This window comes from Protomyctophum parallelum (genome assembly GCF_964188405.1).
Source record: "Protomyctophum parallelum genome assembly, chromosome: 3".
Lineage (NCBI taxonomy): Eukaryota > Metazoa > Chordata > Actinopteri > Myctophiformes > Myctophidae > Protomyctophum > Protomyctophum parallelum.
Window position 1 is genome coordinate 20,888,279 of NC_139698.1, and position 144,179 is coordinate 21,032,457.

At 45.2% G+C, this 144,179-nt stretch overlaps 3 protein-coding genes across 6 annotated transcripts; all 3 read right to left on the reverse strand.

Moving 5' to 3' along the window:
- Window positions 1-5,788: 5,788 nt before the first annotated feature.
- dyrk1b (dual-specificity tyrosine-(Y)-phosphorylation regulated kinase 1B) lies at window positions 5,789-84,891 on the reverse strand. 2 transcript variants are annotated; one of them, XM_083760389.1, is made up of 13 exons: window positions 84,124-84,891; window positions 20,584-20,738; window positions 19,280-19,399; window positions 17,568-17,756; window positions 16,919-17,066; window positions 15,546-15,695; window positions 14,510-14,646; window positions 12,931-13,077; window positions 12,337-12,477; window positions 11,785-11,905; window positions 10,359-10,541; window positions 9,467-9,570; window positions 5,789-7,739 (listed from the first exon to the last, which is right to left on the reverse strand). In XM_083760389.1, exons 2-13 carry the CDS (start codon window positions 20,656-20,658, stop codon window positions 7,221-7,223), a joined length of 2,034 nt encoding a protein of 677 aa, XP_083616515.1. In that variant the 5' UTR covers window positions 20,659-20,738; window positions 84,124-84,891; the 3' UTR covers window positions 5,789-7,220. The 2 variants fall into 2 exon arrangements, with proteins under 2 accessions (XP_083616515.1, XP_083616514.1); XM_083760388.1 differs by lacking the exon at window positions 84,124-84,891 and adding an exon at window positions 40,874-43,172.
- A 4,910-nt stretch (window positions 84,892-89,801) lies between these two features.
- Window positions 89,802-97,302, reverse strand: fbl (fibrillarin; the record flags this gene model as incomplete). The annotated part of the gene is made up of 9 exons (XM_083762062.1): window positions 89,802-90,384; window positions 91,058-91,203; window positions 91,428-91,540; window positions 91,859-91,991; window positions 93,073-93,243; window positions 93,871-93,965; window positions 94,472-94,627; window positions 95,029-95,214; window positions 97,293-97,302. The coding sequence occupies 9 exons, from the start codon at window positions 97,300-97,302 to the stop codon at window positions 90,360-90,362; spliced, it is 1,035 nt and encodes a 344-aa protein (XP_083618188.1). The 3' UTR covers window positions 89,802-90,359.
- Window positions 97,303-99,027: 1,725 nt separating this feature from the next.
- ppox (protoporphyrinogen oxidase) lies at window positions 99,028-110,968 on the reverse strand. Of its 3 annotated transcripts, none has more exons than XM_083760398.1 (13): window positions 110,711-110,968; window positions 107,625-107,711; window positions 107,315-107,449; window positions 106,644-106,759; window positions 106,106-106,238; window positions 105,619-105,763; window positions 105,255-105,451; window positions 104,703-104,763; window positions 104,106-104,224; window positions 102,914-103,027; window positions 101,642-101,791; window positions 101,240-101,282; window positions 99,028-100,516 (listed from the first exon to the last, which is right to left on the reverse strand). In XM_083760398.1, the coding sequence occupies exons 2-13, from the start codon at window positions 107,706-107,708 to the stop codon at window positions 100,380-100,382; spliced, it is 1,434 nt and encodes a 477-aa protein (XP_083616524.1). In that variant the 5' UTR covers window positions 107,709-107,711; window positions 110,711-110,968; the 3' UTR covers window positions 99,028-100,379. The 3 variants fall into 3 exon arrangements, with proteins under 3 accessions (XP_083616524.1, XP_083616525.1, XP_083616523.1); XM_083760399.1 differs by having other exon boundaries at window positions 105,613-105,763; window positions 107,634-107,711; window positions 110,711-110,967; XM_083760397.1 differs by having other exon boundaries at window positions 105,613-105,763; window positions 110,711-110,966.
- Between the last annotated feature and the right edge of the window lie 33,211 nt (window positions 110,969-144,179).

Genomic DNA, 144,179 nt, shown 5'->3' on the forward strand with positions numbered 1-144,179 from the left:
TTAAACGCCGTCAAAATCACCAACATTATTATTGTTATTATTGATTATTTTCCAAGTATCAGAGTATGGAACGCTCGTTATCAGTAAAGCAACCTCCTCCTGCATTATGTGCACATTCAAAACAGGTGGTATGCATGGACCGTTGAGTGATAGTCAACGAGCACTTCCAAACTCCAGCATAAAATGTCTACGGTAGATTTTTATGAAACAAACACTTTACAGATTGAAAGAGGATAATTCAAGCTTTCCCTACAACTGCAATGTTGGTGATTTTGACATTGTTTAATATAATTAGAGAGGACTTTTCTGTTTGGATGAATGGGCTGTCTATGGGAAGTGTCACCTAGGTATCACCTTGCTGGCAAGATGGCTGCGGTCTGAATAAAGAGAATAGCACACCTTCCAGACAATCACATGTGCGGATGCATTCCGTCCTCAAATTTTGAAGACACAATTACTAAAATAGTACATACATTATTTATTTTTGCCATTCATTTCTTGCATACAAGAGCCATAATATATAGCTGAGAGAGTTGCGCCATTGAGGGGTCAGAAAACAGCACTCGAGCACTGTTCATCAGCCCTTGAGTGTGACAAGCTGGAGTTTGAAATACATTGTTTTCAACGAGGGCGGCGCAAATATCAGCAATTGTAGGCATGTGTGCAACTGTTTTAAAGTATTGCACAGTCCAGTGACAACTAAAGTCTCTGTAATGTTTATGTACCATTACTAAAAAGGAATTTAAGATCATTAAAGCTGGGCTGTTGCCTGAGTCCAGTGTATTCTGCCAACTTCCGGTCCAGAACTTGTCACTCTTCACCCCTAGCACATCGCCAATAGAACTCTATGTGGAAGAGCCTTTGGACTGGCCACATGAAGTGAACGGAGTTGTCATAACGACTCGTATTTCAAATCGCTCCATTGTCTACTATAAGCTATGCAACTTATGTCATATCTGCCCTGTGCAATTTTAGTTTACAGCCTAAATATTTAATTTTGACATTTCACTTTCTAATAAAATAAACATTTACAAAAATAATGGAAGAATCACTGCCTCCTCACACACTAAAATGTCCTTTGACTTTTTAAAGTGAAAATTTCCTTGAAATGTTCCAATGTTTGATGTGAGAAACGATTATAGGTAGGGTAAGTAATCAGTATAGTTAGATAGTAATCAAACTCATACAGGATAGAAGTGATGACAAAGAAATGAGCAGGCAAAATGTAAGCTGATAATCAAGTAGGCTACCCTCTTAATGGCGGAAACTGGCAACCCACCTGAAAATGTTTGAGGGTCCCCTATATACAGCTTTTTGTCCTTAACTCGTGTCACATTTGCCATTGACAATTAAAGGAGAATTTACATCATGCGTGTCTGAACAGAAACATTAAATGCCATAGACAAGAATTTACGTCATATGTAGACGAGCAAATTGGCTTTTCTAACAGTTTTAATTCAGCTCGGGGCTTATATATCACATACATTCAGTTGTCATCTTACACGACCATGGTGAAAACCTGTTTTTTAAAACATTGTATCATGGTTAAAAGATAACATAACAAAATTAACATTGACAAATTAATTCATGAAGAAGTATAGTATTTAATATTTATTGGATGAGCACCCCTCACTTCACACTGGTGTGATTCTTTTAAGAGCTGAGAGAAAGGGAGACCTCATGTTATTGAATTATTGAACAAACACCCTATAACAAATGATTACTATCGATTTAGACTCTCGTAGATGTATTTATCGATTCTGACATTTGAAAATGTCACTCAAATAAATCAATAAATAAATCTACGAGTGTCTAAATCTTAGGCTAAGAATATAGATATCGCTTTAAAAACTTTGCTTTAACCAAAAATATATATCAGTGGGGTCCAGGGACCCACCTTGAGGGGATTATAAATGTCCCCTTGCAGATCTCTGTAACTCCAAACAAATGAGCCTACATGTATTGGTTGCATTATGGGCTGAGTACCCTAAAGTTTTATGTTAGAAATGTTGAGTATGGGTCCCACCCAGAATTTAGAAACTGCCGGATGCTAATTTTTTGTTTTGCACGGAAAACACTCATTCAGCTAAAAACGGCCAAAATAATGCTTTCAATGGATTCAGAATCATGAAAATCCCCACCGTCACATGCTACTTATAGCATAATGAAAAATTTAAAATGTTGCCTTATATTGGATGTTAATAGTAGTACCCCTTATTATGCCAATTATGAAAAATGCCCAACATACGTTAGCATCCAGCAGTTTCTAAATGCTGGAGACCCATACTCAACATTTCTAACAAAAAACCTTAGGGTACTCAAAATGTTCCAGGTTCACATTCTGGCAAGTAGACTATTATGGGGGTTGAAATAAAACAAAGTTGGAGAACCACTGACTTTAGTTTCCATGCAAAATAGGCCCATTTGAACATCTTCTCGGAGCGAATAGCTGATAGCACGAGGGTGAGGTTCCAAACAGGACCATATCCATCCATCCTACCTGCTGTTGGTACCGAGGGTCCTGCACCTGTTGCACATGGTGTTTGGGGAAGTACCGAGGGTCCTGCTCCTGGTGTTCGGGGAAGTACCGAGGGTCCTGTTCCTGGTGTTCGGGGAAGTACCGAGGGTCCTGTTCCTGGTGTTCGGGGAAGTACCGAGTGCCCTGTTCCTGGTGTTCGGGGAAGTACAGAGGGCCCTGTTCCTGGTGTTCGGGGAAGTACCGACGGTCCTGTTCCTGGTGTTCGGGGGGGAGGTACCGACTCCGAGGAGGAAGGTACTGCTCCTGTTGCACATGGTGTTCGGAGAGGTACCGAGGGTCCTGCTCCTGTTGCACATGGTGTTCGGAGAGGTACCGAGGGTCCTGCTCATGTTGTACATGGTGTTCTTGTACGGGCTGGTACCGAGGGACCTGGAGCCGGCCATATGTCTGCTGCTGTTGTATGGCACCATGCCCATGCGGCGAGTCGCCCGTTCTCCCCAGAGGAGAGGCAGGAGGAGGAGAACCGGTGCAAAGGGAGACGAACAACAACAGCCACGCGACTAGTGGAACCATGATGGACGAGGTGTAGAACATGAAGACAGTCCCGCACACTGTGCTGCCTGCGGGCCGGGGGAAACGCAACGGAGGAGCCGCTACTGTCTGGTGGCCGGTGGGTCAAACCGTCCGCAGGTGACACAGCTGCATGGGGGAGTGGGGCCAATTAACAGCGGAGGCTGACGGAAGCCTCTTGAGGACGTTAGTGAGAAGTGTCTATTTGTACGCCTCTAAATGTTTTGATGAATTGAACAAGGTGGACCCTCTTGCAAACAAGTGTAATTGCTTAATTGGGTTGTCCACTCACAGTTAACAGTCTTTGTATTGAGTTTGTGCTTGAAATGTACTGTAATTCTGCAAACATTAATAAATATTTCAATCAATCAAGACACAGTTATAGTGACACTGTGCTGTAGGAAGGCAAGCCTATAACAACTAACTCACTGACACAATATTATTTTTACTGCAACTGCAAGGTATTTACCGTATTTCTAAGGTGACAGTAAAGTTAGTACTGATTGATTCGGATATCACATGATTTACGATGAACGCTTATTACGAGTATCTACCAGAGCCAAGTTCCATTCCATCTGCTAGGTGCTGTATCCCAATATACAATATTATCCCACTGTCTCTAAGAAGCAAATCTTAAGGACTTATTAAAGTAATGCTTTAAGTTAACCTTGTATTCTAAACCAACAGCCTCTCAACAGTAATGCTTAATGAATGATTGGATGATCCTGCTAGAATTCAACACTCACTCATTTAACAGTCAATTTATCATAAATGTCCCCCCCCCCCCCCCCCCCCCCACACACACACACACACACGCAGGTGTAACGAGAAGGGTTCAAGTGTTATATTTTGCACTGAGAAAAATTGACTAGGGGCTCTTGGTCTGTGAATGTAGTGCAAACAAGCCTTTTAACTTGAAACAGCTTTACATAGGCTGACCCTCAACAGTAACAACTACTCTGACACAGTATAAATCACCTTACAGCTGTGGTCTTCCATCACCATCAGTCATAATTACCTGGCATTCCTCTCTCTCTCTTTTAGGCCATCTTTAATACACAATCCTGTGTTTAGTTCACTCTTCAAGTGTAAAAGTGTTTGGGTGGGTCTCAAAATCACACTTAGTACAAGCAAACAAACAACTGATTCTGGCAATAAATATCTGCTTTGTTTGCGTTTATGTGCTGAAACCTGTATTTAGTTTTGACATTTCACCATATGACACCGCTTCATCGCAAAAAAAATACCTTTTACCATACAATGAGCCAGTCTGCGTGAAAACATGTGCCTGCTGCAGGGTCCATATTCACTGTCAAGTGTTACATGGTCACTCCTAATATCCATATTCAGATAAACTTGCTGGTAAAGGCTTGAATCCCACCAGAACCTTCTCACTTCACTACACTGTCCCTACAGTCGTTCTCCATACCGAAATGACCAAGGACGTGCAGAGAGTGTTAGAGAGGCAGGGGCTGACATCCCGTAAGAGGGCACTTTTAGACAAAAATAGCTAGTGGAGATGCTGTGTATATGACATGGATTTCGAGACAAATTTGTTCAACGCAAAATGCTGCGTTCAAGTTCAGGAGACTTTGGAAAAAAAAGGAATTCTCCTGAATGCTGCACTTCCGGCATGGCATGGAAAGGAGTGGCATTTGCATTTCTTTCACCGTAGTAAATGCTGCATTCGTGGTCTGGAGAGGGCAGTTGTTTTACAGACGGGTAAAAGGGCAGGGGCTGAAGCCCCCTTTGTTGTCTATGTGTGCACGTCCCTGGAAATGACTCAGAAGGGGCCTGCCGCCATAAAGCACCCGTTCCCAGCGTCATACGTGACCTGTGTGTGACCTTCAGCACTGGCAGGGTCCAGTGGTGGAAGTACTCTTTTTTTAGTTTTGTCATTTTCTTTACTTGGGTAAAAGTAGTACCAATGCAGTACCTGTATAAAAGTAATCTTGTTAAGCACAAGTCCTGTATTCAAATTTGACTTGAGTAAAAATACAAACGTATTGATATGAAAATATACTAAGTAGTAAAGTAAGTAAGTACTCAAATGTTTCAAAATCTTTCTAAAATAGCCGATCTACAAGCTCACTGCTAATAGATCAGCTATTTTGAAATAGCCCAACTATAAAATAGGCCAGGGTTTAAGTACATAATGTACGTTTTGTAATACAATATACACATTAAATTAACTCTGCAAAGTACCTAATGTTTTCAAATAATTGTTAAAGCACTGTAGTACTGAAAATTGGAAATACTCGAGGTAAAAAAAAAATACCGTACTTGAGTAAAATGTACTTGGTTACTTTCCACCACTGGCAGGGTCATGGGTCATATACAGGAAGGAAAGCAGAGATCTGATGGTTGTTTGACCTTGGTGTGCAAAAGTATATTCTTTATTCTTATTATATATCCAACTTTTATTTTGCCCCGGCCCCCTCCCGCACCCCCACCCCCCCCCCAACCCAGTGGCAGACTGACGCCATTGGTCAATGCTGCCCGCCACCGGTCGCCGTCACTGTTACAATAGCCAATCGGAGCTCACCTGCTGAGAGAAGGCAACCGAACAAAGTAGAGCAGAAAAAAGAGGGTCATTTTTCAGTTTGTTTTTTTTCTTTTTCTTGTTAAATAGTAATAAATACATGGAGATGCAGTGGGTCTTAACTTGATCCTTTTTCTCTGAAGCAGGAGGGTTAAAAAGTTCTCATTTCTGGGTTTTTGTTTTGTTTTTTTTATTTGTTTTTTTTATTTTTTGTTTTTTTTATTTATCTCTTTATTGATCTGTGTTGGTTTCTTTAGCAGCAATCCGGACCAGTTGTCATGGTGATTAGCAGCGCAGAGAGGAGGAGATATCTGGAGAACAGCAGAGGCGAGAAGGATGAAGAGGACCCTTCGAGAGAGAGAGAGAGGGGGGGGGGGGGGGGGGGCAGGAGGGCTTAAGAGTGTCCCGTCACGTCCCTTCACCCCCCCCCCCCCCCCACCACCACACACACACACCACACCCCTGCACCTCCTTCATCCTTCCCTCTCTTCGTGCTCCTGAACAGGGAAGGAGGGGAGGGAGAAATAAAATAAAATAAAAAACAATAAAATCGAGAGACAGAGGGAAGTGGACTGAATCCAAACCTCAGTCCTGTTTCAGAGAGAGAGAGAGAGAGAGAGAGAGTGGGGAGGGGGGGGGGGGAGGGAGAGAGAGAGACAGACAGAGAGAGAGCAGAGGGAGATAAGGAGACAACAAGAGCAGAGAAGTGTTTTGGTTTTTCCTTCCAATAATTCCTGCCTTTCCAGTGTGTGTGTGTGTGTGTGTGTGTGTGTGTGTGTGTGTGTGTGTGTATGTTAGCCGTGGCTAGCTGCCACTCTGACTGCTAGTCCCCCAAAAGGCTCAGTACATTAAACCACTATGTAACAGAACATGTGTGTGTGAGTGTGTGTAGCTGTACATCTTGTCCCCGCAGAAGTCAAAGCTATAAATAGCCGTCAAAGGAACAGGATGGTAGAATGTGTGTGTGTGTGTGTGTGTGTGTGTGTGAATAAATTAAATAATTTTCAGTCCAAACTCCCAAATAACTCCATTACTGGCTGAATTTAAAAACATCTCTCTCTCTCTCCTTTCATCACAATCTGTCCTTCACAGCCCTTCCCTCCCTCCTCCTCTCTCTCCTCTCCTCTCCTCCTCTCAAGGCGTGAACAAACAACCAAGTACAACACACAACTCCTCAAACCACAAAAAAATAAAACAAATCAAATAATAATATTAAACAACAGTAATAATAATATAATAACAATAATATTAATAAAAACAAACTTGTCTTGAATTGTTCTGTTCAAATTACAGTCACACGCCCCTCCCCCTCTCCCTCTGCCTTCAAAGAAAGAAAAAAAAACTAACTCAATGAAAAAGGATAAAAAGGAGACCCCCCCCCTCCCCTCCCTCGCCTCCTCCTTCCTCTTCGTCCTCCTCTTCTTCCTCCTCTCATGCAGAAAAAACCGTCTCCTTCAGCTCAAAGTTCACCTCTTCAAGTCTCTGAACTCTGGCTGTGTGTGTGGGCTATATGTCTGTTCCAACTCGTGTTGTGTGTGTGTGTGTGTGTGCGCGCGCGTAGGTGGTGTGTATGCTGTAGTAGTTGTCGTTGTTAAAGTCGTATGGCTTTAGGGCGTGGTTCAGGGTTTATCAAGAGTTGGCCGCCCCTTCGTCTGAGTCCGGCCTCCCCCTGCCGCCCCCCGCCGGGTTGTTGTTGTTGGAGGCGGGGTAATAGTCCTCGGGGGGCGGGGCTTGCGGCCCCGGGGCGCCGGGGGCCGTCCGAGTCCGGAAGGCCGACAGTCCGATTGGCAGAGCCAGGGGCAGGGAGGCGGAGCCGAACTGCGAGGCCTCCATGGAAGACACCGCACCCCCCAGGTGGTGCAGCCCCAGGGACACGCCCACATCCATGCTGTCACTCATCTGGGGGGATGTTCCCTGCTGGGGCCCGCCCCCTCCGACGCCGGTCTGCCCACTCTGCCGCAGGCCCCGCCCGCCGTTGCCGTGGTGACTGTAGACGGGGTGGGGGTGGTGGGGTGCGTCCAGGAAGTGTCGCTGGTGCTGCTGGGAGGCGGCCGGCTTGTGGAGCAGCAGCTGGGTGTATGCTGGGTCCTGACCACCACCTCCACCCTCTCCGCCCGTCCACAACCTCATCTGCTGCTGAGAGGGAGCCTGGGGGTGGACAGAGGAATGTGAGTGTTTAGTGAGGAAGGAGAGAGAGAGAGCCACCTTGACTTGAACGGTGGTTCTCAAACATTCATTTCAAGGACTCCTAGTTTGGCATGACCCTTTCCCTTCCTTACAAATGGAACCAAAAGGGACCGACCAATTTGGTTCCATTTGTACGCTCACAGTTACAGACCCCATCTATCAAAATGAACTATCAAGTCATTTAGCTGGGGACCACTGGGGGTCCCTGGACACCACTTTGAGAACCACTGGACTTGAGGAATGCTCATATTGTGGTCTGACGATCCCAGCATACTCGTCGTTCAACCCAAATGGAGCGCTATGTTTGGCCTCAGTCGCCGTAGCGGGGCCGCGAGGCTCGCCTACTCAACTAGTCGGAATTTCCAAAGCCCGTCTGTAAACCGCCGCCTGCCACGCGATTGTTTGCAGTTACGCCATCGGTTGGTTTATGCCATTTCCTTTCATTTGTAAGCTGGCAAATGGACATGTATACCTCAAGTCACAGCAGTGAGCATACAGACATTTGCTTGCAGAACCAAATTGAATAGAAGTTCAACAAACCAAATACAATCTGAGGTTAGGGTCATTAAAGGGTGTGCCGTTTAACCTTGAATTTGAAATCACCAAAATACTTTCTTTGACTATTATAATGTAATGGTGCTACACAATTATCGTTTGTTGCCGTTTTTCAAAGTGACTGCACATGTACCGTACATATTAGGCCTAGTAAAGACACTGCTTCTTCTAGCAGTGGAAATGACATGCTGACATGTGGCACTGCAAGCATTGATTTACACAACAGAGATGACACAAATATGGCGACGAGATGACATGTCGCCATATTTAAACTCTTTGAAATAATAGTTTTATTGTAATGAATGCCTTAAAAGTAGCTTAAACAGACGCTTGGCTATTTTCTGAAAAACTATGAAAGTGGCAACGCCTGTCTAATCAATATTGAACCAATGAAAAGTTTGAATCTGATCCATTGGAAAACAAGGATCTACAGGTACTGTATATTTCCACAAAAGTAATGGTTTTGGACGTTCAAGGTTTCCTCCGACAGTCACGATTATATCACAGTGTGCGTTATAGTGACCTGAGGTCAGGTCATGTGTGTTTGTGGCATTTATTGATTGATTTGACTTCATTAGTCAAATATGCACAAACAGCTCGGTAGTACAGTAACACTTGGACTAAAATTATTACACAATGTGTAAACAAGTCCTCAGGACATTTTTGTTGCGAACAGTAACCCAACACCTTCCTGAAACCTTCCAGAACTTGTGATATATATATTTACATACTATAAAACAACAACAAAAAATAAACAAACAAAAAAACAAAAATACTAAAATAGATAACCCTAACCGCATGCAGACGCAATGCATGTCTCGGACGCAACGCATGTCGGGAGCAACGGGTATTTTGCGCATGTCGGACCTTTGGTATGTCGGATAAACGCCTGCAGCCTAAAGCCGAGCTGTAGCGTATGACTCATACACTCTCAGAGTTACAGACCTGTAAGGGTCCGTTTGGAACCCCCTCAACCGCGCTTTGAGGACCAGTGGTGTATGAAAACAAAACCCAGAACCCGTGAAACATGTCCCTACTGGTACATGCGACACGGTTCACTCGGGTCTTGTAATGGAACGGGTATAGAGCCGTCGGTGAGCTAAGAGGTCAGGTAAAGTTTGTGTGTTTCTAACCTGAGGGCTGGTCATGTCGTAGTCTGAGTGTGTGACAGCAGAGTTGTAGTATCGGTTACTGTAGCGGTAGTTTCGGTTGTCGTTGGAAGAACCGCTGGAACCACCTGGAAGAAAGAAATGATGAAACGATGAAAAAAACTCAATAACTCCCGACTTCTTGTATATTTTCAGGCATCTTTGTAGGCTATTCAAAAATAGCAGACCTACAAGCTCGTAGCGCGCCACCGACGATATTATACTGTACAAAACAAGTTCGTCTTGTAGCAATAAATAAATAATTGTATCTGTAGTGTCTCTTATCAATCATTAACATGAACCACTGCATCGCGACGCATTGTGATCTTGTAGATCTGCCGTTTTCAAATGATTTCTTATACATTTCAAAACATGAAATGGGACATTCTGCATAATGAGTACTTTTACTTTAGGTACTTTACCTTCATTTTGATGCCTATAAATGTACTTTTTCCGGTTATTTACTTGTAACAGCGCATTTCTATATTGCAGTATTGATACTTTTCCCACCGCTGGCGGCGAGCTGACAAGATTACTCTACCCTACACTACATACTGTGTTACCACAGCGACCGCTCCTAGTCAGCTGTTGCCAGGGTGACTAGCTGCTGCTGTAGCTGTTGCCATGGTAACTGTTGTTTAACTGTAGAGGAGGAGAGAGAACTGGCTGCTGAACTGAGAGAGAGAGAGAGAGAGAGAGAGAGAGAGAGATAGAGAGAGAGAGTGCTACTATACTTGTATATTATGATACAATCTGAGAAATAGACATTGTGAGGAAAATACTGGTCCTCACAAGAGAAATGGCTCTTTTATGTTGGGGAAAAATAATAAAAGCGTAAAAAAGTATGGTGTGTGTGTGTGTGTGTGTGTGTATGTACCAGAGCTGGACACAGAGCTGGTGGTGGACGTGGAGTGGGAGTGGTCCATGGCAGGAGAGGTGGATGTGGATGAACTGGTGTTGGTTCCTTCATCGGTTGTCTTTTTAAAGAAGTTGTGCTGCAGAGCATAGAAGGGCGTGATGCGGCTCTTGGGGTCGTAGTCCAGCATGCGCAGGATCAGGTCTGGACACACAAAAGACACACTCATGTTAATGCATTTAGATTTTAGAGCAAGCCCCCCAGTAAGGCTATCCAACGTTGACGCTGCCACTACCTACTGGTGAAAAGTGGAACTGCAGCACGTTCATGGAGGTGGACGGACGTTCATGACGTCATGTGCGTAACGTTGCGTCAACCCAGGAAAATTTGAGGTCCGGGCTTAACTTCCGCTCACTCGAGCCATTGAGTTATAATTGTACTTCCGGCATTCTTCCGGGTGCTTCAAAACGCCACTGAGCAACTTCCATCGAAATGAATAGCGGGGGGCGGGGCTAACGCTCCGGTTCGGTCTGTATCCTTTTATTACTCTATGATTTAGACCTCAGGTCGATAAAAAAAAAAGTCTTCCAACAGTTTTCTGAAAAAATGTTTCTATGTCAGTGGTGCTCAACTTTTTTCATGTCAAGGACCCCCATCTGAAAATATGTTCAGAAGCAAAGATGAGTTAAAAATGTTGGCTCTGAAAGAATATATACCATATTCAAAGACCTACGAGGTTGTAGATCTGCTATTTTAGAAAATGTGGCATAGATCTGCTATATTTGGCCAAAGTTCCCTCCATTAAATCAATCGATGCTGGGATTCAAAGTGTTGTGACTTATACCCTCGTACAACGGTGTTGTTCACTAGATACAGCAGATCTACAAGCTCACATGGCGTCACATGGGCCATTTCCAGTGAGGCACCCAATGTCGTCTAATGCAGCGTTTCCCAAACCTTTTCATGTCAAGGACCCCTATTTGAAGAGATATGGCAGGGACACCCATAAGAGAAGATCTTTACGGCTCTAGCAGTGATTCTCAACCAGTTTAATTTCAAGGACCCCCCCCCCCAGTTTGACATGCAGCACATCGCATGTCCGCCCGTTGTTTCTGCATGTCGGTCTGTTGGTGTGTCTAATCTGCGTGTGCGTCCCACCGGGGAGTGTTTGGCGGGAGGAGTAGGACGAAGGCCCTACGTCCTCCCGGTGGGGGCTCCTCACTGGCAGGCGAGTCAGTGGCAAGGACTGTCTAAAGAGGACGACAAACATGGCGTCGCCCGTACGGTCTTCGTGTCTCGTCCTCTTTAGACAGTCCTTGGTCAGTGGGAAGCAACAGCAGTGACAACACAAATGTGTGGGGGGAGGAAATAATTGGCATAACCGTTAACGACTAAATTGGGGAGAAAACCCCCCCCAAACAATTGTCACTAATTCCGTACAACTTACCTTTGAACTTCAGATAGTCACAGGGGGCGTGGCCTGCTTCACCTGCCCGCCTCCCCCCTGGCCCCCCTGTCTCCACCCCCAGGATCTCATGGAGACGCCGCGTGGCTGGGGGCTTGTACTCCTGCCACACACACACACACACACACACACACACACACACACACACACACACACACACACTTAATGTTAATAGATGATTGATAACGTATTAAGTTGTCTCGACTTCCTGTTGAGGGTCACCTTTTTCCAAGGAACAGCAATGTCCGTGTTCACCTATGTGCCTATGTGTTGGTTAATGAGCACCAGTATGACTATTAGTACCAGTAGGGGCGCTGTTGTGCCAGAAACAGAGAGAGTGATAGTGCTGCACTGTTGCCTGCTAATGAGAGAGAGAGAGAGAGAGAGAGTGTGTGATTTTTTATTAGACGCTAGTTATGCAGATCTACTGCAGTTAATTCTCACCACCCCAGGGGAGTCTCCACATGATTGTGTGTGTGTGTGTGTGTGTGTGTGTGTGTGTGTGTGTGTGTGTTGTTGTTGAGGTGAAGGTACCTTCTTAACGTCCTTGTTCTTCTTCACCGTCCACAGCCCGTCTGACAACTTGTCAAAATACTTCCTGGCTTTAGGAGCAGCGTCCAACATGTGACTCGGAGGAACGCCCAGAACCTCTACGATCTTATTCATCTGGTCCACCTGCACGCACGCACACACACACACACACACGAACACGCATACACACACACACACACACACACACACACACACGGAAAGACAAGGAAGTTTAATAGCGCACCAGATAATTCTACTTTCTTAATAATTTATTATGATAATATCTTTGTTGTCGGGCAGAAACCGCTATTTTAACTGTGTGTTCATTCGTAAATTAACTACTTGATCATACATATCAAACAAACAAACAAAACAATCTACAGATCTACAAGCTCGAAACTTGCTTTAGAGCTTGCAGATCTATCGGCTACTTTTGATGCTTATGAATTTTAATCCCGATAAGTAACAGTTATGGACGTACGGGAACGAGGTTTCCACACAACAGATTCCCACACTGTCTCACGGCACTAACTGGTTTGTATGGACCCATGCTGTGTGTGGGAGTGTGTGTGTGTGTACGGTGTGGGTAGTGGGTACCTCATTGGACCCACTGAAGAGGGGCTCTCCAGTGTGCATCTCCACCAGGATACAACCCAGTGACCACATGTCGATGGCCAGGTCATACGGCATGCCCAACAGAACCTCAGGAGAACGATAGAACCTGCTCTGGATGTACTGGTAGATCTGTGTGTGAGAGAGAGAGAGAGAGAGAGAGCCTTCATTTTTAACCTTGTTAATTTCAAGTACACATGAGATATGGTTTTATTTGTATCTCTCCACTGTAAAATCCTCAGTGTTCATTAAACGTGTGCAAATTGAAGTAAAGAGTCCATTTGGTTCCATTTGTTCAGAGTTAAAAACACCTGTAAGGGTCCCGGTGGTCCCCGAAACCCAACGTTGAGAAACAGTGATTCATACCACGGCTTTTAAAGTGTGATTTCAAACTGCTTCCCAAATGTGACTCCTAAATGGAGAGCAGTTAAACACAGCAGCGACGACAGAACCAACCAAACATGAGTCATAAAACATGTTAAGTGAGTCTTTATTGACGTGGTGACAATTAAACACAATAACACACCAATGTGTGCCGGTGGTGTTGCCGCCTTTCCCAAAATAGCAGATCCACAAGCTCACACCACACCGTGATGCGACACCTTGTGAGCTTTGTACATCTGCTATCTTTAGCATGCAGGACGGCTAAGGAGCATTACATGATTACTGGGACCTTGAATGCGTGTGTGTCTGTGTGTGCATGCATGCACAGATATATACTGTACTATACACTATGGCTGCACAATATCTAGAAATTTGTTTAGAATAGAGGACATTGATTTAAGGGGAGCAGTGAGAAACTGTATTGTGAAAGGGTTCTGGCTTCATGATCAATAGCAGCTGTGGTCAGGAATGTTTCCAGTGAAACCATGCTGTTGTAGAATGGAAATATATATATATAGTAATCCATTTATTTATCATTGGCTGGGTTCTTAGCAGCAAACCTAAGGATACAGTGTGTACTTCAGTGGCATTCTCCCGTTTCCAGTAACATCTACTGTACTCCACTACTGTACTCGACTGTACGATCCAAATAAAGGCAAGGCAAGGCAAAAAATAAATAAATAAAATGGTATACTTCGATTGTTGCGAGGCATATCAGTATTCAACAATGTAATAATTGCATGTAATATCGTGCAGTCCTACTGTACACACATACAATGTTTTAATTACCAATATGAACTATTAAATAATATCATAGAATGAACTTAAAAGATAGATTATATTGACTGACGACTGTAGAGTGAAAGCGTGAATTCATCCTGGAGTGAGTCAACATTGCTGCAATGTAAGCTGTTGGCCACAGTGAGGTGCTGTGGCCTGAAAGTTTAAATTCAGAATGAGAATATTGTTTGGCACAAGCACACGCACACACAGGTGTGTGAATGTGTGCGTGTGCACAGGGAAGACAGTGCGTCACATCAATTTGTACTAAGCAGTGTGTTGGCGTATATGGCGTGCACAAAATGTTTGTATTCTGTGTGCAGCACATGCATGCGGTGTGTGTGTGTGTGTGGGGGGGGGTTTGTGTGTGTGTGGGTGTGTGTGTGTGTGTGTTGCTCACCCTCTGTCCCAGCTGACAGGATGACCCAAAGTCAACTATTTTGATGGCAGATCTTTTAGGGTTACACAGTAAGATGTTCTCTGGTTTCAGATCGCAGTGGATTATTGACAGCTCTGGAGTGGCCAGGAATAATAATGCTGTGGGCAGAAACCAATACGATTATTATTACCATTTTATAAGTATTATTATTAATACATCATGGCATCTGAACCGGTACTGGACCAATAGCCAATTTCTACAAACTCTAAACATTAAACGTTTAACACATTTTTTAACACTTCCATGTAAACATCTGAACACAAACATTTATTTTCTTCATACTTTAACACAAACAGTTTCACATTCCAACAGAATTCCCTAAGTGATGTTAACTTTTTGCACTGTTTTATTGAAACGACTAACATAACAGTTCATACACTAGCACAATACTGCGCTGTAAACTCATGTAGTCAAGATTCCTGAAAGTGAGACTTGGGATTGGACTATAAAGGACATTTTAATTGTCGTCAGTCAAAGTCTGTCCAGGAGATGGCGCTCCAACCTCTGAATAAACAAACAAATCCTTGTACCTCTTCTCACAGATCCTACCCTGTTATTTTACTGTCACTTCTCCATGATCTGTGCATTGGGCCTTGTATTGCTTGGCTTGGAATGTAGCTCATGTCTGAATCGAGGCTCATTGTATGGCCGAACTTGTTACAAGTCACCGGAAAGGGCCTCTGCTCAGTTTTCACTGCAACTTTCTGGGGCAAATTGGTCATTCCAAATCTGGCGTCCTCCGCACTGCAGGATGGTGCCGAAAATAACAACGTTGTACGGCAAAGTATACGTCGGGCGTAACCAACTTGAATTCTGGGGGAAACGTTAGGCAAAATAAGACGATACAACAAGCTACAAGCTCACTCATCGTTGTGACCTTGTAAATGTGGCTATGTTTTTGGCAAAGACATTCGGTGAAGAGGGAACAGGCGCGCACCGAGTATAGAGGGGAGTATGGCGGCTGTCGGCGTAGGAGCAGTGTGCTGCTGCTGCTTACCTGTGCAGAGCTGCTGTGCAAATTTCCTGGTTAGGTTGAGGGAGACCCCTCTGAAGTTGGTGTTCCTCAGCAGATCGTACAGGTTGTAACTCAACAACTCAAACACCAAACACAGGTGGTTCCTGAACATAAAGTGACGCTTCAGGTGGACTAGAGAGAGAGAGAGAGAGAGCGAGAGAGAGAGAGAGAGACAGAGAGAGAGAGAGAGAGAGACAGAGAGAGAGAGAGATGAGAGAGATGGAGAGAGAGAGAGAGGAGGACGTGAGTAAGAGACAGGCGAGTGTCCCGCAAGCCCAGCGTACATCTGACTCCAATTAAACCCTTTCAACCTGGCATTAGGAATGTCATTATAGGAAAGGGTTTTCAAAAACAAAAAATGTCCAAATAGGGCAGGGTTAGGATATATGGTTGTCTCAATGCAATTTTAACTCCAGCCATAGGGATGTCCTGATCCAAGGATCCAAAGGGTCTGGATCATGAGTATGGCATATTTTAATTGACACATTTAATTCCTTTGTATATTCGGTCAGTAAAGGCTATCATAATGAAACATTCCTATCATCGGCAACCATAACCAGTTTAGAGTGTCATCGATCTGGTATTCCATAGATAAAACAAACAGCTTGAAATACAGCATCTTACTTACAATGACACAAGGAGCATGCCCGGTTTTAAAATAATATGCTTTGGTGATATTAGTGATAAAAAATAATCTACGATAAATATGAATATTGGATTTGGACTAGGTATTGGCAAATACTCACATGTTGCATTAACTTGAATCTCACCAAAACCTCAGTTATTATGTAAATGTGTGACCTTGGCTTCTGACCTTTTGGACTAAAAAGTTAATAATGTCTTCGGGACAGTGTGTACAATTCAATTATTTTGTCCATTCGTTCTCATTCATTGTGCCTTTGACCTTTTCACCTCTGAAGAGAATTAACACTTTGGGGAGGCATACTGGTCATTCCCACAAAGTGTCTCCCAAAGTGTCTCCCACAAAAAAACTCCACGTGTTCATTGTCGAGTTATTTTGGTCAAAGAGAGATTGACTCACATATATTACCCATTACAATACCCTGCCATGCATGCAGGGCTAATAGTGTATTATTATAATCATTATTATTAGGGGTGTATAGACACGTTTTAAATAGTTTAACTTCCATTCTGCAATATAAAAAAGGTGTCGGGTTTGATCCCCACTACAGCCATGTGTCATATCAAAATGCTCTTGAGCAGAAGTAGGTCGATGGTCTATATTAGCAATGAGCTATAAGAGGAGAGAACCCGGGTCAGAATGAAGCTTCACTTACACCGCACTTGCTGTGTGTGTGTGTGTGTGTGTGTGTGTGTGTGTGCGTGTTTCTCACCTATATAATATTTCATCTCTGTGTCGTGCTTGTTCATGAGTTCCAGCAGTCGTAGTTCGATCTGCGCCTGGTTCAGAAAGGCCTTCTTGTTCTTGATGATCTTAATGGCCACCCATTCCTGTTCATGATGGTCGTAGGCCTTCACCACCTGCAGGTAAAACGCATGTCAAAAGGTCACAACACTCGCCCCCTTACCTCACGTTGAGCCACCAGGTGTCCTTTTAGCCAGTGAACAATATGGAGATCTTATCATATTTATTGAATGTAACTTAAAACCGTCTGACTGTTGATGCCGAGCCTTCAATGCAAACCTATCGAGTTAAAACCTTTTACCCTGGTGCCTCCATTTTGGCCATGCTGCAACATTTAAAAAATATAAAAACTATCAACCTTTTTGAAAATAGTGACAAAGGGGTATCGAGAAGCTCATAATGCCTCCTACTAGCTTGTCGTACAGCGAAGTATATAGGACTGAAGTGGATAATGGCGCCGTCTGTCCCACACAGTTCACACTTTCTTCTACCATTTCATTTTCACTTAATCTCCATTGTCCTCTTTCTTCCCTCCCGCACCTCTGCACCCTCCTACTTCTCTCCTCCGTCTCTGTCTGTCTCTCTGTGTCTCTCTCTCTCTCTCTCTCTCTGCCCACCTGTCCGAATGAGCCCTTTCCGATCAGAGAGTCGATCTCGTAGCGGTCCAGCCACTTCTCTCCGTTCTTGACGATGTAGTCGTAGTTGTCATCATCGTATCCATCGTTGTAAACCTTCCTCTCCTTCTTGGTACTGCTGTCCTCTGGAGGAACCTGCTGCGCCCGCCGCTTCTTCTTAGTATAATACACCTGGTGGAGAAAGAGGCTCATGTCGTTATATTTAGTATGATACACCTGGTAGAGAAAGAGGCTCATGTCATTATTATATTTAGTATAATACACCTGGTAGAGAAAGAGGCTCATGTCCTTATTATATTTAGTAATATAATACACCTGGTAGAGAAAGAGGCTCATGTCGTTATATTTAGTATGATACACCTGGTAGAGAAAGAGGCTCATGTCTTATATTTAGTATGATACACCTGGTAGAGAAAGAGGCTCATGTCGTTATATTTAGTATGATACACCTGGTAGAGAAAGAGGCTCATGTCGTTATATTTAGTATGATACACCTGGTGGAGAAAGAGGCTCATGTCATTATTATATTTAGTATAATACACCTGGTAGAGAAAGAGGCTCATGTCCTTATTATATTTAGTAATATAATACACCTGGTAGAGAAAGAGGCTCATGTCTTATATTTAGTATGATACACCTGGTAGAGAAAGAGGCTCATGTCTTATATTTAGTATGATACACCTGGTAGAGAAAGAGGCTCATGTCTTATATTTAGTATGATACACCTGGTAGAGAAAGAGGCTCATGTCTTATATTTAGTATGATACACCTGGTGGAGACAGAGGCTCATGTCGTTATATTTAGTATGATACACCTGGTAGAGAAAGAGGCTCATGTCTTATATTTAGTATGATACACCTGGTAGAGAAAGAGGCTCATGTCTTATATTTAGTATGATACACCTGGTGGAGACAGAGGCTCATGTCGTTATATTTAGTATGATACACCTGGTAGAGAAAGAGGCTCATGTCGTTATATTTAGTATGATACACCTGGTAGAGAAAGAGGCTCATGTCTTATATTTAGTATGATACACCTGGTAGAGAAAGAGGCTCATGTCTTATATTTAGTATGATACACCTGGTAGAGAAAGAGGCTCATGTCGTTATATTTAGTATGATACACCTGGTAGAGAAAGAGGCTCATGTCGTTATATTTAGTATGATACACCTGGTAGAGAAAGAGGCTCATGTCTTATATTTAGTAATATAATACACCTGGTGGAGAAAGAGGCTCATGTCGTTATATTTAGTATGATACACCTGGTGGAGAAAGAGGCTCATGTCGTTATATTTAGTATGATACACCTGGTGGAGAAAGAGGCTCATGTCTTATATTTAGTATGATACACCTGGTAGAGAAAGAGGCTCATGTCGTTATATTTAGTATGATACACCTGGTGGAGACAGAGGCTCATGTCGTTATATTTAGTATGATACACCTGGTGGAGACAGAGTTTTTAATATTAGTTTATTACACAGCTTGGTTGAATGCCTGATTCTGAGTTGTCAATCACTGAATTCAGTGGTGTGTTAGCTCAATAACAGGCGGCTGTCTAATCAAAGGCTCAGAGCATCTGCGGTGCTGTTCGATTTTGTGCCGTATGCAACATGGCAGCCATGTAAACAAGCGCACAATGTTATTTACAATGTGTGTGTGTGTGTGGGGCGCGCGTGCGGTGCGTGCATTCTTACCTCATTGATGTGCTTGTAAGTCTTGATGAGGTCTACAGAGAGTTTCCTCAGTGGAGCGCTGGCCGGGTCTCTGAAACTAGGGGGAATCCTCCGCTGGAGTATGGTCATATCAGACAGCACCTACACACAACACACACACACGCACGCACGGAAAGATACAAGCATTTAGGGTTTTCCATGTGGTCTGGGAACACAGGACTACTGATAGTTCATGAGGATAAAACTAAAAGGTGGAAAGCCATGCTCTGTCTCATGTGGAAGGATACATTCTATCACCGTGGCACATCGTGCCACCTTATTCGAAACCTGTCCAAAGGGTGACGGGTATGGAGACTACGTAGACAGGCGGCGTCATGCGATTAGCGTTTTTATTTAGAAGACGAAGCGGAGAGGATGAGGATGTACAAATGGAAAGAAACTGTGAAAATGGCCAAAATGTCGTCAGCCTCACCCTCAATGGCCTTTTGGGATATCTTACACAGCCAAGGATTAAGGATGCATCGCTAGGATGTATCCTGTCCTTAGCAGTTACTTACTATCATATTTTCTAAACATGCTCCCTATGTACAGTACTACAGTAGGAAAGATCCTTGCAAATAAAACAGCGCCTTAATATTTAGGTTTTTCAGCCTCAATTTGAGGTCATCGTGACATCGTTAAGACAGTCTATTGTAGTGGAACGTGAAATGAAGGGCTGTTAAGCAGATGGACATTGACAGATCAACAGAATTCAGACCTAACCAGACACTTCCTAGTGGGTTAATCACTTAAGCCCTATATACTTTGTCACACGGCAAATAGCGAAAATAGTTGATCTATAGACTATAAGCTCACAACTCTCATGGCACGTTGTGAGTCTGTAGATCTGCAGATTTGTTTTATATACGGTATATATAAATGAATATCTAGCCAGGCTGTTACATGGGTTAAATGAATACAAAATCAGAGTTAACTGGACCGTTATGGTTAAATTAATTGAACTAAAAAGGTCAGTCTACACAGTTAAAACGCCTGTACTTTCTGTTACACACCGCCCACAGCTAGAGGTCGCTGTAGACAGCTTACTAACAACGAACTCAAGTCTCAAGGAGATGGCTTGGGCCAATATTTGATAATATAAAATAGTATAATGTTATGTTGGGGGGGGGGGATTTTGTGCCATATATAGTTAATAACTAGCAGTAATAAATAGGGTTTAAGTGGTTAAAGCACATTAACCTGCAACCCTCCTACTGCAAACAATCGTATGTGTGTGTGTGTGTAATGTACAGTGCATGTGTGTGTGCGTGCACACGCCCGTTTACCTGCTGCTGCTCGGCCATGGAGTGGATGGAGCTGAAGGAGGGGTGTGTGTGTGAGTGTGTGTGCTGGCTGGTCATGGCTGGCTCAGCGGGGGAGAAGCCCTGGGCAGCAGAGGAAGAGGAGGAGGTGGAGGGGGGGCATCCTGAGCTACTTCCACCTAGAGAGAGAGAGAGAGAGAGAGAGAGAGAGACAGTGAGAGGAAGGAGAGAGGAGAAGAGAAAAAGTCAATTGTTGTACAGGACAATACAGGAAATGAGTAATGGTTTGGTCGTGGTGTCAGCAAATTTTGTGTCGTCAATAAAGCACCCTTTGATTTGAATTTAACTGGCAGGAAGAGAGTGGAAGAGAGAGAGAGAGAGAGAGAGAGAGAGAGAGAGAGAGAGAGAGAGAGAGAGAGAGAGAGAGAAGCAAAGAAAGGGGATTGTTGTCCCACAACTAACGGAAGTGAGCAATGAGAGAGAGGGGGATAGAGAGAGAGAGATTTGCAAATCATGTTGCAAGACTCACTGATTGGCTGGTTGTGATCATGTTCACACTGCTGGTTAACTAGGTGACTACCAGCTGGTTTAGTCTAGTGTTCTCAACTCTGTCCTATAGAGACCAGCTGGTTTAGTCTAGTGTTCTCAACTCTGTCCTATAGAGACCAGCTGGTTTAGTCTAGTGTTCTCAACTCTGTCCTATAGAGACCAGCTGGTTTAGTCTAGTGTTCTCAACTCTGTCCTATAGAGACCAGCTGGTTTAGTCTAGTGTTCTGAACTCTGTCCTATAGAGACCAGCTGGTTTAGTCTAGTGTTCTCAAGTCTGTCCTATAGAGACCAGCTGGTTTAGTCTAGTGTTCTCAACTCTGTCCTATAGAGACCAGCTGGTTTAGTCTAGTGTTCTCAACTCTGTCCTATAGAGACCAGCTGGTTTAGTCTAGTGTTCTCAACTCTGTCCTATAGAGACCAGCTGGTTTAGTCTAGTGTTCTGAACTCTGTCCTATAGAGACCAGCTGGTTTAGTCTAGTGTTCTGAACTCTGTCCTATAGAGACCAGCTGGTTTAGTCTAGTATTCTCAACTCTGTCCTATAGAGACCAGCTGGTTTAGTCTAGTGTTCTCAACTCTGTCCTATAGAGACCAGCTGGTTTAGTCTAGTGTTCTGAACTCTGTCCTATAGAGACCAGCTGGTTTAATCTAGTGTTCTCAACTCTGTCCTAGAGTCCCCGACTACTGCAAGTCAACCAGCTTCTCATCGACCGTCGCTCATAAACGCAAACCATGTGGTCCACAACACCTCCAAACAGCTTATAGAACCACCACACTTTTCAACACTCACTTTTCACAGGAAAACCCTCTCTACTAAGTTTAAGAAACAGCGTTTCTCAAACTTGTTGATTCCAAGGATAACTCAAAAGTGTGCGAAATGGAACCAACTGCACCCGTGAGGAGTTATACAGACCATTTGGAAGCCCCTCAAGGAACCCCCCCGCTTTGAGAACAAAAGGTGTCGTGCGGCTCCACGTACACCTGATATCTAGCCTGAGGAGAATCATTACGGCGGGATTATCACCGAGGTGGAGCGGCGGCCACATTGGCACAAAGCTATGCGGTGACGTGATGCGTTGCGTTCTCCCCGTGCACATTAGTTGGAACCCCTCGCTAAGGACAAACGCTAGCAGTTGCAAATTGATTTTGTTCTTTGCGACTGGAGTTCAACCTTGCTGGACTTTGTCTGAACTTTTGTTTTGTGCCACGGGGAGTGAAGGAACGTCATAATGTGATTTCAGGTTGTTGTAGCATAAAATGTCCCCCCAAAGAAACCCCACTTTGAGTGACATAAGACACACCTGACTGCAATGAACGTCCATGGTTCAAATCCTTCTGTGTGTGTGCGTGTGTGTGTTGTCATTTCTTCTCTGTAGGGAAATAATGTCTTCGCAATAAAAGTTTGAAGAGGTTTCTGAACAATCAGCACTCTAATGGTTTAAGTAGAACCCTTATTGCATTTGCGTGTCAATGACACATGAATCAGAAATATACTGTACCTTTATTCTATTCCAATGGACAATAAAACGTGTAGAGGGAATATTAAATATGCATGATGAGCATTTAACATGATTTTCTGTCCAACTACAACACTCGTCTCCTCCCCAGTTGAGCGACTTAAAGACAGTTTAAGTGACACTGTATGTTATGGTTAAAACCAAAAATGTGTAAATTGCAGCTCTGTATTCCGATAGTAGTCAGTAGCAGTGACTTCCCAAACTTTTTTCATGTCAACGACCCTCAGATTGACACTAATTAGCCCCCATTTGAAGAGATATGCCAGGGACCCCCATAAGAGAAGATTTGTACGGCTCTAGCAGTGATTCTCAACCCGTTTAATTCCAAGGACCCCCAGTTTGACATGCATGTTAGTCTACCGACCCCCGTTTAAATGGCATTTCTATCTCTGAGACACCCAATTTATATTGTAAAGTCAATGTTAATTTAACTCTGAGAGTGTACAAATGGAACCAAATGGACCCGTTCCATTTGGACACTCTCAGAGGTACAGACCCATATAAGGGTCCATTTGTTTCCAAACTATCATTTAGCAGGGTACAACCCTGGAACTCCTTCAAGGACAACCTGGACCCCACTTTGGGAACCACTGCTGCCTGTATACTAGCGTATAGAGGTTGCTCAATAACAGGGGGTTTCCCCCGTCTCTCTCTCTCCAGATCATTAATGAACACGAAAGTGCATTTTCAGGTGGGTTGCCAATTTCAGCCAATCAAGAGAGAGCAGCCATTCATCAGCTTCAGTTTTATAGTGTTCCAGTTCAAATTGTGTCCGCTCACAATCTCTGTGTCATCACTTCCACGTGTTTTATCATCCCATGTCCTGGATGAGTTCTCTCTCCTGATTGGATAAAAAAATGGTATTACTAAAGCGCAGGAGAAGACAGGGAAAGCCCTGTTGTTACTGAACAAACACCACAGCGAACATTGCAGAATACAGAGCGATTTTATTTTAACCCATTTTGGGGCGGGAACCCCTTTTGGTGTTTTAAACATGTTATAATTTAGCTATTGAAAAATCGAAGAACCACTGACATAGAAACATAGCTTTTTCAGAAAACTGTCAGGAAGGATGTAGAAGACATTTTTAGAATCTGATCTCTAAATGGGTTAAACAAACCAATAGCACTTACTGGCTGCACCTTTAAATGTAAACGTCATGTAACATTAGCAGTCACTGCACGTTGTCTTTCTAAGAACTAGCCAGGTGTCATTGAGTATTAGCTAGCCTAAAGTATCTACCTTCCAGTTGGACTGGCCAGCTGCCCACACACACATGCACACACAGCAGTGGTGCAAGAAGTATCATTGGTATATTTTCATTTATAAAGCCATTCTTGGTGATCTTCCCCTTTACTGTACATCTCCTAATTTAATTTGTTAAAAAATTGCCTAAATCTCAGATGAAATGCCTGGCTACGGTGTGTAAGTGCCAGCCTTCAAAACTGAGGGGGGTCAAACAGTGTCTTGCTTTCTTTGGCCCCTTGGTCGTGGAATGACCTGCAGTTCAGACAAAAATTGGCCTTGAAAGTTCCTTTGAGAAGTTTCAAAAGGATCATCTCAAATGCACAGTCCAACACCTGCACATGCTGGGATGTGTACTAGCCTTTGCATAGGCCCATACATTTATCCTTTTCTGTTTTAAAATGCACTTTGTGTATGTGTTCTGTGCACACTTTCTTGCGCCCAGTCACTGTTAGTGTACCATTGTTGGAGATTTGTTGTATACTTTGTATAGGTTTCTTGAGGTATGTCATGGAATTATTATTTGGCTGTTGTGTAAATTCGACATGTGTACGATGTAGCATTGAAGTGTCATTTTGTTTCTGCCTCTTGGCCAGTTCCCACTTGCAAAAGAGACTCAGTCTCAATGTGTTTTTACTGGTTAAATATTAGTTAAAACAAATAAAAAAAGTAATCAGATGTTTTTTTTACTTAACCAAAAGTAAAAGGTAATGATTGCCCCATATCACGTTTTTTCCAAAGGTCATCAAAACAAAGTCACAGCGCATCGCGACACGACACAGTGTGAGCTTGTAGATCAGTTATTTTTCAACTCACACAAGTATAATTGGTTGATCGTATTAACAATCTAAATCTAGTAACTTGTAATATCTGTAGCGGAGTAAATAAGTACAATGTGTGCTTCTGTTGTGTAGAGGAGTACCGGTAGAAGTATTATATTAAGCGTTGACATTTTTAAATACTTAAGTAAAAGTAAAGTAAAAGTAGCCTGGCAAGGCCAGAATAATGTCACTGCGTGGATATTAGTCTGTACTATCGGAGTGGGACCTACATTTCCAAGGGGCTGATTTAAAAAAATTACTCTGGTGATAAGCCCACCCCACATTTACAAACTTTGCCCTGATTGGTGGTGCCCCACAATCTAAATTGTACTTAAATCACATTCCACAACTGCACAAGTGCACAACAAGACACCATACAAACATATATCGGGTGCTGCCGGGCAGAAACCTCATATCTTCTTCATATTTCAACTTTTTTATGCTTTTTCTTTTCATAAATCAATGCCCTACTACAATACATCATGCGAAAGAGTTGTACAGAGTTGCACAAGAACAGTGACAATAGCCAATCTACAAGCTCGGCTATACTCCCCATAAAAAAAAAGAATATATATATATATATATAAAAAGGGAGAGTTTTGGACTCGTGTGAGTTTTCCACCCGACAGCAGCCATACAAAAAAAAAATCACTACATCCAGCTGTTCACATGAGCTGCTGAACCAGTGGCAAGAGAGGGATCACATCACATCACACTACACTACACAGCAACATACAGTCTAGCCCAGTCACCATGGTAACAGGCTGTAGCAAACTCTGTATCCGTGGCAACACAGCCAAGCCCTGGTTTCCTGTCCCAGAAGTCAGACAGACAGACGGATAGACGCCGTCAATGTAGAATCAACGCAGCTCTCTTCCACGAACAGACAGAAGCCATTATTTTCAATCAATCTATGTCACGACGTTAACAGAACACAACAAACCGTGAGAGGAAGTCTATTTGAGATGCACAGGTATTGGCATTCCAATGGAACGCCAGGCTAGTAGCAGTGGTAGATGCTGGCAAATATCCCTCCATCTAAATAGTGTTATACTCCGGCGCTGGGGCGAGTTGAAGCAGCGATGGATGAATACCATGTTGATGTCGGGGTGACTAGAGATGGAAATGATGCACACAATCCACACAAATACGGAATGTTCCTCCGTTTACTGCCCGACACAACCGACATGTCTTGTGAATTGTCTTGCCACAGCCATGGAGCTGAAGAGAAGATATGATCGTTTGATGTACTGGTACAGGGCTAAACAAAAACCTTTGAGAACTAGTAACATCACCACGCACACGTCGGGTCAGTGACGAGGAACAGTCCAGTGGTCAGATACAGGACAATCCGATGCAAACGACATACAAAACATGGTTGCAAAATGTGCAATATCAGGACATTTATTGATACAAATATGTCCTTTGAAGTTAACGACGCTGCTTCATCAGCCATGACGTTTAAATTGTGTCAGTCTTAAAACTCCAACTTCACATAAATACTCAATTGTATGGTGTTGCCCTGGCTGGTATATCCGTTTGGAGACACATTTGAACAGTTTTCCTGGGTTAGGGCTGAAGATGACGCCCGTCACGATCGATTAACTAGTCGTTGAAGATCACGCCTAACCCTCCGGTCCCTGTTCTTTCGTAGCACATACAGTATAGTATTGTGCAAGAATTTGCAGGAAAAAATGGGAGTTCAGTTTGTAAAAGCATGGAGCAAGTAAAGCTTCTTCATGTTCTGCTCATTGTGTAATTATTCTATGACTTTGTTAAATGGTTTAAAGAAATCTGCAACTATGTTGCTTTAGTGGCAACACTCTTGTTTTCATATATTGTATATCCAACTTGATGTGGTCGTATTGTTTCTGTAGCTCGACTAGAGTGGCAAAAATGTGTTTATTGTTATATAAATGCTCTCGTTGAGACAGGTTTTGAGGAAGTGATATTAATTACCTGTAAAGGTGGACCAGGGAGGGGTCTTGGAGAGGCAGCCCAGCCTTTTTAGAATTGATATTGGGCCCAGATATAAATTTCAAAACTGTAAATTAATTTAAGTAAGAGAAATGACATGTCAATTCTCATCAAAATGTTATTTTGCAAAACAATAAATACATAAAAGCTCTCTTGACATTCCAACGAACTGCGAGTTCTGTATGTGAGCAACAAATGTGAGTTCTGGATGTGACTCATATGTGATTCCTGGATGTGAGCGCTGGATGTGACTCATATGAGAGTCCTGGATGTGTGTGCTGCTTTGGCAATGTAAACGTATGTTTTCCCATGCCAATAAAGCCCTTTGAATTGAATTGAATTGTGTGCTCTGTATACGAGTCCTGTATGTGAGTCCTGGACATTATGGCCTGTGTTTATTCGAGTCCTGTTAAGCTCTTTTCCATACTTTTCTCAAAAGCCTAGAAAGTGGCAGCACGCTTTATTTCCGACATACTATTGGTCTGTCATTAGACCGACAACCGACCTCAAACCCATAACCATAACCGCAAGCACGGGAGCAGCGCATACTTGACCGCTGTTTCCGCATGTGGGACTTTTGACGTTGTCGGATCTGCGTGTGCATCCCTAGAAAGAATCTATAGGGCGGGACTTCCGTCAGTCACTTGCTGTGCTTTGTCAGAAGTCTCGTTAACTTACCGTTTTGCATCGAGTTACCAAGCCATATTTCATACTTGGCAATTAAACTTGTGTCCGTTTGTGATTTATCCAAATCAATAGGGGAGAATAAACCAGAATTCCCGTGATAAACTCTTACAGAGTGCCGACAATGACCCAAGTTGAATTTTATAATATATATAATGTCATTTAAGAATTGGTCCCCCTGCCCCCCTGTCTGCAGAACCCCTGGAGTGGGGTCAGTGGGGTGGGGGTCTCCTACTGGCTCTACTGGTGTCCCTAGGGCCCTCTTTGTGGCTCTACTGGTGTCCCTAGGGGCCCTCTTTGTGGCTCTACTGGTGTCCCTAGGGGCTCTCTTTGTGGCTCTACTGGTGTCCCTAGGGGCCCTCTTTGTGGCTCTGAGTCTACTGGTGTCCCTAGGGGCTCTCTTTGTGGCTCTACTGGTGTCCCTAGGGCCTCTCTTTGTGGCTCTACTGGTGTCCCTAGGGCCTCTCTTTGTGGCTCTACTGGTGTCCCTAGGGGCCCTCTTTGTGGCTCTACTGGTGTCCCTAGGGGCCCTTTTATGGCTCTACTGGTGTCCCTAGGGGCCCTCTTTGTGGCTCTACTGGTGTCCCTAGGGGCCCTCTTTGTGGCTCTACTGGTGGCACAAGAAGCCACTGAACTGGATTCTGCTGCTGGCATCTACTGCTTTCATACTGCGTGTTCTCCCAGCGAGGACAGCAACAAGATAGGATGGAAACTAGAGCAGAGGCTAGTCACTCTGTCACTGTGTGTGCGTGTGTGTGCGTGCGTGTGCGTGTGAGTGAGCGCGTGCGCACGGGTGTGTGTGTGTGTGTGTGTGTCTGAGGACTCTGTTGTTATGAGGCACTGAGTTCTGCCCTGCTCAGAGAGATGACACTGCTAGAGAGAGAAACAGAGAGAGAGAAACCGAGAGAGAGAGATAGAGAGAGAGAGAGAGAGAGAGAGAGAGAGAGAGAGAGGTGGGGTGAGAGAGAGGGGAAGAGGGAGAGAGAAAAATGGAGAGAGAGATAGGGGAAGAGAGAGTCAGAGCAAGGGAGAGAGAAAGAGAATATTTGCCTGGCACTGAGAAATGCACCGCCGTCTCTTTAAGAGGCTGAGAGGCACTCACAGCACTTCCTCACTCTGACACCCCCTTTCCTGCACTGCCATTGGCCAGGGCCCCTCCCTCTTCATCAGCTGATTGGCTGCCGGTATCCAAGGGCTGGCCGGCCAGCGCTCTATAAATAAACCTGTGCTGTCTCAGCAACCAGCCCTGCTCCCTCTCTCTCTCTCTCTGTCTACCCCCCTCTCTCTCAGCAACCAGCCCACAATACTAGTTAGATACAGCTACTTCTCTCCCTCTCGCCCTCTCCTTCTTCCCTCTCTTTCTCTCTCTCTCCTTCGCTCTATCGAGCTCTCAGCAGCTGGCCTACAATACTCTATCTCTCAGCAACCAGCCCAAAATACTCTTTCTCCCTCTCCCCGTTTCTCTCCCTCAGCAACACAAGCCAGCTCCACCACCAATCCCAGGCCAGACACATCTCCGTCCAATGGCACCGAGCAGGGGTCAAAGGTTAAAGAGAATCCATGGGCCCTCAGGAGACACCCTGCTTCCATGCGCGATATTGTTTGATAAATGCTGCTAAGTATCCATTGCGGTATGAATGAAGAGCACCTCTCCGTCTGCCTAACCTCTCCTCTTCTCTCAAACCTGTCCGTTCCTCCATTAATTCTGCTTCATCACGCTGTACCTGCATTTGTTCTCCTATCATATGTCCTTTCTTTTCCTTGCGCCTTTTTCCTCTTTCGGCTTCTGTCCACCTCACCAGGCACCAGGCACCAGGCCTCTTCTCTTCCACACAGCTCTCTTTTCTAGCTATTCAGTTAGTTATTTACCATCTATCCTCTTTTTCTGTCTTCTTGCCCCCAAAAGTACAGAACATCTCTCTCTCTTTCTTCCTTCCTTCCCGTCTCTTGCCATCTCTTTGCTCTCCCAGTCCACTGGGAATGGGTCCGGTGGTCTACCTAAAGATCCACTGGTCCCAGCAACAGGTGACAAACCCAGTCACAAACCATTGGTGTCCAATTATGGGAAATATGGAGCACGCCCTCAACCAGAAGAAAGCATGAATTAAATCATCTGTTGCTGCCTAGTCCGGACCAGGACCAGACACTTCCAACCTGGCATCCCTATTTTGGACGTGTACGTTTTCTTTTCTTTTTTTCAAAATCTAGAAACATTTACTGTATACTGTACATTGTATGACAAAGTGTAGTGTATATAGGTCTTAAGTGGTTAACGCAACAATGATGAGTCATCTCTGTGGGTTAACAAATTCACATGTATGTGCGTGCGTGCACGTGCATGCGTGCGTGCATGTGCATCTATCCCTGTCTATATCACAGGCTATACGTACCCAGACAATTTTTCTCCATTGTGTATTTTTTAGTTCACTCTAGCATTTACACGGGATGTTCTGATGATGCAAAGGAGTTTGTAATATCCATGTAGTGGTTTATAATACGTCAGTTTAACTGCCAAATACTATAACAACAATAACAATAAGAATAGCTTCTCAGTGTCAGGTCTGGGGACCTGCATTTGTACATGGTCAGAGTTAAATAAACAAACACTCTACACTTTTACAGTAGAGACTGGGGTCCAATACATTGAAAAATAATACAAAAATAAGCCAATTTGAAAACCATTTGAAATTTGAAAACCGTTGCCTAATTAGTTGTTCTAAAAACATCGTAATTTCAGAGACCCCTATAACGGTTCCATTTGGTCCGTACACTCTCAGAGTTACAGACCTGTATAGATTCCATTTAAAACCCCCTCAAGGTACCCTGAAGTACCCAGGACACCTCCTTTGAGCCCCTCGGGCCCAATGTATGAGGAAACTATTGAAATCACTGCATTTACAACGAGATATATACAAACATTACAGCTCATCAAGTACCTCAGCCAATAACTCCGTCACTATAGCAACAGCTGTGCCATTTGTCCGTCTCTCTAAAAGCTAGTAAAAGAGGGAGGAGGCTGGGGGGCACCGAGTCGACCCCCTAGAACTAAAAGTTAACTCTGAACTTGGTAGATCTGCTTTTAGCTTCTGTGGCCCCAATACATGGAATGACCTGCACACTACATTATAATTGACCACATTGGTACCTCTGAGTCGTTTTAAAACCTTGGTGAGCAATACAGATCCCTACAATATGTAACTGTTTTTAGATCGTTTAGAAATTTGCCTTAGCTTCTATTTGTAACCTATGTAATTCATGTAGGCCTATACCTTTTGTTTTCCTTTTCCTGATCTTCTGATTTATTGTGATGTTTGTTTATATGATATTGTATTACTCGACAACACTGAAAATGAGTTTAATTACTCAGTGAAATTTTGAGAATAAATAGAACTTGAATGAATGAAAAAAAGAATGAATGAACTGGAGGCCAAATCAGCAACCATTAGCTCCAATCAAAAACCACAGCAGGGCTATGTCTTCACATAGCCCTTCCATCCCTGAGACCAGCTATAGGTCTGCGGTTGGGTTGTCAACATGGTGGTAGTTCATCCCCTCTCCCCAAGGGACCTTGGGGGTTTCCAGGGTGTCCCGCGGCTAAATGACTGATAGTTGGGAACCAAATGGACGTGGCTTATTAACATAACCCGCGTTCCACGCTATTTAATCCATCGTCTTCCCCTGCGTAATACGCTAAAGTCTAAACCCTTCTATTTGTTTGATGTGTTTAATTCACCGGTTTTTTAATAATTAAAAATAAATAGCGGATTTGTCGCGGACCCGGCGACGAGGCCGTCGCTTTATGACGACGTAACCGGAAATTGACCCGTGCACTGGGCTGCAAGAGCTTCTGGGAAAGTGAGTTCAATGCAAGTGAACGGTGGTTTTGACTGGGTTCTGCGAGCCCTTACTGCTTGTTGTTCTTCCGCATCACCACGTGGATTATTTTTCGGTTCGACAACAAGCTATGGGTCTATTTTCAGGGGGATTTTCATGGATCAAAGTACTCAAAATACTTCGGCGTATGCTCCAAAGGTAATTAAACAATCCCGGCAGCCTCGGTATGTGTCATCTTTTAATATAAAGCCCTCAAAGTGTTAATGCAAATCAAATCAAACTGGGATGGGATCTTTGAAATTCAAAGCTCGAGGATCATTTTACTAGTTGACATACGGACACTTATAGCCGCACTCACACCCACGCATACACAAATTGTTTCTTCTATAAAACACTGTTTTTGTGATATGGAATCTGAATTAGTCAATATTACGATTGCAATAGTTTTGCAGTTGTGTAACTGTAGATGAAACATTAGGAGTAATCCTTATCCTACATTAACTGCTCTAACCCTACTGGAATCCCTTATTTTGGGCAAAAAGTCCCAAAGTTCTCCCATCATAATTGTTGAACATACTGTAACACTATTTTCAATAGTGTTCATAACAATTAATATGAATAAAATAGTTCTAATACTCACGATGCACTGTGATCAGACACGTTCCGAGGCTTCTAGATCGGCTATTTTCAATAGAGTCAATAGAGTTGTTCCATGTCAGAACATCAGTCATGACTAGGCATGTAACGATTCACTCAACTCACGATACGATTCGTATCACGATATGAGGTTCATGATACGATTTTTCACGATATTAAAAAATATTTTTTTTTAAGGAAAAAATTACGTTTTATTTTATTTTATATAATTTATCTTCCCCATTGAGATTTTTTATTTAACTACATTGCAAAATAAGTAGCATTACTTTTGACAGTGCAGAAACAATTGCCTGAAAAGTTTTTTTATTATTTTTTATTTCAATGAATCGATTCGAATCGATTCATATCGTCGGGATGAATATCGATATATATATCGATATACGATATATCGTTACATGCCTAGTCATGACCCACTTGTTGACCTGGTCCCTGACTGGTGGGGAAAGGTTACGCTTAACGCCAATTACCGTAGATCTACGGCAATTGGTCTTTTATAGTGCTTTTGTCTATTGCCCCAGTCTGTAAACAGGGAGTGACGATGCATCGTCACACACCCCAACATAAGATCATAACATCCGGTCTGGATTTTTGGCTCTTCAAAATAAGAGCTGAATAGGGAAAAAATGCTAGCGTGAATTATATCAAAATTTTATCAGTAAATGCTGGCGGCCTAAGCGTTAAGTAAAACTGCTTTGTCTATTATTATGATTATCTAACTTCATACAAGCCAACAACAAAGAAGTAGGCAGCCTTTCCTGTGTGATGTGTGAATAATCCATACAAGATATGTCCACGTCTTCTGACACACATTCAAGGTGACTCTCAGAGCCTTTTAACGCACCATCCTTTCTGAGGCATCTTTCATTCATTTGTTTCAAACAGCAATGAACCTCTGATGTTGAGGTCATGATGCACTAACCAGTCAGCATAGTTAGATTTGGCCATTAATCAATTTCACCCTGGCATGACTATTTTTGGACATTTCATCATGGGGAAATAACAAAATAAGAAACAATAAGAAATAAAAAAGTATCAATAATAACCCAAATAATAATACTAATTCAACAATAGTCGATCTGTCCGATACCGATAATGCATTTTAAAGTAATTATTGGTTGATTGTGCACTGACAGACATTAGTTTGAGATTGTTCAAAGGAAGTCGATACAATACAATAAAAGTGTGTCTTGTTGGCCACGAGCAGTAGGCTACTTCCTCTGTGGTTTCAATCAGCTTTCAGTCTATATCCAATCAATCGCCTTCCATCGCAGCAAAACAACGGTGCAAGGAAACAAAATCAACTCCATCATCGGGAACCACAGCAAGACTTAAGTGATTTAAAACAGACTTAAAAGTGATGGGCTACTAGAAGTTGCCACCGAGTAGGTGAGAATATGACGAGAAGGCTGTTTTGCACTGTGGTAACTTGGGCATTATTTCTTCTCATACAGACTAGGATTGGTAAACCTGAACCTTGTTCCCAGTTCTACCACCTCAAAGAGAAAACAAACCTGGCTAGTGTCTGACCAGACAAGCGCACTAACTTCCGGTTAGAGACTTTTGGCAGTAGTTCCTTCTTGTCTAGCCTAGGTAAAGCATAACCACAACCATGCCCTTAACCCTGACCTGAACAACATCAACGGTTCCATTGGAGAGGGCAATACACAACCTCAGAGTAAGAACTTGCCCGAGAGGCTAAATTCAGGTCAATAAAGCCCGGACCAAGATGGCTGGTCAAACCAGGCCACTTGAGGGTCTTGCAGCAAAAAGAATGCTTGGTGCATTGAATAGACGGTGAGTCAATTTGTTAAGTACAAGCTCAATTGTATTAGTGTCGCTTTAATTAAAGTGCTGAATAATTGGTTTGAGTCTCTAAGCAGAGTCCTGTAATGCCCAAACCTGAACTAAACTTTTCTGACTGTCCAATATAGTTGCCCACATTATCCCTGTTGTCCCTATTTTGGCCAAATCTTCTAAATATATTTTTATTTGATTTACAAAAATAGCAGATCTACAAGCTCACGTGTCACAATGCAATGTGTTGTGAGCTTTTTAGATTGGCTATTTAGTATTTTTGACATTTGTCGTACAACGAAGTATATACGGCTTAAGCACCAATGAACCGATCAGCAGGTACCAGACACGTGCACTGCACACGCACACGCATGCACACACACCTCTCTGAGACAGTCTCAGCTGTCACACGTGCATCTCTTTAACACCAGCCTCGACACCACTTTATTTGGCTCTGTGTGCGTGTGTACGTGTGTGTGTGTGTGTGTGCAGTACACTCCCTATTTTTGCCTTCAAGGCTTATTTAAACAGTTTATTAAATGACAAATGCCATAGCGTCAGCAGACTGAGCATTAACAGTGAAAACATACACACTGTTAATGCAAATAAAATACATTAATTTATAAATAAAGTGTACATAATACACGGTGTACCCTTACAAACACAGAGAACAGAATGTGCACCTGCCAACCGCCAATGGCGTCTAGATTTCCTCTTTGGCTGGGAAATTATGGAGACTAACCAGCCAGGCAGCCACTCTGACGTGTAAAATTATTATTTTCCATTGCGAGAAATAACTTCTGTTTTCGGTTTGTGATTCTGCCTAAAACCATACTTTAAAAAATATATGGTGCCAATGTGTGTGTGTGTGTGTGTGTGAGTGTGTGTGTGTGTGTGACTGTGTGTGTGTGTGTGTGTGTGTGTGTGTGTGTGTGTGTGTGTGTGTGTGTGCGCATGTGTGCGTGTGTGTGTGTGTGCACGCGCATGTCGGTTCATAGCATGCGATACACGCACATTGGGATTCGGGACAAACCAAACAGGTAAGGTCAAGCTTGTAGAAGTTTGTTATTTAAATGCAAAACGGTCGTACTTCACACACACAGAGGTATACATTATTTTTTTTAAATGTATGTAGCGGAAGTCGACATCCTACAATATGGCCAGGTCTATCAAATTATTTTAATCATGTGATTATTATTATTACTATGGATAGAATAGACTTTACTTATCGATAGAGCTGTGCAGCTCTGGGCGCCCGCTGGCCTAGCGGTCCAGGCGCATGGCTTTGGACTGACAGCGCGTCGCGTGTTCGAGTCCCGTTCATGACGACCTTTGCTGCTCGTCTCTCCCCTTCTCTCTATCCCTCTTCCCTGCCAGTCTTCACTTGATACTATCAATAAAGGCAGAAAAGCCAAAAACTTATCTTTAAAGAAAACACTGTAGAGCTCTGTGGAACTGTCGGTGCAAAACGTTATTCACGACTACTACAAATGTAAACAATACAACAGAAGATGTCAGCTCTGTATCAACCATAGCCTATGTAGCCTTAAGAAAAGTGGTTTCTTTTCATCCTTGGGCTGAGAAGCTGGACGTGTATAGCTTCTCAGTACTGTATGGCATTAAATGTTAACCGTTTCACTCCGATAGGCTGCTATACGTTACATTTGCCAGCGTAGGTCATTCCTGGACCCCTCAGCACATTTTGGATACAATATTCCTTTTCAGCCTCATGTTATCTACTATCTATACTTATCTTCTGACATTTGTTATTTGAGAATATGACATAGTAATATCAACAACACAGAGCAATAAAACAAAGTTAAAACCTGGCCGGCCTGGCTGGTAGTTTTTTGTTTTAAATACACCATGCAGTCACTTTGGCCGGCAAGCCAAAAAGTTTGTTCCCTGCAGACACATATGTGCACACACACTCATGCCAACGCCCCCAGTGAACCCACCAGGCTGGGTCAGATCAAATCTATTAATAATCATCATGTGGGTCACACACACACACACACACACACACACACACACACACACACACACACACACACACACACACACACACACACACACACACACACACACACACACACACACACACACACACACACACACACACACACACACACACACACACACACACACACACACACACACACACACACACACAGAGCGAGAGCTGTGAAACCTGTGGTGTCTATCATAGTGGTGCTAAAAGTCTATCCATGTCTTGGCAGTCAGGCTTCGGTCAGCATCTTATAATAATATCATAATGTAACACCCAACACGCTTGGAGAGAGACATCATACATCATTACTAGACCATATTATTTTGGGGAAACCCCAACAGGACAGTGCAGGCGGCTAACAGAAAGGACCCACAACGTTCTGGTTCGTTCGTTAGGGTTAGAAATTAGAGGGCAGGTAGTAGAACCCTACTGATTGACACACTGATGAACTGTCTTTCTCTTTGGGTCGTGTGAGTGTGCGTGCATGTGTGTGTGTGTGTGTGTGTGCGTGCGTGTGTGTGTGTGTGTGCATTTAGGTTCCAAAACAACAATTATAAAACTGTTCCTGGAAAGCTGGACTGACTGCTGCCGCCATCAAGGAGAGACCATAGTTGATAGACTGATTGATAACTTTCTGATCAAATTTCTGACATGCTGTTTTTAGGAACTAAAAAGAAAAAGACGCGTCCTACCTGGAAACTTCTTGGAGGAGAGAGACCGGGGAAAGTGTGTACAGAAGAGAGGGGTGGGTTGGGTAGAACCTCATTTGTTTTACAGACTCCTTCTTCTGTGAGTGGACTATAATATTTCTTAGATTTTTGAATGTGTCATGAATGTCCATACTAGTGTCACTAGTATAAACTGTGCTCTGCTGATTTGATATTGAGCCATTGAATATACACATACAGCGATTCAAACTAACTCCACACCATCTGCATGGTTTAAACATAACTTTTACCCCAGGATTTCACTTTTATTGCAGGAGGATGCAGACTGCCAACCTTCTGGTGACAATCCTTCCCATAATATTGCATCGAGCAGCAGCACTGCCTGTTCACTGGATAAGACAATAGAGTGACACTGCCATGGAATACCTGGCAAACGTTCATCGGGCGAGCACAGCGGCACTTCAGCAACACAAACACCATGAAGAGTTGAAGGTTGCTCATAAAACGCCTCATCTCAGTTGCCCGTATCATTCACTAAGCGCCGGGGTTACATGACCCAGTAAGAGATACCAAACATACGGCACTATTTCACATGACTGAACCTTGGCCCCAGCTGTTCTAAAGGGATAGAACACCTGACATCAAGCTCTTTCACACACAGCATGCTCACAGATCACACAGACGGACACAAAGGCAGACAGACAGTCAGGTAGACAGAGAGACAGACAGACTGGGTGAGCAGACCAAACCACCGGAAAAACAGTGAAGGAGCAAAGATCAGTCTCATATCGCTATATCTCTCACCCACCCACCTGCCCACAAGCGCACACGCACACACACACACTTACTCCTGCTTCTTGGAAAGCTGTTTAAAGGACACGTTGTCCATGCAGCAATTTCAGACATCACTAGACGAAAAACTGACGATTGTGTCAATTGTCTGTCTGTTTGTCTGACTGTCTTTCCTTCACAGTGCTCTGCTCTTGCAGCCATTTGACCTGGTACCAGGCAGTACTATAAACATTTTCAGCTGTAAATAACAATATAGAAATTGTTAAAAAAGGTTAGCCTTGGCCTGAGTGGGACCTGCCAACCTACATGTTCTCCAACACGACAGGCCCTAACAATTCAGCGGTCTATGAAACCAGAGAGGAGCAGGCACTTCACACTCTTTCTACAACGCAATTCCAGCTTGTATTTATGTTCATCTGGTGCTCACATTTAATATTACAACCCGGACAAGAGAGATCAAGTCCATCTCTTTCTCTCCCTATATACAGTATACGTACTGTATGTGTGCAGCTTTTTTTTGGGTCTAAATTACAATATTAGGAAAACCTTCATTCATTCCGATTATCAATTATTTATTCATTGAACTTCTCTCAAATCCATCAAGTCTCTGACACAACCCATTCCCCGTATGTATAGCACTTGTCTTATGTAACCCCCCCATCCCACCCACCAACCCCACCTCACTCACGCACCACATGTAATGGCGATAATCGTTAGGTACAGTAGCTCTTATTGAACTGTCAGAGATTGTCTTTATGTATGATTCTTGATGACTATTTCTCTCCTACGTATTTGATGTATTACCATGTTTTTGTTCTTTCTTACTTCTGGATTAAGAGCGTCTGCTAAATGCCTCACTTTTGACAGACAGATCTCCATCAACTAACAGGCACTGCCTTCACAAATGGACTGCCAAAGCAGCAGTCAAAGTAAGCTCAACTCAACATTACACAGTTAACACTGGACTACATGAACACACGGCCACGACTCAATATATGAATCCTTTCATTCAGTTAGTAGACTTCACTAGACTATTACAGCACATGAGACAGCAAACCATAGCGGTTGATGCTGATGTGACAGGCGACAGATTGTAAAGGTGTGTTATTGTTATACTCAACACAATATATTCTGCATATGTACCATTTCATACAATATAATTATGAAAGTATAACTGCAGTAGGAATATAAGGGGCTTACTAGATATGGGGTGAATTTCCCAAAACCAAAAGCATTGCTGTCCAACTAGTATGACTATGACCATAGGTTCTCGAGGAACCATCAATCATTTGCAGCTTTGGTGTTCCAGAAAAGTGTAGTCTGAACAAGTAGTTCTCAAATAGCATCGTAAAGTTGTGTGTTTGTATCAAGCCTGTCGCACAGGTCAGCCTGTCGCACAGGTCAAGCCTGTCGCACAGATTTTGGCTTAACAACACACTGATGCTTTCAGGTCACCGATTTCAGCTTAACAACACATTGATGCTTTCGGGTTTGTTAGACAAATGGTATTACACGATACGGAAACATGATACCAGAGGATTATATGTTTCACTCCTTATTCAGTTTGGCTCATCAATACTGTTCAGTTCAGTGTATCATTATCAAAGCTATAGTCTGACAGAGTTCAGCAACTGGTTTCAGTCAAGTTGATCTTGACTGAAACCAGTTAAGAACCAATTAGTCTTGTGCAGGGCAGTTGCTCTGCACTGTAGTTTATTTTTATCTCCTTTAGTTTAGAGTGAATTTAAATGTGGGTTAAATGATTGATTGATTGTCTGGACAGATTTCAGAGAATTTAGAACCAGTTCCATGGCCCTTGTAGGATCTCCAGTGCACAGCACAGAAAGAGAGGACCTTTCCTGGTCATAATCTACTCATCCTTTGACAAGAACTAGCAAGTGGACACTAGTGTCAAAACAGTTTTAAGGTCAACCACACCAATGCAACTCCTTGCAACCGCCATTGGGGAGAATGGACAAACCAAAACCATTATTTTTTATACTTTTTTTTAGGAAAAGCAAAGCACCCATGTAACATGTTTTTTACATTGGTGCTTAGAACTACTTGACACTTGACAGTTCCATGTCTGAATGGTCAGAGATGGCAGTCCAGCAGTTTAAGTCAGTGGTTCCCAAACTTTTTCATGTCAAGGAGTCAAGGACCCCCAAATAATTAGCCTGCGGAGTGGACCCCATTTGAATATATGATATGCCAGGGAACCCCCATAAGAGAAGACTTTTACGGTTCTAGCAGTGATTCTCAGCCCGTTAAATTTCAAGGACAGTGTACACATGGTACCAAACGGGTCCATTTTGTTCCATTTGTACACTCTCTGAGTTACAGACCCATAATGGTCCATTTGGTTTCAAACTATCATTTAGCTGGGGACCCCCTGGAACTGCCTCAGGGACCCCTGGGGGTCCCCGGACCCCACTGGTTTAAGTGATTGAAATCTGTGCCAGTACGTTTTTGAAGATGAAAGCTAAGCTAAACGCAACCATAGAAAAGAAAAGTAGATACTAGATAAATAACAGAATCACATAGCCTGCACTGTATGGGGAAAACACTGCACACGGACAGCCGCACACAATGCTTCCATGCAACAGTGCGGCCATATTAACATCTATTGTTCGCATGATATGCTGCAGGCCTGCACTACCACATTTAGAAACTAGGGATGTTAAATGTTGGTTAGATATTCAAACGCTAACACAATTGTAAGAAAGAACATCATATTTGAGTGGGGAAATTAATACAAGATAAGAGAATGAAAATTTAATATAGTCCAAATGTTGCCAAAATTATAAAATTATTATATACTGATTAACACAATTAACTACACTGAAGAAGCCAGTTTTACTTTGTAAAAAAAAATCATAATTCACACACACACACACACACACACACACACACACACACACACACACACACACACACACACACACACACACACACACACACACACACACACACACACACACACACACACACACACACACACACACACACACACACACACACACACACACCACTTCTATAGCTCAACAAACATAACCGCCTGCATATTAGACCTGCTGTTCCACCCTTTAACATGACACTGTTTTGATCCTGTGTGGAACTTCCTCAGACAGGTCAACTGTATGGGAACAACCCTCTAATTAATTTAAAACTTCCATTTGCCAAACCTTCACCAATAGAATGACCAATAAGGTGATTCTGACAGCTGTTGCCACACACTAAACACTCTCCAACACAATGTGAATGCACAGACGTGGCCAAAAACACTCCGAAAACTACTAATCAATCCAGGCCGGCTGTGCCGATGGGTCCATCCATGAGGCTCATGGAACTGACCAATTCACCTAAATGCTCCCATTCTGGAAGAGACACATTGACCAGTGACCAGGCACCCATCTGATCAATTCCCCTCCAAGCCGTCTTCAGCCACGACAACAATTAGAAGTCCAAATGTATGCTTTATTAATTTAACATTATACATCTTCATCTTGCTATGCTGTTTGGGTGTCCTGTATGCCCACCCGCCTGATGTGCCATGGCATGATGGCAGTAGTTCTGCGTTAGGCTAATTGTTTCGTGTTTGGCTTTCACCACAACATGTGCAAAGGGAAAGCAAGGAAAACAAAACTTTAAGTGAAGTCAAGTGCTTCTGATTCCATCTCCCTCTGTCTGACCACCACCTGTGTGTGAAGATATGAGGATGCGTGTGTGTGTGTGCGTGTGTAATGTGTGCACGCGCATGAACTGACTTTTGTTGTTCTTGCGGAGCAGGGCCGAGCTGGACCACAGATCCGATTGGACCATCCTGCTGGAGGGAGTGGTCTTCTCCTCCACCGACGACGACGTGATCACCATGGAAACGCTTGGCGGTTGGTCGTTCCGGCAGGGAAATGCTGTCAATCAAAGCGCTGTGTTGTTGATGGGTTGGGTCAGAACCGAGGGGTTCAGGTAGGGGTCATTTAGGCGTGCTGAAGCGTTTCTGTTTTGTTTGTTTTTTTTGCAATCCTTAAGTCACACTCTGACAAAGCTTACATCCAATCAAATCACTCAGTCCTGAAGTGGTGGGGAACAAACCAACCAATCGAAAGGCACCGTCTCTCCTCTGGCTTCTTTTTTGTTTTATTACTGTGGTTTCTAAGGCAACCGACCGGCGTTCAGGCAGCTTGTCTGTCTCTTTCTGCAGTAAAAAATATAAAGGATTTAAACTTTTTTTCTGTGGTATAACACTATAGATATAGATCTCTCTTTCTACATATATATTCTGTTTCTGTGTATTGGGGATGTAGGGGGGATAGAATATTTGGTTAGTTAAGTTAGCTTCTTTCTAGGTTCCTTTCTGTAGTTTCATGCATTGTTTTTTTTTGTTGTTGTTTTTTAGAGTGCTGGAGGTCTCCAGGTCGCTGGTGACTCAGTTTTAGGTAGTCTAAGCTAGGGCCTAACAAGTATCCTAGTTTCTTAACTAGAAGCTGCTCCGATTACCAGCGCTGGGCTTAGATGTCCCAGTGGTCAACTGTAATCATATACAGTAGGCTCTACTACAAGCAAGTATTCCTCAAGTCATTTAGTACTCCATGGTAGCCAGAGATTTCAGAGCAGTTCCCTTCCAGCCTAGTCTTCTTCAACCGCCTCGGCTGGCTCACTCAGTCCAAGTTAGCTCGCTGTTGGTATATGAAGACTTGACGGTAGTAACTGCTAACCTGGCACGGCTCACCACCAGGCTAGTGCACGCATGCTGACCACGGGCGGCTGGGCGAGGCGGGTGGTGGTAAGGGGGTAGAGGAGGAGGAGGAGGAGGAGGAGGGGGGGGGGGGGTTAGAGTTTCCAGCCGCCTGCCTTTACCCCATCCCTAACCCTAAAAATAGATCCAATTACTGGCGCTTTTCTGTGAGGGTTGAACTGGCCTGGGCACTGGGCAGAGTAGGGCAGGGTAAAGAGAGAGCAATGTGATCCGTTGTATTAATCCACCGTCACACACAACCTATACACCCCGAGGTTCCACGGCCCGTGGGATCGTCTGTCTCTCCGCTGCTCTCTTGTTGATCAGCTCCCCTTCCCCCGCCTACAGATGTCAGCTGCTGGCCCGAGCTAAACACTGGCTGCCGCTATAGGAGGGGGAGAGGGGGGCCGGAGAGTTGAGAAAAGCCCCGACAATAATAACCGCAAACCCTGGATTTCACAATGAGAAATGTGTGCCCTGTCACTGAGCGGGGAGGGGTCCGGTTCAAAGTGCTGATGCCAAGCCCAAATACGCGACTTCCGAGATAGTTGGGAATTAAACTAGTTCCTCCGGTTGGGTATCCAAAAAGTCTCCGTCTGACTGTCACAGAGAAGGCTTTATGCAGGAGCAACGGCGACGTGCGCACACGCAGTTACACCGCAACTCGACGAGCCGCCTCTTCGTCCGTTAATAAGAGGACAAAATAAACCTTATCACGTGTGTTTTGTATCCCATCCGAGCTATTTTCAGGTGTAGTCTCCGGGTGAATGTTGCTTTTTTTCCTCCCCCTTTGCAGGTTGACAACAGTCAACAAAGCAGCAGCAGTAATTCCCACTTTCCAACTCAACTGACACTTTCGCTTCACTGTTTATCAAAAAAGGGAAAAAAATCAGTCGCTCCTCCGCAGCACGTAGGAGAATCGCCGTTTGGTCGCGAGTCCGACCAAAACTACAAAAGAAAAAGAATAGGAAGGGGAAGAAAAAAAAGAACACGAACCCGACGATTCAAAAACATTCATGAAACCAACAACAATTGACGGCGTTGTCCACAATAAAAGCAAGAAATCCCGTTGGAAGTTTTGTGAACTGCCTGTCAAGAGGGACGGACGGACGACTCCCTGAAAGCTTCCGCCAAAAGTCTCAACCTTCCCCGTTTCTTCTCTCTTCCTTCGTCTCTTCCTTCCTCCTTTCTCTTCAGTTTTTTTTTGTAGTTTTTTAATATTAATCCTCCGAGGTGGAAACCTTCGCAGGGGCGACTTCAGCTCATGTTTCTCGCCCGTATCCCCTGTCGGTAGTTCCCCGTTATTCACTGGTTCTCTGCCTAGCAGGAGAGCTCCTCTCCCCACCCTGCCCTACAGGACTGTACCATTCAGCCCGGGCCGGGGTGTCCCACTCCTCCCAGCCCTGACGAATACAATCAGAATGCTGCTGCACGTCACATTTAAAACACACACACACGCACACACACACCTCGGAGAAGCATATAAAAATCGCAGCCCCTCCGTATGGTTGTCTTTTACCAGTGCACTGGTATAAAACAATAACGAGGGGGGTATGTGAAATTTAGCGAAATGCTAAACTGCACTGCACCCCCCCTCTCCTCTGGTTGCAGTGGTTTGGCCCAAGCAGGCCGCCCCTGTCCTGTCCATTTATAGTAACAGCAGGATATATATATAATATACTGGAACTTTATACACACGCATAAATAGACACACAGACGTACTTTTAAACTATTCAAATTACGTATATGCTAAAAAACTTATATAGAAATATATATTTAGGTACACTGACAAGTGACAACTTTATAGGTCAATGGTTATTCATAGCACAGTGTAATGCATGTGTAATTGATAGCTACATCACACAAGACAAAAGGGAATTATTATCTATATTGAACAAGATTAACAGACATATTGTTATTACTATTTCGTTCTAAATGTTATTGTAATTACTAATTATAGGATAAGGACCTGATTGTTTATAACAGCTTCTGATAAAACACCATCTTGTTTTTTCTGAAAGTTAAAAAATATGTATCTGTATTCATGTAATTTATTAAACGCAATGACGTATATAAAAATGTATGCATTCCAGAAAGCTGTAAGATGTTGTAGAGAACAGTATAGGATCGAATGAATGATATAATTATTCACAGATATGTTCTGTATGTTTACATCCCGCAAATAAAAAGCAGGCTTGAAGTGAAACTGTCATGATGACCAATGAATCGACACAATCTAATCTCCCCGGCCCCTAATCAAAGCAAACAAAGACGAGAGAGACGTGGAGGCACCGGACATAACGTCTATTATCGTCTGTGCCAATGTTTGAGGTCACTGTGGCAACTAAATGGCTGCACACACACCCCCAACCCAACAGCACACAGCATTGGGTTTACATGCTTTCACATAAAAGACTGAATCAATGCATCAGAAACGTCAGTCAATCAGTCACATGCAGCGCATTGTTTTTGTTCAACTTGCATCTGAATGTATATGCTTCCATATAGGCAGAGGGTTTGATATTTGCAGTTAAAAACCAGTTTCTTTCTGCTGCCCTCCCAACAGACACAGTGAGGTTCATTTCACTCCTCAGTCCTTGAAAATTATTTCAACTTTTCTGTGCTAAAGCGTTCACACACACGCACACACACACACACACACACACACACACACACACACACACACACACACACACACACACACACACACACACACACACACACACACACACACACACACACACACACACACACACACACACACACACACACACACACACACACACACACACACACACACCACCTCCTCCTCTCCTCCTCCCTCCTGTCTTCTCCTCCTTGTCGTGAGCTCCTCTCTCTTTCACTCTATCCTCCCCCAGCATGCGCGCGGTGCCGTGCTCCTACACTCTGTTGCTATCCAACGCCACGGCAGCCGTGACGCGATTGGCCAGAGCCCGTCCCGTCCCTCACTGTGATTGGCCAGGGGGCCGGGTCCAAAGGCGGGGCTCTGGGTTGGTTTCCCCGTGTCTCTTCAAACGGCGCGAGGCAGGAATGACGCGGAAATAGTTTGAAGATGTCAGGTAGGTATAGAGAAGAGGAGGGCAGAGAGATAGAGGAGGGTGGGAGGGATGAGCAGAAAGAGAGAGATAGAGAAAGAAAAGGAGAGGGAGAGGACAGAGAGAAAGATGGACGGAGAGAGAGAAGGAAAAGGGCTTCCATAAGCACATGCCTATAGAGTGGCATTCCACAGCTGAGATGGGTGACACACACACACACACACACACACACACACACACACACACACACACGCACACACGCACACACACACACACACACACACACACACACAGAAAAGTTGTTCGGCTGTTGCTATCCGACCGTTACTGGGCTAAATCAGGAACAAGGCTGCCTGGGAACAGCTCGGCACACGCGCCCTCGCGCACACAGATATAAACCAGTGGGCAGCTTGTTCCAACTTAAAGGAAGAAAGCAAAAAATATATAACGTTCATGCTACATCTGAATTCACACTGTAACTAAGCAAAAAAAGTACAAACCCCCTACTCATACTTATTAAGCCCTATACAGTTGCACGGGGTTAATATTAGCTGGGGGTTGGGCATGTGTTGCCATGGTTGTCAGGGGTTTAATCCAATGCAAACTTGTCATCATGTCTATCATTTGCAAGGTGAAAATTGCACTAGATTTTTACCTAATCTAATGCAATCCTCCTGATTGCCTTCTTAGAAACAAGTAGACTGTTTTACTATTGTTAATGCAGGACATCATACTGAAGCTGTGCATTATTCCACAGGATACAATTTCTTGTTCTATATTTTCCTTCGGCATGTTGTGAACTGCTTCTAACGCAGTATCCATATTAACCACGTATACTGTGTCACATATAGGAGACAGGAGTTCAACATAATTGAGTGTTGCCAGCCTGCGTGTCACACCAACTGATGTAAATACAGCAGTGCGTGGTCATACTGATATACTATCACTGTTTACAAAGACTGTAATAATATGATCATTAGGCTCAATTACTCCCCATTTCAAATGAACCAATGTGTCAGCGTCAAATAAACCAGCCTAGTAACAAATATAGTTCTATTACATAGGTATGTAATAATAATAATACATTATGCGGAGTGCATGTCTCTGTCAGGCTGGGCTGCCATGAACCAAGGCTGCGTAAAATTGTGTATTGGAGCCGTCAGTAGTCGAACCTGAGGAAGCCACTGGGGGACATAGCATTTATATGACATACAGTGCAACTTTTCGCATTTGTGCCACCCCCTATGTGGGCTCAAGTGAAAATGCTTTCCAGGTGCAGTCTACAGAGGCTCCATAACAGTTTGAGGTTGACAGGGTCGTTTTGTTTGGTAAGAATTGGGCCCAATTTCGAACGCCAATTATAGGCAAACAGTATGGAATCTCCAAACCCCGTTTGATACTCATCGTCACATGACTGTAACAGAATAAAGTGTGAACATTTTAACATCAGAGGTTTTTGCAGGTGTGAAAAAGGTGCAAGCTCCATATTTTTGTGCAAATCTAAATGTCTACATATAAAGGTTACACAGATTAAAATACCAACATATACAGTATATGTCGTGAGATTAAACATATAGGTGCTAAAGTGGTATCATATTGGTATAGGGCTCAGAGTGACGAGAGTGAGTTAGTTTCTTTTCTCTCTCCGTGTCTTTACAAAGAATCTGAGGACATGGAGAAATGAAAGACATTAACTCACTCGTCACTCTGAGTGCGACGCATAACTTGTTTTAAAATGTCATTGTTCTAAGAGGATGTCGTACCAGAGGAGCCAGAGCACTGTGGTATAACAAAAGGTTTATCAACTAACACACCTTGGTATACAGGTCCACATGTATAGTGTGGCGGCAGCGGCAGGTATGCGTCTTGATTTACGACCTCGTCTGCTTGACCCAGTGTGAAACAATCATCTGCGTATAAGCGTATTGATATACATGATATGATGACCATCAACTACTATATCAGAGACTGAACGTCTGCGCACAATGATATGAGATGTGCTCCGTTTCTGTTCATTTGTCGCTATCCTTGTTTACATATATCTTCTAGGCACGTCTATATATATATATATATATATATATATATATATATATATATATATATATGTTGTCTGTGATAAAGTAGAATGTGTCGTGCCTCATGAAGCACCACCCGGGTGGTCAACCAAAATCACAACAGTATGTGCATGACATTAGACACCAACACTATGTTGGTCACACGCACGCACGCACGCAGACATCAGACATTTTCCAGGTAAAAATGCACATGGCAGGTCCACATGGAAAGTAAAGTCCACATGCAGTAGTGGAACAGAACAGTCTGTTTCAAGGACGGTGTTCCCGTTGACGGGCCAGTCTGGTGACAGGCGGTGATCAGGCCTTGGTCAACAGTTTGATGGTACTCGGATGGAAGCTGTTCAGAATTCCGCTGGTCTTGCCCTTGACCCACCTAGAAGTGAAATAGCTTTTGGCTCTGCGTTGTGCGATTCAAATTTGCGGGCCGCTGCGTTCATGATTCCTGGCATTTCCTTTAAGATGGGCCCTCCGGCAAACTTTGGAAGCCAATTATAGCCAATTGATATGGAATATAAGACATCTGTATGATACATGTTTATCACATCCATGACTCCAGAGATGTGTGTATACTTGATTTGTTTTGAAGAAAACGCAAAATGGCAGAAAATCTACAGTAGTTATAGGTCGAAACTAACTAGACTCCTATATGCAGAGTTGCATCGTGATCCAAGGAATCCAGGAGGGGGAAATGTGATTATATGACCCACTGATATAGGCCAAAACATAAAACAATCAGCCTGCTTTGCGCGGTCACGAAGGCCATTTGAAAAATTGCCATTCCTTCCGTGGCCTATACTGGCAGACTCAGGCAGAGTACACACAACGTATGGCGTTGATCGGCCCATCGGTTTGAGTGATGGACTCTCTCTCTCTTTCTCTCACCCCCCCCACCCCCCCCCCCCCACACACACACACACACACACACTAGAAGTGTAGACAATAAAACAACTTAACATTACAACAAACCTATTAAAATTGATTGCACTGTGCCGTGTCTGGCACAGTGTCCAAACAGAGGATGTCGAGGTCTCTTCCATGTGACGGTGTGAAGAAGACTGACATCGTCGTGATGTCATCTTATATATGATACAAATAATGTAACCTTAGGCAGGCCGTCATCATTACACGTACATCGATAAAGCGAGCGAGCAGATGCATCGTTAAGTGTGTGTGTGCAGAGTCAACAACGTCGCGGAGAGAACCAGGAGAAGCCACGAGTCGAAGGTATAGGGATATAGGACTATTATCTGTATTTAACAACTTTTAATTAATTAATTGTAGGGACACAGTATAAAATAAACGTGGGGAAATAAAAGGAACTATATCTACCTGGGTCCAAAAGAAATTTAGAACGTATACAATAGTTGCTGGCTACTATTGGTAATGTTGAAGAGCCTTTCAGACAGATGTCCTGCAGCTTACATGGATGCTTGAAGATGTAGCTAATATTTACTTATATATACCAAAGAGATATATACCTTTTGTTTAAATTCTATTATTATTATTTTGTCCGTGTTATTTGGAGACTGTATTATTTGTTAACTAGAAAAAGTGCCCTTCTGGGCACAGGTCTCCACCAGGTTATCCACAGATCCGTGCAGTTAGAGGTAAAAACACTTTTCGGCCAGTTATAGCGCCACCTTGAGGCTGAGTTGAAATTGTTCATGTGGCATTTCGTCCTCGGCCTAGTGGGAATGTGCGTGCACAATTTCACGCGATGTGTTCATGATTTGCAGCATTTTGTTTGAAACTGAGCACTCCTGTGAACTTTGGAAGCCAATCTTAACCAATCAGGATGGAGTCTGAGAAATCTGAAAGACCCGTTTCGTTGAATGGCTCTAGAGAGACTGTGTACTAATTTGCGTGATGTTTGGACAAAATCTGTAGGTGTACTGTGAAAAAACTTGTTTTGCACAAAGCGGCCTCCTGGTGGCGCTATAACAGGCCGTTCTGGAAAGTTTGGGGCAGAGGTTCATCGTTGGCATCCAGGGAGTGTGTGTGCAAAATTTGGCATCGACCGGGTTAACGGTGGCCGAGATTAGCTGTTCACGGACACACGGACACACGGACACACGGACACACGGACGGACGAAGTGCAAAACATACTCTCCCCACATGCCTTCGGCCTGGTGGAGACAAAAAGCCAAAACAAAAAATACATTTTACGGGGATTTTGTTTTTTATATAAATCTATAGTTTTGTGCAATAAATGTATAATAAGTGATAATCATGAAACAGTTTTCTCACTAGTACAATCGTACCATAAAAATCCCTAACCGTCCCACCCATAGTGGAGGGTGAATCACTACCCAATCCAAAGGTTCATCCAAGTCTAGGAGTGCCAATCAACTAAGAATCAGCTGCCAACTATAATATTATCATAATTGTCTTTTCTTTTGGGTAATTATTGTGGGCTTTTATGCCTTAAATTATTATTGATAGGACAGTAGGCTGACAGGAAATGGGGAGAGAGAGAGAGACGGGGAGTGACACGCAGCAAAAGCCGCCGGGATCAAGACTCGAACCCGCAACAATGACTGTAGTCTCGGAACTGCATATTTTCAGATGGGGGTCTGCAGGCAAATAGAAATAATTCTGGGGGTCCGTGACATGAAAAAGGTTGAGCACCACTGACATAGAAACATAGGTTTTCCAGAAATTATCAAAATGGGATAAACTAGAAATGTCCTCTCCCAGGGAGCAGGGATAACTATGTCACTGGGTCAGGCAAAGTTGTTGACTATACCACAGTAGGTATTCCAATTGCTGCCAACATGTCAATCACTGATCAATTATACAAGAGAGAGTATAATCAAAGTATAGTGCAGCAGAACTATGCCAAAATAACCATGTTGCCCCAACATAATGCTGAACACAGTCAGATAATGAGAGGAGTGACTACACTGAACATATCGGGTGTGTGTGTGTGTGTGTGTGTGTGTGTGTGTGTGTGTGTGTGTGTGTGTGTGTGTGTGTGTTAAATGGTGCATTTATATAGCTTTACATAGATTGTTCATTCACACACACACATTCAAACACACAGTCATACACCGATGGCGGCGGAGACCATCCAAAGCACCAACCAGCACATCAGGAGCGATTAGGGGTTCAGTCTCTTGCTCAAGGACACTTCGACACTAACTCTGGGGGAGCCCGGGTTCGAACTGGGAACCTTGCGGTTACCATCCGACAACTCTATACCCCTGAGCCACCGCCGTGGGCCGTGTGTGTGTGTGCTCTCTCTGAGGAAAATCAAGTTAATCTAACTTCTGTTGTCATCATGCAAACCCCAGATATATTTCAGCTCCTAACTATGCCAGAGAGGAAGAGACAGGGGAGGGATAGAGAGAGAGAGAGAGAGAGAGAGAGAGAGAGAGAGAGAGAGAGAGAGAGAGAGAGAGAGAGAGAGAGGAGAGAGAGAGAGACTGCTAGAAGAGAGTGCGTAGACTGAGTTGAGTTGAGAGTTGATCTACAGGTAACAGGTGGGAGGAGGGGTGGGGGGAGGAGGTGAACAGTGGGAGAAGGAGGGTGACAGGGGATTTGCATACAGTACAGCACACAAAAAGGACCGGCTGACCTACAATTGCTCTGCACTTTCTCTCACAGTGCGGGCGTGTTGGTGTTCAGTAACAAAGATCGGACAAGCGTTTGCACCGAGTGACACAAAGTCAGCCAAAGTGCACCATTTATTTGCATCTATGGTGACTTATGACATTAATTTTAAAGGCATTTGGCAGAATGCCAAATCACTGTCATTTTCTTTTTTAATAAGTCCACAAGCACTGTTCCAATGATTTGGCTGAAACATGGTGGTATATCCGTCGGCGTCAGAATTTGTCTAATCTCAGAATGGTCAAATTTGATCTACAAAAAAATGTTTAGCATTTATACTTTAAATTGTCTGAGTAAGAGGCAGAGGGAGGAGTATCATGAAATGAGTTTATTCAGGTAAATTAAATAATCACTCAAATGAATACACGTGGTTATGTTTAATAGCAGTTTAAGAGAGAGCACAGCATAGTGTCCGTGTGTAGGACATTTGACAGGCTTAAGGATCTATGATTACATGCCCTGCACCTGGTGCACCATGCACCTAACATACAACAGACTAGGCTATAGGCCGGGTTTGTAGTTTCCGTGACCTTTCCTGCTATAGTCTATACTAGCTTAGCCCAAAAGTCCTCTAAAATAATATATATTCAAAGATTTGTGCCACATTTTCACGACTTTTCAAAAATTGCATAACTACAAGCTTGTAGCACGCCACTCGGTGGCGCGCTATGAGCTTGTAGATCTGCTATTTTTCAATAGCTAAAGTATAATATAATGCTTAGTTAAAACACCAAAAGGGGTTCCCACCCAAAATGGGTTAATAACACTGATCACAATGGATGGTGTCCAAACTGCAAAAGAGATGAAAGACAGACACACAAGTCCTGTTTACTCTCACCAAAGTGTGTATTAAAAAACAAAAACCCCAACTCTTTATTATTGTAACAAATGCATGTAACAACATGTGGGTTCGTTTTCTAATAGGTGAATTTCCTGACAATAATTTTCTATTCACACCTTTTCAATCATACTGTACATACTGTACATAAAAAGACAAGTTTCCTGTTAGAGTGTCCCATCATTCAAATGTTACAGAACATACCTCGATACTTGAATCAATGTTGCAAAATAAATCCTTGCATATTATTTAATAAACCTAGATATATAATGCAACACAAGTTGACAGGGAAAAGTACTGAAAACAATAAAATAAAAAATAAATGCAGACTATACCAAGAATCACTGGTATACTTTGGAGAATGGTTGACAGTAATTTAAAGTTTACCATGATTCAACAATGTAGTTTACACACCTCTTCTTGGTCACATTTTAAAATGTGTTGCACATAAAATGTTCCTCAACAATCCACATTAAAAAACAGGGACGCTAACAACATTACGCTGACAATCGGTGTCAGCTGCCTGGGAAACACACAATTTACAGCACTTAACAGCTCACTGTTTATTCACTTGGCTTGTTCAACTGAAGACATTTTAGTTGTAAAATGCCTGGGATTTGGCTTCCAGCTTTTAAAGCACGCCTACAATAAAGATTCCATAGCTTATGTTCTATAGTGACACAGCATATTGTAAATTCAGAATAGCGGCTTCAAACGCTGCATGGTTTAAGACTGGCCTCGTTAGAGACGCAGCCCCTCTTTCTAGTTCCCTTCCTCTGCCACTGAGCAGCTTCTCTGCTCACATAGGAAACACTCTATTGTTATTGTGTTCAAACGCACAAACGTATGGATAAATGGGAATAAATACCAACCATCTCTCTCTCTCTGGAGAGAGAGAAAGTGACGGTGTTCCAGTAAATCACGTTTAGCTCGCGCCCAGACAGCGGAGATTACAACGGCAGCGCGAGGAGGCGAACAGACTCCAGGACTCACGTGCCTTGCAGCAAAATTCCACCCGGCAACTACACACTGTACCATGGCAACAGCCCTGCCATTGGTCCCGGGTGCGTTTTCAAATGACCAATGGGAGGGCCGGCCGCGGGTGATGCTTGTTGCTAGGTAAACATGATGCGGTGGGAAGATAGGGGAGCCGAATTACCATGCTGCCACTGCAGGGTGCTTACAGCAAGGCGGAGAGAGAGACAGAGAGAGAGAGAGAGAGGAAGGGAGGGAGGGAGAGGGAGGGAGGGAGGGATAGGGGGAGAGAGAGAGAGAGAGAAAGAGAGGAGAGAGAAACGTTGGAGAAGGTGTCTTCGGCTAACAGGCAGAAGTACTGGGACTGCTCCTTTTCGCCACTCAGCGGAGCCAGAGAGAGAGAGAGAAAGAGAGAGAGAAAGACAGACAGAGATACAGAGAAAGTAGAAAGAGGGGACAGAGACAAAGAGCAAGGGGAGGGGAAGGGAAGGGAAGGTGGGAATGTATGTATCGCCAACTCTTCCCGTTTCGTCTTCCCAGTTTGGACTGGGTATACAGGCAGGAATGTTGCTTTACAGCTAGTGCTGCTCAGAGATAGGCTGTGGTTTCACTGCTATCTACAGGCAGAACAGCCAAATATACATATAAGAGACAGGCAACAACCCGAGCTGGGGAAGTTGCTTTCAAAAATATAATCCTCCTCATATACAGCAACCCATGCTTCAAACGCTAATCAATAAATAACACTGGGATATCCGGGGGAACACTCGTAACAGTTTTAACATTAAGATCCTAAGAAGATAAACTATTTGCATTGTTCAGCATTCTTCACAATACTTCACAAAGTTCTTAACAATTTGCAATCCAATAGCCATTTAAAATAGGCAGAATTTGCTTTGAAAGACTACTTTGTAGTAAAATACATTCAAATAAACTTTAGACTTTAATATCAGCACTATTATCTATTCTAGAGACCACGTGTTTCCTGTTTCTGTTCGTCAATTCTTTGATTTATTAAATTTGTATTTACTTTACATTTTACAACTTCTAATGTACAACTCTATGTTCTTGTCATGTGCCTACTTTGTGCTTAACTCTTAAGTTAAATCACATTGTATGTATTAACTTATTAAGTCATTATGATTGTGATTTAAAATTATTACTTATTAAGTCATTATGATTGTGATTTAAAATTATTATCAGACTACAGTACCATGTGTGTCTTCTAAACTCTAAAGGCTCATAACAGGTTGTAGAAATTAACAATTTAGAATATGTGCCTGTTCATGTGTAAATATAACCAGTACGACGCCCTGAGGTCAAGAAGCGAGGTCACGTGGACGGCACTGCACACATCCACCTGGGTCACGGCAGACTGCTGGGCGAGTGCTGGCGCTTTGGCATGGGGGGTCAGATCAACATATGGAATGAATTCTGTACTGGCCATAACCATATATGGAGCGTGTCTTGAGTGTACAGGGTTTGAGGAGGTCAGATCAACATATGGAATGTCATAACAGGTCAGCTCCATATATGGAGAGCTAAGGGAAGTGTCTTGAGTGTACAGGGTTGTTGAGACTTGAGAGGGCCTGTTGAGAACTCTTAGTTTTCGCCGGCTGCCGGGCGCGGCTGCACTAATAACAAAACAGACATCGAAGAGGAAGGACGGGTGGGGAGGGATCAACATATGGAATGTCAGAACAGGTCAGCTCCATATATGGAGATGGAGGCATGATGTCATGAGGCGATGGTCACGAGGTGTGACCATACATGGAGGTGGGACGTGACACACGGAAATGCAGGTTTTCATAGTAAATGCGACCTACAGGTCGCAATAATAGCAAATGTAAACACCTAAAAATGTACTGTCTCCACCAGGCCGAAGGCATGGGGAGAGACGAGAGAGTATGTTTTGCACTCCGTCCGTCCGTGTGTCCGACCGTCCGTGTGTCCGTCAGTCTGTCTGTGTACAGCTAATCTCCGGCACCGTTAACCCGGTCGATGCCAAATTTTGCACACACACTCCCTGGATGCCAACGATGAACCTCTGCCCCAAATTGTCCAGAACAGCCTGTTATAGCGCCACCAGGAGGCCGACTTTTGAAAAACATTTTTTTTATATTACTCCTCCAGATTCTTTCCAAAAAACAGCAAATCGGTGCATACTATCTCTATAGTCATGTGTTCAAGCCGGATCTGTCCGATATTTCACATTCCTTCCTAATTGGCTAACTTTGGCTTTTCAAAGTTTGCCCCGTTCAAATCATGAACGCAGCGTGCAATTTACGTGAGATCTTTCACAGACTTTCCTACTAGGCTGAGGAATATATCCCACACTTTTCACATCGGCCTGTTATAGTGCCACCAACAGGTGGATTTTTGCAACACACATTTTAGGAACAAAATGCTTCAAATCATCCAATTGCCATCCAAGGAGTAAGACCCTTTTCACATTGGCCTATTATAGCGCCACCAGGAGGCCACAACCTGACCTTCCCTGGTGGAGACCTGTGCCCCGAGGGGCACTTTATCTAGTTTATTTTTAAAACTATCTGAAGCTAATAATTTTGAAGATTCCTTTAGCAAGTAAACATTAATACTTCTTTTAGACTTCTCAACTTCTCGCCAAAAAAAGCACCAGTCCTGGAGCTCCAGGCGCGCTAATTTGCGCCGCGGTCTACGCCGCTCTCAGACCCTTCCGACGAGGCTCTTTCTTGGGGTAGAAAAGTGTGGATGACCGCGGCTCAAATTAGCGCGCATGGAAGTCCCTCGGAGCCTAGGAGGTCAGGGGCTTTTTCCCCTGTCCCATGCGTGAACTTTCGACGCGGATTTTTCGCCTCACTTGGGCCATCCCGTATGTGATACGCAATTTCTTGTCACATAGTTGACACTGTACACCACTTGTTCTTTGTTCTCCTTGCATATTCTAAAATGCAACCACACCACACTTTAGATTTATTTTGTGGCGGCATGACTGCAGGCTGCTGTGTTGACTTCCTTGTTGTTACCACCACGAGTGAGGGGGAGAGGGGAGGAGGCGTTGCGGTGCTGCGAGGCACGAGCATGGCTCGCGGACCAAATGGGGCCGTCTCGCGGACCAAAAGCGGACGCGATTTTTTTTTTTAATCGATTCCCGTGCGTATCGATTGAACATCGATTAATCGATTTTTTTGGGTCAGCCCTAGTGATTATTCTGTAATCAGTAGCAGCTGTGATGGACGGAGGCGCAAATATGGGGAATTAAACGGGTGAGCTTCATTGTTATTGGCTTTTATCGATGTGTATCTCTACACGTCATCACGCAGCACGTTTTCGTTTTAATAAATAAATAATGCAATCGTTTTTATGGACCTTTGATATAAAAACACACAGAAATGAGAATTTTCACATTTTTTGGCATCCATTGTTAGGTATGCCCATATAATGACCACGGATATGGTCTAAAAGTGTGAAAAACGTCTTTTTCATTTCACTACACCTTTAAATCGTCCAGAAAAAAAACTGGGTAGTGTGAGACTTTTGGGGACAAAAAGTAATAAGTAATTTGTTATTTTGACAGGGAGAAATATGTAAAGTAATAATACTACTTTTTAAAGTAAGTAATAGTTAATATATTACCTTTTTTGAGTAACGTTTCCAACACTTTTCCCATTCTGAACTGATAGTTCTCTGTCTACTCTCTAGTCTAGTATATTGTCTTTTATATAACCCAACCTAAATATAAAAGTGCAGAGCTGGGCCTTTGTGGTCTAGTTCACCATAATGTGGGACTGATATCAATGTTAATTAACTCATTCTTATTGGGCGTATCAAGGCCTGCAAATAACTACCATTGCAGGCATGATGCCTGTCTGATAGGATAAGACAACCAGCGGTGAATAACAAACTTTGTTCTGCTTACCTCTCCGCAGCTGCCAGAGTTATATCATATGTTTAACTCTGTGCTGGCTGTGCTACAGAAATCTATCTAACTTCATACATAGATTCCCTAAAGTCACTATAACAAGACTAGGGGCCCTATTTTAAGTACCAGGTCTTAAAGGGTAAGACAATTTTTTTTGAGGTTTGGGTTGTGTAGTTGCTTTGCCATGATGCAACTCCAAATGTGGACAAGAAATAAAAAATAACTGCTCCAGTGATTAGAAATTGATAATTCAAAATATGCTCCTCATTGACTTACATTGTAGCTAAAACAGCTCTCAAAGTCACTCTTTTAGTACGTAAACAAACACAAACAATGTTGATTCAGACAATATAGAGAATCACCAAAACTCATGTGGTTTTATTTTTTCATAAAAATGTTAGATTCCTGTTGATTTTACTAGCTGTTTTAGCTACAATGTAAGTCAATGAGGAGCATATTTTGAATGATCAATTTCTAATCACTGGAGCAGTATTTTTTTTATTTCTGTCCACATTTGGAGTTGCATCATGGCAAAGTAACTACACAACCCAAACCTCAAAAAAGTGGTCTTACCCTTTAAGTTAAGTCACAAGACCTGGTACTCAATGGCAAAGCCACGCCAACTGTTTTTGGTGCTGTCAGAACACGTCGCGTTCTGAACTTCTGACAGCGTAATGTTTTTTTAAACAGGGCGAATTACAGCCATCGAACACAACGAAGCGTCGGCAGTGGAGCATCCTTCATTGTTAAAAAAAAATAACATTCTCTGCGTTGACATGAAGCCCGATGGCTGCAGCTTAAGATACACAAAATAGGGCCCTAATAGTGCGGCGCAGTCCCTCCCCCTTTCAGAACAACGAACGGCCCAGGAAATGAAATGCAATGCATTCTGACCATTTTCTTTAAGTATTTATTTAAAGACGGTTACGCCGCGGACAAAGCCAACTCGGATCGTGACAAATCATGACAATGAACACAATATTTTGGGCCGATCAAATCATTAGAAAGAGAAGAAAATAAAGGCAGGAGACAACACTATTTGTTTTGTTTTTCTTCTTATAAATTATTTGATCGGCCCAAAACATTGTGTTCATTGTCATGATTTGTCACGATCCGAGTTGGCTTTGTCCACGGCGTAACCGTCTTTAAATAAATACTTAAAGAAAATGGTCAGAATGCATTGCATTTCATTTCCTGGGCCGTTCGTTGTTCTGAAAGGGGGAGGGACTGCGCCGCTCTATAGCCTAAAGGCCCAGATTTGACATTATTCTGATAATATTCCCTGACTAATTGGTAAAATAATAGCAGGTCCGCCATTTTTGAAAATGGCTGCCATTGTCACAGGATAAATCGAAATAGTACTACTGTATTCCTCATCCTTGAAAATGTAGGATTAGTCACCAGAATCAAGATCCTAGGTGAGGTAGAACTTGAGTTATTGGGAAATAACAGAAAGTTGGCGGCCATTTAGAAAAATGTCTACCATGGTCACAGGACAAATCTAAATACCGTAGTACAAATGTATCCCGCATCTTTGAAAATGTATGATTAGTCACCAGAATCAAGATCCTAGGTGGTGTAGAACTTGAGTTATTGTAAAATAACAGCAGGTGGCGGCCATTTTGAAAAATGGCTGCCATGGTCACAGGGCAAATCTAAATAGTACCACTGTCTTCCTCATCCTTGAAAATGTGGGATTAGTTACCAGAATCAAGATCCTAGGTGGTCTAGAACCTAAATCAGTTCAACTTGTCAACTCCGTCAGATGTTTGTCAACTCCGTCAGACGTTGGACACACAACAAAAGTTGAATTTATGACATGTCCAATATGCTAGGCTCATGCCAGGTTTAAAGTGGTTACAGCTGGGCACTTGAGGGACACTGGGCATGTCTTGCTCAGTGACACCTTATTGGTCAGAGTCAACAGGTGAGTATTTTTGCTGGCCTCTAGCGCAATGCACCTTCAGGCAGCCCCTTACTATTAAAAGAAGTCACATGTCTGGCCTCTCTACTTCACCAATACACCCAGACAAAAGTCAAAGTCAACCGTTATGGTGCATTTCATACACAGGGAAGAATTTCATAAGAAAAAATAATAAAGAGACTGATGATGCAACTATTCTTGTGATTTTACGAGTGAGTGACAACACAGAAACGTAACTGGGCTAATTAAAAGGAGAGGGCTGTCGTTGAGAGCAGATTATCAACTCGTGTGACCTCCCATGCCTAATGTTTGGTTCAATTAGATCCACAACACTTACCAACAGGATTAACTGTGAATTCAAACACCCCAGAGCGCGCGCGCACGCGCACATGCACACACGCAAGCACACGCACACACTCTCTAGTACTAGTCTTAGCAATAGGCTAACCTAACGGCTGCCCATCTTGGCTGTACTGAGCACCAGTCTAAATGGACAACTGACCCTTCTGAATTGAACGCAGTTCAAAAAGCACATCGAGGCAACAACTATAGGCTTAAAAAAGGAGAAAATAAACCTGACCCTCCTAGCCTAAAAACAGCAAACTCGACCATTCAGAAAGTGCATTATATTAGCAAGCAATCCTTCAAACAGAAGTAAAAGCAGCCACATCAGTCACTTCTACTTCCACAGTGATGACTCATATCATATATCAAATCTAATATTATACCTCAACCACTTAAGGTGGTTATTCCCTATATTCCTAAACAGACCCGATTCTTAAACAGACCCGAGTTACTTCTACACCATATCTCTTGAAGATGATAGACGATCTACAAGCTCACAGCACGCCATCAATGCACAAGGGTCAATTCTTCTGCTTCAGAAACCTGATAGAAGTCCTGATGGCAATGTGGCAAGAACAAACATATTACTTATTTCCTATCAATTACACACCCCATAGAGTCTTGAATTCATGGAGATTTGTTTGTGTATGTCGCATTCCTATTTCCTAAGCCAATAATTTGATGACCAGGTCAGTAGGCTATTAGCATCTTCCCGCTGGTCATCAAATTGTTGTCTCAGGAATTCATTCAAGGCTTCATGGGGTGTGTAATAATATGTATTTTTTTGGGTGAACTACTCCTTTAACCTAGAACCCACACACCCAACTTCCACTTGGCTGTGTGTGTGCGCGAGCGTGTGTGAGTGCGTGCCACACACAAATGTATGAAGGAAACATGAGTTCAAGTCCGTTGCTCTCCCCAGGTTGAGAGCCCAGGATCACATTAGATAATTGACACAGGGGTGAAAAATGGGTTACAAAATCGTGGGATAAAAATTATACAAATAGTATAGTACAAATTTAAAAGAGCTAATGATAAAAAGGCATTTCTCGTTTAATTTATTTAATCAAAAAAAGTAATAATCGATAGCATAACAATCTCTACGAAAGTTATCGTGCATAGTTGCAAACCTACAAAGCTGTAACATAAATGGACCGATCTGTTTTCAGAGCAACTGTGCATTTCAAGCCTAGCTACAAAACGTCACTAGTGCAACAAACTAGTAGTGGGACCTTTGTGGTGTGATGTTTTGATCATGTTGTTGTGTGCCCTCTTTTTGTTGTTGTGTGTTCCGGACAGGAGCACGAGCCTCACTAGTTTTGTGTCATTTCCCAGTTGTGTTGAGGAATCCATTACTGCATCATGTCCTTCATCCAGCAATGAGTCACTCAGAGGTAACACACACACATACATGGGCGGGAACACGCGCACACACGCACGAACACACGCACACACGCACACACACACACACACACACACACAGGAATCTACCCAGCAACCCCGCCACATCCGTCTGCGTCTGCTACATAAAGTTAACTAAGCTGTCACTGGAGACCCCCCCCCAGCCCACCCCTTGGTTCCAAAAACAGTACCCTACCCCGTGCTGTTTGTCTGCGTGACCAACAGTTTACAAACTTCACACCACCAGCTCCCCATGGGATAAACAGCCTGACATAAAAAAAAACACCACGATTGCTTTCACACCTGTAGCTGTAGATACTGTATACAACAGAGGGAAATCATTTATGAAGACACCACGATGGGATTATTAATAGAATAACTATGCCTTTTGTCATTATAGATGTATTAAAATGATTCTGATTTTGTTTGTTTGTTTGTTTAAAGCTTTTTTTTTTTGCCAGTAGAGAGAGAGACAGGAAAGAGAGATGAGGAGGAAGACATACTGTCCTATGTGTTGGGTCTGATTTTATTTGAACCTTAAAGATGGGGTGCCATAGTTTTTAACTTTTTCAGTTTTGTATGTGTCTATGGAGTTAACATTACTCTAATAGACCCCTGGGGTGTGGTTAGAATATTCAAATATGTCTTTCCTGTGTATTTTTGGTTTCTTCCTGAAAGCCTTTGAGTCAAAAGGCCCAATCGAAATACACCGCTTTAGTGACACACTAAAATCAGTTCAGGTGGGTGGTGAAAACCAGGTATACTTAATGAACTGGTGGGTGTGGCCACATAAAAACATAATTGTAACACTTTCTGTAGGGGGGGGGGGATCCCGGCACCCCGTCTTTAATCCATTTCGACCTGAGGACGATTCTACAAATGTCTTCTAAATCATGACAGTTTCCTGAAAAACCCTATGTTTCTGTCAGTGGTGCTCAAACTATTTCATGTCACGGAGTACCACAATTATTATGCATTTGGCCGTCGACCCCCATCTGAAAATATGTTGTTCCAGGGACCCCCCAGAAGCAAAGATTTGAGTTAAAAACGTTCGCTGTGAAAGAATATATATTAAAAGATTTGTGCCACATTTTCACGATTTTTCAAAAATAGCAGACCTACAAGCTTGTAGATCTGCTATTTTTCAATAGCTAAAGTATAACATAATGCTTAAAACACCAAATGGCGTTCCCGTCCAGAATGGGTTAAGCCAGGATTAACAACAGATACGGTGCCAAGAAGTTTGCGAAACAAATCAAATAAAAACGTAACGTGTTTTTGTTTAGGATCGAACACTGGCCGAGACGGTTTGTGGCTCTCTCCTGACGTTACATTATTTTATTTCATAACACTTCCTGAAACATTGTTGCCAGGCAACATTATGTTCTTGGAGGTGTCACAGGGAAATAGGTGGGGCTTAGTGACTATTCTGGTGGTACAACTGTGTCATACATATACGACTCTGAACCAGCTGGAAGACATATAGACGACATGGAGCGCACACACACACACACGCACGCACGTGCGCACGCACACGCACACACAGTGGTACTGTTGCCAGGCGAGATGGAGTCAGGTTCAGTGTAACAACCAGAAATAGAGACCCAACAAGGACAGGTGGAGGAGACACACAAACGCATATACACACACACACACACACACACACTCACACACACACAGTCACACACATACAGTCACACGCACACACACATGCACGGTCACGCGCACGCGCACACGCACACACAGAGCGAGACAGATGATACATACATATTACATACGTACATACATACAGACAAACGCACAGATGTTTGCACGCATGCCAACACGTCCACACGCAGGACAGTGGAAGCTCCAACGTGAGACCATGACCAACTTTCAACTTAAAAGCAAACTCGCCTTCCCAACCTGGCAACCCATGAGGCCGACTGAGACATTATTATATGTACAGTCATGTGTATTTTTATTCCAGCTAAACACGACACCAGCGGATTTCACTGATTAACACACCTTCCACCACCAGGGAGACCGGAACCTAAAGGGACACATCACCCTTTTTGCAAAACAATATATGTTAATGACTTTTAGAAGATTTAGAACACTTTCCTAGGGGTCTTTGTGTGTGTGTGTGTGTGTGTGTGTGTGTGTGTGTGTGTGTGTGTGTGTGTGTGTGTGTGTGTGTGTGTGTAAAATGTGGTTTTAGATATTTTGGATTTTAGCAGTGAGCTCAGTGTCTCTGATGTCATGGACATTGGACACTGGGCCCACTTACTTCCTGGACTACATGTTGTCTCAGTAAGACAGCCCTCCCCCTATCCACAACGAGAAGCAGTGCACCAAAGCATTATGCATTATGTAAGCATTGTAGTCCAGGAAGGAAGTGAGCCCAGTGTCCATGACATCAGAGACACTGGGCTCACTGCTAAAATCTAAAATATCTAAAACCGCATAGTACACAAATAAAGACCCCCAGGAAAGTGTTATAAATCTTCTAAACGCCATTAACATATTATTTTTTTGCAAAAAAGGGTGAAGTGTCCCTTTAAGCTCCATCGTGCCACAATGTTGCCCGCAGTAAGAACAGATCTACAAGCTAACAATTTGTTGCACAGCTTGTAGAACAAGCGATATATCTATCTAGTCTCATATTACGAGGCTCATATAATATAGATATATGTATTGCCCAACCCATGATAGTTGACAAACCAATATCGATATAGGATATTGCTCAGTCCTAGCTCAAACCAGCCACGTAACCATAATATTGTAGCTTAAATCCGGCCATAACCCATTAAGACCAGAATGCCGATTCTACAATTCCTAACCGTTTTCTGAAAAAAGCAAGTTGCTATATCGGTGCTTCTCAAATCCCCCAAATGATATGTATTTGGCCACCGACATCCATCTCAAAATATTTTGTTCTAGGGACCCCCAGAAGCAAAGATTTGAATTTAAAAAAAAATATATATATAAAAAATAAAAAATAAAAGCAGATCTACAAGTTTGTGATGCGCTGTGACCACAATAGGCTCCATGCACACAGAATAATTATTGGACTACTTCCGGGAGCCCTTCCCTACTTCCTTCACAGGTGTTACCGATGACACTAATAAGGCTCTGTTCCATTTAGTGTACACAGGTTCTCAAACATTTTAATTTCCTTATACGGGTCCATTTGGTTCCATTTATACACTCTCAAGAGTTTATACACTCCCATACGGGGCCATTTGGAACCCACTGAAGGACACTTTAGTGGGACACTTTGAGACCCACTGGTGTAGCAGAGTGTTTCCACAGTTAGCCAACACGGCATGCACAATAACAGCACCTTGACTCTGTCTGACCAGAATGGAACAAAGCCTTCATTAGTATCATCGGTAAACAGTAACACAAGGAAGTATAGGGAAGGGGCCCGGAAGTAGGAAGAGTGTTATTCTGTTATTAGAAGTTATTCTGCGTGCATAGAGCCTATTGGCCATGTTTGTGGGAGGGAAGAAAGGCGGGGGGTGGGGGTGATCTCTGTCTCTGCACTAGCGACTCCTACGGGTACAGTATGTCAGGGCACCTGTTCAGTGGGGAGTCGGAACTAGGCGGGATAGCATCATGTACCTTCAAGCTCGTTAAGTGCTGGTTAAACTCCTCACTGTCATGTGAAAATATAGGCGGCCTTGATATCACGCGTATCAAAGGAGACAAGTGGTTGTCTGTGCTGTCACCAGGACCAGTTAGCAGTCACATGGGACTAGAATACACAGGGAATTGGCATAACGACTAAATTGGAAGAAAAAGAAAGAAAGAAATAATATAGCTGCAAGTAGCAATAAGGCGGGACCAAGCAGGAAGGCAATAAACAATGAGAACAATATGCACAACAATAAGCCATAGAAACATGGAAGACTGAACTTGACAAAAAGAAGGATTTGAACCCATAATCTTGTGGTCCAAAGGCAAGAGCACTACCGACTATCCATAGCTATCTGGATAGCTATCCAAACGCAATCAGTTGTTTTATTGTAAACGGTAAAATCATTCAGTGTATTGGATGACAATCGTGTGTCCTGGTTTTGGGCATGCATTAATAGTGTGTGTTCGCTGTTCATGTTTTCACATTTTCACAATTCAGATAATGGTCCATAGATTGTGTGTAGAACGTTTCACGCAAATTGCTCAAAAATTGCTCAAGAATTCAGGCAGAAAAATCAGGTATAAGTATTTTTCAGACTGCTCAAAATGGCGGAATATCTGAGGGCGGAGCTTACTGGTCATGAGCCAAGGAAACATGTGGAAACAAGTGCCACAGCATTTGGCCAAACGAGGCATGAGTTACATTATGCCTGTTCAAATGTTTTCCAAAAAATTGCTATAGCGCCCCTTTTTGGCCAATTGGAGTAAGACTGGTTTCAGTGCTATTTGGCATGACCTTCTACCACAGTCGTTCCCAAACACCGGTACTAGTACAACTGGTGGTACTCAGAGGAGTCACCCCAAAAAAAGGAGAAAAAAAGACAAAAGTGGAATGAAATATTTATATTACCACAGGTATAGTTCTTCTTCTGACCTGTTTGGTCCCTTAAAAACCCAAGAGATCTGAACACATACATATTGGTATTGATAAATTACTGGGAAGCACCCATCACACCCCGCAGGGAAGTCCCGAGATCAGCCGATGCTATTGCTTTCTGATTCATGTTTAGCCAGCCTTTTTATGCCCCGTTACATAATGCTGATCAACCCACAGTAGGCCTTACACACTGAGGATATCAGATCTAATGTAAAGATTCAAATCCAGTTTGAAGTTTGAAAAATATGTACGCTTTGAATAGGAAAATGCAGTTAGATTATTAATTTAAATAGAGCGGCGCCCATTGGGCACTGGCTTACTTGGAATGATGCAAGTTGGAAATATACCCGGATGTTTTGTCTGTGTCCCTTTCATGCCTGACGACATCAGAATGGTGTTTCTGTACAGTATGTGTCTCTCTCTTTATTCCTATACATGGAGTTCAGTGTCAGCTATGTCCAAATATGGAGTGTTGGGATGTTAGAACAGGCCAGTTTATGGAGTTCTGTGTCAGGCATGCCCAAATATGGAGTGTTGCGAGGTCAGATCAGGCCCATTAGGTTAAGATAGATTATTTCAATGTAATGTATTTTACTATTAATGTAGTAACCACTAGGGATGTCAGTAACGGATAGTTTCCCAGCCGGTTAGCCGATAGGATTAACCGGGTCATTAACGGATAGTGGTTGATTTTTTTTTTTTTTTTTAATAGGCTACCCCAAATGTAATATGCAATAAGGCTACATAATTAAAGTTGGTAGACGAATGGTATACATTTATTTATGCTCCTTTTTTAAAAGACAAACAAAAAAGCAACATTTAACAATATAAATAAATTGTTGTAGGCTTAATCATCAATAAACAACGCATCGCATCTGCATGATGCATGCATCTGCGCGTCTACAGTACAGAGATCCGCCGGTTCTAGTCCAACAAAACATAAATAAATCCAGTCCAGATCTGAGCAACCTATACCTATAAAGCCACTGGACGCATGGGCTAAGCCTTTTTTTATTATTAAGGAAGATCAGCATGCATTGTCACCGTGTTCTGTTTGTTGACTTTTCGCTGACGAGAAAACCCTCAAACATCGATAGCACATGGCTAACTTAAAAGCCGTAAAAGCCGTGCCAGTGTGGGGACTCGGGAGACGGATAGGAGGAGGAGGATTTAATAATGTAGGTCTCTGCATTGATACGGTCGACATGTGTTCATCTCGTATCGCTGTCACTCGCTTACATTTCGAGAATTTTGGGACATTGAGGGGGCAGAAAACAGCGCCCGAGCGCTGTTCATGCAGCCTGGAGTGTGACAAGCTGGGCGGCGCAAATAGCAATTTTAGGCATGTGTGCAACTTGACAACTGTTTTAAAGTATTGTACAGTGACAACTACAGTCTCTGTAATGTTTATGTTGTACTATTAGCCTACTAAAAACGATCTAAAATAAAGGGATTTAAGATCAGAACACGTATTTATTATTATGCAAATTAACCGTTAAAGCTAACCGTTAAAATATCCGGATGTTTCTTAACGGTCGGCTAACCGGTTAGCCGGTTAACCCCTGACATCCCTAGTAACCACAATGTCAATACGAATTCACATCTATTTTAAAGGTGATTGCACTTGTGGATTTGTTGCTTGTGAATTATCTTCATAGTGAGCAGACCTATTACCTTGTACAGTACAGTACAGTACAGTACAGTACAGTACAGTACAGTACAGTACAGTACAGTACAGTACAGTACAGTACAGTACAGTACAGTACAGTACAGTACAGTACAGTACAGTACAGTACAGTACAGTACAGTACAGTACAGTACAGTACAGTATATAACTAAGCACGTTTGAATACCGTAATTTCCGGACTATAAGTCACACCTGAATATAAGCCAAATTTAGGGAAAATCCCGTATACAAGCCGCACCGGACTATAAGCCGCAGGTGGCCCCCTAGTGGCCCCCTAGTGGCCGTTACGTTAGCTCAGAGCCTTAGATGGCTCTGCGTTAGCTGTAAAAATCCATAGATTAGCCGCACCGTTGTATAAGCCGCAGGGTTCAAATCATGGGTAAAAAGCGGCGGCTTATAGTCCGGAAATTACGGTAATACAAAGTGCGATATATGAAGACTGTTTTGGCTCTTGGCACTGTTGTCATAACAAAAAGTAACTAAAGATGTGCAGATTGAGCGTTGTCAACTTGTCATACAGGGGGGGTCCATCCCCTCACCTTGACCGCTCTAATGTCCTGCTCTCGTACCGTCTTCTACATTAACAAACCGTGGCACCGTTCCAGCTCATTTCAAAGTCTCGGCTGAGGAGGACTAAATGTTATTGAGACTTGAGGCTTTTCGAATGGCTTTCCTGAAGAACTTAGGACGGAAAAACACTTTCTGTTCTTTTTTACTGGCAGACTTTAGTCTAATTTGTTTTGATTGGGCCCATTCGTCTCCGTGCATCCGTCTCTTTCTGAAACAGATTTTATTAGTTAGATCTGTAGAAAGAGACAGAGGTGATATAGAAACTTGGACTGACATGTGATACAGATGAACCAGATTTGAACCCAATACGTAATGAGTCTGTCAACTATTAAGTTGACCGCCTTTTTGTTTCTTTTTAATATTTGGTCCGATGATGGCGTAAAATGAACCAGTAAATCTTTAAGCTTTTTTCAGCGATGACTAAGTATTCTGTAGTGTGAAGCTGCCCCTTATCTGTTGCCTGGCCCTTAACTAATTAAACCATATATACCTGGGGTCCCCAGGAGCCTGTCTGGGTCCCCTAATCTTTTCCTTTTACAAAGATGACCGATCTACAAGTGTGCGTGCTGTGCTGTTCACCATTTTAATTTCTGTGGACTCACAGATGTGCATACTGTGCATACTTTATTTTATTTTGGTATCATTACTGATCTTACTGCCTTTCATCTACACAGCAAATTTGCCCATAAGCCATTTATTAACAACTTTCAACCTGAGTTTGTTGTTATAGTCGGACATTACTAAACAGAGTGCTTCCACTAAGGAAAGTAGGCTTTCTATAATGACACAACCCGCCTTTGTATTGGTGAGTAGCAAAAACGTTATTCTTATTTACGCTAAAGACGAGAGGCTGGTCTGCATTTATGCGAGCCCCGGAAGTCATCGGTAACATAGCTCTAAATGCGACGGCATTAGAGCTATGGACCAGAGCTTTGCTCAACCCATAAATGGAGAGTAAACGGAGGCTAGCCGGTCATAATCCCCTCTAACCAGACAGACACCCCTCCCCCTCCTTTCGAATATCAGCCATGACCTTTCACCTGGAAAGGTCAAATTAACACAGAGAGATCAGACAAGACAGAAAATAAGACAGACAGACAGACAGACAGACAGACATTTACCACAACTGTAGTGTTCGTCCTAGTTTACTTAATCGCACGTTGGTATAGCAAACAGTGGGTCGGGACCCATTTATGGGTCACGGACCAATTTCTATGGGTCAATCACGGCTTGAGTAAAAATCCCATTTTCTTTACCTACATTGAAAATATAATTATATATTAAAAGACGTTTTATTTAAAAAAAAATAAAAATGAAAAGGATGTTATACATACATTTTAAAACAAACAAATCTAAGAAATGCCATTAATAAAAAGATGATAATTAAGAAGTAGTGAAAATAGCCAATGGATCTACAAGCGCAGAATGTGGCGCCGCGTTGTTTGCTTGTATATCTGTCATTTTCACTAGTTTGTGTCCCAGGCAAACGTCTAATCTCTCCCACTGGTATAGCACAACAGAGAAGCAAGTCTATCTACATCAGCATCACATCAGGAGGACACATTGTGTGCTTGTAGATCTGCTATTTTTGCATGCCGCAGATACCAACATGCCCAAAACAGGGACGCCGGGTTGAAACATGGCTAAAGCAAACAAAAGCAAGCAGCCACTCGGACCCGGAGAGCACTGGATTGTGTTTTTGCAGATGGTTTTGAGTGCCGGATGAGACTGAATGAGAGCGTGTGTCTCTGCTTTCAAAAGGACCACCGTCCGTAAAGCTTGGATTTATAAGGACAACAACAAGACTTCCCACTAGATCTGTCTCTTTGTCCGGACGGACATCAGCTGTTGCCCGAGGTCCACTGATCCTAATAGCGTCTGCTGTGTGCGCTGTGCATACTACATGCTATAGCAGGCTAGGTTACAGTGCTAACACATATACATACATACATACATCATCAAGCTCTGCTGGGTTGCCTCTTACAAGGCCCATCATTATGCAACAGCACCAGTTAGAAAACTAATATACATAACAGGTTAGGTTAGATTGACACCGTGTGAAACATGCTCTTATGATCGCTCATGATGCTATACCTGCTTCTGCTGCCCCGTGCACAGCCACAGTCTCCCATTGCTGGTCACTGACTCACTGTAAAAGTACAACCACAGTCTTCTACTGTTGACCACTGGGAGCTGACCAGTACAACCACAGTCTTCTACTGTTGGACACTGGGAGCTGACCAGGACAGTACAACCACATGTTGGACACTGGGAGCTGGCCAGGCCAGTACAACCACATGTTGGACACTGGGAGCTGGCCAGGCCAGTACAACCACATGTTGGACACTGGGAGCTGACCAGTACAACCACAGCCTTCTACTGTTGGTCACTGGGAGCTGACCAGTACAACCACAGTCTTCTACTGTTGGACATTGGGAGCTGACCAGGACAGTACAACCACATGTTGGACACTGGGAGCTGACCAGGACAGTACAACCACGTGTTGGACATTGGGAGCTGACCAGGACAATACAACCACATGTTGGACCCTGGGAGCTGACCAGGCCAGTACAACCACATGTTGGACATTGGGAGCTGACCAGGCCAGTACAACCACATGTTGGACACTGGGAGCTGACCAGGACAGTACAACCACATGTTGGACATTGGGAGCTGACCAGGACAGTACAACCACATGTTGGACATTGGGAGCTGACCAGGACAGTACAACCACATGTTGGACATTGGGAGCTGACCAGGCCAGTACAACCACATGTTGGACACTGGGAGCTGACCAGGACAGTACAACCACGTGTTGGACATTGGGAGCTGACCAGGCCAGTACAACCACATGTTGGACACTGGGAGCTGACCAGGACAGTACAACCACGTGTTGGACACTGGGAGCTGACCAGGACAGTACAACCACATGTTGGACACTGGGAGCTGACCAGGACAGTACAACCACGTGTTGGACACTGGGAGCTGACCAGGACAGTACAACCACATGTTGGACCCTGGGAGCTGACCAGGCCAGTACAACCACGTGTTGGACATTGGGAGCTGACCAGGCCAGTACAACCACATGTTGGACCCTGGGAGCTGACCAGGACAGTACAACCACATGTTGGACCCTGGGAGCTGACCAGGACAGTACAACCACGTGTTGGACATTGGGAGCTGACCAGGCCAGTACAACCACATGTTGGACACTGGGAGCTGACCAGGCCAGTACAACCACATGTTGGACACTGGGAGCTGACCAGGCCAGTACAACCACGTGTTGGACATTGGGAGCTGACCAGGCCAGTACAACCACATGTTGGACATTGGGAGCTGACCAGGCCAGTACAACCACGTGTTGGACATTGGGAGCTGACCAGGACAGTACAACCACGTGTTGGACACTGGGAGCTGACCAGGACAGTACAACCACATGTTGGACCCTGGGAGCTGACCAGGCCAGTACAACCACGTGTTGGACATTGGGAGCTGACCAGGCCAGTACAACCACATGTTGGACCCTGGGAGCTGACCAGGACAGTACAACCACATGTTGGACACTGGGAGCTGAACAGGCCAGTACAACCACAGCCTTCTACTGTTGTTGGACACTGGGAGCCGACCAGTACAACCACAGTCAATACATTATTACAATTTAGGCATTTAGCACACCTATCCAGAGTGATTTACAAGAGCAAGATCGGAATAAGAAGAGTAGCATATGAGCTCCAGTCAACAAACAAGGTAAATATTCAAGTACAGACAACAATATAGTGCATCAGAGAAACTAGGGTACTAGGTGAAAATGAACCTAACATCCGTCTAAACAATATCTAAATAACATAATATATTTTGTGGTCAAGAAAAACTAATTTAAGTAAAAAAAACTAAAACACATGAGTGCAAGTGACCAAGATATACAGCAGAGCAGAAAAAAAATCAATCAATCAGACAATCAGTCTTCTAGTGTTGGTCACTGGGAGCTGCCCAGTGTAACCAGTCTTGCATGGTTATCCACTGGGAGCTGCCCAGTGTAACCACAGTCTTGCATGGATATCCACTGGGAGCTGCCCAGTGTAACCAGTCTTGCATGGATATCCACTGGGAGCTGCCCAGTGTAACCACAGTCTTGCATGGTTATCCACTGGGAGCTGCCCAGTGTAACCAGTCTTGCATGGTTATCCACTGGGAGCTGCCCAGTGTAACCACAGTCTTGCATGGATATCCACTGGGAGCTGCCCAGTGTAACCAGTCTTGCATGGTTATCCACTGGGAGCTGCCCAGTGTAACCACAGTCTTGCATGGATATCCACTGGGAGCTGCCCAGTGTAACCAGTCTTGCATGGTTATCCACTGGGAGCTGCCCAGTGTAACCACAGTCTTGCATGGATATCCACTGGGAGCTGCCCAGTGTAACCACAGTCTTGCATGGATATCCACTGGGAGCTGCCCAGTGTAACCAGTCTTGCATGGTTATCCACTGGGAGCTGCCCAGTGTAACCACAGTCTTGCATGGATATCCACTGGGAGCTGCCCAGTGTAACCACAGTCTTGCATGGTTGTCCACTGGGAGCTGCCCAGTGTAACCAGTCTTGCATGGTTGTCCACTGGGAGCTGCCCAGTGTAACCACAGTCTTGCATGGTTATCCACTGGGAGCTGCCCAGTGTAACCAGTCTTGCATGGTTATCCACTGGGAGCTGCCCAGTGTAACCAGTCTTGCATGGTTATCCACTGGGAGCTGCCCAGTGTAACCAGTCTTGCATGGATATCCACTGTGAGCCTCCCAGTACAACTAGAGTGTTCTACTTCTGCAGTGTATGGGGGTCAAGAAGAGGCTTGCTCAAGAGTACACAGGGTTTTGAGATTGGAGGTTCGGCTCCATCTCTGGAACAGAAATGAAAACAGTTAACAGTGCGCACACACACACACACACACACACACACACACACTCTTAAGAAATACACTGTAAAATTAAGGGCACCTGGAAACATCCTAATGACTACCACACATGCGGTCCCAGCCAGGACACACACACACACACACGTGCACACATACACGCACAACTGTGGAGCGAGGACAAATATGAGATGATGAGGTCAAAGATGGAGAATTGAGGGGGGGGGGGGGTGAAGAAGGGGAAGATGGTGCTGTGTAGAAGATGTGCTAGAAACTCATCTGCTGCACCCTGTGGCAGAAGGCGGTTAACTACCGCACGCACGCGCACACACACACACACACACACACACACACACACACACACACACACACACACACACACACACACACACACACACACACACACACACACACACACACACACACACACACACACACACACACACACACACACACAGAGTTAGGGTTAAGTCAATGCTCAACATACAGACACGATTACCCCCACTCGGGCCCACTGCTGAAGAGAACGTCAACCTTTTTCCAACAACACATTCCTATTATTAAGTAAATGGGGTGGCACAGATCAGTGCAGCGCATTTCAGCTGGTGTGGCCTTAAACAGTTTCTCCCCAGCAACATGCTGCTGCCTGATATACTCCATAGTATACTTCTTAGTTTCTGCTCAGAATAGACACTTAAGAGGTTTTAACCACATAACCATATGAACGCTAGCCAGTACCCTATTCTGAGCATGTCAACATAATGGGTGAACATTCTCCAAAAATAGGAAAACATGTGGGCAAACATAGCAGATCTACACGGCGGTGAGCTTGTAGATCGGTAATGTTTGTATACGGAAAAGATTAGGGGACTCAAGACAGGCCCCTGGGGGACCCCATGGTATATGGTTTAATTAGTTACAGGCAGGGCAACAACAGCAGCTTCACACTACAGAATACTTAGTCATCGTCACTAGTCTCGCGTTACCAGACTGTTGCCTCCGCGATTTCCAAACGCTTCATCGTACAGTCTGGGCCAAGAGTAAGCAATAAAGCAGTAAGTGGAGCCTCCTCGCCACTTCCGTTTCGTCTTTACAGTCGCGCACATTTATCCTAATAAAAATAGAAAACATCTAAGCATATATAGCTTGTTGCTCAGCAGAAAAAGAATATATATATATATATATATATTTATTTTCGTGAACGGAAATGGCAGCTTCCGTTACCCGTTACTCCATATAGCATTCGGAGAGTGTGGAAGAGTTTTCTGGCTACGCAAGACTAAGTCATCACTAACATAGTATCATCACAGCAGTGACATCAAAAGTGGACTACGTTGCTAGTTGCACATAATATACTGTATTGACTAGTTAGTGCCTATCAACGCACATGGTAAATGACTAGCATTAGACATCTAGCAGCTAGCTCAAAGTGCATCGCAGTGACACCAGACAGTTGCCTTGTGGTTAGAGTGTCCGCCCTGAAACTGGGAGGTCGGGGGTTCGATCCCCGGGCCGGGTCATACCAAAGACTGTAAAAATGGGACCCAAAGCCTCCCTGCTTGGCACTCAGCATCAAAGGGTTGGATTGGGGCCCAGGCCGTGGCGTAACGGTCTGGGCACCTGACTGGTAATCCAGTCGCAGTGTGCCGCGGGTTCGACTCCCGAGCCCGACACGGCCTTTACTGCATGTCATCCCCCCATCTCTCTCCCGTTTCCTGTCAGCCTACTGTCTGTCCCTTCAAAAATCAATAAAAGGCGTAAGCCGCAAAAAAAAAAAAAAAGGGTTGGATTGGGGGGTCAAATCAACGAATGACTCCCGAGCGCGGCGCACGCTGCGGCTCACCGCTCCAAGAGATGGGTCAAATGCGGAGAACAAATGTCACTGCGGTAACGTGTGTGACTAATCGTACGACTTTAGCCGTGCGACATATTGTGTGAGTGAGTTTGTAGATCTGCTATATTCGTTAGGGAGAGTCTGCAAGTAGCTTGACGACTTGTCCCGTGAAAACTGAACCAATACACCTTTCCATTATTATTTCTAATCCTTCACCACCCTGTCAAAATGTTGACAGGGTCAACATTTGTTGACCCCGTTGACCCTTGTGGTTGAGCACAAGAAGTGAAGATAGAGGGTATGAGTGTGACATCATCGTCATACCCGGAAGTTATGCGGGAATGCCTACTGAGTGGCGAAAAACTACATTTCTGGCCTTGACAGCCCATATACATCCAAAGAGAAAAGTCCTGTCGGATTGCATTAAACGACGTTAAACGACATTAAACTCACTTCGTCAAGTCACTTTGCCACTCGATTTCCCACTCACTTTATGCATGCGCATAGTCCGCATACCATATTGAATCTATTCACTTTGTGTATGCGCATACCCTATTGAATCTATTCACTTTATGCATGCGCATACCCTATTGAATCTATTCAAACATTGTCGCGAAAGGTGTACACCTGTAAAGTTTAATCAAGAGAATGAGCATCTGTACTATTTTCATTTCAATTCGATGGATTTATTCAATAGGCATGACAAGGTTCAGAAAGTATTCCTGTGTGCATGCTTTGTTTTTGTTACTTTAGAATGTATTTTTTAGGGTAAAATGAAGAATGGATCACTGGGCCATTGCCTGCTGTGGTGTTATATGTGAATTTATCACCCAATGAATATAATGGTTTAGTATGTTCACAGCTGGATTGCACATGATGGTGACATTATTGATTTACTGCAACTGTTCCCACAGACTCTTTCAGAAGAGACACAAAATATACATATGTCTTCCCAGGACCCAAACATACAAATACAACAAACAAGACATGTAAAAGACGACTTATTTACTCCAATGATGGTCTTTTACTGAACCCTCTCAATAACATGTTAATCCATTTTGGGGCGGGAACCCCTTTTTGTGTTTTAAACATTATGTTATAATTTAGCTATTGAAAAATAGCAGATCTACAAGCTCATAGCGCACCACCGAGTGGCGTGCTACGAGCTTGTAGGTCTGCTATTTTTGAAAAATCGTTAAAATGTGGCGCAAATCATTGAATATATATTTCGGAGCGAACATTTTTAACTAAAATATTGGCTTCTGGGGGATCCCTGGAACTACATATTTTGAGATGGGGGTCCGTGGCCCAATAGAGATAATTCTGGGGGTCCTTGACATGAAAAAGGTTGAGCACCACTGACAAAGAAAAAACATGGGTTTTTCAGAAAAAAATTAGGATTTAGAAGCCTTTTTTTCTATCGACCTCAGTCCAGAATGGGTTAACTTCCAAGTCTCAAATAAATAGCTCCATCCATACAAGACACAGGTCATCCATTCTGCAACCCAGTTTCCTTTTCATTAATAACTCAAACCTAAGGGCGGTGGGAACAACAAAAGAAAATCAACTTTATTCGATGAAAAGAAAACACGCTATATACAGAGTAACTCCAAATAAACAGTTAAACCAAATCTATGTAATAATCAATCAAAAGTAATCAACAATGGTTAATTAAATTAAATAATCAAATTAGTAATCGATCCCTGTTTTGGGCATTACAGAATACAGATGAGAAGTTTCAAAAAGTTTAAATAAAATTCATAAATAATGAAACAACGCTGTGCTCTCCTCTCCTCTCTCTAACTCATCTCGCCCCTTTTTTATTTCTATAAATTCCTGGGTCAGGTTTTAAGCATCTTCAAACACACAAATCACACAAAATCACACTAAACACCTCAGTTACATCCCAATGGTATTGCAGGTTTAGCCAAAAGGGACAAAGCATACAGCAATGATTGTTTGATGGACAGTTGGTTCAATCCACTTGACCTCAGGCCTGTGTGGACAGTGTTGAGCATGGGCGGGACTTCTCTAAACCTTTTCAGGGCATGAGGTGAGACTTTTTAGCTAACATTACGCGAGACTCCGCTCCATCCACCAACCTTTTAAAGCCCCCTTGGGGTGGTTTTTAAAGATGGGTTGGCCAGGTCCTCTACCCGTGAATGCGTGGCCTCTGTGTGTGTGTGTGTGTGTGTGTGTGTGTGTGTGTGTGTGTGTGTGTCTGTGTGTGTCTGTGTGTGACTGTGTGTGACTGTGTGTGTGTGCGTGCGTGCGTGCGTGCGTGCGTGCGTGCGTGCGTGTGTGTGTGTGTGTGCGTGCGTGCGTGCGTGCGTGCCACTCAAGTATCTAGTTAATCAGTAGTGCTGCACGGTTCTTGCTAAAAAAGTGCATCTCGATTTTCCTCCACAAGATTTGAGGTCACGATTCTGACACGATTCAATTTCTTTACGCACACGCAAGCTTATTACTCCATTTTCTGCTCAAAATGAGACTAAATCCGGCGTTTGGAAGGTTATTATTCCCTGTTCTTACGTCGAGCGGGACAGAACAATTCCATCGCGAGTAACAAAAATGAATCGGACGGCCAACTAAGTGCTGCACGATTCTTGGTCAAATTCAGAAATGAGATGATTGCATAGGTATGTGTCGCATATCGCAATATTTTTGCAGATTAATCGTGCAGCACTACTAACCAGCACTCAGCTATAGTCCGCTTACAGGTAGCTGTAAGCGGACTATGATGTTTTAAACATTATAATTTAGCTATTGAAAAATAGCAGATCTACGAGCTCATAGCGCACCACCGAGTGGCGCGCTACGAGCTTGTAGGTCTGCTATTTTTGAAAAATCGTGAAAATATTTATTTCTGAAAACTGGAGGAAGACTTTTTTTATTATTTTGAGGTCAGGCCTACATGGTTTTAAGGGCTGGCAGGTGGACCCGAGTGCACAGACCCCGGGATGGGTCAAGCAGGCAGACAGACAGACAAACAGGGGAGTCAGACAGATGGGCGGGAAGACAGGCGGGCCAATTGGCAGACGGATCAATGGGTGAGCAGCACAGATGAAGACTGTGACTTTGGCAAACGGATAGATTGGGTCTGCGACTGATTAACTGCGTCCCTTAAATACGTCTTGAACTATACGATCTTACAAACGAGCAAAGGGGTCTATCGGTCGGTCTGCAGGGTCCTTTATGTAGCCCGGGGGTTACGCGATGCCAACGTCACTCGTCCCTATAGGGTTGTCACAATTATTACATAATCGTTTAATCGCAATTATTTCGTCATAATCGTCATAATCGTGTCCATGTTATAAATATTTTCATACATAAATTGAAACCTGAAATAGCAGCTCTACAAACTTACAAGCTTGTTGTAAGCTTGTAGATCAGCCATTTCTGCTATTTTTGGAAAAGCATAACAATTATAAAAATGCCAGTAATTTCTGGATATATTTCAGTATATTTGTCATATCTATCTTTTATTACAAAGCCTAAAAGCCAGGACAGAAATGCAATTTCTATTCATGATGTTCCAATTTCCAATGCCAAAAAAACACAATAAAATCGTCAATCGCTAACTATTTGTGTGACAAATAATTAATCGTCAACTTAACTGTGTAATTGTGACAGTGCTACTCGTCCCCCACGCCATGAGGGTCATGTCGACACAGGAACCATGACGTTAGCGTACTAGCCAACAGGTTAACCAGAGCCACGTTGCTCTAGCCATCCAGTCGGTCAGTAATGGACTGGTGGGCCAGTTAGAAAGTCGTTTAGCAACTAATAGCAAGCGAGCCCATCACTCACTCAGACAGACGGACACTAGTGAGGCAGATAGCCAGCCAGGCAGTCGGCAGTGTTAAAGCCAACGACCTCCCCAGTCAGTCAGTCAGTCACTCATTAGCAAACAGCAACAGATTATTACGCAATCTGGCTTTATAGTAATGATTGGGACCATACCTGTACTACCACCAACGAGGTAAGTAGGTATGTGACTAAACTAAACAAAACAAATCTATGTGATTATAGATTACTGCACTTGTGCATTTCTAAAATACTAATCTTCAGAGTCTAATATTAGCTTTCTTTATTTATTTTTTTCTATTTTCAATTTCCTTTCCAAATGTTTTAACTCATTTAGACCCGAGGACGATTCTACAAATGCTTTCTAATCTAAATCCTGACCGTTTTCTGAAAAAACCTATGTGTCTATGTCAGTCGATCTCGCGCCCTTCAGGAGCTTTGCTTTCCTCAAATCGCTGCTGCTGGCCACTTACAGTGTTAACTTAACTTATGTGGATGATTTCAACAAACAAGATAAAAAATAAAACAGTGCAGTGCAAAATACGCAGCGTAAAGTTTGCATACATCTTATGTCCATGATGCCACGCATTGATCTTGATCTGCAACGTCATATAAATCAGGCTTTACGGATTTGGTGTCGTTACCCATCATGACACAATAACAACGTGGTGGATAATAAGACGCCGACTGTGTACAGTCACTGTAACAATAACAACACATATGGATTATGGTCGGGGTAATAATACCTCCAATGTGACAAGTGACGACCCATTTATGAAGACATACCCTCTCCCTGTGTATCTGACGCACCTCCTTCTCGCAGTATGCAGATTCATAGTTCAGACAGATCAAACATTACTAAAACATTGGGGGGGTTTATAGCAAAACATTTACTAATGCAGTCCAGGATGCAGTCTGCTCTCCCTCCCGCCAACGTTTCAGCAACACGTAGACAACAAATTATTATTATTATAGCTATGAACGGAAAGGACTAGGAATTGTCAATGTCAAGTTAAATAAAGCCTTTCCTTTTTTCAATAACTGCCGTCAAATAATCGATTCGTAAAAACCCTAATCTTTCCCATCCCTAGGATAGTAGTACCAACACTAATGATTAGCACCCTAAATGTATCAACACTAATGATTAGCCCCCTAACTTTACCAACACTAATTATTAGCACCCTACATTTACCAACACTAATCATTAGGACCCTAACTTTACAAACACTAATGATTGAGACCCTAACTTTACCAACACTAATGATTAGCACACTAACTTTACCAACATTAATGATTAGGACCCTAACTTTACCAACACTAATTATTAGCACCCTACATTTACCAACACTAATGATTGAGACCCTAACTTTACCAACATTAATGATTGAGACCCTAACTTTACCAACACTAATGATTAGCACACTAACTTTACCAACACTAATGATTGAGACCATAACTTCACCAACACTAATGATTAGCACCCTAACTTTACTAACACTAATGATTAGCACCCTAACTTTACCAACACTAATCGTTAGGACCCTAACTTTACCAACACTAAGGACACTACCAATAGTTACTAACAGATTACTTCAGACAGTAGCTAAATGCAGGCAGGCAGGAATTGACTAGAATTAGTCCCCACTCCTTGGGGTGTTGTTTGTCACTATCTTTGCACATACGTACATTTGGAGTATGCATGGTTAATGTGCAATGTGAGGGCGAACCTGACGGGTATAGTATCTGACTTTCATCAACACCAGCACTTGATGCAGTAGGCTGTACTGTCAGGTGATGTGATGCTCTGAGTTTGTGATTCATGCTTTTCACTGTGTTTATACTGGACCTGCTGTCGACTAACTTCACACCGTCTTCACACTAGTTGAAATATTAGCACTGATTTGATTTGATTTATATTTAGCACTGTATTAAAACAACACAATGAAACATAAAACAAATGAGGGTAAGTGCCATGTTGAGGCAAGAAGCACAAGGGGCTTATTTATACGAGGCCTCTAACTATGTAAGATATAATAAAAAACATTTAGAACCTGAACATGATTTCAGAATTTAAAAAAAAAAGAAATCTACAACATGATTAGAATTATTGGTTATCTAGGCGACCTGCTTAGAGAAAAGATACTACCAAAAAGAAGGAATTAAGTGATCTGGTCAATGATCTTTTTTACCAGCTGCGAAGCAGGCTGTTCTACAATCTATCAGGTTGGTAGTGGTGGCAACTTATCATTGCATTGGCTGCTGTAGTCACCTATCTTTCTGATTGGCTGCCACGTCTCTAGGCAACCAGATACTTTTTGCCTCTAGCCGACCTCTCAGCCAATGGGATACCATTGCAGCCAGCAACAACCCGAGAGAGAGAGTGAGTGAGTGAGTGAGTGAGTGAGTGAGTGAGTGTGTGTGTGTGTGTGTGTGTGTGTGTGTGTGTGTGTGTGTAAAATATAAATATGACTATGTCATTTTGAGCTTGTTTAATTTAATTTAATTTCTTACGCATTACTCACTTCACTGTCATCTGGGGATCCGCCCCAAAATCACAGGCCACAGGTTGTAAACCACTGCTCTAAAGAACATGAAAAACCTGGATATCTCTCACACACACACACACACACACACACACACACACACACACACACACACACACACACACACACACACACACACACACACACACACACACACACACACACACACACACACACACACACACACACACACACACACACACACACACACACACACAGTGTCGCTATTTTTATCTGAAAACTTTCAAAAAACAAAGCGTTTTACAGTATATTTTTATAAATAGCAGATCTACAAGCTCAATAAGCTCACAACATGCCACAATGTCATGTGCCGTGAGCTTGTAGATATTTTCACTATTTTCTATACAGAGCAATTGAGCCTCATCAATTAGCAGTGTGTGTGCGAGCGTGCGAGCGTGCGTGCGTGCGTCTCTACACGAGTTAAAGGGACACTTCACCCTTTTTGCAAAAAAATATATGTTAATGACGTTTAGAAGCTTTAGATCACTTTCCCGGGGGACTTTATGCGTGTAATATGTGGTTTTAGATCTTTTAGATTGTAGCAGTGAGCCTGTTGTCTCTGATGTCATGGACACTGGTCTCACTACCTTCCTGGACTACAATTCCCATAATTCTTTGGTGCACTGCTCCTCCTTGTGGATAGGGGGAGAGCTGTCTTACTGAGACAACATGTAGTCCAGGAAGGAAGTGAGCCCAGTGTCCATGACATCAGAGCCAACAGGCTCAATGCTACAATCTAAAATATCTAAAACCACATATTACACACATAAAGACCCCCAGGAAAGTGTTCTAAACGTCATTAACATATATTTTTTTGCAAAAAGGGTGAAGTGTCCCTTTAAGAGAGAATGAGTGAGTTGTTATAACAGGACTTTCAACACAAAATATCGGAAGTATAACGAAAACATTTACAAGGAGAGCTTCAGTCCACAAACTGCAAATATCAATTGTACAAGAAATGCTAATTTCCTCCATGCACAAGGACACATACTGTAACAACACTGTGAGCTTGACTTTAACAGCACACACATGCACGCATCCCACCACATAGAACACAACCTCTGCCTGTGTGCAAGGGTATAAGAGTGCACTGCTGTTGCATGCTTGTTTTTTTTATCTAGTGGAGAAGCCCATTTGATTTAGGTGCCCATTTGGGTGGCGGTGGCTCAGGAGTAGAGTGGCCGGATGGAAACCACAAGGTTGCCAGTTCGAACCCGGGCTCCGCCAGAGTTAGTGTTGAAGTGTCGAAGTGTTAGTGTCGAAGTGTTGAGCAAGACACTGAACCCACCGAATTACTCCTGATGTGCTGGTTGGTGCCTTGCATGGTTTCCGCCGCCATCGGTGTATGAATGGGTGAATGTAATGCACAATCTATGTAAAGTGCCTTGGATAAAAGGCGCTATATAAATGCACCATTTACCATTTAATGGGAAATGCAACATGCTATCTGCTACAGTGTAAAGCGTCTTGGAGCTTTTTTTCCCTCCTTAAAAAGTTAACACAATGTAACCAACACAACTGCAGTGGTTGTAGCTGGCGGTCAATCTGCTCCTCTGTTTGAGAGATCAGATACCGTGGTCGGCCCAGGTAGGACCACTAAATGGTTGACCAGAGGTACGGTAGTGCATGAACACATATCAAACATGAACACATATCAAACACAAAAAGGTATTGAGTTGTGCTTGAAATGTACTGTAATTCTGCAAACTGTTAATAAATACTTCAATCAAAAAACTATATGGGGTTTGTAGCTACTGGCAAAGTACATACCTCGTCCACTGTGAGGTTGTGTTGACCTAAATTAGTGATTCTCAGTCAAACTTTTTAATTTCAAGGACCCCCGTTTGATACATTTGTGCCACGTGACACTAAAATAATTAATTTAACTGAGAGATGATGGATAGTTGCTAACTATCAACCATATAGATGGAACCCTAGGGGGTCCTGATCCCCCTCAAGGGGGTTTTACAGAGAGATCATCTTTATTTCTGACTGTTTCTGAAGTCTCTGCCATGTCAATGAAAGTGTGTGATTCGTGTACTTGCTCAAATTTGGATGTAAATAAATAAATTATGCTGTGGAGTGTGGACTTTGCTAAGTTATAACAAGGTAAGAAATGCTTCTGTTGGCGTCTAGAAACAAATCTTGTCTTCCCAAGACAAGACAAACAATCCTAAGAGGATATTAACATTATAAGTGGTGAGGTGTTAACTTAAACCTTTATAATTAGTGTTTTGTGATGCTCTGCCGTTTTGTCCACCTTCTGGAGTTATCCTATGTTATAACGCATGTCCAACAGAATCCTGTGTCATTTTACAGAAGAATGTATTGCTAAATTGATGTTTTCTGCTCAGAAAAAAGGTTAAATAAAATAAACCGACAAAACAGCCAAGAATAATTGAAAAGGATGAAATGCATTGTCGAAACACTTGCAAGTCGTTGATGGCACAACTCCCTCTGTGGTCACATTTACTCAGCATGTCTTTTAATGTACAGTAAAAACCTATTAGAATATAATTGTATAGCTGGGAAGGCCTTTACTGTCATATCTCGCATGTTCCATTGTGGCACTGGGCCTTGGACGTCAATCCAAATGATACAACAGTCCTTTATCTGGGGAGATGAATCCGCAACACAAAAACACCTGGTCATATGGACCTACATTTGAGGAACACACTAATACGATTCTAAATACACACCAAGTCTCAGAGAATCGGTCCATACAGATACAGCATTCTGCTGGTGAAATGATCATCAAAACCCGAATAGAGGAGAGGAGCGAACGAGTGGAGAGGAGGATGCTGAGAGAGTGAGGGGAAAACGACAGGAGCAGGGAGAAGAGGAGGGTCCATTTTAAACCAGCAGTCTTCATTATCCAAAAGCACCAGAAGCAGCAGAGATGGAGACAGAGAGAGAGAGAGAGAGAGAGAGAGAGAGAGAGAGAGACACACGACTTTGTGACAAAGGTTATTCAAACTGGAGAAAGGTGGCCAACACATTCAGACCAGTACATCATCTGATCCAGAGCATCACTTGATAATACAGAGGATCAGCACACCGAGAGAAAGAGGGAGAGAGCGAGGGAATGAAAGAGAGGGAGAGAGACAGGAAAAGAGAGGAGCGAGAGAGAGAGAGAGAGAGAGAGAGAGAGAGAGAGAGAGAGAGCCCAATAAAGTCACCCTGCCTCTGGCTGTGAAACACCCAATGGGTCTCTCGTCGTATCTTTCCCCTGACCTCTCCCACCCGTTGCCGGGCAGCCTATCTGCCCCTCTCCCCCCCTCCTCCATGGGGCTGGGTTGGGGCTGGGGCTGATGCAGTAGCTAAGCAGTGTTAGCTGCCACAGCAGATGAAACGCTGCAGATACACAGAGAGGGCGAGAGAGAGGGGGGGGTGGGTGGGCAGGGAGGGGACATGGCCGCTATGATAGCTAAAGCCATCACCATACATACAGTGACACAGGACTCCGGTGCATTAAAACAGAGGCTAGAAAGCCGTCCATGTCTATATACATCCATCCCTTCATTCATTCACCCATCCATCTTCATCCGCCTGCATCCTTTCCCAGTCTGTGTGCGCGTGTGCGTGTGTGTGCGTGCGTGTGTAGGCAGGTGGTGCTAAAACCTGCCTAGATACCCACAGCACATACCGCCTCAAACATGACTGATCGCCGCCACAGCGGGCTCATTAAGTGGCCTCTACATCCCATCCCATCCCACAAACCAGTCACACCACAGTCAGATAGCTGGGCGTTCAATCTTCCTCCAAAAAAAACCCAAGGATGGAGTCAGTGGTGGACCACTGGAGGGCTGCTGATGCTGAAGCAGGGGCAACAGCAGCAGCATCCTCCTCCCTCCATCATCACCATCATGCCATCTAACGCCATGGGAGTCTGCTAATGGGCTAAACATTACCGGCCATCCATCGATCAGTACCGATTGAACACACCATCTATTTTCCACTGCCCGGGTGCATCGCGCCTGTTCTGCAGCCGGGTGCCGGGGACCAGCAGCCGGGTGCTGCTGGGGTAGGAACAGGGGTGGGGATGATGTGGGAAGAGAAGGGGAGGGATAGGCAGTCTAACGCCACACGGCCTCCGAGCCACCACCACCTCTCCCTCCCACACACACACACAGTCAGACAGACACACACACGAGTTGATGCAGAACATGAAGCCAGAAGCTCAGCATCCACCCCGTCAGAAAACACATCCACCCGGCCGGGGAAGAGCTTACCTCAGGCGGCGTGTCGATCCAAGCTCCCCGAAGCAGCCATGTTCAGATCCCCTCTCTCTCTCTCTCTCGCTCTGTCTCTCTCTATGTCTCTCTACCACCTTCCAAACGAACCGAGCCCCCTCCTCCCCGGTCTGTCGACCCTCTTCTGGGACAGAAATCCCAACAGAGAGGTCGTTTTTTTAAACAACGATAACAATAAATCCCCGTCAGATTGAGCAGCAGATGGAGGTGATTCGCTCTTCCAGACAGACAGCAGCGGGTTGCGGGACGGGGGTCGGGTGGGATCCCGGCGCAGTGCAGCCTAGCCGCGGCTCAGGGCAGGATGGCAGCCCGCCACCATAACCATGGACACCACCAGCGCACGCCGAAACCCCAGTCAGATGTCCGCCCTGGTCGGTGGTTCTTCTCGGGCACAGATTTGTGTCGATCGATCTCCCAAAACCCCTTTAACGGCTGCGACCCGGGAGCTAGCTAGCTAGCCGTGTCAGCTAGCTCGAATAGAACAGAATGTAATGCAAAAAACGTTAGCTAGCTGCCAGCTAGCATGCTAGCTGACTAAAACGCTGCCATTCGCGTTTGTGGAGACTGAGAGAGAAAAATGAGTCCGCCCACTGCAGGGTTCTGGTTCTGGACGGCCGAACGGCGGGCCGGGGGGCCGCTGTGCACCGGTACAAAACCACACACACTACCGCTGGGTTCAGTGTGCGTTTCAGAGCTGAAGCTGGAAGTGATGTGTGTGTGCGTTGGTCAGGGTTACCCCCCCTCTGTGCCGTTAATCTCGGTCACACACACAGCAGAGGAGAGAAGCGGAGCGGTCGGAAAGCGCGTTCCTGCCGGTTACACGGGATTCAGTGACCCGCCGAATTCTGAGACTAGACCAGAGCCATAGAATAAGACAGAGACTAGAAAATCTAAATTGTGGTATTCCCAAGTATTATTTGCACAAGAGAGCTCAACTTGGTGAGAGTGCAGCAGGTGGTTCATTTCAATGAACAGCAGAAATTATGAATAATGTTACTGTAGGCCTATATAATTAGTGCTGTCCAATTACATATTTTACATATTTTAATTGTGATTTATTGCATGATTTATCTAGTTTTGTATCTGTTCACAAAGTATTTTATACCCTTATTAACATGGACACTGACACATAACAGACACATGCCTCCTCTATTTGAGCGACCACATCAAACGAGGTGGATGCTGGCAAATACTGTGGCATGGTCATGCTGGACCTCCAAAAGGCTTTTGACACTGTGAACCACTCCATACTGGTTAACAAGCAAAAAGCAATTGGTTTTGATAGCACATCAGTGAGCTGGATGCAATCCTACCTGGAGGGAAGAGAACAGATCTGGTGGAGGTGAACGGAACACTGCCCCCCCTCCCAGTGAGCTGTGGCATTCCACAAGGAAGCATACTAGGGAATTTACTATTCCTAATATATGTAAACGACATGACATCAGCTTGTGATTGCAACTTGTTCCTGTTCGCACGCAGATGACTCAGCACTGCTGGTCTCAGACAGGAAACAAACTGCAGGTTGAAAAGGCCCTCAGCTCTGAGCTTGGTAGAATCTGCACCTGGCTCGCTGATAACAAACTATCTTTACACCTGGGAAAAACTGAATCCATTCTCTTTGGAACAAATAGTAATCTCAGCAAGGCAGATGGCTTTTTAAGGTTAGAGTGGGTGACAATAATATCACACGAAAAGGTTCCATCCCGGAGGATATTCTTTCCGGTGATAAAATGGCCACCAACGTAATCAAAAAGTCAACCAAAGAACAAGATTCCTTTACAGGATCTCTTCATTGGTCAACAAAAACACCTTGAAGACCTTAACAGGAGACCTTAACAGGAGCCCCATGCCCTCGTACAAGGTATCTTCGACTACGCATGCACCTCTTGGTACCACAGCACCTCAAAGGCCCTTAAAACAAGGCTTCAGACTTCCCAAAACAAACTGGTCAGGCTCCTAATTGGTCTCACCCCCCGAACACACCTCACCCCTGCCCACTTTGACAGGCTAGAATGGCTTAGGGTCGACGACAGAGTACAGCATCTTGCAATGGGTTTGTTCCACAAGATTCGATACACCACCAAGATACCCATGTACCTGTATGAATACTTCCTTAATGTTAACGAGGTCCACTCCACAACCACAACACCAGAGGGAGTGCAACAAACTATGTGCAACCCAGATTCGGCACATACAAGGGACTAAATTATTTTCACTCCTATGCCACCAAAATGTGGAATCCACTACCTACAGTCATTAAGAGACTTGAATCCCTTGACTCCTTCAAAACCGCTCTCAAAGGGCAGCGACGGCCGACGGACAGCTGCAATTCGAAACTGGCCCCCATCGAATCCCCCAGCCCACCCACCCACCCCTTTTCCCCCTCACTGTATATGTTTATTTTCCCTTTTTACCTCCTTTAGGATGAATTCCTGTTCTGTTCTTTGGCTATATAGAAGTGTATATTTGTACGTCTCTAAATGTTTTGATGAATTGAACAATGTGGACCCTCTTATAAACAAGTGTAATGCTTTATTGGGCCGTCCACTCACAGTTAACAGTCTTTGTATTGAGTTGTGCTTGAAATGTACTGTAATTCTGCAAACTGTTAATACATTCTTCAATCAATCAATCAATCAATAGGAGTGGAAAAAGTATGCGAAAGTATGTTAATTTTTTTATTGTCCCGGCATAGTAGTTCCGATGTGGTTCCAACGGATTGTGTGGCCCTGGTCTTTTCCTAGTGGGTCTGATCGAGGGTAGCTACTGGGACGTAAGTCGGGACTTGATCACCCCGGCTGGGTCACCTGAGTGAAGGCTCATACATAGTCTGGATTTACGGTGGTTAGGTGACCACAGAACTACAACATGACGTCACGAGCCACGGTGAAGAGCTAACCACCGCCACCGCTCCAGCCCATCTCTCTGTTTTTACTCACCACCGCTCAATGTTATTTCAGCTCCGGTGGTCAGCTCACCACCGGAGCGGTGGTCACCTCATCACCGAAAATCCAGACTATGAATAGGCCTTAAGGGGTATGATGTTTGCGAGACCCGAAACCCTGATGACCTTGGGATACATCAGTGTCCCAGTTGCATCCATGCGATGTATTTATTTTCGTCCTGAGGTATTCTATTTATAGTGACTCATATAGACTATGTGACAACCAGGTATAGTCTGGTGACCACCGGAGAGACGGGTGACAGCTGGAATGTAGATGGCACCCTGGGAGCAGTATGGGTTGGCGCTCCAGCCTGCATCCTCCGTGAGGAGGAAGCCCAAAAACCTTCGATGAGGCCTTTAGGAGGGCCATTCGAGCCGCAAGTGGAGCCTGCAGTGCTACCATTGCCCAGGTGGAGCCTGCAGAACCATTGCGGCTCAAGAATCCACCACTCCTGAATGAAGTGTCTGGTGCTGGGAGTCTGGTGCAACGCACAGGTCCTCGCTGTACTCCTGGTGAGAGCAGGAGTGGACCTGGTGAGACATACTGTATGAGGGGCCCGGGCAGGAGTCAACCCACAGAGCCTATCCTTCCACACGCCAGAGAAGCGTACCTCCCAGCCCTGGCAGAGTATAGTTCTGATTAGTTCCAACGGATTGTGTGGCCCTGGTTTTTCCCTAGTGGGACTGATTGAGGGTAGCTACTGGGACTAATTCGGGACTTGATCACCCCGGCTGGGTCGCCGTTGACCTCAGGATACATCACTGAGGGATACGTCCCAGGTGCATCCATGCGATATATTTTTTAGTTACTGTATTCTATATTGGTTTGTTTACTGCTGAGAAAACAATCTTGCACATTAATAATCATCTGCCTGAGGACCTCCCAAAATAATTTGGGGACCCACCCACATGTTGAGAACCACTCTCCAAATGGCTAAAATAAATAAAGTGTGCAATTAATTGCGATTAAAATAATTGCATGCGATTAACATAACGGTGAGTTAAACATTTGTGCGCAACCCTTTCGAGTGAGAAAAAATACATTTTAAACATGAAAAGTGTCAAAGTGACTCTTTAAATCAAAAACTATAAAATGATCAGGTCATTTACTGAAGTTGTCACACATGGGCAACGAAGGACTTTGTAGAAAGGTGAAAGGAGGTGTAATGTAGTGTTTGGTTGGTTGTGTTTAAATTATTTTAATCTTATTAATTGAAAATGGAGGAGACCCTAATGTAAACAAGTTAGTGCTTTTCATGGTTTCGTCCTCGTATCAGTTTTTCTTTTTGTATTGATTGTGCTTTCGTTTGAAATTTGCCCATTCTACTTCATGCTGTGAATAACATTTTCAATCGATCAATTTTCAATCAATCATTTTCGCACCCCTGCTCATTGGCGAAGGCCGTAAAACAGCGTCTCCTAGAGTCACGAAATGTGATAGTCCACTCGTTTCTCTATAACACCTCTACCAAGGCAAGAACGGCGCCGCGCGCTCCAGTGAAATATCCCCACAAAATGGCGGCCAAAACAAACCCACGGCACTCTGCAGGCACCTGTCAAAAAGAGTTCAAGACCAGTATGATTTCAGTCACACGAGTCAGATTATCGTGAAATCTAAAACGCGCTTTTCATAATTCAAACCGCGTACCTTTCCGTAAGCGAAACATTTCGCATTTGAAATAAAAGCATCTTAACGGGTTGATTCGAGAATCGAGATCTCTAGCAGAGGATACGGCCGTGTTTCGGCTACAATAACGAGATAGAGGTGAAGGTGAACCTTAGATATAGTTGTACTGTAGATCAGACACTATCATAATCTTAATGAAATAACGATTTATTGATGTTAATTTATATTGAACCCTCATCTGGAGAGCTGAGTTTCAACCCAGCGGCGACATCAAGTGGCACTTAAGTGGGACTTCACTTCAAGACCGCCTGTTGTCTCATTTTTTGTGCAGAACTTCAAATATTTACTCCAGACACCAGGCCAGGTGGTGATATTTAAATGTACTTACCAGTAGGTGGGGGGGCAAACTCTAATGGGTGGAACGTTTTAATTACCATTTTCTCAATAAAAAAAAAACCTAGGTGGGACAAGGGACGTGATTGATTTAAGTTTCCTGTCCCATTGGGCCAGTGTTTCATAAATATCTTTAGACAAATGCACCTTCAAACAAACTGCTCATTTACAGCCAGTACTTTGAGATTGCAAAATGAACCACTGAAGCCATTTTGTATGGCATCTTTTAATATCCCTATGAGCCAAGGCTCTTTGTAACCTAAAAACCTTCTAAACTGCTCAGTGCCAATATTTAACTATACAATGCGAATGCGTAAGAACTGCCACCCCCCAAATGGCATATGGTCCTTGCCTCTTGGTAGTCCTGGTCTTGTGGTGGTTATGTCCACTTGTGTTCTGTCTGTGCAGTTGATTTAGCTTTCGTGTGTCACATTATGCTGTTGTAACGCTTCAATTTCCCATCGGGGATTAATAAAGTATATCTCATCTCATTAACACATGAACAAACACATCCACTAGCGTCATGCTGCTTGGACAAATGGGAAATGCTTGTAGTACATTTCAAAGTTATGTATATTTAACAGTTTTCCATTAAACTATTTTCCAATGTATGGGTACTACCCATTCATAGTGTCATTAAGGCCATTATATTTCTGCAGGGATAGTCATGTAGTCTACAAACAAACCCAGAAGAGTTATAATATCTTTTATTAAAAAACAAATAACATGGCATTATGCCCAAGTAAAGTTCAAGGCCCAATCTACAAAACAATGACATTCTGTCTACTGTACGCATCTTCTCAGCTATCAAATTCACAATGGGCACTTTTTATAATCTTTTTTTCTTCCGCTTTCTTCTGCTTTAAAACAGAAAAACTAACCATGAAAGCAAATTACAAGATAACAAAAAAAACAAAAAAAATAAAACAATAAAATTCAATAAATCATGTGTGCAGCACAGTTCAGACCAAAAGATTTGTCAAGAGACAAGCCCATCTTAAGCCCGATTTATTCTTATCGTACGATGATGTGCAGCACTGAAAGATGTGACGTGCTGTGAGCTTGTACAGCAGCCATTTCGGTGTGCAACACCCTCGCACAATGGAGCATAAATGAAGCATTGGAACGTTGGGGAGAAAAATGGCAGTGGTCTGAATGACCCTTAATATACACTCATGGTTCCGTTTACCATGGCCGTCAAGTCTAGTAATTTACATATACAGATGTTGTGATCAAGGTGGTGTACAGGTCTCATTTCTTCTGTTTAGCAGGCGGTCTGAAATGAGAAAGAAGACTGTTCAGAACATCATACAGGAGAAAAAAGCATGTCATGGAATGAGTAAGTTTTGTTCATCAAGAATCTTTGGAAGGTGGCATGGAATACTGTACATACAGACATTTAACATGCTTAATCTTTTTACAGCACCGCACTACACCCTCAGGGAAGCAAATACCATGTTAAAAAAATGTATAAGCCTTTTTATACTTTGTCATGAAAGAAACAGCGTATCCACAAGCTCAGTGCACTGTGACCTTGGTAGATCTATTTAAAAAAAAAACATTTTTGAAAATGTTTGCCTATTTTCCCAAACAAGGTTGAAAGTGGTTAACCACATCATGAACCGCAGCAGGGGCGAACATTTGGCTCACAACAGTGTGAGCTTGTAGATATTTTCGGCGAAGAGATTTGGTGTAAAGGGAAAAACTAGCAGACCCAGCAGAGCCCTGGGTCGGTCAGCCAACAGTACGTTTTAACAGCAGGTGACAGCCAGATTAATTTTCCGGAAGTGCATTCATTGTCTATGGGCAACTACCGGCGATAGTAGGCAATGGTCGAAAAGTGGGCAAAGGAACGCTCATCTTTTCGGGCGATGTGTCGGGCCGTTGTTTAACCCGTTGTTAAAACGCACTGTGGTTGTGGTGTGCTCAATGACGTGCCATCCACCCACCTGTAGATCCCCACCACTATTGCGTGGTCTCTCTCATAGGGCTCCAACGTGAGCTGCTCCTGTGGTTTCATGTTCTCTGAGCTCATCTTCTTCACCTCGGCTGCAAACACAGCTTCTGGAGCTGCCGTGGAGTCTATGCAGTTCGCCTGGAGAGAGAAACAGTCGGGATTAAAGTGTTATGTTAGCCGTGAGTTTGTAATAGTCTGTGTATATGTACCTGCGACTGTGGGTGACTATACCCACAATCGCAGGTACATATATACAGACCATTAATTATATGGTATTTATGTTATTGTTCGTTTTAGTGTCCGTTAATTATTTTCAATGCATTACTGGTACTTATATTACTGGTACTTATATTACGTCATACCTTGATGGAGATAACAAAATGGCCTCCATTCTTCAGGAAATTGTGAGCATTCAGAGCAACGATTCTGGTCTGGTCAGGCTGGGCCACATCAGCAAATATTACATCCACCATGCCTGAAAAGAGACCCATAAGTATTCATGTAAGCCTCTGAATGAAGACTGTTAAGACATCTGTAATTTATTGGACAGCAGAGCAGAAAGAACACATTTTTATGCAAGAAAATGTAATACTAAATTCACCAGGGATGATAATAAGATAAAGTCATATGAAGCTGTACATACAGGCCGCTCACAACACATTTGAAGTGTACTGTAATGTTATATATATTGATAACAGTGCTATAAATGAAAATCTCTTAACCTTGCATTTAACAGAGTACTACTAGCAGGGTGGAGTATTGGGTGCTTTTACTGTGACGTGATTGTACATACCAACCAGCATGCGGTATTTGTGTGGGTGTCTGGCATCTTCAATGATGGGGATGATGTTTGTTCGTTTCTTTGCCACGTTGAGGAGATCACGACCCGACCGATGCGAGAACTCCACGGCATAGACCAGCCCTTCCTGTACACATAGAACAAAAAATTTATACACATACAAAAACAAGGTATATGCATACACAAAAAAGGCATACTCAAGTGTTTAAAGCCTCCATTTGAGACAAACAGCAAAGGAGGGAGACACAGGAAGTGAATCTTAATATACCCTTTTGTGTCGTACTACAGAGGCTTGTAGATAAATGGAGAATAGGTTGCAACTCAAAGTTTACTTTTTAGACCCAAACCGCACCAATGAAACGCCTTCCTTGAAACAGTTTTATCTCACACCAACGCAACTCCTTGCAACTGCCATTGGGGATAATGGTTTCATGCTACACGCAATCGTTTGGTTGCAAGGAGTTGAATGGTGAATCATAGCACTTATGATTCACCATTCAACTCCTTGTTGAAGGCTCAGATCTCAGGCCAGCTTAGTTACATGTGCACTTCTAATTTCACTTTTTACATTTGATGCTGGTAGAAAAAGCTGTGGGTAAATGCTTGTCACGCAGTGAAAATAGACATTTTCTACAAGCTCACTTAATTAATGGAAGCAATCCTTATTATTATTTTTTAAATCATAACATGAGACCTGGATGGAATGTCTAAGTCCATGATCTACATGTAGAGGCTAAAGATTCTCTAACATGTTTGGTCTCAGCAGGAAAACGTAGACATGGCCCGTGTGACCATAAGCAGCATGCAAATGCTAGATTTAAATATGCTCTATGCTATATACAAATAAATTATATCAAAAGAAATGAACAGGCCATGAGGGCAAACTCTGGCTGAAAAGCTACAGAAAAATTATGTTTATGAGTTCTGGGAGGAATTAATGTATTAATTATGGCCTTAACAGGGATCACACGGAGTGATACAATCTTTTCCTCATGCTTCTGGAAACACTGGAGGCAATGTTTATATGTTTTTAATTGATACTTTTTGGAGTTACATAAGCTAGTTTTTTTATTGTGTCTTGTTTCTGTATATGGACCAACTGTGTCTGGAATAAATCAATCACGTGTCATCAAAATAGGGATTCCAGGTTGAAAGTGGTTTCATTTAACACCTTTTTGTATGTCCATTAGGACTGGCATGGTACTGACCGGTCCAACAATGTCCGAGACGTGAGACACGGTGGTCCCAGACGCTGCACCCAGGTACATGACTTTGGAACCCGGCTTGATGTGAATCTGGTCTACTCCTCCCAAGATGGCCGCCGCTAGTTTGGACCGGAAGGGGTTCCATGCCCTGTACTCAATCTTCGTTTCTCCCTCCTGAGACAAAAGACAGGAAATGAAGCCACTGTAAATCAACTGATGTCACATACCCTTTCACCATCAAGGTTTCTTCTCATTCATACCCATCCGAGCAAAGCTCGAGCCCAGGCAGCACTTCAGTTCCTTTGGCTATATCTGGGACACGACTTGATGCATTTCTGCTCGTGCCCACCACAGCAGCTCGATAGTGTGCGACGCTGCTGATGCAGCAGGGGTGGTACAGAGTTTCAGAGACTCGACACACACGATACATTGATTAGATAAGATTAACCTTTACATTTAACCGTTTCTGTGGTGTGGTTTCCTTAAAGTCAACATGCTACCACCTTTGCGCCCACTGGTAAAGTCCAACAACACTTCTGAGGACTTCTGTGGGTGTTCGATATGCTGCTGTTTTCGATATTACACTTGTCTACGCCCGACCGTCTCACTCCAAGTTTGGGTCTGAAACAGAACCAGTTCTGAGTCCCAACCCCAATAATAGGCTTCCCATTATCCCACACAAAATCTTCTTAGCCAATCTGCAAGGTCGCAATGCCTCGCCACGACCTTGTAGAGCCGATATTTTCACCAAATTGAAAATTGATTGTGAAGCAGCGGTCATTATCCTTTATGTAATCTTACCTCTACACTCATTCTCTTCTCTCCATAGACGGACTCTCCCACCACCATGTTCCTTGTAACCAGAGCATCCTCCTTCCCTCTGCAGATGAACACTCCTGAAAGAAGCAATACATCATGTTTTATTATATCCGAACTTCCGAGCATAGGTTTTCCACACAACCTATAAAGAGCATTTAAGTGACAATACATTGAATCTGAATTATATCCATACCACAATATTCATCAGTACAATGCAATACTTTATTATTAACCGTATTATTATTTGTACAGGACCCAAAATGTTTCAGATAACTACCTAAACAAAATAGTGTGTGGGTAGAATCTCAAGACTAAATCAGGTAGGAACCCCCCAAAATCCTACTAAAGAGAGAATGGTAAATGTAACAATCGTGTGTCCAACACTTTAGACACAAGAAACCATCGAGCAACAAATTATGAAGTCTGTAAATGGCTGATCAACAAGCACACAATGCAGTGTGGATGTTGTGAAGCATACATTTTGCGTTGGCTACGTTGGTTTTTTGCAGCCTACCAAGCTGTAGATTCTGAACATACATTTCTTGTATAAAACACAAATAGTGATATTAATGATAATACCAACCTTCATGTCTGTGTGGCTCCACCATGACCTTCCTTCCTGCACCAAAGCCCCCCCTGCCCCCTCCTCTGCCCCTCGGTGTACCCCTTCCCCCCCGATCACCTCCACGTCCCCTGAAACCGCCACGTCCACCCTCTGGTGACCTGAAACTTCCGCCACCTGGAAGAACAGATTAAAAACCACTATTAAAGTACCGTTTACGCCATTTGACTCATACATAAATAGAAATACTGATATCACAAACAATCTCTCATTTACAGTAGTTTACCTAATCCTAAAATGCATCACTTACAATTTATTTTTGACCGTATATTTGCGTTTGAGAATCATTTCTCCTTAGCAGAATAGCTGCCAAAAGCTTAATAATGGACCAAAAAAAACTCAGAAAGCCATCTCCATCTTATGAAGATAAGGGAGTCAAGTTGTCAACCCGTTTGAAAAACACATCTGATTACGAATATTGATAATGGACAGATAATGGAACGTGGGTGAACATTCCATCATCCATCAGGTGATCACAGATCAAACTTTAAACAGCCATCAGATGTACATGTCCTCACCTCGTCCTCTGAAACCCCCTCTTCCACGGTCACCAAAGCCCCCTCCTCCTCCACCAAAGCCCCCTCTTCCTCTTCCACGGTCACCAAAGCCCCCTCCTCCTCCACCAAAACCACCTCTTCCTCCACGGAATCCTCCTCCTCCTCCTCCTCTCCCCCCCCGATCCCCACCTCCACGGGGACTAAAGCCTGTAGGATAAACAGAGAAAAAATGGTAGACGTTATTAAAAAATACTTTACATAGCTCTACAGTCGATGCTTAATTGGTGGATTTTTTACATAACAATTAAACCTTCTAAAAACGCCTCCTAAAACTTCATTCTAATTCTACAAAGTCAACATGCCTTTAAATGCATCTCTTGTTGCTCAGGTGAATAAGAAACTAGATTAGATTGAAATACCACAGAGTGGTAAATTTCAATGTCCTGGGATGGTCTTTTAGATGAGTCCCATGGACAGGTTACGAGTCCCACTTCAATAACGTTAGGAGTCATATTTTGACATTTACATATTGCAGCATTTAACTTTTTTTTTTTTATATGGTTATATTCATGTAGAAAGCAGAAGAAGAAATGATTACTATAACTAAAGCTAGCAAAATAAACTAGCATAAAAGTAGTACAGTAGTGCATCCCCTGGATGCAGAGGTCGTTTTATTGCGTCCCTCAACTAAGAAGTTTGCAAGTTATGCCTACTGAGTGGCAAAAAACTACTTTCTGGCCTGTCCAAATCCAAACAGAAAAGTTCTGATTGCATCTTAAGTACTAACAATGTTAAACTCACTTTATGCATGCGCATACCCTCCATTGAAATGAATAAATGCTTCACAACATTTTACCATCTTGGAAATTGTCGTTAGTGACTCACATATTGTCAAGAGGTCAGAGTTCCCACTAGTGGTACAGTGATTGTCAAATAATTTGAGGCCAAGATGACTTTGTATGTATGTGGTGGGTATTGCCTGCATACAGATATGTACCACGATACAATATATGACATTAAACTTTGATTCCAAATAATGACCATATATTTACTACAAGAGCTCTGATTGTATTATTCTGCATGTAGCAAAGGAAATACAACACTCAGGCACACAGATCTTTAAAATAAATAAAGGCCACCCCGTGGATTCTTTGTGCATTGCACCTACACTACTGTTAACCAAAAATGGGCATTGTAAATTGCTTCATTTGTGTAGCATGACAAACAATATCATGTTGCAATGTTAATTTTGGTCAATTATGTCTACATTTTTCAAATAAAACCGTTGCGTCTGGTGGCATGCTTAAAGTAGAGATGGAATGATATTAAATTAATTACCAACTATTTTCATAATATATTAATTATTTCTGAATAAAAGTTTAAATTATATGATAAAGTATACAAATGTCTTAAATAAAAATGTGTATAGTTTCTGGTTACTTGGATCCTTTACGATGGTATTAAAACTCAATGTATTTGGGTTCATTTGGTTGTGGACAGAGTTGACTCATCTTGGGATTTGGAACACAAGACATCCCCCCCGTAAAAGGGCCAATAGATTAAACTCCAAACCATTGTATTTATAAAGCACATGCAGCATTGAACCAAAAGTGCTCAACTCCAAAAAAAAAAAAAAAATACTAAAAATACTAAAAAATACCAAGAGCTACATACGAGATTTAAACACAGGCAAGGTTTGGAAAGCTAAGCTGAGCTCCAACATGAGGTTGGATCTAAAATCGTTCCACTACGTGGGCGATACACCATAAAATAAAATCTTATTATTGCCCACATAACCGCAACACGATATCAAGAAGTTCGACTTCACTAGTAAACTGAACTGTAGAACTACACCATGCTTTAGGACTATTGGTATAAAAATGGTGCATTTCCTCCTATCAGGAAGAGCAGCACATAATTATGGAGTCAGTCCACCATCCACCTCAACACGTGTGTCGCGTTCAGTGCGACCATGTGGAGTTACAGTACTACTAACACTTAGCAGCCAACAAGAGACGACTTTAATGGTGTCATATGGTGATATTCATCTACCAAACATGTCCAATTCAACGTTGCATATGGTCGGTGGTACAATTATTATACAAACACTAAACAGCTGAGCAACACTTTAATGGAGTTTGAAAACACGCTGCCGTCGGGCAGCGATGGCGCAGCAGGCCGAGTTTTAGAACGTTTCGAATGTTAACGCTAAAATGAACCGTTGTAACCGTGTAAAAGACGCACGAATAACAACAACCGAGGAGTAATTTTAAATTAAACAGTACCTGGCACCATGTCTGCTTCAAAGCGTGTTGAAAAGTTTTATTTCTTGTTTTTGCTGAAGCGTCTCTTCTTCACGCTGCTCGTGTCGTGTCGTCTGTCTGTGTGGTTTCTGCGACTTCTTCTTCTGGGTTAGAGCCGGAGCTTCAATCAGCGCATGCGCGCGGGCTGCCCATGTGGCTGTAGAAAAAAGTTCCCATGATGCTTTGCTCGTTGTTCTAAGGTTGCTAAACTTGCTATTCATCATTTATGTCCACCTCCTATGTGGCCACCAGAGAGCGCCACAAACCAATATGTTCAGTGGTTCCCAAACTCTTTCCTGCCAAGGACACCCGAATTGACACCGCGGACCCCCATTTAAAAAGATATTCCAGGCAGGGAGCCCCATACGAGAATATTTGTACGGCTCTAGCAGTGAGTCTCAACCCGTTTAATTTCAAGGAGCCCCAGTTTGACATGTATTAGTCTACGGAACCCCATTTAATGGCATTTCTATCTCTGGGACCCCAAATTTATATTGTAAAATCAATGTTAATTTAACTCTGAGAGTGTACAAATGGACTCTCATACTCTCAGAGTTACAGACCAATAAGGGTCCATTTGGTTTCTATCATACTGGTGGGGACCCCCTGGAACTCCCTCCCTCAAGGACCCCTGGGGGTCCCCAGACCCCACTTTGGGAACTACTGACCTACACACAATCCCATCAGCCCTACAACACAACTTTCTGTTTGTGCTGCCTTTTGATTGAGGTACTTTTCTTTTTTCTTGCCGTTCTGCACTGTAATTGTATGTTGTTCTGTGTAACGCACTTTGAATTGCCTTGTTGTTGAAATGTGCTTTACAAATAAAACTGCCTTGTCTAGACTCTAGAGAACATTTCTCAACAATAAGGTTTAATTGGTTAAACAAACCAAAATTCCCATAAGCTCATATAACAGTTACACTAGAAGACATGTTTAAATGGAAAATGATTCGTTATGGTGATATACCAGCATATACTGTAGGCTAGCCGCAATTTGCAACTCTAGATTTTTTACAATCTGTTGAATCTAGAGTTGCAACACCCTCCATCCACTTCCTATTCATGATTTTCGGTTTCTGATCTGCTGGTCTTAAATGACGTTAAACTCACCAACATTGCAGCTGTAGTCCAAGCTTGAATTATCCTCTTTCAATCTGCCGAGCTTGTTTTTCATAAAAATCCCCCGTAGACATGTTATGAGTTACTTTCTGTCCAAAATATTCCAAGAGTGACATTTCCGAGCCGCCATTTGTATTTTTGCAACGTGCCGTAAAACAAGATGTGAGGGGGAGCGCTTGTTTAATAGAATCTTACCTGCGCAGGTAAGACACCCAAAGAAGAGGCAGACACAGTGCGACGCCCCATCACACACAGCCTTCTATTAAACAAGCGCTCCCCCTCACATCTTGTTTTACGGCACGTTGCAAAAATACAAATGGCGGCTCGGAAATGTCACTCTTGGAATATTTTGGACAGAAAGTAACTCATAACATGTCTACGGGGGATTTTTATGAAAAACAAGCTCGGCAGATTGAAAGAGGATAATTCAAGCTTGGACTACAGCTGCAATGTTGGTGAGTTTAATGTCATTTAAGACCAGCAGATCAGAAACCGAAAATCATGAATAGGAAGTGGATGGAGGGTGTTGCAACTCTAGATTCAACAGATTGTAAAAAATCTAGAGTTGCAAATTGCGGCTAACTGTAGGCTACATGGCGACGCTATGAAGACAGTTCCCAGTGATATTCTGACCCACACTTCACCCAGCTCTGAGCTAACATTAGCAATCTGCTGGAAAGCTGAGGAAACCAAGCAACCAATCAAATCAAGTATGTTAAGCAGACATTGAGCAGTGCACCCCCTATGTTATGCAATCAGACTCATTCAACTGCAAATCTCAGTCAAATCATGCAAAACAAAAACAAAAAAGTATTTTCTGTGTGCATGATTCGACTACCCGTCGACTATAGGCCAATCAGACAGCAGGCAGCTGCTACTGCAAATGAGTTAAAACTGATATGGGCTGGTGTTCTTCATTTTAACCGCATGAAGGTTCCACATTTTGGGGGCGAACATTCAGCATAAATAACCAATCTATAAAGCTCACAATGCATTATGTGGGGCATAGTATTGACCCCTCGGCGATTCGTGTCTAGCCTGGAAACCAAGGAGAAAAGAAACAACCCAGTGGCATACCATGCCAGGCTAACTCTGGTCAACGAGTATATTGTATAGGGTTTAGAAAATGTCTGACCTGTAATGTTAAACAAACACTTTATGAAAGCAGACTTTAAAATGCAATAAAGGTCTTGTGCAGGTTCACTGGAAAACAAGATATTTATCAGTTCAGAAATCTTCCTTGCATGAAGACTATCAAACTGTCAAGCCCTGCTTGATTCTCATAAACCTATTATTAGGCCTGGTCAAAGGGGGACTGCCCTTTGGCTGTGTTTGTGCGTGTTTGGTTTTCCATGCGGCAGATCCATGTTAGAATCCTGGGCGTTATACAGATGGCACATAAACAACCCTGTAACCATGTAGTTCAAATCAGGAAGCTTTTAGAGTGACAGCAGCAGTAAATGCATTTGTCAGATTGAGGCTAATATGGTGTTGTTAATAAGGACACACAGTATTGTACCAATACTACCAACACCGGTGTCAGTGACATCATTTAAAAGGCAATACACATGAGGATTTTTACTTACAAGCATAACAGCCAGTGTTATTGTAACGATCTTCCACAACATTAAGCAAATATGTTAAATAAAACAATATTGAAGTTGTTCACAGAACATCTTGTGACCTGCTTCTGTGTCCTAACGCGCCACACACAGGGAACTGTTCAAATCTGTGATCCTATAGTCCCATTTAGCGAAACCAACTCAAATGAACCCAGTTGGTTCTGTATAGAGCCACATCATGTTGTAAACGGGTCGTTATGGTTCAGGACACATTTCAGACCCTCTCCGTCCTCAGTGACACAGTCAATTGAAAAATAGCAGATCTACAAGCTCATAGCACGCCACCGAGTGGCGCGCTACGAGCTTGTAGGTCTGCTATTTTACGGTCATACTCCAGTTCCCAGCAGCGCTTCTGCAGAAGAGCGTCCGCCGAAGATGACATCGTTGACGGAGACGCCGCTGTAGGAGGAGCCAATCAGGGACAAGGGGAGGTTCCTTTCCTTTATGTACCGACGCATGGACTCTGGATAGAGGGACACACATACAGTTTGATTGACTGATAGATTGATCGTTTATTAACAAGATTGTTAACAGTACATGTAGTCTGCAGTGCAGTCAAAGGTAATGCTAAAAGGATGAGAAGAAAAGGGTCCCGCTAACCCTAACGGTCCAGGGGTGCCCAAAAGGTAGATCGCGATCTACCAGTAGATCACAAAGGCTGTGCAGGTAGATCACAGGACATGTCCCTAAAGAATATTTAATTTAAATATATAAAAAACTATTTTTGGCATCTGCCACTTCACTCCACTGCAAAAGGGGCCTGTAAGCTCAAATATTTTGTTTTCAAGCGTGTTGCTGTGCACAAACGTCTGTAGCATTACAAATTAAATACAAAGAAAACCCTAACTATTAGATTGCCCCCCCCCCCCCCCCCCTCTATTTCCCATTCCAAGTGCATTTGTCCTATATGTAATGCCAGCGCTGCTATTCTAAAGCCCCCTCAGGTACAAAGTGTGGGCACCCCTGCCCCTAACCCTATGCTAAAAGGATAACACAATAAAAGCCCTGGGTGGCTTGTTTCCATTATGGTCCATTACACAAGAAGAAGCCCTGGATTTCTATTAAAAAAAAAGGTATCACACATGTCCATCTATAAGATGAACAGTCAGATATATTATATACGCATATCATTCACATCACTACAAAAGTATGACACTGATATAACACTGAATCCATGGAAACTCACCGACTCTTCTCCAGTGTCCCAGATAGTACTGAGGTATACAGTCCTGAAGACAAAAGACAGAATATCATGAATATCCAATACTACTCTCACCGGATGCAATGATCCATTATTTGCTGCACACAACAGACTAGACTAGTCATCTCTGTGTGTGAGCTTTCTGTACTTATTACACATTATTAATATACTAGTATGTGTGGCTACTGGCTGCAGATCTCCTTAAGGACAACACCATCACAAAAACACATGAGATTATTTGATTTCATTCACGACATCACTGATGTGAACACTAGATTTCCAGTGTCTCTGGACAGTGTAAACAGGTAAACGCGCACACACACTCACACTCACACTCACACTCACACTCACACTCACACACACACACACAGTAAGACAGTGTCCTACCCTGTGCAGAGCCACCCAGCTCCAGCTGGGCTCCACGGTAACTCCTAGGTGGCTGCGGACCGCCTCAGTGGCCGTTGCTAGGAGACGCCCCTCTGTCACTTCCTCTGGATTCCCAAACACTTCCTGGAACCACGCCCCGCCCATCATCACCTGAGCAGACAACCAATCACAACGATGAACAGGGGCCATGAGCTTCAACCCACACTGCTCAGTTTTGAATTTCAGTGAAATTGTATTTGAATCTTTACAACAATAATAAAGTAATTAATGAGATGAGGCATACACCTTGGAAAATGGATCTGGGGTCGGTAAGCACTTAATCAATCAGCGTTGCGTTGGAAAAACTCATGTTTTTAAATGTAATGAAATACAAAAAAAACCATTGTATTTATATGTAGATCCCAGGAGGTGGAGCTGTGCTTACTGTATGTCACTGCTAAGGGGGATACTAACAAACAAATCGATAAGCCTGCACCGCCTGATGTTTGTATGGACCATTGGACCAGAATGTTAGATTGAATAAAAGTGCCGTGTTAACTCAAAGAGCAGTGTGTGTCAATTATTTCATTATTCCGAGATAAAGTTCAACTCCAACACACCAGCTAAAGAAATGTGTGTTCTGTGTGGGTTTTTTTATGCAGTGCAACGCAGAGGGTTTGTAGAGGCGAGTGACACCATGGGTGACATTGGAGATTAATCACAGATAGATTTGGAAAACGACAGCACTCAAGAAGATACTTGGTAGCGTAGGATATCTAATTATGTTTTAATGATCCATTCATAAAAGAGATGATGTATGGGCCACTTCTGAATGACCCACAACAAGAACCGGAGCGCTCGAGTTTTATTTTAAAACCGGGAAAGCATTTGCGTCATTCTAGATTATTTTTAAATAGCAGATCGTGCCACGCCGCAAGCTTGTACATCTGTATCCAAAGTTCCCGAAAAAAACAATTTAGAAGGCATTTGTAGAATCAGTCCATAGAAAAGAATACCAGCACTCACGTCATATCCAGTAGGATTATTGTTTTATTTTTCAGCGTTCAGCCAGCAGCAGGCAAACATACAGACGTTTCGTTCCGAAGGCCTTCCTCGGATGAAATTAACGAGCTCCATCCCCAACTATATATTAAGTTAAGTAGCTGTTTTGGATGTATGATAACTACCATCTGTGTATTTGCAGGTCTGTGGATCACAGAACAAAAATAGTGTGTGTGTGTGTGTGTGTGTGTGTGTGTGTGTGTGTGTGTGTGTGTGCGAGTATGTACGTACCGTCAGTCGTGTTGTATCTCCATTGGAACTGTTGTGTTCAGGGAAGGGAACTGAGTCATACACGACTCCTAATACACCTCGATCTTCTGACGATGGCACGAGGTGACCGAAACCCTGGGGAGACACACACACACACACACACACACACACACACACACACACACACACACACACACACACACACACACACACACACACACACACACACAGGTGAACATTTTCAAAATTGTCAAAAATGTTCAAAAGCAATAGCGAAAATAGAGGGTCTACAAGTTCACTGTGTTGCATTGAGACACGTTGTCAACTTGGAGATCGGCTATTTTCACTATAAAGTACAGTATACTGTATACCTTTTGTGTGGTGCATTAAATATTTTGGTTGGGTGTGAGGAACAATCTAATCATCTGGAACAGCCGTTCTGTGATATTTCCATCCAGACCACATGGACTACTTTAAGTAGACCAGAAGTTTAATTATTCAAATATAAATGAACAATTGAGCGAAACCTTTATTAGTGTCATCTTCTACACGGCGACCTTCCTTTAATACAAGCCTGACCGTTCTCATTTCCACCTGCATTTTAGAAGCAGAGAAATGCCACACAGAACCGACCCTCGCCAATTGTGTGAATGTTAATGAATTCAACAGAAACAACCATACTTTTATCTCCTCCTGTTACCAACCAGTAGTCCCACCAGTGGTTAGATACTACCATAGACATAGAAAGGTGTCTAGACGCCTCCCTCGGCTCTGGGGCGACTGTATCTCAGGCGCCATCAGACAGGGAAGGCAGCATTCGTGTGCGTCACAGAGTGGACGTTCGCTATAGGCCAAAACAGAGGCTGGACTCCCTCTTTCCCAGAGGCACTTGGCTTTGGCAATGTAAACGTTTGTTTCCTCGTGCCATGATTAAAGCTCCTCTGAATTGAAATGTACGTCCCAGAAAAGACACGCTGTGATTGGCCAGTATAGTAGCCACTTGAGTGGCTATATAATCTATTCTAGCTGATTTTGAGGCCTACAAAAACGGGAAATCCCCCCCGCCTTTTTCTTCTTCTTCTTATCAATTAGTCAACTAGTACAAACAAGGTTGACTAGTGGATTTACTAGTCAACTAGTCGAATAGTCGACTAGTTGAATAGTCAACTAGTTGCTTAAGGGCCTAATGGAGACTATACGGTCTGCCCCTTACCGTCACAGGGAGGATGGAACCTTTGTACTCCAGGTTGACCACGGCGACCGTTACCGTGACGATGTCCTGGAGCTGTTGGGCGAGCGTCTGAAGTGAGGATGGAAGGACAGCCGACAGAGCTGTAGAGAGAGACAGACTTCTGTCTTCAAACACAGTCGAATTACATACAGCGTTCCGAACATTTGGCCTTTATAGTGTGTTACGGTCAAAATAAAATGGTTTTATTTATCAACTATTAGTGATGTTATGAAGGTTAACAGAACGCATAGGAATCCATAGCCATAGCCACCCATCAGTTTTCAGAAAAAGCTATGTTTGTATGTCAGTCGATTTTTCAAAAATAGCAGACCTACAAGCTCGTAGCGCAGCACTCGGTGCCGCGCTATGAGCTTGTAGATCTGCTATTCTTCAATAGCTAAAGCATGACATAATGCTAACACCAAAAGGGGTTTCCGCCCAAAATGGGTTAAAAGGTGAGGTCACAGTGGTCTAAGTCAAAATAGCCGATATACAAGCTCGCAACACAGCGCAAAGGGTCGCGTCGTGCGCTTGTAGATCTGCTATTTTCACTGGTTTGGGTCCCCGGACAGTATTTACCTTTGGCTGGCAGAGCAGAGATTATGTGGTCAGCAGATATGGTTCCGTCCTCCAACTGGATCTGCGCGCGCACGCACACACACACACACACACACACACACACACACACACACACACACACACACACACACACACACACACACACACACACACACACACACACACACACACACACACACACACACACACACACACACACACACACACACACACACACACACACACACACACACAGTATGTGTACAGATTAAGCCTGGGGGTGTAGGGGGGAAATGCCAAGATAATTAACCATTTTGACCTGAGATCAGATTCTAAAAATGTCTTCTACATCCTGACAGTTTTCTGAAAAAGCTATGTTTCTATGTCACTTCGATTGTCACTTCGATTTAAAAAAAATAGCAGATCTACAAGCTCATAGCGAGCTCATCTCGCTTGTAGATCTGCTATTTTTCAATAGCTAAAGCATAACATGATGCTAACACCAAAAGGGGTTCCCTCCCAAAATGGGTTAAAATCAGGTTGGGTGCGTTCCGATATCGTTTACTCACTGACCTCCCAGCCTGACGCGGAGGGGCGGATCTGTTTGACAGAGGCATGCGGGTGGAGTTGGACCCTCCCGCTCTGTGCCAGCCGATCAGCCATGGCCTCGGGGAGAGATTCCATGCCTCTCCGTAGTGACCACTGAGCCCACGCCTCTTGCCTGGACCTCTGGGCCAGGGCACCTGGAACAACAACCTGGGGACCAGAGTCTGGAAGACAGGGAGGCCGTTTTTGTCATTCCATTTCCAAAACTAAACTACAGTTGTTGATTAGAGTGGGGCTAGATATTCTAATGTTTTGCTGAAGTGTTTACAGTAACGTTTAATGTCGCTATAACACTGATGAAAAGGGGTATCTTTCATGTAATTACCATTACCCGTTCCCAGCAGCATGCCCAGCACTATGGAACCTCTTTGCTGCTCGGCGTTGTACAGGACAGGGAAACAGGAGCGCACACTCAACTTCCTGCAGTCCCCCGCGAACACACCACGGCATAAACTGTCAATGGCTATGTTTGCCAGCTGCGCGCGCGCACACACACACACACACACACACACACACACACACACACACACACAATTAAAAGGGGAAAAAACTGTTAATTTATTTGTATGGTAGACATTGCTAGAAGAACATTCACAGCAAACATTCTGTGAAGTAGCCGATTCAAAAGCTCACAACGCGTAGTGTTGCAACACGTTGTGAGCTTGCAGATCAGCTATTTTTGGCAAAGAGATTTGGTGGTGTAGACTAGGGCGAAAAGGAAGGAGGCCTAATATAGGCCCCTGGAGGACTCCGGTTAACAAAGTACAAGTTCAGTATAGGGTTTAAGTGGTTCCATTTTTACTCTCAGAACCACACACCTCCTCCCCCAGCCTCCTGGAGACGAAGGAGTGAATGGACTCGTCTTCCTCCTTGCCTCTCCTCACCAGCAGCTCCCTGGCCACACTGAGCAGGATGGGACGAGAGAAGGGAGGAACCGTCTGGACCACTCCACTGGAGGGAGGGAGAGAGAGAGAGAGAGAGAGAGAGAGAGAGAGAGAGAGAGGGTGTTCAATTCCAATTCAAACTGTACTGTATAAAGGCTCATTAATAGTCTGGATCTTCGGTGGTGAGGTGACCACCGGAGCTGAAATAACGTTGAGCGGTGGTGAGTGAAAACAGAGAGATAGGGCTGGTGGCGGTGGTGAGGTGACCACCGGAGCTGAAATAACGTTGAGCGGTGGTGAGTGAAAACAGAGAGATAGGGCTGGTGGCGGTGGCGGTGGTTTGCTCTTCACCGCGGCTTGTGACGTCATGTTGTAGTTCGGTCGGTCACCTCACCCCCGAAGATCCAGACTATGAATAACGCTTAATAACAACAGTGAGTTGAACCTCCTCCACGGTCCAAGGCTGTCTCACCTGATCCCAGACGGCATGCGGTGCAGTTCTCCACCCACGTACAGATACCTGTTCTTGGAGGCAACATGACTGTAGGTGACCGGCAACACCTCCCCCTGGAGACCCAGGTCCTCCACCTGCACAGGCAGACAGACAGACGGGAATAATGCTACTATTTAATAAGTTCTCTTCTGACTTTAGAGTCATGTCATGACTTTATTTGTCCAGGGCACAAGTCTCCGCCACGTCAGGTAGGTTATTGTGGGCCAGCGATGTTCGGAATACAAAAAACTAAATGAAAACTAAGATATGATGACTATTACTAAGACTAAATATAGTACTGACAATTTCGTCAACAAATAAAAACCAGACTAAAGATCCAGTATAAGTCATTTTACATTTTACATGGTTGCATGCTGAAAATAGCCGATCTACAAGCTCACAATGCGTCGCGACGAAAAAACAGCCATTACGATGGCATTAAGGCCCACCAAAATACATCTTAGTCGACAAAATCAACTGTAGATTTTGTCGACTATAATCTTATGATATTTAGTCGACTAAAACTAGACTAACACCGCAACAACCCAGGTGACTAAAATGTGACTGAAACCAAATGAAAACTATTGAAGAGACTAAAACTAAAATCAAAATGTGCTGCCACAAAAAACAACAACGCTGACTAACAGTACCATGTTGAGCGTGTTCTGTCCCACCGCCCCCGCAGGCCGTATCCCTCTGGGTCCATGTTCAAACACCGCCCCGTCTGACCTCCGGGTCGACCACAACCAGCCCCCGAAACGCCCACTGGACTCACACAGGATGACCTGCAGGAGAAATAAACGTCATTTAGCAGTAGTCTACTATACGTTGGAACAAGAAGACGTACAACTGTAGTTGTACTTGAAAATCATGAGTACAAACAAGTTAACAAAGGTTCAAAGACAAATAGATGACAGATGAAAAATGTATCAGCAAGGTGTGTGTGTGTGTGTGTGTTACCTTGGTAACCTGGGGGCTCTTGGTGAGGTAGTAAGATGCCGCCAACCCCCCAATCCCCCCTCCTAACACAGCTACTGTCTTCATTCACTATATACACACGCACACGCACACACACACACACACACACACACACACACACACACACACACACACACACACACAAAGTGCCAAGTACTGTAGTGCAGAGGTTTATCTCAATTCCCAGCACAATCACAACCTCCACACGCATCCGCAACCTAGGTGTCATCTTCGACCCTACCCTCTCCTTCCTCCCCCACGTAAACCACATCATGATAAAAACAGCATTCTTTCACCTCAAAAACATCGCTGGTCTCCGCCCCTCCCTGACACCCTCAGCTGCCGAAACCCTCATTCACGCCTTCATTTTATTTTGGTTTATTTTGCTAGCTTTAGTTATAATAATAATTTCTTATTCTGTTTTCTACATTAATATACCGGTAACCACATTATAACCATATAAAATGAAATGGGAGTTAAATGCTGCAAAATGTAAACAAATATGACTCCTAATGTCGTTGAAGTGTGACTCATAATATGTCCCTGCAGGGACTCATCTAAAAGACCATCCCTGCATCCCGGGACTCATTACATTGAAAACCTATTTACATCACTGAAAGTCCTTTTCTTATGTCCCCCCCGCCTCCCCCGGCCTCCACACATGTAAAGCGTCTGTGGGTATTAGAAAAGCACTATATAAGTCCCAGATATTATTATTATTACAATATGTTGTGAGATATCCACCTCAAAACAAATAAAACATTATTAAATGAATGGGTGCTGTCGTACTGACTTCACCATGACATGGATGAACACAATATTTGGGGACCCCCAGAAAATGTGAAACCAACTTTCCACACGAAGAAGAGTGTTTATTATTTAGACGTCTTGTTTTTGTGCGTGTGTGTGTGTGTGTGTGTGCTGGGGTAGGGCTGGGTTGTGTGTGCTGTGGGGGCGAGGTCTGTTGATAAGAGGCAGGCAGTTATTTTATCTGTTTTATTCCGTCTCTGTACTGTAGTACTAAACTGTACTGCAGTGCAAAACATGATGGCTCAGATAAGCATGTTTATGGAAATATTAAAGTTAGGGAGAGAGCGACACCCTGATAGAAGTGACCAGGGTTTGGAATAGAATCAGAACCATTGTCTCATGTTTTTAGGGTGAATGCAGATGTGAAAGACAGATTGTAGAGAGAAAACGTGACTGTGCAACTGCACATGAATTAAGCTTCTATAGGAGAAACTAGACAGAAAGTGTCGTTAAACACAATAATGAATTGCATTTTTATAGCGCTTTTCCAAGTGCTCAAAGCACTTCACAATGGTTCATTCATTCATACATTGGGAGGTGAATCGGCGAACAGTCGCCAGAGTCCTCACTCCCCACATTCACACACCAATGGTGGCAACTGGCAAGCTCACACCGGCCAACTCATTGGAGGCAATGTAGGGTTCAGTGTCTTGCCCAAGGACACTTCGACATGTGGCCAGGAGGAGCCGGGATTCGAACCGCCGAGTCCCAGGGATCATTGGACGACCTGCTCTACCTCCTGAGCCACATAGTAGTGTGTCTGTTCCCTCTTTAAGCACCATTATAAAGACATGAAACAAACCGCTGAGCAGTCAGTGGTTCTCATTCACAGTCCACACCCACAACACCAGAAGGAGCGCAACAAACCATGTGCAACCCAGATTTGGCACAAACAAGGGACTAAATTAATTTCGCTCCTATGCCACCAAAATGTGGAACGCCCTACCAACAGTCATTAAGACATGTGAATCCCTTGACTCCTTCAAAACCGCTCTCAAAGGGCACCTACGGACGGCTGCAATTCGAAACTGCCCCCCATAAAATCTGAATCCCCCCCACCCCCCCCTGTATATGTTGTCTTCCCCTTTTTACCTCTTCTATGATGATTTCCTGTTTTTGGCTATATAGAAGTGTATATTTGTATGTCTCTAAATGTTATGACGAATTGAACATGGTGGGCCCTATTGTAAACAAGTGTAATGCTTATGGTGTCGTCCACAGTTAACAGTTTTGTATTGAGTTGTGCTTGAAATGTACTGTAATTATCCAGTCTGTTAATAAATACATCAATCAATCAATTCAACTTATTTAATTTCAAGGACCCTCATATAACTCTTAGGCTATATCAAATGAAATTGAGACCTTGTCTCACATTGTGACTGGCAGGCAATATTGCATCAGTGTTCAAATGAAATAGTTGGCCTTCTGTTGTAAAGCTCTCTCATTGTCTCTTCCTGCAAGATGTGTTTTTAAGCCTGTTAAAATAGCATAAAAATACAAAATAAAGCATGATTTTAAAACAAAATGTGAGACACCAAAGGAGTTTATAAATTATAGCCAAAGCCAATAGGCCTATGGTCGAATATGACATCAAGGCATTTAATAGCAACTCAAGCAGTAAGTTGCTAAACCCCGTCCCCCCATCCCACTTGTCCCACACAAGCGATATTTATGTCCCTCAAATGAGCAGTTTGGATTGATTGATTGATTGAAATATTTATTAACAGTTTGCAGAATTTACAGTACATTTCAAGCACAAACTCAATACAAAGACTGTTAACTGTGAGTGGACGACCCAATTAAGCATTATACTTGTTTACAACAGGGTCCACATTGTTCAATTCATCAAAACATTTAGAGACATACAAATAGACATTTCTATGTAGCTAAAGAACAGAACAGGAATTCATCATATAGGAAGCAAAAAGGGAAAAGATACATATACAGTGAGGGGAAAGGGGGGGGGGGGTGGATCTGGTCACCCTAGTCTGTGACATGATCAGGGATCATGTCAACAGTCTAGGGTGACATGATCAGTGATCATGTCAACACAGACAGTCCACACACCACAGCTCATCATTTGAAACCCCCGCCGACCCTCTTTACCTACTCTATAAAGTGAAATGGTTACGGAACTTACGGCGACAACACTGACGGACTATTCTTATTCTTAAGACCGTGACGTATTGCATAAACAAACGCCAATAAGAACGCTGTCTTTTTAAACTGCACACATAAATGATAAGAGGTGACCTTACCTTAGTGGGTTTAATATCATATCATGACGACTGACAGGACACAGGCAGAAGCCACAGTTACAACACTAGCGTTCTGTCAAGTGCTCCACAATAAGAAATAAGACTTCCGGTACAATTTCCAAAATAAAAGCTTCTCTAACGGCGTACATCATTCAATAAAACTGCCTCGGGGGCTAAGCTTTGTGACTGATACATGAACTTTCACAAGAATGCACTATATGGCGTAGTTGACGACGTCTGGTAGTTGAGGACCTGTTATATAATTATCCAGAACCCTTTTGGTGTGTGTGAATGTTTGTTTATATCATCTTACGTAGCTTCTGGTGGCATACATATTCTTCTTTGTTGGTGTTCACTGTTTTATGGCTGTTATTTCCACCACCTGGTGGCCTGAAAGAGAAACTGCACTCATTCATGTCCTGATGAGCAACATATTCACCAAGTCACATTTCCTGTTAGGACTAAGGAATGGAATTCAAAAGATGTTGTTGCACTTGTTATAGATAAGATAAATAACTAGAAAAAGTGCCCTACTGGGCACAGGTCTCCACCAGGATGAGCAGATGTGAAGAATTCCAGGCAAAGGTTTTTCCTTGGCCTCTAGGGAGTTCGCATAGAAAGTTATCCACAGATCCGTGCAGTTACAGGTAGGCTAAAAACACTTTTGGGCCAGTTATAGCGCCACCTTGAGGCTGAGTTGAAATTGTTCATGTGGCATTTCGTCCTCGGCCTAGTGGGAATGTGGGTGCACAATTTCACGGAAATCTCGCGATGTGTTCATGATTTGCAGCATTTTGTTTGAAACTGAGCACTCCTGTGAACTTTGGAAGCCAATCTTAACCAATCAGGATGGAGTCTGAGAAATCTGAAAGACCGGTTTGGTTGAATGGCTCTAGAGAGACTGTGTACCAATTTGCGTGATGTTTGGACAAAATCTGTAGGTGTACTGTGCAAAAACTTGTTTTGCACAAAGCGGCCTCCTGGTGGCGCTATAACAGGCCGTTCTGGAAAGTTTGGGGCAGAGGTTCATGGTTGGCATCCAGGGAGTGTGTGTGCAAAATTTGGCATCGACCGGGTTAACGGTGGCCGAGATTAGCTGCTCACGGACGGACACACGGACACACGGACGGACACGCGGACGGACGGAGTGCAAAACATACTCTCCCCCATGCCTTCGGCTGGTGGAGACAATTACCTTCATGAGACTAGTAAATGACCTTGACCAGTATAAATTACCTTCATGAGACTAGTAAATGACCTTGACCAGTATAAATGACCTTCATAAGACAAGTAAATGATCTTCACCAGTATAAATGACCTTGACCAGTATGCAGTCCGTGACCATGGACTATAGCCTTTTGCTTTTCCTTGATTTTCGCCTTTTTTAAAATCCTCAACAATGATGAAGAATCGCGCACTATAGCGCGCCGCTCAATGACCTCTGAGACCATGGACCAATGAATGAAATACAACACATTGAGCAGGGCACTGCAGGGAGTTGAACCCCGTTCCGGTAAACCAGAAGTCCGACACCAGTGCCTTAGTTTTTGTGTTGTTGTTCATTTAAAGGTCCAGGTGTGCATACGCATGTGCGCCTGTGCGTGTGTAGGTGCATGTGTGCATGTGTGTGTGCACGCTTCAATGACCACTGTTGGACCCAATGGCGATCAAGGACCTCAGGGAGCCACCCAAAATTCACAACGGTCACAGCGAACTCTGTTGCATCACAACTGGTGGCCAACAGTCATAACCAACAACGCCGCCGACCCACAGGAGAATACCATCGCACAGTGGTATCAGACCAACCACAATCAGCGAGCCCTCAAACCAAACCCTTCGACCTAGAAGAACTCGAAACTGCAATGGGAAAGTTGAAACCCGGAAAAGCAGCAGGGATTGATGACATACTGGCAGAAATTATACAGCACCTAGAACCTAACGCAAAGACCTGGCTCGTGGGGATGCTGAACACATGCATGGCACAGAAAACCATCCCTTCTGTCTGGAGAAAGGCCAAAGTGGTTGCAATCCCCAAACCTGGCAAAGACCCATCATCCTCAAAGAGCTACCGACCCATTTCCCTTCTCTGCATCACCTACAAGAGAGGCTGCTACTCCAACGCCTCATGCCACTCATAGACACCAAGCTGACTAAAGACCAAGCTGGTTTCCGTCCCGGCCTGTGCTGGACAGAGCTCAACCTCACCCAACACATTGAGGATGGGTTTGAGGGAAAACAAATAACTGGAGCAGAAACTGGAGGGCGAAGCAAGCACGCAGGCAGCTAGTGCCTGCCTGCCTTCCTGCCTGCCTTCCTCATGTGGAAGCTGCATAGTTGACTTTGTGTGTGTCTTTCTTGTTCTGTCTGTCTTTCTTAGGATGAAGATCAAGGTAGACGCCGTTGGAAGGCTCAACACAAGCCGATGCCCCTAGAGATCCATCCCAAAGCTTCCCTCAGGGAGCCCAGCAAGCCAGCTAGCCAGCAAGCCCGCCCAGTCAGCCAACGCAGCCAGCCAGCTCCGCCAGTCAGCCAGTGTAGAAAGTCAGGCTGACAAGCCAGAGCATATCAGCTCTTGCAGTCCGCCATTGCAGCCATACCAGCCTTGCTCAGTCAGCTCAGCCAGGCCTCTCTCGAGGCCTGGCTCTCTGTCTGCCTGGCCCGGTCTGCCCTGCCCTGCCTTGCAGCAACAGAACCAGCCTTGCTAGCAAGCCAGCCAGCTCAGAATACAAGCTCAGCAAGCCAGCGCAGCTGGCAAGCACGCAGTTAGTCTAAACCAGTTTCAGACCGGCAGGCCAAGGCAGACAGACAGGAAGACCGAGGCGCCTAGGCAGGCAGACAGGCCAGGAAGGCAACAAAGTGCAGGCAGGGGGACTATCCGGCCTAAGGCTGCGCTGCAAGGGTTGGAGCCTGGCCAGCTCCTGCTGGTCTGGGCTGAGTGGCTGTGGCTGCACAGTAAGGCTGCGGTAACCTAGTCTGGGCTTGCTGCTGCACTGGCTTGCTCAGCTCGCATTCTGAGCTGGCTGGCTTGCCAGAAAGGCTGGTTCTGTTGCTGCAAGGCAGGGCGGGGCAGACCGGGCCAGGCAGACAGAGAGCCAGGCCTCGAGAGAGTCCTGGCTGAGCTGACTGAGCAAGGCTGGTATGGCTGCAATGGCTGACTGCAAGGGCTGATATGCTCTGGCTTGGCAGCCTGACTTTCTACACTGGCTGACTGGCGGAGCTGACTGGCTACGTTGGCTGACTGGGCAGTCTTGCTGGCTAGCTGGCTTGCTGGGCTCCCTGAGGGAAGCTTTGGGATGGATCTCTAGGGGCATCGGCTTGTGTTGAGCCTTCCAACGGCGTCTACCTTGATCTCCGTCCTAAGAAAGAAAGACAGAAAAAGAAAGACACACACAAACCCAACTATGCAGGTTTGAGGGAAAACAAATAACTGGAGCAGCATTCAGAGATCTCTCTGCTGCCTACGACACTGTCCAACACCGCACAATGGTCAGCACAAGCCTCCTCAACAACAGGCGCTTCTATGTCCAGTTAAATGACCAGAGGAGTAAATAGAAAGCCCAAAAAGAACGGCCTCCCACAAGGTAGCGTGCTCGCCCCCCTCCTTTTCAATATCTACACAAACGTCCAGACACTATGTCACCTGTGGACACTAACTGTAATGAATGATATACACAGACAATATGAACTTGAACTGAAATACATGTTATGCTGGCAAGTACGTGCCACTGTTGGACTGTAGGGGTGGTGCTGCGTTTGTCACCTGTGGACACTAACTGTAATGAATGATATACACAGACAATATGAACTTGAACTGAAATACATGTTATGCTGGCAAGTACGTGCCACTGTTGGACTGTAGGGGTGGTGCTGCGTTTGTCCTCTTTCCTTCTACAGACAATGAGAAGGCGGTGTCGCACCGTTATTGGAGGACCCGGGTATAAGAGAGGAAGCATTCGGCAGCGCGCTAGAGAAAACCGAGCTGAGACAGAGACGGTCGCAGACGCCGACACGCCGAATGCCACGCCGTACACGAAACAACGCCACCCATCCGACTACACGCCGAGCTCCTGACCAGACCGCTTCCTTGTTACACGCCAGCCTACTCTGCCTAAAAGGGACGGTCAATCCGAGCCGCAACATTGTGTGAGTGTGGTCCTATATTCAACTTCGCTCACTGTCACTGACGAGTCATATCCTCCTTCCCAGCCTCCCCGTCCTGGACGCCGCAGAACAGCGTTGGATCGCCGGCCGCATATCATTGATCGCCCGCCGTCTCCTCGAGGACCGCCGACGCAGATGGTTTACTGCTATATGCCAGACTACTCGGCCTAAAAGGGACGGTCAATCCGAGTCTCAACTTTGTGTGAGTGTGACGCTACGTTGTTTCCTACCACCATCGCTTACAGAGTCTGTTTCCTCCTCCTCAGTTTCTGTCCACGGCCGTGGAGCGTGGAACGACAACCAACTGTCAACGCAGCTCCGCATACCATCGCTTGACAGTTCTCGTTGCCAGGCAACCGACGCCACATACGGGGCTTCGCCTCGTTCGGAGTCCCGGTTGGATAAGAGACAGTGACGTCACGAGGGAGGACGGACAATCTGGGCTCTGGGGCCGTGAGTTGGGAAGCGATAGTGTTTATTATAGTTATTACTATTATTATTGGGCATTTGCTAACTTAACGGTGTGGCACGTATTATTGTAGTGTACAGTACATTGGGTACAGCGGTCATTCAGGCTTCAGAGGGCTGCTTACAGGGGTGGGATAGTCTCAGTGTTGGCTTCACCTGTCTCCTACCGCCCCTATTGGTGAACACGCATGTTGTATTTTACTGCTGTGATTTCGATAGAAGTGTTATCCTATTTTGATATAGGCTTATTGCAGTGATCGTTTGTGTGCACTTGATTTGCCGTGGCATCTTTTGTTGGTCGTGCATGTACTAAGGACTTAGGAGATTGGGTGGGAACAAACACTGTACTTTATCCAGATTCCTGAGGTGGGCATTTAAGAGGAGCTTGTGATTGTTGCTTGCCTAGAATACAGTGCCTATTTATATTGCTACGTTTTAATAATTACTAGTCATACTGTATAAATTGCCACATTGCTATATACCTATACATTTACGTATTTCACTTGTATAGTGTTATATTGATTCCTGTTACATGTTTTTATACTTACCTGTTTTATCTCAGAGCATATAATAAACTTTGTTACTTTTATATAACGACCTGCCTGCTGCTTGTGGTGTCTCAGGGGTACATGATCATTGAGCCCTAGTTGGGTGACACAAGTTTGGCGCAGTCGGCAGGACCCCTGACACCCACAACAGTATGGCCGACGATGAAAATGTAAACGAACCTTTAAACCTAGCTCTTGACGGAACAGAACCAGTACGTAATGCAGGCATGAATGCAGTTATGATGCCCTGGTTCATGGGGGCTTCCTGGGTTCCCAAATTCAGTGGAGGGGGAGGGGCGGTTAGGTTTAGTCAGTGGCGGGCTCAGGTTGAATCCTTCTTACGGGCTCAGATGCTATCCCCCCAACAGAAAGTAGACTTCCTGTTGAGTACCCTAGAGGGCGGTGCCCATAGAGAGGCCCTGCTGCTCCCCCATGCGGATAGAGACTCTGACCAGAAGATCTTAGAGGTCCTAAGTCAAAAGTACGGAGACCACCGTTCAGTGGAGACCCTCCGAGAGGAGTACTTTGATTGTAAGCAGGCAGTGGGGGAGGGGGTTGATGACTTCATCCTTCGTCTCCGTGAGTGTTTCCATAGGTGGCAGAGGAGTGACCCGGTCCATGCTGGACCTGCAGATGGAGTATTGAGGTCACAGTTTTCCAGAGGACTTGGGGAAGGGTCTGTGAAGCAAGAATTACAGCGCCACCTGCGGCGAACCCCAAACCTCACCTTCGATGCCGTCTGCAGGGAGGCCAAGTTCCTGGAGAAGGAGGGAAAGGCCCAAGGGAGCGAGGCTATGATCTGCCAGGCTCGAGCTACACCCCAGCCCCCTGTACCCGAACCACAGTCCCAACTGCAGCAGCTAAAAGAGTCCCTCCGGGCTGAACTGAAGCAGGAGATACATGACCAGGTGACGCTGCTGGGCAAGACAATCGTCGATGAGATCCGGGGGCAGTTATCCAACCCCCAACCGAACCCTGCGCCAACACCTCAGTGGGGCAGGCCCGCCGCTGCACCACCGTCCAGCCGACGCAGGCGTCCTGACTCCCAAGAGTCACGAGACTACCAGTGGGATGACCAAGGTCGTCCTATCTGCCGGGACTGTGGGGAAGCAGGGCACGTCCAACGTTACTGCTCCCGCAGGGCAACGCCCACCCAGGGTTTTCAGTCCCGCCAGTCACTGTAGGGCGAGTGACTGGAATGGGAACACCTTTAGAGTCCCCAGAACAGTCTGTGATGGTTGGCCGCTGCCCAGAGGTCGAGGTCCTTATACGTGGGGAGAAGGTCCCTTGTGTCCTGGACACTGGCTCTCAAGTGACTTTGTTCAGCCAGTCCCTGTTCAAGCGTTGCTTCGGTGATGCTGTGATGCTGGGAGTAGAAGATCTCTCCTGGTTGACTCTGAGAGCGGCTAACGGCCTACAGATCCCTTATATAGGGTATGCAGTCATGGACTTTACTATCGGAGGGATAGAGGTGCCGGGCCGGGGCATCGTAATTGTTAAAGATGACTGTATGAACACTGACCATGGACTGCTAGGCATGAACGTGATGTCCGAGTGCTGGGAGGCCCTGTTCAAGCAAGGCCATCCGGGGCAGGCTGCTTTCAAGTCCCTCTTCTCCCCAGCTGCCAGGAAAGCATGGGAAAAGGCGTTCACCATCTGCAGAAGAATACAGGTCACCCCCACCCAAGAGGTAGCCCAAGGCGTGGCCAAACTGGAGCGACAGGCACCCATCTTGGTCCCGCCAGAGTCCGAGATGATCGTCTGGGCCTACGTACCTCAGGCCCTGGGTGGGGAGGACTGTCCCGTGCTGGTGGAGGACCTCCCTGATGGCCAGGGCATGGAGGAGCGCAGCTGGCGGATTGCGAGGACTTTGAGCTGGGTCCGTGGAGGGAAGGTGCCTCTTCGAGTCTGTAACCCAAACCCCTCTCCTGTCCATCTCCCACAGAAGCAGGCACTGGCTGTAGTGTCCCGAATCGACCCCCTAGAGGTCCATGGAGCAAAAGAGCTTGTGATCACAGACACAGAACCTGGGGTGCTGGAAGTAGATGTCCGATCCGTGACCCACACACCTATTGCTGACCACCCAGCCTTGAAGTTGGAGGGAGACGGCTTGGACACGGAGCAACAAGGACAGCTCACCACCCTCCTGAGTCAGTGGACGCATGTCTTTGCCGCTCACGAGGAGGACTTTGGCCACACTGCCGCCGTCCATCATCAAATCCCCACTGCAGAGGCACCCCCTATCCGAGAACGGTACCGCCCTGTCCCCCCTAAACTGTATGCCGAGCTGCGGCTGCTGCTGCAGAGCATGATCGACAGCAAGGTGATCACAGAAAGCTCTAGTCCCTGGGCAGCACCGGTGGTATTGGTGCGCAAGAAGGACGGCTCCTGGCGCTTCTGTGTCGATTACCGCAAACTAAATTCCGTCACCCACAAAGATGCTTTCCCCTTGCCCAGGATCGAGGAGTCCCTCACCAGTTTGACACAGGCAGCCTGGTACAGTACCCTGGATCTGGCCAGTGGATATTGGCAGGTGGAGGTGGCTCCGGAAGACAAAGAAAAGACTGCTTTCACCACGCCGTTGGGCCTCTACCAGTTCGAGAGAATGCCTTTTGGGCTCTGCAACGCGCCCGCCACCTTCCAGCGGCTCATGCAGCGTTGCTTGGGGGGACAGGTACACGACCATCTGCTCATTTACTTGGATGATGTGATCGTGTATTCTCCTGACTTCCAGAGCCACCTTAAGCATCTAGAGCAAGTATTTCAACGCCTACAGGACCACGGCCTAAAGCTCCAACCAGGGAAATGCAAGCTCTTTAGACGCCGGGTGACCTACCTTGGACATGTGGTCAGTGCGGAGGGGGTTTCTACAGACCCGGAGAAAACCCAAGCTGTCGACAACTGGCCGGTCCCGACCACAGTGAAGCAGGTCCGCTCCTTCCTTGGCTTTGTAGGCTACTACAGGAGATTTATCAAGGCTTTCTCCCGGATTGCCGCCCCGCTGAATCATCTGCTGCAAGGGGTGACCGGTCGCCCTTCTGTCCCCGTGAATTGGACACCCGACTGTCAGAGGGCCTTTGAGCAGCTGAAGCAGACCCTCCTGAGTGCCCCCATCTTGGCCTTTGCAGACTTTTCCCAACCCTTCAAGGTCTATACCGATGCCAGCTTGGAGGGCTTGGGGGCAGTGCTATCTCAGGTGCAGGAAGGACAAGAAAGGGTCATCGCCTATGCCAGCCGCAGCCTTAACCCCACCGAACGCAACGACCAGAACTATAGCTCCTTCAAGTTGGAATTACTGGCCCTTAATTGGGCAGTGACTCACAAGTTCAAAGACTACCTGTGGGGGGCACAGTTTACCATCTACACTGACAATAACCCCCTAGTACACCTGAACACAGCCCGGCTAGGAGCGGTCGAACAGAGGTGGGCTGCTCAACTCGCCAACTACTCCTTCGACATCAAGTACCGCCCTGGCACCGCCAACAAAAACGCAGACCTGTTGTCCAGACTACCAGAGACTCTTACTGCAGTGGCTCAGGCTGTGGAGGTTCCGGCTGGCCCTGCAGAGGAATCGGTACAGGATTGTCCTACCAGCACAAACCCCCCAGAGACAACGCTCTGGAGAGCATGGCAGCAGCAGGATGCAGAGTTGGGCCAGATCCGCGAATGGCTGGGAACCGGTGAGCCCCCATCCCGAGACATTCGCCGCTGTTTATCTCCCTACCTGTCTAAACTGTTGCAGGAGTGGGATCATCTGGACCTACGCGAGGACCTACTGGTGCGCGTTTGGGAGGAGCCAGACACCAAGACCCTGGCATACCAGCTGATAGTCCCTGCTGCCAGAACGCATGCACTCTGGAAAGAGTACCATCAAGCAGCAGGCCACTCCAGTGCAGAGAAGGTGGTGTCCATCCTGCGCCGGCGGTTCTTCTGGTCGGGTATGGGAAAGGATGTCCGAGTTTGGACTGCGGACTGTCCAAGATGTGCAGTGAGTAAAGCAGGAACAGAGCCTCGGGCCCCGTTGATGTCCGTTCAGAGCAGCTACCCCTTTGAGGTGGTGGGTCTGGACTACTTGTCCCTGGGCAGGCCTAATGACACTTACCCATACATACTGGTCATAACTGACTTGTTTTCCCGTTACGCATTTGCAGTGCCAACCAAAGACCAGACAGCGGCAGCTACAGTGAAGGCACTGTGGGCAGCATTGATCCAACCGTTCGGTTGTCCCGAGAGGTTTGTGACAGACCAGGGACCTGCCTTTGAGTCCATCCTGATGCGACAACTCTGTGACCTCTATGGCTGCACAAAGAGTCGAACCACACCTTACCATCCCCAGGGGAATGGGACTTGTGAACGGTTCAACAAAACCCTAATCGGCCTGCTGAGCACGTTGGAGCCTGAAGTCCAACCCCTGTGGCATCAGCAGCTACCTTTTCTGGTTCAAGCCTACAACAACTCGACACATGCGTCCACGGGGATGACACCGCACTACGTCTTGTTCGGCCGACATGCCAGACTACCCATTGACCTGCTTCATGAGGTATCTCCCCCGCAACAAAGGGACTCCCTGGAAGGATGGGTGCAGAGTCACCATGACCGCTTGACAGCTGCTTATGCACGGGTGAAGACCAATGCTTCCCAGCGCCAGGCCTGGGACCAAGCCCGCTACAACAAGAAGGCCCGAGCACTCCCTTTGTTGCCAGGTGAACGTGTCCTGGTGAGAAACTTCCGGCGGCGCGCCCAAGGGAAGCTCGCCCCACGCTGGGTTCCAGATCCCTATGTGATCCTCTCACAGTTACGTCCTGAACAACCAGTTTACGTCATTCGGCCTGAAGGCAGGGGGGGCCCCACTCGTACCCTCCACCGCAACAATCTGCGGCCATGCCCCGCAGACATTGGGGAGAGGCCAGAGGAACCCGAACCCCACAACCGTCCACAAGAACCCCCAGGGGAATCCAACAGCCCCACTATCCCCCTGCTCCCATGGTCTGCATCCAACCTTACTGCCCGAACAGTTCCCAACTGCCCAGTAGTACCCCTGATTCCACCCCCCGAACCTACCCAAGTCGAGCTTGAGGTAGGACCCATTGGCCCTGATGTCAGAACAGTGCCCATTCCACTATTAGAAGAGCCCCTTGCGCCTCCTGCTCCTGAACTGGCAGACGCCCCTGGCCCTCCTGGTCCCCCTACCCCAGAGGTCCCAGTACTGCCCGTTCCCCCATTAGATGAGGCCCCTTTTGCCCCTGCCCATGAACAGGTAGATGCCCCAAGTTCTCCTGAGCCCGCCCAAGCAGGTCCTAGCAGGTTGGTCATTAACGAGGGGGCTGTTTTGAATAGGGAGGGGTTAAGCGGTGCCCGTCGTTTGGTGGGTGGGACGTCTCACCCCCCAGAGCCTGAAGAGGACCCAAGCAGGAGCCAGGATGATGTAAGGAAGGGTCAATTGAATGGACCTGACCTTCGCCGCTCTCGGCGAGTCAACTTTGGCATGCCTCCATTACGGTTTCGACAACTCTAGTGGTCGGGACGACCACTGACAAAGTAGGGGGGAATTATGTCACCTGTGGACACTAACTGTAATGAATGATATACACAGACAATATGAACTTGAACTGAAATACATGTTATGCTGGCAAGTACGTGCCACTGTTGGACTGTAGGGGTGGTGCTGCGTTTGTCACCTGTGGACACTAACTGTAATGAATGATATACACAGACAATATGAACTTGAACTGAAATACATGTTATGCTGGCAAGTACGTGCCACTGTTGGACTGTAGGGGTGGTGCTGCGTTTGTCCTCTTTCCTTCTACAGACAATGAGAAGGCGGTGTCGCACCGTTATTGGAGGACCCGGGTATAAGAGAGGAAGCATTCGGCAGCGCGCTAGAGAAAACCGAGCTGAGACAGAGACGGTCGCAGACGCCGACACGCCGAATGCCACGCCGTACACGAAACAACGCCACCCATCCGACTACACGCCGAGCTCCTGACCAGACCGCTTCCTTGTTACACGCCAGCCTACTCTGCCTAAAAGGGACGGTCAATCCGAGCCGCAACATTGTGTGAGTGTGGTCCTATATTCAACTTCGCTCACTGTCACTGACGAGTCATATCCTCCTTCCCAGCCTCCCCGTCCTGGACGCCGCAGAACAGCGTTGGATCGCCGGCCGCATATCATTGATCGCCCGCCGTCTCCTCGAGGACCGCCGACGCAGATGGTTTACTGCTATATGCCAGACTACTCGGCCTAAAAGGGACGGTCAATCCGAGTCTCAACTTTGTGTGAGTGTGACGCTACGTTGTTTCCTACCACCATCGCTTACAGAGTCTGTTTCCTCCTCCTCAGTTTCTGTCCACGGCCGTGGAGCGTGGAACGACAACCAACTGTCAACGCAGCTCCGCATACCATCGCTTGACAGTTCTCGTTGCCAGGCAACCGACGCCACATACGGGGCTTCGCCTCGTTCGGAGTCCCGGTTGGATAAGAGACAGTGACGTCACGAGGGAGGACGGACAATCTGGGCTCTGGGGCCGTGAGTTGGGAAGCGATAGTGTTTATTATAGTTATTACTATTATTATTGGGCATTTGCTAACTTAACGGTGTGGCACGTATTATTGTAGTGTACAGTACATTGGGTACAGCGGTCATTCAGGCTTCAGAGGGCTGCTTACAGGGGTGGGATAGTCTCAGTGTTGGCTTCACCTGTCTCCTACCGCCCCTATTGGTGAACACGCATGTTGTATTTTACTGCTGTGATTTCGATAGAAGTGTTATCCTATTTTGATATAGGCTTATTGCAGTGATCGTTTGTGTGCACTTGATTTGCCGTGGCATCTTTTGTTGGTCGTGCATGTACTAAGGACTTAGGAGATTGGGTGGGAACAAACACTGTACTTTATCCAGATTCCTGAGGTGGGCATTTAAGAGGAGCTTGTGATTGTTGCTTGCCTAGAATACAGTGCCTATTTATATTGCTACGTTTTAATAATTACTAGTCATACTGTATAAATTGCCACATTGCTATATACCTATACATTTACGTATTTCACTTGTATAGTGTTATATTGATTCCTGTTACATGTTTTTATACTTACCTGTTTTATCTCAGAGCATATAATAAACTTTGTTACTTTTATATAACGACCTGCCTGCTGCTTGTGGTGTCTCAGGGGTACATGATCATTGAGCCCTAGTTGGGTGACACTACCCAAAGTAGTAGTACTGGAATGAAATGATAGAGAACACCTCACACACACACATAGTTTCCTTTCGTGGCTGTTTACATTCGAGGGTCGCCGGTCCTCTCGAACGGAACAGTTTAACGTCATGCCCAGGACGAAAAGATATAGAGAACACCAACATGACAAATAACAGCAGGAAGGCATTATAAACTAGATAAAGTGCCAATCGGCACAGGTCTCCACCAGGATTCTTCCTCAGCCTAGTGGGAATATGCGTGCACAGTTTCATCGCAATCGGACGCTGCGTTGAGGAGTTGTGGCGATTTGTAAAAAGCGGGCTAGTCCTGAAAACTGTAGGAGGCAATCGTGGCCAATCAGGATGGAATATGAGAAATCAAACAAACCTGTCTTGATCACATGACTATGGAGATCATGTGTACCGATTTGTGTGAAATTTGGATAAAATGTGAAGGAGTAATAATAGAAAATGTGTTTTACATATGTCGGCCTCCTGGTGGCGCTATAAAGAGCAGATGTGAAAAATTCCAGGCAAAGGTTTTTCCTTGGCCTCTAGGGAGTTGGCATACAAAGTTATCCACAGATCCGTGCAGTTAGAGGTAAAAACACTTTTCGGCCAGTTATAGCGCCACCTTGAGGCTGAGTTGAAATTGTTCATGTGGCATTTCGTCCTCTGCCTAGTGGGAATGTGGGTGCACAATTTCACGGAAATCACGCGATGTGTTCATGATTTGCAGCATTTTGTTTGAAACTGAGCACTCCTGTGAATTTTGGAAGCCAATCTTAACCAATCAGGATGGAGTCTGAGAAATCTGAAAGACCGGTTTGGTTGAATGGCTCTAGAGAGACTGTGTACCAATTTGCGTGATGTTTAGACAAAATCTGTAGGTGTACTGTGCAAAAACTTGTTTTGCACAAAGCGGCCTCCTGGTGGCGCTATAACAGGCCGTTCTGGAAAGTTTGGGGCAGAGGTTCATGGTTGGCATCCAGGGTGTGTGTGTGCAAAATTTGGCATCGACCGGGTTAACGGTGGCCGAGATTAGCTGCTCACGGACGGACACACGGACACACGGACGGACACACGGACGGACGGAGTGCAAAACATACTCTCCCCCATGCCTTCGGCTGGTGGAGACAATTACCTTCATGAGACTAGTAAATGACCTTGACCAGTATAAATTACCTTCATGAGACTAGTAAATGACCTTGACCAGTATAAATGACCTTCATAAGACAAGTAAATGATCTTCACCAGTATAAATGACCTTGACCAGTATGCAGTCCGTGACCATGGACTATAGCCTTTTGCTTTTCCTTGACTTTCGCCTTTTTTTAAATCCTCAACAATGTTGAAGAATCGCGCACTATAGCGCGCCGCTCAATGACCTCTGAGACCATGGACCAATGAATGAAATACAACACATTGAGCAGGGCACTGCAGGGAGTTGAACCCCGTTCCGGTAAACCAGAAGTCCGACACCAGTGCCTTAGTCTTTGTGTTGTTGTTCATTTAAAGGTCCAGGTGTGCATACGCATGTGCGCCTGTGCGTGTGTAGGTGCATGTGTGCATGTGTGTGTGCACGCTTCAATGACCACTGTTGGACCCAATGGCGATCAAGGACCTCAGGGAGCAACCCAAAATTCGGTCACAGCGAACTCTGTTGCATCACAACTGGTGGCCAACAGTCGTAACCAACACCGCCGCCGACCCACAGGAGAATACCATCGCACAGTGGTATCAGACCAACCACAATCAGCCAGCCCTCAAACCAAACCCTTCGACCTAGAAGAACTCGAAACTGCAATGGGAAAGTTGAAACCTGGAAAAAGCAGCAGGGATTGATGACATACTGGCAGAAATGATACAGCACCTGGGACCTAACGCAAAGACCTGGCTCGTGGGGATGCTGAACACATGCATGGCACAGAAAACCATCCCTTCTGTCTGGAGAAAGGCCAAAGTGGTTGCAATCCCCAAACCTGGCAAAGACCCATCATCCCCAAAGAGCTACCGACCCATTTCCCTCCTCTGCATCACCTACAAGAGAGGCTGCTACTCCAACGCCTCATGCCACTCAGACACCAAGCTGACTAAAGACCAAGCTGGTTTCCGTCCCGGCCGCTCCTGTGCTGGACAGAGCTCAACCTCACCCAACACATTGAGGATGGGTTTGAGGAAAAACAAATAACTGGAGCAGCAACTGGAGGGTGAAGCAAGCACGCAGGCAGCTTGTGCCTGCGTGCCTGCCTGCCTGCCTTCCTGCCTGCCTTCCTCATGTAGAAGCTGCATAGTTGACTTTGTTTGTGTCTTTCTTTTTCTGTCTTTCTTTCTTAGGACGAAGATCAAGGTAGACGCCGTTGGAAGGCTCAACACAAGCCGATGCCCCTAGAGATCCATCCCAAAGCTTCCCTCAGGGAGCCCAGGAAGCCAGCTAGCCAGCAAGCCTGCCCAGTCAGCCAACGCAGCCAGCCAGCTCCGCCAGTCAACCAGTGTAGAAAGTCAGGCTGACAAGCCAGAGCATATCAGCCCTTGCAGTCAGGGCATTGCAGCCATACCAGCCTTGCTCAGTCAGCTCAGACAGGCCTCTCTCGAGGCCTGGCTCTCTGTCTGCCTGGCCCGGTCTGCCCTGCCCTGCCTTGCAGCAACAGAACCAGCCTTGCTAGCAAGCCAGCCAGCTCAGAATACGAGCTCAGCAAGCCAGCACAGCTGGCAAGCACGCAGTTAGTCTTAACCAGTTTCAGACCGGCAGGCCAAGGCAGACAGACAGGAAGACCGAGGCGCCTAGGCAGGCAGACAGGCCAGGAAGGCAACAAAGTGCAGGCAGGGGGACTATCCGGCCTAAGGCTGCGCTGCAAGGGTTGGAGCCTGGCCAGCTCCTGCTGATCTCCGCTGAGTGGCTGTGGCTGCACAGTAAGGCTGCAGTAACCTAGTCTGGGCTTGTTGCAGCACTGGCTTGCTCAGCTCGCATTCTGAGCTGGCTGGCTTGCCAGAAAGGCTGGTTCTGTTGCTGCAAGGCAGGGCAGGGCAGACAGAGAGCCAGGCCTCGAGAGAGGCCTGGCTGAGCTGACTGAGCAAGGCTGGTATGGCTGCAGTGGCTGACTGCAAGGGCTGATATGCTCTGAATTGGCAGCCTGACTTTCTACACTGGCTGACTGGCGGAGCTGACTGGCTGCGTTCGCTGACTGGGAAGGCTTGCTGGCTAGCTGGCTTGCTGGGCTCCCTGAGGAAAGCTTTGGGATGGATCTCTAGGGGCAGCGGCTTGTGTTGAGCCTTCCAACGGCGTCTACCTTGATCTCCGTCCTAAGAAAGAAAGACAGAAAAAGAAAGACACACAAACCCAACTATGCAGCTTCCACCTGAGGAACCGAGACGCGAACAAATAACTGAGCGTCACTTGGGATGGTCACAAACTCTCCAACCATACCCACCCCATGTATCTTGGAGTTACACTGGACAGGACACTCTTCTTCAAAAAACACCTGGAGACACCCACAATAACATCCTGTGAAAACTAGTGAACTCCAAGTGGGGCGCAGACCCACAAACAATCCGTGCAACTGCCATGGCCCTGTCTTTCTCTACAGCAGAGTATGCCTGCTCAAGCTGGAGCCGATCACGTCACACCAAATTGGTCGACACAGCCCTAAATGACACCTGTCGCATCATCACGGGATGCGTCAAGACGACACCTGTCCCGTGCCTTTATGCGCTAGCCGGCACCTCCCCCGCACATCAGACGACTGTGTATCGCTCAAGATGAATGGAGAACACAGGAGACATTTGAGGGACGCCGGTCCTCTCAAAAGGAACAGTTTAACGTCATGCCCAGGACGAAAAGATATAGAGAACACCAACATGACAAATAACAGCAGGAAGGCATGAGCCACAATCCACCGTCTTGGCAAAGTCCACACCACCCATAATTCACAACGGTCACAGCAAACTCTGTTGCATCACAACTGGTGTAGGTATTGGATGGAGCCCGCACACCACAGGTATAAGAAAAACGTTGTGTATTGAAATACTGACAACGTTTCGATCTATTTGATCTTCATCAGGTCATGTGTACACAAAACATACACTTTTATACTAAGGGAGTGCCCCCATCAACCAATCAAAACACCACATTTTGGTGCCCCTCCCATCACTGCAGGTGTGACACGTCAACCCTGAGTGAGTAGGTGGGGACCCAGACATATTGATGTAAATATAGTCTGTTCAGAAATGTTAGTGCCTCTCATAGGTGATGCAGAGGAAGGAAATTCAAATATAGCAAAAATAGCTGATTAATAAGCCCCAAATGCGTTGCACTGCGACGCGTTTTGAGCTTGTAGATCGTCTATTATTGCCTCACACACACATAGTTTCCTTTCGTGGCTGTTTACATTCGAGGGTTGCCGGTCCTCTCGAACGGAACAGTTTAACGTCATGCCCAGGACGAAAAGATATAGAGAACACCAACATGACAAATAACAACAGGAAGGCATGGGCCACAATCCACCGTCTTGGCAAAGACCACACCACCCATAATTCACAACGGTCACAGCAAACTCTGTTGCATCACAACTGGTGTAGTTATTGGATGGAGCCCGCACACCACCAAATCGTGAAAAACAACATACTATAGCATTCCCTCCGTGACCATGGACTTTAGCCTTTCGCTTTTCTGCGATTTAACCTTTTTTCAAATCCTCAACAATGATGAAGAATTGCGCACTATAGCACGCCGCTCAATGACCTTGACCAATATCAATGACCTTGAGCAGTATAAATGACCTTCATAAGACCTTGACCAGTATAAATGACCTTGACAAGTACAAATGACCTTGACCAGTATAAATTACCTTCACCAGTATAAATGGCCGTGACCAGTATATGACTGTGACCAGTATAAATTACCATCATGAGACTAGTAAATTACCTTGACCAGTATAAATGACCTTCATAAGACTAGTAAATGACCTTGACCAGTATAAATTACCTTCACCAGTATAAATGGCCGTGACCAGTATATGACTGTGACCAGTATAAATGACCTTCATAAGACTAGTAAATGATCTTTACCAGTATAAATGACCTTTATAAGACTAGTAAATGATCTTTACCAGTATAAATGACCGTGACCAGTATGCGGTCCGTGACCATGGACTATAGCCTTTCGCTTTTCCTTGATTTTCACCTTTTTTAAAATCCTCAACAATGATGAAGAATCGCGCACTATAGCGCGCCACTCAATGACCTCTGAGACCATGGACCAATGAATGAAATACAACACATTGAGCAGGGCACTGCAGGGAGTTGAACCCTGTTCCGGTAAACCAGAAGTCCGACACCAGTGCCTTAGTTTTTGTGTTGTTGTTCATTTACAGGTCCAGGTGTGCATACACATGTGCGCCTGTGCGTGTGTAGGTGCATGTGTGCATGTGTGTGTGCACGCTTCAATGACCACTGTTGGACCCCATGGGGATCAAGGACCTCTGGGAGCCACCCATAATTCACAACGGTCACAGCGAACTCTGTTGCATCACAACTGGTGGCCAACAGTCGTAATCAACACCGCCGCCGACCCACAGGAGAATACCATCGCACAGTGGTATCAGACCAACCACAATCAGCCAGCCCTCAAACCAAACCCTTCGACCTAGAAGAACTCGAAACTGCAATGGGAAAGTTGAAACCCGGAAAAAGCAGCAGGGATTGATGACATACTGGCAGAAATGATACAGCACCTGGGACCTAACGCAAAGACCTGGCTCGTGGGGATGCTGAACACATGCATGGCACAGAAAACCATCCCTTCTGTCTGGAGAAAGGCCAAAGTGGTTGCAATCCCCAAACCTGGCAAAGACCCATCATCCCCAAAGAGCTACCGACCCATTTCCCTCCTCTGCATCACCTACAAGAGAGGCTGCTACTCCAACGCCTCATGCCACTCAGACACCAAGCTGACTAAAGACCAAGCTGGTTTCCGTCCCGGCCGCTCCTGTGCTGGACAGAGCTCAACCTCACCCAACACATTGAGGATGGGTTTGAGGAAAAACAAATAACTGGAGCAGCAACTGGAGGGCGAAGCAAGCACGCAGGCAGCTTGTGCCTGCCTGCGTGCCTGCCTGCCTGCCTTCCTGCCTGCCTTCCTCATGTAGAAGCTGCATAGTTGACTTTGTGTGTGTCTTTCTTTTTCTGTCTTTCTTTCTTAGGACGAAGATCAAGGTAGACGCCGTTGGAAGGCTCAACACAAGCCGATGCCCCTAGAGATCCATCCCAAAGCTTCCCTCAGGGAGCCCAGGAAGCCAGCTAGCCAGCAAGCCTGCCCAGTCAGCCAACGCAGCCAGCCAGCTCCGCCAGTCAACCAGTGTAGAAAGTCAGGCTGACAAGCCAGAGCATATCAGCCCTTGCAGTCAGGGCATTGCAGCCATACCAGCCTTGCTCAGTCAGCTCAGACAGGCCTCTCTCGAGGCCTGGCTCTCTGTCTGCCTGGCCCGGTCTGCCCTGCCCTGCCTTGCAGCAACAGAACCAGCCTTGCTAGCAAGCCAGCCAGCTCAGAATACGAGCTCAGCAAGCCAGCACAGCTGGCAAGCACGCAGTTAGTCTTAACCAGTTTCAGACCGGCAGGCCAAGGCAGACAGACAGGAAGACCGAGGCGCCTAGGCAGGCAGACAGGCCAGGAAGGCAACAAAGTGCAGGCAGGGGGACTATCCGGCCTAAGGCTGCGCTGCAAGGGTTGGAGCCTGGCCAGCTCCTGCTGATCTCCGCTGAGTGGCTGTGGCTGCACAGTAAGGCTGCAGTAACCTAGTCTGGGCTTGTTGCTGCACTGGCTTGCTCAGCTCGCATTCTGAGCTGGCTGGCTTGCCAGAAAGGCTGGTTCTGTTGCTGCAAGGCAGGGCAGGGCAGACCGGGCCAGGCAGACAGAGAGCCAGGCCTCGAGAGACGCCTGGCTGAGCTGACTGAGCAAGGCTGGTATGGCTGCAGTGGCTGACTGCAAGGGCTGATATGCTCTGAATTGGCAGCCTGACTTTCTACACTGGCTGACTGGCGGAGCTGACTGGCTGCGTTCGCTGACTGGGAAGGCTTGCTGGCTAGCTGGCTTGCTGGGCTCCCTGAGGAAAGCTTTGGGATGGATCTCTAGGGGCAGCGGCTTGTGTTGAGCCTTCCAACGGCGTCTACCTTGATCTCCGTCCTAAGAAAGAAAGACAGAAAAAGAAAGACACACAAACCCAACTATGCAGCTTCCACCTGAGGAACCGAGACGCGAAAAAATAACTGAGCGTCACTTGGGATGGTCACAAACTCTCCAACCATACCCACCCCATGTATCTTGGAGTTACACTGGACAGGACACTCTTCTTCAAAAAACACCTGGAGACACCCACAATAACATCCTGTGAAAACTAGTGAACTCCAAGTGGGGCGCAGACCCACAAACAATCCGTGCAACTGCCATGGCCCTGTCTTTCTCTACAGCAGAGTATGCCTGCTCAAGCTGGAGCCGATCACGTCACACCAAATTGGTCGACACAGCCCTAAATGACACCTGTCGCATCATCACGGGATGCGTCAAGACGACACCTGTCCCGTGCCTTTATGCGCTAGCCGGCACCTCCCCCGCACATCAGACGACTGTGTATCGCTCAAGATGAATGGAGAACACAGGAGACATTTGAGGGACGCCGGTCCTCTCAAAAGGAACAGTTTAACGTCATGCCCAGGACGAAAAGATATAGAGAACACCAACATGACAAATAACAGCAGGAAGGCATGAGCCACAATCCACCGTCTTGGCAAAGTCCACACCACCCATAATTCACAACGGTCACAGCAAACTCTGTTGCATCACAACTGGTGTAGGTATTGGATGGAGCCCGCACACCACAGGTATAAGAAAAACGTTGTGTATTGAAATACTGACAACGTTTCGATCTATTTGATCTTCATCAGGTCATGTGTACACAAAACATACACTTTTATACTAAGGGAGTGCCCCCATCAACCAATCAAAACACCACATTTTGGTGCCCCTCCCATCACTGCAGGTGTGACACGTCAACCCTGAGTGAGTAGGTGGGGACCCAGACATATTGATGTAAATATAGTCTGTTCAGAAATGTTAGTGCCTCTCATAGGTGATGCAGAGGAAGGAAATTCAAATATAGCAAAAATAGCTGATTAATAAGCCCCAAATGCGTTGCACTGCGACGCGTTTTGAGCTTGTAGATCGTCTATTATTGCCTCACACACACATAGTTTCCTTTCGTGGCTGTTTACATTCGAGGGTTGCCGGTCCTCTCGAACGGAACAGTTTAACGTCATGCCCAGGACGAAAAGATATAGAGAACACCAACATGACAAATAACAACAGGAAGGCATGGGCCACAATCCACCGTCTTGGCAAAGACCACACCACCCATAATTCACAACGGTCACAGCAAACTCTGTTGCATCACAACTGGTGTAGTTATTGGATGGAGCCCGCACACCACCAAATCGTGAAAAACAACATACTATAGCATTCCCTCCGTGACCATGGACTTTAGCCTTTCGCTTTTCTGCGATTTAACCTTTTTTCAAATCCTCAACAATGATGAAGAATTGCGCACTATAGCACGCCGCTCAATGACCTTGACCAATATCAATGACCTTGAGCAGTATAAATGACCTTCATAAGACCTTGACCAGTATAAATGACCTTGACAAGTACAAATGACCTTGACCAGTATAAATTACCTTCACCAGTATAAATGGCCGTGACCAGTATATGACTGTGACCAGTATAAATTACCATCATGAGACTAGTAAATTACCTTGACCAGTATAAATGACCTTCATAAGACTAGTAAATGACCTTGACCAGTATAAATTACCTTCACCAGTATAAATGGCCGTGACCAGTATATGACTGTGACCAGTATAAATGACCTTCATAAGACTAGTAAATGATCTTTACCAGTATAAATGACCTTTATAAGACTAGTAAATGATCTTTACCAGTATAAATGACCGTGACCAGTATGCGGTCCGTGACCATGGACTATAGCCTTTCGCTTTTCCTTGATTTTCACCTTTTTTAAAATCCTCAACAATGATGAAGAATCGCGCACTATAGCGCGCCACTCAATGACCTCTGAGACCATGGACCAATGAATGAAATACAACACATTGAGCAGGGCACTGCAGGGAGTTGAACCCTGTTCCGGTAAACCAGAAGTCCGACACCAGTGCCTTAGTTTTTGTGTTGTTGTTCATTTACAGGTCCAGGTGTGCATACACATGTGCGCCTGTGCGTGTGTAGGTGCATGTGTGCATGTGTGTGTGCACGCTTCAATGACCACTGTTGGACCCCATGGGGATCAAGGACCTCTGGGAGCCACCCATAATTCACAACGGTCACAGCGAACTCTGTTGCATCACAACTGGTGGCCAACAGTCGTAATCAACACCGCCGCCGACCCACAGGAGAATACCATCGCACAGTGGTATCAGACCAACCACAATCAGCCAGCCCTCAAACCAAACCCTTCGACCTAGAAGAACTCGAAACTGCAATGGGAAAGTTGAAACCCGGAAAAAGCAGCAGGGATTGATGACATACTGGCAGAAATGATACAGCACCTGGGACCTAACGCAAAGACCTGGCTCGTGGGGATGCTGAACACATGCATGGCACAGAAAACCATCCCTTCTGTCTGGAGAAAGGCCAAAGTGGTTGCAATCCCCAAACCTGGCAAAGACCCATCATCCCCAAAGAGCTACCGACCCATTTCCCTCCTCTGCATCACCTACAAGAGAGGCTGCTACTCCAACGCCTCATGCCACTCAGACACCAAGCTGACTAAAGACCAAGCTGGTTTCCGTCCCGGCCGCTCCTGTGCTGGACAGAGCTCAACCTCACCCAACACATTGAGGATGGGTTTGAGGAAAAACAAATAACTGGAGCAGCAACTGGAGGGCGAAGCAAGCACGCAGGCAGCTTGTGCCTGCCTGCGTGCCTGCCTGCCTGCCTTCCTGCCTGCCTTCCTCATGTAGAAGCTGCATAGTTGACTTTGTGTGTGTCTTTCTTTTTCTGTCTTTCTTTCTTAGGACGAAGATCAAGGTAGACGCCGTTGGAAGGCTCAACACAAGCCGATGCCCCTAGAGATCCATCCCAAAGCTTCCCTCAGGGAGCCCAGGAAGCCAGCTAGCCAGCAAGCCTGCCCAGTCAGCCAACGCAGCCAGCCAGCTCCGCCAGTCAACCAGTGTAGAAAGTCAGGCTGACAAGCCAGAGCATATCAGCCCTTGCAGTCAGGGCATTGCAGCCATACCAGCCTTGCTCAGTCAGCTCAGACAGGCCTCTCTCGAGGCCTGGCTCTCTGTCTGCCTGGCCCGGTCTGCCCTGCCCTGCCTTGCAGCAACAGAACCAGCCTTGCTAGCAAGCCAGCCAGCTCAGAATACGAGCTCAGCAAGCCAGCACAGCTGGCAAGCACGCAGTTAGTCTTAACCAGTTTCAGACCGGCAGGCCAAGGCAGACAGACAGGAAGACCGAGGCGCCTAGGCAGGCAGACAGGCCAGGAAGGCAACAAAGTGCAGGCAGGGGGACTATCCGGCCTAAGGCTGCGCTGCAAGGGTTGGAGCCTGGCCAGCTCCTGCTGATCTCCGCTGAGTGGCTGTGGCTGCACAGTAAGGCTGCAGTAACCTAGTCTGGGCTTGTTGCTGCACTGGCTTGCTCAGCTCGCATTCTGAGCTGGCTGGCTTGCCAGAAAGGCTGGTTCTGTTGCTGCAAGGCAGGGCAGGGCAGACCGGGCCAGGCAGACAGAGAGCCAGGCCTCGAGAGACGCCTGGCTGAGCTGACTGAGCAAGGCTGGTATGGCTGCAGTGGCTGACTGCAAGGGCTGATATGCTCTGAATTGGCAGCCTGACTTTCTACACTGGCTGACTGGCGGAGCTGACTGGCTGCGTTCGCTGACTGGGAAGGCTTGCTGGCTAGCTGGCTTGCTGGGCTCCCTGAGGAAAGCTTTGGGATGGATCTCTAGGGGCAGCGGCTTGTGTTGAGCCTTCCAACGGCGTCTACCTTGATCTCCGTCCTAAGAAAGAAAGACAGAAAAAGAAAGACACACAAACCCAACTATGCAGCTTCCACCTGAGGAACCGAGACGCGAAAAAATAACTGAGCGTCACTTGGGATGGTCACAAACTCTCCAACCATACCCACCCCATGTATCTTGGAGTTACACTGGACAGGACACTCTTCTTCAAAAAACACCTGGAGACACCCACAATAACATCCTGTGAAAACTAGTGAACTCCAAGTGGGGCGCAGACCCACAAACAATCCGTGCAACTGCCATGGCCCTGTCTTTCTCTACAGCAGAGTATGCCTGCTCAAGCTGGAGCCGATCACGTCACAACAAATTGGTCGACACAGCCCTAAATGACACCTGTCGCATCATCACGGGATGCGTCAAGACGACACCTGTCCCGTGCCTTTATGCGCTAGCCGGCACCTCCCCCGCACATCAGACGACTGTGTATCGCTCAAGATGAATGGAGAACACAGGAGACATTTGAGGGACGCCGGTCCTCTCAAAAGGAACAGTTTAACGTCATGCCCAGGACGAAAAGATATAGAGAACACCAACATGACAAATAACAGCAGGAAGGCATGAGCCACAATCCACCGTCTTGGCAAAGTCCACACCACCCATAATTCACAACGGTCACAGCAAACTCTGTTGCATCACAACTGGTGTAGGTATTGGATGGAGCCCGCACACCACAGGTATAAGAAAAACGTTGTGTATTGAAATACTGACAACGTTTCGATCTATTTGATCTTCATCAGGTCATGTGTACACAAAACATACACTTTTATACTAAGGGAGTGCCCCCATCAACCAATCAAAACACCACATTTTGGTGCCCCTCCCATCACTGCAGGTGTGACACGTCAACCCTGAGTGAGTAGGTGGGGACCCAGACATATTGATGTAAATATAGTCTGTTCAGAAATGTTAGTGCCTCTCATAGGTGATGCAGAGGAAGGAAATTCAAATATAGCAAAAATAGCTGATTAATAAGCCCCAAATGCGTTGCACTGCGACGCGTTTTGAGCTTGTAGATCGTCTATTATTGCCTCACACACACATAGTTTCCTTTCGTGGCTGTTTACATTCGAGGGTTGCCGGTCCTCTCGAACGGAACAGTTTAACGTCATGCCCAGGACGAAAAGATATAGAGAACACCAACATGACAAATAACAACAGGAAGGCATGGGCCACAATCCACCGTCTTGGCAAAGACCACACCACCCATAATTCACAACGGTCACAGCAAACTCTGTTGCATCACAACTGGTGTAGTTATTGGATGGAGCCCGCACACCACCAAATCGTGAAAAACAACATACTATAGCATTCCCTCCGTGACCATGGACTTTAGCCTTTCGCTTTTCTGCGATTTAACCTTTTTTCAAATCCTCAACAATGATGAAGAATTGCGCACTATAGCACGCCGCTCAATGACCTTGACCAATATCAATGACCTTGAGCAGTATAAATGACCTTCATAAGACCTTGACCAGTATAAATGACCTTGACAAGTACAAATGACCTTGACCAGTATAAATTACCTTCACCAGTATAAATGGCCGTGACCAGTATATGACTGTGACCAGTATAAATTACCATCATGAGACTAGTAAATTACCTTGACCAGTATAAATGACCTTCATAAGACTAGTAAATGACCTTGACCAGTATAAATTACCTTCACCAGTATAAATGGCCGTGACCAGTATATGACTGTGACCAGTATAAATGACCTTCATAAGACTATTAAATGATCTTTACCAGTATAAATGACCTTTATAAGACTAGTAAATGATCTTTACCAGTATAAATGACCGTGACCAGTATGCGGTCCGTGACCATGGACTATAGCCTTTTGCTTTTCCTTGATTTTCACCTTTTTTAAAATCCTCAACAATGATGAAGAATCGCGCACTATAGCGCGCCACTCAATGACCTCTGAGACCATGGACCAATGAATGAAATACAACACATTGAGCAGGGCACTGCAGGGAGTTGAACCCTGTTCCGGTAAACCAGAAGTCCGACACCAGTGCCTTAGTTTTTGTGTTGTTGTTCATTTACAGGTCCAGGTGTGCATACACATGTGCGCCTGTGCGTGTGTAGGTGCATGTGTGCATGTGTGTGTGCACGCTTCAATGACCACTGTTGGACCCCATGGGGATCAAGGACCTCTGGGAGCCACCCATAATTCACAACGGTCACAGCGAACTCTGTTGCATCACAACTGGTGGCCAACAGTCGTAACCAACACCGCCGCCGACCCACAGGAGAATACCATCGCACAGTGGTATCAGACCAACCACAATCAGCCAGCCCTCAAACCAAACCCTTCGACCTAGAAGAACTCGAAACTGCAATGGGAAAGTTGAAACCCGGAAAAAGCAGCAGGGATTGATGACATACTGGCAGAAATGATACAGCACCTGGGACCTAACGCAAAGACCTGGCTCGTGGGGATGCTGAACACATGCATGGCACAGAAAACCATCCCTTCTGTCTGGAGAAAGGCCAAAGTGGTTGCAATCCCCAAACCTGGCAAAGACCCATCATCCCCAAAGAGCTACCGACCCATTTCCCTCCTCTGCATCACCTACAAGAGAGGCTGCTACTCCAACGCCTCATGCCACTCAGACACCAAGCTGACTAAAGACCAAGCTGGTTTCCGTCCCGGCCGCTCCTGTGCTGGACAGAGCTCAACCTCACCCAACACATTGAGGATGGGTTTGAGGAAAAACAAATAACTGGAGCAGCAACTGGAGGGCGAAGCAAGCACGCAGGCAGCTTGTGCCTGCCTGCGTGCCTGCCTTCCTGCCTGCCTTCCTCATGTGGAAGCTGCATAGTTGACTTTGTGTGTGTCTTTCTTTTTCTGTCTTTCTTTCTTAGGACGAAGATCAAGGTAGACGCCGTTGGAAGGCTCAACACAAGCCGATGCCCCTAGAGATCCATCCCAAAGCTTCCCTCAGGGAGCCCAGGAAGCCAGCTAGCCAGCAAGCCTGCCCAGTCAGCCAACGCAGCCAGCCAGCTCCGCCAGTCAACCAGTGTAGAAAGTCAGGCTGACAAGCCAGAGCATATCAGCCCTTGCAGTCAGGGCATTGCAGCCATACCAGCCTTGCTCAGTCAGCTCAGACAGGCCTCTCTCGAGGCCTGGCTCTCTGTCTGCCTGGCCCGGTCTGCCCTGCCCTGCCTTGCAGCAACAGAACCAGCCTTGCTAGCAAGCCAGCCAGCTCAGAATACGAGCTCAGCAAGCCAGCACAGCTGGCAAGCACGCAGTTAGTCTTAACCAGTTTCAGACCGGCAGGCCAAGGCAGACAGACAGGAAGACCGAGGCGCCTAGGCAGGCAGACAGGCCAGGAAGGCAACAAAGTGCAGGCAGGGGGACTATCCGGCCTAAGGCTGCGCTGCAAGGGTTGGAGCCTGGCCAGCTCCTGCTGATCTCCGCTGAGTGGCTGTGGCTGCACAGTAAGGCTGCAGTAACCTAGTCTGGGCTTGTTGCTGCACTGGCTTGCTCAGCTCGCATTCTGAGCTGGCTGGCTTGCCAGAAAGGCTGGTTCTGTTGCTGCAAGGCAGGGCAGGGCAGACCGGGCCAGGCAGACAGAGAGCCAGGCCTCGAGAGACGCCTGGCTGAGCTGACTGAGCAAGGCTGGTATGGCTGCAGTGGCTGACTGCAAGGGCTGATATGCTCTGAATTGGCAGCCTGACTTTCTACACTGGCTGACTGGCGGAGCTGACTGGCTGCGTTCGCTGACTGGGAAGGCTTGCTGGCTAGCTGGCTTGCTGGGCTCCCTGAGGAAAGCTTTGGGATGGATCTCTAGGGGCAGCGGCTTGTGTTGAGCCTTCCAACGGCGTCTACCTTGATCTCCGTCCTAAGAAAGAAAGACAGAAAAAGAAAGACACACAAACCCAACTATGCAGCTTCCACCTGAGGAACCGAGACGCGAAAAAATAACTGAGCGTCACTTGGGATGGTCACAAACTCTCCAACCATACCCACCCCATGTATCTTGGAGTTACACTGGACAGGACACTCTTCTTCAAAAAACACCTGGAGACACCCACAATAACATCCTGTGAAAACTAGTGAACTCCAAGTGGGGCGCAGACCCACAAACAATCCGTGCAACTGCCATGGCCCTGTCTTTCTCTACAGCAGAGTATGCCTGCTCAAGCTGGAGCCGATCACGTCACACCAAATTGGTCGACACAGCCCTAAATGACACCTGTCGCATCATCACGGGATGCGTCAAGACGACACCTGTCCCGTGCCTTTATGCGCTAGCCGGCACCTCCCCCGCACATCAGACGACTGTGTATCGCTCAAGATGAATGGAGAACACAGGAGACATTTGAGGGACGCCGGTCCTCTCAAAAGGAACAGTTTAACGTCATGCCCAGGACGAAAAGATATAGAGAACACCAACATGACAAATAACAGCAGGAAGGCATGAGCCACAATCCACCGTCTTGGCAAAGTCCACACCACCCATAATTCACAACGGTCACAGCAAACTCTGTTGCATCACAACTGGTGTAGGTATTGGATGGAGCCCGCACACCACAGGTATAAGAAAAACGTTGTGTATTGAAATACTGACAACGTTTCGATCTATTTGATCTTCATCAGGTCATGTGTACACAAAACATACACTTTTATACTAAGGGAGTGCCCCCATCAACCAATCAAAACACCACATTTTGGTGCCCCTCCCATCACTGCAGGTGTGACACGTCAACCCTGAGTGAGTAGGTGGGGACCCAGACATATTGATGTAAATATAGTCTGTTCAGAAATGTTAGTGCCTCTCATAGGTGATGCAGAGGAAGGAAATTCAAATATAGCAAAAATAGCTGATTAATAAGCCCCAAATGCGTTGCACTGCGACGCGTTTTGAGCTTGTAGATCGTCTATTATTGCCTCACACACACATAGTTTCCTTTCGTGGCTGTTTACATTCGAGGGTTGCCGGTCCTCTCGAACGGAACAGTTTAACGTCATGCCCAGGACGAAAAGATATAGAGAACACCAACATGACAAATAACAACAGGAAGGCATGGGCCACAATCCACCGTCTTGGCAAAGACCACACCACCCATAATTCACAACGGTCACAGCAAACTCTGTTGCATCACAACTGGTGTAGTTATTGGATGGAGCCCGCACACCACCAAATCGTGAAAAACAACATACTATAGCATTCCCTCCGTGACCATGGACTTTAGCCTTTCGCTTTTCTGCGATTTAACCTTTTTTCAAATCCTCAACAATGATGAAGAATTGCGCACTATAGCACGCCGCTCAATGACCTTGACCAATATCAATGACCTTGAGCAGTATAAATGACCTTCATAAGACCTTGACCAGTATAAATGACCTTGACAAGTACAAATGACCTTGACCAGTATAAATTACCTTCACCAGTATAAATGGCCGTGACCAGTATATGACTGTGACCAGTATAAATTACCATCATGAGACTAGTAAATGACCTTGACCAGTATAAATGACCTTCATAAGACTAGTAAATGACCTTGACCAGTATAAATTACCTTCACCAGTATAAATGGCCGTGACCAGTATATGACTGTGACCAGTACAAATGACCTTCATAAGACTAGTAAATGATCTTTACCAGTATAAATGACCTTTATAAGACTAGTAAATGATCTTTACCAGTATAAATGACCGTGACCAGTATGCGGTCCGTGACCATGGACTATAGCCTTTCGCTTTTCCTTGATTTTCACCTTTTTTAAAATCCTCAACAATGATGAAGAATCGCGCACTATAGCGCGCCACTCAATGACCTCTGAGACCATGGACCAATGAATGAAATACAACACATTGAGCAGGGCACTGCAGGGAGTTGAACCCTGTTCCGGTAAACCAGAAGTCCGACACCAGTGCCTTAGTTTTTGTGTTGTTGTTCATTTACAGGTCCAGGTGTGCATACACATGTGCGCCTGTGCGTGTGTAGGTGCATGTGTGCATGTGTGTGTGCACGCTTCAATGACCACTGTTGGACCCCATGGGGATCAAGGACCTCTGGGAGCCACCCATAATTCACAACGGTCACAGCGAACTCTGTTGCATCACAACTGGTGGCCAACAGTCGTAACCAACACCGCCGCCGACCCACAGGAGAATACCATCGCACAGTGGTATCAGACCAACCACAATCAGCCAGCCCTCAAACCAAACCCTTCGACCTAGAAGAACTCGAAACTGCAATGGGAAAGTTGAAACCCGGAAAAAGCAGCAGGGATTGATGACATACTGGCAGAAATGATACAGCACCTGGGACCTAACGCAAAGACCTGGCTCGTGGGGATGCTGAACACATGCATGGCACAGAAAACCATCCCTTCTGTCTGGAGAAAGGCCAAAGTGGTTGCAATCCCCAAACCTGGCAAAGACCCATCATCCCCAAAGAGCTACCGACCCATTTCCCTCCTCTGCATCACCTACAAGAGAGGCTGCTACTCCAACGCCTCATGCCACTCAGACACCAAGCTGACTAAAGACCAAGCTGGTTTCCGTCCCGGCCGCTCCTGTGCTGGACAGAGCTCAACCTCACCCAACACATTGAGGTTGGGTTTGAGGAAAAACAAATAACTGGAGCAGCAACTGGAGGGCGAAGCAAGCACGCAGGCAGCTTGTGCCTGCCTGCGTGCCTGCCTTCCTGCCTGCCTTCCTCATGTGGAAGCTGCATAGTTGACTTTGTGTGTGTCTTTCTTTTTCTGTCTTTCTTTCTTAGGACGAAGATCAAGGTAGACGCCGTTGGAAGGCTCAACACAAGCCGATGCCCCTAGAGATCCATCCCAAAGCTTCCCTCAGGGAGCCCAGGAAGCCAGCTAGCCAGCAAGCCTGCCCAGTCAGCCAACGCAGCCAGCCAGCTCCGCCAGTCAACCAGTGTAGAAAGTCAGGCTGACAAGCCAGAGCATATCAGCCCTTGCAGTCAGGGCATTGCAGCCATACCAGCCTTGCTCAGTCAGCTCAGACAGGCCTCTCTCGAGGCCTGGCTCTCTGTCTGCCTGGCCCGGTCTGCCCTGCCCTGCCTTGCAGCAACAGAACCAGCCTTGCTAGCAAGCCAGCCAGCTCAGAATACGAGCTCAGCAAGCCAGCACAGCTGGCAAGCACGCAGTTAGTCTTAACCAGTTTCAGACCGGCAGGCCAAGGCAGACAGACAGGAAGACCGAGGCGCCTAGGCAGGCAGACAGGCCAGGAAGGCAACAAAGTGCAGGCAGGGGGACTATCCGGCCTAAGGCTGCGCTGCAAGGGTTGGAGCCTGGCCAGCTCCTGCTGATCTCCGCTGAGTGGCTGTGGCTGCACAGTAAGGCTGCAGTAACCTAGTCTGGGCTTGTTGCTGCACTGGCTTGCTCAGCTCGCATTCTGAGCTGGCTGGCTTGCCAGAAAGGCTGGTTCTGTTGCTGCAAGGCAGGGCAGGGCAGACCGGGCCAGGCAGACAGAGAGCCAGGCCTCGAGAGAGGCCTGGCTGAGCTGACTGAGCAAGGCTGGTATGGCTGCAGTGGCTGACTGCAAGGGCTGATATGCTCTGAATTGGCAGCCTGACTTTCTACACTGGCTGACTGGCGGAGCTGACTGGCTGCGTTCGCTGACTGGGAAGGCTTGCTGGCTAGCTGGCTTGCTGGGCTCCCTGAGGAAAGCTTTGGGATGGATCTCTAGGGGCAGCGGCTTGTGTTGAGCCTTCCAACGGCGTCTACCTTGATCTCCGTCCTAAGAAAGAAAGACAGAAAAAGAAAGACACACAAACCCAACTATGCAGCTTCCACCTGAGGAACCGAGACGCGAAAAAATAACTGAGCGTCACTTGGGATGGTCACAAACTCTCCAACCATACCCACCCCATGTATCTTGGAGTTACACTGGACAGGACACTCTTCTTCAAAAAACACCTGGAGACACCCACAATAACATCCTGTGAAAACTAGTGAACTCCAAGTGGGGCGCAGACCCACAAACAATCCGTGCAACTGCCATGGCCCTGTCTTTCTCTACAGCAGAGTATGCCTGCTCAAGCTGGAGCCGATCACGTCACACCAAATTGGTCGACACAGCCCTAAATGACACCTGTCGCATCATCACGGGATGCGTCAAGACGACACCTGTCCCGTGCCTTTATGCGCTAGCCGGCACCTCCCCCGCACATCAGACGACTGTGTATCGCTCAAGATGAATGGAGAACACAGGAGACATTTGAGGGACGCCGGTCCTCTCAAAAGGAACAGTTTAACGTCATGCCCAGGACGAAAAGATATAGAGAACACCAACATGACAAATAACAGCAGGAAGGCATGAGCCACAATCCACCGTCTTGGCAAAGTCCACACCACCCATAATTCACAACGGTCACAGCAAACTCTGTTGCATCACAACTGGTGTAGGTATTGGATGGAGCCCGCACACCACAGGTATAAGAAAAACGTTGTGTATTGAAATACTGACAACGTTTCGATCTATTTGATCTTCATCAGGTCATGTGTACACAAAACATACACTTTTATACTAAGGGAGTGCCCCCATCAACCAATCAAAACACCACATTTTGGTGCCCCTCCCATCACTGCAGGTGTGACACGTCAACCCTGAGTGAGTAGGTGGGGACCCAGACATATTGATGTAAATATAGTCTGTTCAGAAATGTTAGTGCCTCTCATAGGTGATGCAGAGGAAGGAAATTCAAATATAGCAAAAATAGCTGATTAATAAGCCCCAAATGCGTTGCACTGCGACGCGTTTTGAGCTTGTAGATCGTCTATTATTGCCTCACACACACATAGTTTCCTTTCGTGGCTGTTTACATTCGAGGGTTGCCGGTCCTCTCGAACGGAACAGTTTAACGTCATGCCCAGGACGAAAAGATATAGAGAACACCAACATGACAAATAACAACAGGAAGGCATGGGCCACAATCCACCGTCTTGGCAAAGACCACACCACCCATAATTCACAACGGTCACAGCAAACTCTGTTGCATCACAACTGGTGTAGTTATTGGATGGAGCCCGCACACCACCAAATCGTGAAAAACAACATACTATAGCATTCCCTCCGTGACCATGGACTTTAGCCTTTCGCTTTTCTGCGATTTAACCTTTTTTCAAATCCTCAACAATGATGAAGAATTGCGCACTATAGCACGCCGCTCAATGACCTTGACCAATATCAATGACCTTGAGCAGTATAAATGACCTTCATAAGACCTTGACCAGTATAAATGACCTTGACAAGTACAAATGACCTTGACCAGTATAAATTACCTTCACCAGTATAAATGGCCGTGACCAGTATATGACTGTGACCAGTATAAATTACCATCATGAGACTAGTAAATGACCTTGACCAGTATAAATGACCTTCATAAGACTAGTAAATGACCTTGACCAGTATAAATTACCTTCACCAGTATAAATGGCCGTGACCAGTATATGACTGTGACCAGTACAAATGACCTTCATAAGACTAGTAAATGATCTTTACCAGTATAAATTACCTTTATAAGACTAGTAAATGATCTTTACCAGTATAAATGACCGTGACCAGTATGCGGTCCGTGACCATGGACTATAGCCTTTCGCTTTTCCTTGATTTTCACCTTTTTTAAAATCCTCAACAATGATGAAGAATCGCGCACTATAGCGCGCCACTCAATGACCTCTGAGACCATGGACCAATGAATGAAATACAACACATTGAGCAGGGCACTGCAGGGAGTTGAACCCTGTTCCGGTAAACCAGAAGTCCGACACCAGTGCCTTAGTTTTTGTGTTGTTGTTCATTTACAGGTCCAGGTGTGCATACACATGTGCGCCTGTGCGTGTGTAGGTGCATGTGTGCATGTGTGTGTGCACGCTTCAATGACCACTGTTGGACCCCATGGGGATCAAGGACCTCTGGGAGCCACCCATAATTCACAACGGTCACAGCGAACTCTGTTGCATCACAACTGGTGGCCAACAGTCGTAACCAACACCGCCGCCGACCCACAGGAGAATACCATCGCACAGTGGTATCA

What these genes read in the sequence shown, in the direction of transcription:
- ppox (XM_083760397.1), bottom strand. Translation starts at nt 107,708, where the DNA reads ATGAAGACAGTAGCTGTGTTAGGAGGGGGGATTGGGGGGTTGGCGGCA. An exon ending in GCTGCTGGGAACGGGTAATG is followed by an intron (nt 105,452 to 105,612) that starts GTAATTACATGA and finishes CCTGTCTTCCAG; the next exon opens with ACTCTGGTCCCCAGGTTGTT. An exon ending in GTTCCATCCTCCCTGTGACG is followed by an intron (nt 103,028 to 104,105) that starts GTAAGGGGCAGA and finishes GTGTCTCCCCAG; the next exon opens with GGTTTCGGTCACCTCGTGCC.
- dyrk1b (XM_083760388.1), bottom strand. Translation starts at nt 40,979, where the DNA reads ATGGTGATCACGTCGTCGTCGGTGGAGGAGAAGACCACTCCCTCCAGC. An exon ending in AGAGATGAAATATTATATAG is followed by an intron (nt 15,696 to 16,918) that starts GTGAGAAACACG and finishes CTCTCTCTCTAG; the next exon opens with TCCACCTGAAGCGTCACTTT. An exon ending in ACGACATGACCAGCCCTCAG is followed by an intron (nt 7,740 to 9,466) that starts GTTAGAAACACA and finishes GTCCACCCCCAG; the next exon opens with GCTCCCTCTCAGCAGCAGAT.